The 122,438-nt window shown below is 37.1% G+C and overlaps 8 protein-coding genes across 10 annotated transcripts; 4 read left to right on the plus strand and 4 right to left on the minus strand.

The window, feature by feature from the left end:
• The first annotated feature begins 1,224 nt into the window (after window positions 1-1,224).
• LOC106131177 (leukocyte surface antigen CD53) lies at window positions 1,225-7,106 on the plus strand. The gene is made up of 6 exons (XM_013330179.2): window positions 1,225-1,385; window positions 3,135-3,219; window positions 4,913-5,104; window positions 5,962-6,216; window positions 6,587-6,718; window positions 6,974-7,106. The coding sequence occupies exons 2-6, from the start codon at window positions 3,142-3,144 to the stop codon at window positions 7,019-7,021; spliced, it is 705 nt and encodes a 234-aa protein (XP_013185633.1). The 5' UTR covers window positions 1,225-1,385; window positions 3,135-3,141; the 3' UTR covers window positions 7,022-7,106.
• Window positions 7,107-7,414: 308 nt separating this feature from the next.
• On the minus strand, window positions 7,415-11,851 carry LOC106131197 (uncharacterized). The gene is made up of 10 exons (XM_060944885.1): window positions 11,729-11,851; window positions 11,063-11,125; window positions 10,362-10,523; window positions 9,749-9,880; window positions 9,323-9,399; window positions 8,992-9,081; window positions 8,693-8,848; window positions 8,284-8,411; window positions 7,932-8,038; window positions 7,415-7,591 (listed from the first exon to the last, which is right to left on the minus strand). The coding sequence occupies exons 1-10, from the start codon at window positions 11,849-11,851 to the stop codon at window positions 7,415-7,417; spliced, it is 1,215 nt and encodes a 404-aa protein (XP_060800868.1).
• Window positions 11,852-16,225: 4,374 nt separating this feature from the next.
• LOC106131109 (tetraspanin-9) lies at window positions 16,226-19,457 on the plus strand. Its single transcript, XM_060944763.1, has 6 exons — window positions 16,226-16,302; window positions 16,718-16,912; window positions 17,378-17,554; window positions 17,862-17,954; window positions 18,456-18,575; window positions 19,287-19,457. The coding sequence occupies exons 1-6, from the start codon at window positions 16,255-16,257 to the stop codon at window positions 19,455-19,457; spliced, it is 804 nt and encodes a 267-aa protein (XP_060800746.1). The 5' UTR covers window positions 16,226-16,254.
• Window positions 19,458-19,839: 382 nt separating this feature from the next.
• On the minus strand, window positions 19,840-60,103 carry LOC106131307 (protein kinase C-binding protein NELL1). 3 transcript variants are annotated; one of them, XM_060944691.1, is made up of 18 exons: window positions 59,983-60,103; window positions 40,846-40,953; window positions 30,859-31,009; window positions 29,538-29,814; window positions 29,268-29,423; window positions 28,951-29,079; window positions 28,359-28,452; window positions 27,816-28,007; window positions 27,438-27,557; window positions 26,943-27,082; window positions 26,273-26,393; window positions 25,685-25,969; window positions 25,409-25,516; window positions 25,026-25,171; window positions 24,339-24,491; window positions 23,921-24,040; window positions 22,454-22,474; window positions 19,840-21,618 (listed from the first exon to the last, which is right to left on the minus strand). In XM_060944691.1, exons 1-18 carry the CDS (start codon window positions 60,044-60,046, stop codon window positions 21,514-21,516), a joined length of 2,490 nt encoding a protein of 829 aa, XP_060800674.1. In that variant the 5' UTR covers window positions 60,047-60,103; the 3' UTR covers window positions 19,840-21,513. The 3 variants fall into 3 exon arrangements, with proteins under 3 accessions (XP_060800674.1, XP_060800675.1, XP_060800676.1); XM_060944693.1 differs by having other exon boundaries at window positions 21,525-21,618; window positions 22,425-22,474; XM_060944692.1 differs by lacking the exon at window positions 22,454-22,474.
• A 2,262-nt stretch (window positions 60,104-62,365) lies between these two features.
• LOC106131305 (beta-alanine-activating enzyme) lies at window positions 62,366-68,510 on the plus strand. The gene is made up of 7 exons (XM_013330368.2): window positions 62,366-62,783; window positions 63,054-63,880; window positions 63,967-64,840; window positions 65,111-65,261; window positions 66,149-66,310; window positions 66,822-67,085; window positions 67,550-68,510. The coding sequence occupies exons 1-7, from the start codon at window positions 62,554-62,556 to the stop codon at window positions 67,934-67,936; spliced, it is 2,895 nt and encodes a 964-aa protein (XP_013185822.2). The 5' UTR covers window positions 62,366-62,553; the 3' UTR covers window positions 67,937-68,510.
• On the minus strand, window positions 68,020-69,931 carry LOC106131306 (rab GDP dissociation inhibitor alpha). Its single transcript, XM_013330369.2, has one exon. It carries the CDS (start codon window positions 69,806-69,808, stop codon window positions 68,477-68,479), a length of 1,332 nt encoding a protein of 443 aa, XP_013185823.1. The 5' UTR covers window positions 69,809-69,931; the 3' UTR covers window positions 68,020-68,476.
• A 1,302-nt stretch (window positions 69,932-71,233) lies between these two features.
• Window positions 71,234-112,781, plus strand: LOC106131315 (phospholipid-transporting ATPase VA). The gene is made up of 16 exons (XM_060944608.1): window positions 71,234-72,445; window positions 97,043-97,247; window positions 98,033-98,866; window positions 99,226-99,380; window positions 99,712-99,847; window positions 100,947-101,153; window positions 101,374-101,596; window positions 101,914-102,158; window positions 102,657-102,866; window positions 103,604-103,694; window positions 103,921-104,072; window positions 104,403-104,526; window positions 105,387-105,649; window positions 107,155-107,342; window positions 107,959-108,099; window positions 109,092-112,781. The coding sequence occupies exons 1-16, from the start codon at window positions 71,637-71,639 to the stop codon at window positions 109,147-109,149; spliced, it is 4,041 nt and encodes a 1,346-aa protein (XP_060800591.1). The 5' UTR covers window positions 71,234-71,636; the 3' UTR covers window positions 109,150-112,781.
• Window positions 112,782-112,942: 161 nt separating this feature from the next.
• Window positions 112,943-115,494, minus strand: LOC106131224 (7-methylguanosine phosphate-specific 5'-nucleotidase). The gene is made up of 6 exons (XM_013330238.2): window positions 115,325-115,494; window positions 114,953-115,156; window positions 114,643-114,802; window positions 114,405-114,467; window positions 114,046-114,175; window positions 112,943-113,595 (listed from the first exon to the last, which is right to left on the minus strand). The coding sequence occupies exons 2-6, from the start codon at window positions 115,149-115,151 to the stop codon at window positions 113,260-113,262; spliced, it is 888 nt and encodes a 295-aa protein (XP_013185692.2). The 5' UTR covers window positions 115,152-115,156; window positions 115,325-115,494; the 3' UTR covers window positions 112,943-113,259.
• Window positions 115,495-122,438: the final 6,944 nt, after the last annotated feature.

Consider the following 122,438-nt stretch of genomic DNA (forward strand, 5'->3'; position numbering starts at 1 on the left):
CTACGTAAAGCTTGACCTAAAAAGTTTTTACGGCAAAGAGCAGGAACACACTAGCGCTTTTTTATATGTTATTGTTAATTTAATTGAATCGTTATTAAAAAACGTACGGTAATTGTTGGTGAATTTGACGTCGTTAGTGTGACCATTGTTATTTAAAATCATAATAACCACACCCTCCAAATAACGTTTCCATCTTGCACCATCTTCTGAGATTTGTTTGAAAGCTATACAACGGCGCAGAAAACTACGAACAATGCAAGACGAGGGCACACAATTTCTATAGATTTATACATAATTTCTTTCATCTTATATTATTTAGAGGCAGGAATATTTTTATTTTTAGGTATAACAATTCAAAAGTGGCCGTTACCCAACCCTACACTAGTGCTTACACAGTGCGTGATGGGCACAATTACAAGTGTAAAATTTATTGCGTGTTATCTAGGGCCCGGGGCGCTCCCCGAATTGTTGGTGCATGTCTCTGTTATCAGATTGGCGTTTATTAATTAGAAGGTACTTTCTGGGGGTATGTTCTAATTTTTGGCAAAAAAAAATGGAGCTGATAATACTATTGAGAAATAATAGAGATTATTGTACTACCTAATTACTTTTACCCGCGGTTTTACTCGCGTGGTAATTGTATATACTATATGTATGTATAATTACCACGCGAGTAAAACCGTGTTTATATCTTTTGCGGAAAAAACAGAGCCAACAGTCTTAAAAAACAAAAAGGCCTCATTCAGCTGTATGGCTAATAATTTATGGAATTGAGATTCAAATACTGAGAGGTTGCTAGCCCATCGCATCAAGAAGAATCCCATATAGTTAATTAGCCAATCCCTTAGTCGCCATTGACGACATCCTTGGGAAAGATGAAGAGTAGTCTTCTTAAGTGAAGAGAACCACACGGCTAAAATTAAAACTTAAATCAAATTGTTCTTATGAAAATCCCAGAAATTCTTCAGTAGGTATACCTACCTTAAACGGTAAACAACAGGTTTGCTATGGACTGGATTATTCCGATAAGTAACCTGATTCATAATGTAACAGGATGTAAAGATAACCTAGAGCAATAAAAGGTTTGAATTGCACATAAAGCTACCTGACCCACTTGGACGCATAAATATGCCAAGAGAGCCTTCGGAGGTTCGTGGTGTGGCTTGGGCTCGGTGGGGGGACGTCGCGTGTCCGACACGAGAAACTAAACCAGTTGCACGCCTAACACGGAGACCACCTGTCGTTTCCCGCGCGTTCAAACATAACATTACTGAATGAACCCACCGTAGTAAACGTAATAGTGACGTGAAAGTAAGAGTATGGTAAAGTGAAACTGTTTATCATTTGTTTTTAAAGTGTTGGATTTCGCGCCACACCTGCGAAGTGTAAGTTTGTTTTATAATAAAGAAGTCTTGATAGTCGTGGCGACTATTTAAACATTTCTTGGAATTTAATAATAAACATGTAAAACCGGCGTTGGATGAATTATATACTTGTTTAGTAAAATAACTAATTAATAACTAGTAGGTATCCTGTGTAATGAATTTTGCAACTAATACAACTTTCGCTGGCTATCTGGTCAATAAGAGAAGGGATTAGTTGGACCTTGCTATCCGGTCGCCTTGGAGTTGCGTCCGCGCATTTCTCGTTGCATCGCATCGCTGTCATGACTACACTTCGTAACAAACAAACAATTCATTGTCGTGTATGGTTTGACCTGACACACATACCTGCTAATTACAACGTGTGTATTGGCTAAAATACCGCTAAGCCGTGCGTGGGCGCATCGCATCATGTAGTTGAGTTGGAGCTCCGAATAATTGAAATTAAATTGATTAACTAGGATATTTCAAGTTGAAGTCAAAGGAATTAATGTGCCAGCTAGGAATGAATCCTATAAATAAAACCAGTCATAAATTATTTATTTAAAATTACAGAATTAATTTAAAAATGTATTTTTCAAACAAAAAACTTTTATTATCAAGATTGTTCACCCTTATTTAATGACATATTTTCCCAACTAATATTATAAATGCGAAAGTAAGTTTATTGTTTGTTTGTTACGTCATCACGGGTAATCTAGTGAATTAATCTTCTTGAAATATCACGTGTATATAATAAGAGTCTGGGAAAGGATACAGGGTAACTTCCATCGCGGTAAAAACTTTTTAGTTCCCGTGAGATTTGTGAAAAACCTGTAATTCTTTTGCAGGTGCTTTTATAAGTTACGGGTAATAGCTAATGTAATCAAGTATCTATGAATACAAAACTGCCTGCCCTACTGTGCATTTTGGATCAATAACTCAAAATATGACAGCCTAAGATTAAATTGGGAGGGTAGGTAACAAAAGTATATTTGGTTTAAATTGTACATTTATATTACTGTAGTGAAAAATTAAAAATGAATATGAACCATATAATACCAAGGCTGGTTTCCAAGACGGGGGTCTTTTTAAACAAGAGCGATGTTAACAAGGTCGATATTAAGGTTGATGTAACGAAGGAAAAAAACGACGCTTATTGGAGGTGAGACCATGGCTTGCGAGATTAGGACAATCAATGTCAATAATCAAAATTTAGTACTAATTATTTTAATTAAATACATAATGTGTTTATTGTTACTTAGTGCGGAAAAGTAAGTTTTCAGTCGGTAAGTCACGAATTCATGGAGATCGTTTTGCAAATTAATGGTCCATGCTTTCGTAGAAAGCCTATTATGCTATGAGAAATTCAAATGATCTTCGTAAGCAATTTACAAAAATTCTAATTATAATTAGTTGCTTTGAAATCCTACTTCCTACTTTACTACTGGATGCCGACATACCTAACCCATACCTAGTCAATATTTTAAGCAGCTAGTTAGTAGCAAGCGCTTACTAGGTGTGTTATGTATGTACATGTGATCACGTCTTTCATCTTGCGGGTGGACTGAGCCAAGTCTCGAAAAGACTAGAAGCCACGTTTTGAGATTCAAATAGTGATAGGTCATCGCGTTAAAATAAGGATCCCAAGTTTATTAACCTATCCCTAGTCGGCTATTGCGACATTCATAGTAAAGAGATGAAGTGGTAATATTCAATTCAAAGTTCCGAAAACCACACGGCACTTGTTATAAAATATCCCGATGTTTACAGGTTAGCCATGGGAATGGGTGGAGCCATGGACAGCTGCGGGCGGTGTCTGAAGTATTCACTAATCTGCATCAATGTAGTTACCCTCGTAAGTTCTTATTTAATTATACTTTTTATAGGTTTTTCCTTTACATCTCATCTTGAACTTTCCCCCTGTTTTTACTACGTGGGTGCGACATTTACTTATTTACATCATGGTTAGATCATGTATACTCGTATACCGCTCTGGCATATTTCAAGATGAATGTGCTTATTCTTAAGGCACGCGAGAGCAGCGTACTCCTCCCATGTATCGTTTCGCATAACAGGAAGGTTGATATAACTATGTTTGTTTGTTACCGCTTCTTCTGCACTGACGCCTTGGAAGCGGCAGTAAACTTAGTTTTTAAGTAATTTATTTGACGTCAACCAAGTTGTTAAACCATACGACAATTATTAAGCGATATAATAATATCCTATAATAATGAATAAAAATTTTGAATTTTGAATTTTGAATTTTGAATTTTGAATTTATGGGTGGTGGGTGGGATATAGATAGTTAATTCCTAGTGTAACAAACATTTAGTTAGAAACATGATTGTCACAAATCCGATTTGTACATACATATATACATATGGTCAGGTCTATATCCCTTGCGGGGTAGACAGAGCCAACAGTCTTGAAAAGACTGAATGGGCACGTTCAGCTATTTGGCTTTATGATAGAATTGAGATCCAAATAGTGACAGGTTGCTAGCGCATCGTCTAACAAAGAATCCCAAGTTTGTAAGCCTATCCCTTAGTCGCCTTTTACGACAACCATGGGAAAGAGATGGCGTCATCCTATTTTTTTTAGTATTGGTGCCGGGAACCACACGGCACTTTTGATCTGATTTGTATAAGAAGTTAAATATTTAATAACCTTACCTTTGGGTTGACTATTCATCGATCGTCAAAAGAATTACACGAACAAGGAGCCATAATTAGAAATAACGTGACCACTAACAGCGAAGGGCGGAATAGGGACGGTTTGATATGATCTAAGAAATCATCGACTTGACCCAATTATTGAAGTGACCGCGATACATTTAAACAAATTCTTAGGTATGTTTTTTGTGTTAAGTTTGTAAAAGATAGCGTTTATCTATATATATTATTCGTATATTAATTTACTAACCATATCTACTAAGTAGGTGGAAACCACAGATGTAAAAACATTAATTGTATATCTGCTAGAAAACCCCTTTTAGAGTATAAATTAGGGAGGGAAATTAGAGCTGGAATTAACGCAAAACTTTTTAAAAGTGCCGTTACGGTAAAATGTATTTGAATTGTCTAGTATGTAAAGCATGTAAAAAGAAGAATAACACATACATAAAATCACACCTCTTTCTCAGAGGGTTAGTCAAGGGACATCTGTCATGTTATCATTAAGGTTTGCGGTTGTGTAAATACCTACTAACAAGACTGCATGGCTTTAACAAGTAATTTTCATATCCCTAATTCTGCAGAGGTCACCTACATATACTCACGTCTATATCCCTTGCGGGGTAGACAAAGCCAACTGTCTTGAAAACACTGCTAAGTCACGTTTAGGAAAAGGACCACTTCATCTCTTTCCCACGGATGTCGTAAAAGGAGACTAAGGGATATATAAATAAACTTGGTGTTCTTTATTGTCTGTCAATATTTGAATGTCAATTCTACCATTACCTAAGCCAAACAGCTGAACGTGGTTTATCAGAGCTCACCTAATTGTAATAAAAATTAATTATATATATTTTATTCTTATGTCAATGACAGATAGCCGGCATCATTGCCTTCGCGCTAGGAATATGGGTGTGGTCGCAACGGTCCTTCTCCACCACGTTGCTGAGCAGCAACATGTTCGTGGCATCCCTGGGGGTGGTGATAGTGATGGGGGCGGCCATCGTGCTGCTCTCGCTGCTGGGCTGCTGCGGCGCCGCCAAGGAGGTCAAGTGTATGCTGCTCACAGTACGTATAACTATGTGATTATAGCTCTTAATACCCATTTAAAGTTATCTTCAAAGTCTTATGCTGGTTTGCATTGACGCCGGCAGGACATGTTGAGCAGCGCGTGCAAACCGTGCGGGCTTTTTTAAAGGCGCGCTGTGAAACGAGTGTCGCGTTTTGTTGCAAAATAGCTCTTAAGCTCTATAGCAAAAGGGCTCTGGCGGCGCTGGACGACTGCGCGCGTCTTACGAAGGGCGCGTTTGAACCGCGTTACTATGTTTTATAGTGTGTGTCAATCGCGCATCTCGCCAATTCTCTGAAACCTCTGAATAAACCCTCAACCCTCAAATTAAATTTTTATGCGAAATCGCAACGCACTTTGTCAAATCAAAACCTATTATTTTTGTGTATTGTTATTGAAACTAATCAAAGAACTACGCTCAAATGCTTACGCTAAGCCCTGGATCAAAAGCTAGTTAAAGTAATACTGTATGTACTCAAGTACATACTTACTTTACTACATAGTAATATAGTGCCGTGTGGTTCCCGGCACCAATACAAAAAAGAATAGGACCACTCCATCTCTTTCCCGTGGATGTCGTAAAAGGCGACTAAGGGATAGGCTTACAAACTTGGGATTCTTTTTAGGCGATGGGCGAGCAACCTGTCACTATTTGAATCTCAATTCTATCATTAAGCCAAATAGCTGAATGTGGCCATTCAGTCTTTTCAAGACTGTTGGCTCTGTCTACCCCGCAAGGGATATAGACGTGACCATATATGTATGTATGTATGTAGTAATATAATATGTACTCAAGATCCTTTCGGAAATGAACGCCAAATTAATCTTTATTTACATAAAATTGTAATATTTCTAGTACTACATCATCGTGTTCATCATATTCGTGGTGATGTTGGTGGGAGGGATACTTCAATTCGTGTTCCGGGAGAAGGCTCTGTCATCCCTGGACAGAGAACTGTACGCCGCTATCCCCAACTACGGCAGCAAACACGAGTACACGAAGGCCTGGGATGACACGCAGACTTACCTCCAGTGCTGCGGAGTCAGGGGCGCTAAGGACTGGAACGGGAATATACCTGAGAGCTGCTGCCAGGAGGTGTACCCTGGAAAGGTTCTTTGTAAATCAATTTTTAACCGTTATCGGCTACTACAGCAGGAAGCACACAAAGGCCTGGGGCGACACGCAGACCTACTTCCAGTATTGCGATACACGACAATTTGCACGAGCGAACAACAATATTAAATTTTTAACAGTTTACTTGTAATGCTTAAGATTCACGACATTCGACCAGGAATCGACCGCTAAGTTTCAGGTTCGATCCCTGGTCAGGTCATGACGGAAATTAACTCTCTCTTATTGGCTTGGGTCTACTAAGCATTTATTATAAAAAATATCTAATATCGTTGAGTGAGTACCTACAAGTATATGTCTAGAACTAACTTCTCAGCTAGAAATATTTATATTTATTTTAAAATTTCAGCGACGAGACTGCAGGGCGTCTCCGAACCCTACGACGATGTACGTGGACGGCTGCTTGGACAAAGTAGTGGACTTCCTGCGACAGAACGCCGTGTATGTGGGCGTCGCAGCCATCATTGTAGCAGTCATTATGGTGAGATGTTATTTTTTATCTTGAAACTGAGGATATCGCAGAACGGACAAAGTGGAGAAATGTCATAAAATAGTGCGGAAAATGGACCCTGGGGCCCGAAGCATAACATAAGAGGGTGCAACTGGCGACAAGCAGAGGTTTTTTTTGAATGATTGAAGTCAAGGGGAAACTATGATCACAAATTATAAACCCTTATTTGTATCTATTAAAAATGTTTATAAACCTCCTTAACAATATTTTCTTGTTTTGTTACAGTTAATAGCGTTAATACTAGCGTGCGGGCTGTTTGTTAAAATAGAGTGACCATGAAGAAATGTAAATGTGGACTTGAACATACATATATCTGACTCTTTAGCTTCGTGATCAATCGTTTGCTTTGTACGGTAACATTTCTCTTAGATCTGATTCTTTGTAATTTATTAAATTAATTTTAAAGATGGTTGTATTTTTTTAAAGTTTTTAAATATTTTCTTTTAATATAAGTATGTGAATGTTTTACTGATTCAACGTGTTGAAGTATTTAAATAACATCGAATGATATGAACGTGTATTTTCTTATACGTTGATAGAAAACAAACTTTTACTATTTATATTATTAGGTATATTTACAAAAGGTTTAAAATAAAAACAAAAACTGATTAAAAAAAGAAATATAAATAAATGAACTGGCCAAAAGTAGCAAAAAAAAAAGTAAATTCACTTCTTTGCTTTCCTCCTCGGCGGGAACTTGATGGTGTTAGGGTTGCCCTCGCGGTACTGGCCGGTGCGCGTGTACCAGCCCACGTAGCGGATCATGCAGTCTGCCGTGGTGGTGCCCAGTGGCAGCCCTAGCGCGCTAATACGCTCTAGCGCTTGGGCTGGCCCGCCTACCACCTGTCATTTGTTTAGAGAGAGAGTAAGACAGCAATATTAAATATTATTTTTAACTCATTATCCTGGTGTTGGGCATGGAGCCTTAGTTTGGGCAGGTTACACGAAGCGACTTCTACAATTTCCCTTGTTATAATGGGGAAGCTTACACGACTTGGGTTGTTGTTGAGAAAAATCAATTTGTTTTACTTTAAATTTTACTTATGAAATATTTTTTTATATTTTGAATTATTATTTTACACTATGCTAAAAAGAGACTGCCCTAGGCAAATTTTCGCCGTGGAGAAAATACATATACAATTACACTATGGAAAGTATAATCTATAAATAGGTAAGTACTTACTCTCCCAAAAACGACGTTTTTCCCGTCAAGTTGAGGTAAAGGTTTGAATATGATGTTGAACTGGCCACAAACTTCGTTGTCGCTGTTCACAACCATGGACAATACTCCTGAAATTAGTCACATAGTCACGAGGCACATTTACAAAAAAATATAACCTACCTATGATTATCTGATTTACCAGTACAATCCAGGATCATAGTCAAAGGTGCACCCCAAGCTCCTTTCCAAAGTGGTGAGGATATAACTGGGGAGACTAGGAGGGAAACCAGTTACTAAACAAACTGGTTTATACATACGGCAACATTATGTAGTATGCTTGCAGGATATTAACAAGTAAAAATATAAACATTACCAGGTACGGTATGCTTCAATGTATAGTTCTCGGCTCCCATGGGTTCTTGTGCGTCTTCAGGGATGTAACACCCAAATCCATTGTCTTTGGTCACGTCTCCGCCCCGGCAGTATAATTCAGGAACTATCCTGTTTGGATATTCAAAGTCAGTATGTTCTGTAATATGTTTGAAATGCATTTAAATTGATAGCAGTCAATACGATTTTCCGATCCTTTTTTCATATCTTATTCCTCATCAGCAATATGCCGCTCATGCAAGACGAGTCACGGGCAAAAACTTATAATACAGTTACAGTTAATAGGTAAACGCGTTTAAATTAAATCTTAATGCTGAATTAAGAAAAAAAATGAAAACAGAAATTGTTAATTACTGTTCAATAATTCTTTGAAAATTGTTTAAGCATTACACCTGAAGAACCTGGTTCCCATGTAGGCGTGTCCTCTCCCGTCACCCTTGATCAGCGCCAGGAACAGCTGACAGGTCTTTGGAGCCAGGTCGTTGAATAGCTCGATCGTCACTCGGCCGATTTTGGATCCACCCGCCACCCAGATCTCCATTGCAACTCTGTTTACATGAATATTGCTTATACCCACAAAACTCTTGAATATTAAAAATTTTTACGAAAATATTTTTAACGCTGTATTTAATTTTGTCTAAGTTCATTAATACCCACTAGATAAAAAAGGAGTTTAAGAAAAAAATCTTACTTCGTTCTTACCACATGGTCAGGTTTATCGAAGGCAGGATCTCTGATATCACGGTCTATTTTTCCAGTCTTGAATAAAATGAATGGTAAACTGAAAATATGTTAAATAAATAAATATAAAGGAAACAAATGACACAGATTGAGTTAGTATCGAAGTAAGTTTGAGACGAGATATACTGAACGATTTTATATTTTATATATAGACATATAATGACATTCAAGACTTGTGTAATAATTATTAATTGGAAGAACAGGTAACTTAAATAGGTAGTAGCTAGTGTATAATCGGTTATGATCTATCGGTGACTAGATTTGAATATCCCTGTACTTACGAAGCTCCCAAGATAAGTTTGTGTTTCGTGTCTTTCCACAGTTCATCGAATTCTTTTGTGAGAGGCTGCTCAGATCTCTGAAAATACATTTTTGTGAATACACCTAGTTTTATATGTTTTAATATTTGATAAAACAAAAAATTAAAAGTTTTATTGTCTCAAGAACACATTCTTTTTGGTCCTGTAAGAAAACAGTATAAAGTAATATATACGAAACATAGTAATATAATTAATGAAGTCTACAGCATGCTGTTTCTAAAAGCTGATTCTAAAGCGTTACCGCTAAGTTCAAATTGGGAACAGATAAAGACGAGAGAATATTAAAAATGGAATTAAAAAATGCACAAAATACCTAGCTTGTAGTTTTAGCAGCATTAATTACAGCTTCATTCTATGTAGTAAGCAAATTAATATTGAGAATTTTACGGCTGTTAGTAGTCTGGAGTAAAAGTAGAGGTTTTTCTTGCGTATTTCGTCGAGGACACGCTGTCGTTGCTGGCAGAGCAGCTTGTTGTACTTATTGGTCGGTTCCGGCCGCATCCAGCAGTCCACGTAGCCCTTAAATTATATCTAAAATATTAAAGAGGACACGGAATGACTGATAGGCGTATATATTAAGGCAGAACCCAAACCTCTGATTCTTGGTTGCTTATGTAGTGTAGGGGTGCACTAAGAGAGGATTCCCGCGAGAATAAAAATGAACGTTATTTTTCTGTTTAAGCGGGTGGAGCCGCAGGTTAACTAAAAGCTCGCTCTTCAGCTAGTTTCTAGTTTCCTTATTGGAGAAACTCGGTCCAAACCTTAAACTGACAAAGTCGTGGAAAAGTTGTATAAGTATATAGTATTTATAAAGATAAACATTGAAAAAACCAATATTAGAAATTAAGATCCCATTAAGACGGCTACTTATGAATTCTGATATAAAGACTGATGGAACAGATCAATGTGCCGCAATACATAAAAAATACTTATATTATATAAGTGTAATAGTAGTAAGTATTATATAAGTGGACTGAGAAGTGTTTCGTTCTATACTTACCCCAGTCCTTTGAATCAAGTTGATTCTCTTCAGGAGATCCTTGTTGACCACCATGTTCTCCTCCAGCTGCCGCGCGTAGTAGTTTAACCTCCGCGGCTTCAGATACAGCTCGGGAAACAACTCCGGCGGGCTATCGTCCACTTTGTGGTGTGACATTTGTAACTGTTTTAGAAAAAACAGGTTTTGTATGGCAGACATACATACATATAGTCACGTCTATATCCCTTGCGGGGTAGACAGAGCCAACCGTCTTAAAAGACTGAAAGGCCACGTTCGGCTGTTAGGCTTAATGATAGAATTGAGATTCTAATAGTGTGTGTAGTGACAGGTTGCTAGCATGGGCTAGCGATAAACATGATGCAAACAAGCGATGGCGACAAAAACAAGAATCTCAAGTTATCTCTCCTATCCCTTAGTCGCCATTTTACGACATCCATTCAAAGAGATTTTATGGTAGAACATGAAAATATATAGAAAAATGAGAAGGACCGGACGAAATAGAAAGAGAAATGTCTGAAGCCAATGACAAAGTGTAGCGGAAGAGAGTGCAAAGTGAATAAAAATATAATCGAGATATATAAATACTTACACCAATGATTTCAAAAGTACGCATTACTTAATATATATCTACATAAGTCAAAGACTGACACGAATTTAGATGTACTTAGGTCTATTGATTATTTCCGATTCCAATTACGTACCTGTTTCTGATGGTTGCACCAATTTTCGTAGAATAAAATGGTGAGCAGAGGGAATCTTGGAGGCTAAAAAAAATTAAGAAACAAATTTAAAAGAAAGCTGCTATGCTAGATACGTGTATAAGTGGCATTAGAGTATTTAAGCCGGAAGGGACTTAGCAGCACTAAAGCAGAAGTCTAACTTAACTACTAATCCAATCTAGGATCATGGTTAAAGGCGTACTCCGGGCTTCTCTCCAGGTGAGGTGAGTGTGTAACCGGGAATATCGCCAAGAGGAAGGACAAGAATGCATAATTTGGAAATAAGTCTCTTTGAAAGCGATTCCTTTCACAAGATATTATAAGAACTGCAGAAGACCAATTCTTACTTTTGTCTACCTAAGACAATTTTGAATTATTCTAGTTTTCTCAGTAAGATTGTTTGTTAATGTGAAGATAATGTGCCTATTTTATATGAATTTAAATGTGCTAGCATAAAGACAACTTTATGCTATTTATATATATATTGTTTTTTATCGATCTTTTTTCCTCCTAGCCTAGGTAGGATACATACATATAATCACGTCTATTTCCCTTGCGGGGTAGACAGAGCCAACAGTCTTGAAAAGAATTAAGATTTTAAGTAATTTTATTTAATAAAATAGCCTAGGATAACAGAATATTGCTAACCAGTTTGAACTCCCTCGGCCTGCGCACGCGCGGTGGCCGCGGCTTCTCCGGTATGGGCGGCGGCGACTGTAGCGTCGGGTCGTTTAGAAGCGCGTCGCACGCGCGTTCCCGTAGCGGATGCATGCTTAGCTATTTTTATTATCTACAACACATTTAACAAGTTCTAAAAATACTTAGTATTTTTCTGTAATGCGTGTCTGAAGAAAAAGGTAAAGAGTAAATAAAAATATAAACCAAAATATTTTTTTGTAGAATTATTAATATTGCCTAAAATCGCTTTCTTAATTTTCCTTTACAAAAGTATTAAGGTACCTTGAAATTTTGAAAATGTTTATGACACAAGAAATGCAGAGTTCTGTGAAACAGCGATTTTAGGTAGATTGCAATTCGATATTTCAGGATGTTTATCTATAACTTTTGCAACGAAGATAACTATTCTTACTTCAAAATTTTATATGATGATTCTAGATATAATAGAGATACGTACTTATTCTTCAATAATCATAACGAGTTTGTGGATTGGGATGTGATTTGGGATCACGATTATTACTTATAACAAATTTTCAACTAATATTACAGTTCCGACATAAAGATGGAAGAAAGCGTCTATGTCATGGTGACTTTGCCAATTGAGATTTATTTCTTCATTATTGATAACTCTGGTTGATAAGGAGAATATAGAGAACTTAATCAAAGGACCTAAATGTCGCTTCAAGTATTAAAAAAACACATTTAAGTATTTTTATTTCATCAGGTAAACAAAAATCGTTATACTGTAGTGGTCTTCTCGGTTGGTACTGCCACGCAACTCTGCTTTTGATAGCCTTTGGCCAAGATGTTGTATTGGGAAGCGCTGAACTCCAGGAGTTTGTACTTGATACTGACGGTTTTGGTCGGCTTGTCGAAGGTCACCGTGGGCGTTGACACCCGGTTCCTCACAGTCACTTTCAGGTAAGCCACTTCGTAACAGTCTAGATCCTAAAAAAGGTGGCAGAATTGAGATATCGAAGTAATACGAATTATCAGTGTTGATGTTGTTGCTAAATCGTAATTTTTTTGGCGATGCTCACAGATCATATGTTATTAGGATACAGATTTATCGATAAATTACCCTGTTTTTAAGCCAACCGTTTAAATATATATATTTGTGGTCTTATAAATAATCAAAGTATACAAACACTTCAAGAAGGGATTTAACTTACGTCTAGAGGTATCATCTTTTGTTTTTCTGTCCATCCAATTGTACCATTCAAATTTGCGATAACTGCATCATTTCTTCCAAATTCCCAGACTTTAAAAACTTCACACTTTCCAAAATTTACAGAAGTAATTATCATTAAAAGTCCAGTAAGGCAGTACAGGTTCATGATGGATTCTTTTACCTACTCTCTATAACAAAACCAATAGATTAGAAGAAAATATATCTGTAACAACACTTATTGTATGATGAAGTAAGTACAAATTCGCTCTTAGAATTCCGCAATATAAGTAGGAAAACGACATTTTATACGAAAAAAGTTTCCTCTCAACTTTAATACAATTGTTGATACGAGTACATTTTAGAAAATCTCTTTAATAAAATTAGGGAAGTCGCGTTAAAATCGGATTAGGAGTTTTTGAGATATGCATTAGATTAGATTCTAGATCCAGATATGCATACTATATGTACTTATAAAATTATTTTACAGTTGACAGACATTGGAAGTTGGTTAATTTTTAAACATTTTTATTACCTCTGCGAAATTTTCACGGAACACGCTGAGCATAGCTAACGGTCGCCACGCTTGGTTGCCAGTTGTTTTTTGCATGCCATTTATGACGATTAATTCGCAAATGAGATTTTGCTTCAATTCGGCATGGCGTATTACGTATTAATTATACTTAGTACTGCAGTGTGTGTATCATGTTTTGTACGAAGTAAGAACAACCGAACCCTGGGCTCCCTGGGTCCTGGGCACACTCTTCTTGGATGAGAGCTCAACTAATGAACTCTTTTTTTATATTAAGTTTGTTATGTACTAATTGAGTTTTACTATTTGTTAAACACTAATTAAGCACTACGAGGTACTGCTACGACACTGTAGCGGCTCTACAAACGGAGCTACGCCGGCGCTACGATCATGGGAACTCACGGGCAAATAAACAAAAGGAACAAAAAATGGATATATTTGTTAAGGATATCATTGTAACTATTTATTATTCTCCTTTGCACAAAAGTATATTTTATTGTGCTATGAAAGCTATAATTAATTAGGTACATTTTTCATCTTTATATCCTTTGACGGAGATGGTGTAACTCGAAGGACTGAACTGAAGCAGTTTGTATGAAATGGCGACCTCGTTAACCTTCGGATTAAAATTTACTTTGGGAGTTGTTAGTATGTTTCGCACATTAACAATGACATATACTATTTTGGTACAGGGGGGGACCTGTAAACAAAATATACTTAAGAATAAACTGAACAGCATGTAACATTATTAAACTTTCATTAAAATACTTGTGATCGATTCGGTGTTTTGTTCGTTTCTCATACCAAGTAGTTCATGTAGTTATTTATAATTAACATAACGGGATAACCTGCTCCCGTAGCAGGGCACGCGCGACTCGCGTATATTTCACGCGAAAAACTAGCGCTGTTTCACTTTTTATGATGACGTGAAAGAGGACAGCGATAGTTTCTCGACATTAAAATATGATGCTTAATGTTTGAATATGATCTGAGCTGAAAAAGGTTCGCCCGGCAATTAGAGTTACACATAATTTTACTTTGTTTAGTGATTTATTTATATAGATTTTGGTTATAGTAAGATTCCCAAGAAGAAAGCCATCGGAACATTAGAATATAGTTGATGAAATAACTTACGTGGAGTTTTATAAGTTTGGATTTCTCCAGGAATCTAAAGGATCCTTCAACATGTGTCAATATTCGCGACTCAGGCTCGTCTGTGCCGAATTCAAAGGACTGTACACAGTAACAAACATGAAACCCAGTTAGAAGTATGAAAACTGTACTTAGATAAAAGTCTTTCATCATTGCCTTGATCTTAGAAACCTGAACAACCTTATTATTCAGATTTCTGTGACTGTTCTTCCAGCAGTGGTGGAGCGAATAATGAAAGTTGATAAAAAGAGTCAAGTAGTTACGAGTGGAGTTCTATTAATAATTTCAGTGAAAAATCGATAAAAATTGACATGATTGTAATTTTTATTGCACACTGACTTAAAAACAAATTACCTTATACGTCTTGCCTGTAGTGTGCTGCAACGATATGTATGATTCCTAAAATATTTCAGAAGTAATTAATGGCAATAATTTTGAACGAAAATCATGTATATTTTTTCAGTATTTGTTTTATTTAGGTAATTAAAAAAATGTGGGGTTTAAAGCGTGTGGTGTAGACCGGTCTAAATCTAATATCATTTAGCTGAACGTGGCCATTCTATCTTTTCAAGACTGGTGGCTCTGTCTACCCCGCAAGGGATATAGACGTGACCATATGTATGTATGTATGTCTAAATCTATACTTATATTATAAAGCTGAAGAGTTTGTTTGTTTGAACGCGCTAATCTCAGGAACTACTGGTTCGAATTGAAAAATTCTTTTTGTGTTGAATAGACTAATAATGTTATATAGAAAATATGAAAAAAAAGGGAAAATTATTCATCCTTGATCATTGAAGCCCAATGATGCCCAAAATAACTATTCCATGCGGACGAAGTCCCGCGCACAGCTAGTTGAGTGATATACGCATGGAATTTGTGACCTAAGAATATCAACTCAACAAAACTCAAATAGATCTATAGAAGTCACTTCACCCACCACTCTTTGCCAGTTATACTAAAGCTACCTACCACTAGAAATCTCTTCTCATCTTAAGTTGTAGCAGTAATAGGAAATTAAGAAAAGAAATACGGAGCGAAAATACAATCTTCTTTTTCTTCGTAGCTATAGTTCGTCATGGTTGCATCTTCACCCCTCTGGAGAGGAGCCCGCGGTAAGCTCATGACCATGGATCCCGGATAGGGTGAGTCAGCTTTTTCACGAAGCGATTCCCGTCTGACCTCCGCAACCTATGCAGAGGAATCTAACCCTTATTGGATCATATGGTTACACATCCAGTTGCCTGAATGTGCAAGTTTTCCCACGATATTTTCCCTCACCGTAAGAGCATCGCTTAGTAATCAAACTTATGAACCTAACTTTGAATAGTCATTGGTACATGGCCGGGGTGGGATTCTAAATCGATGCCTTTATGCGCAACACGAGTTTTAACCCACCTTATTGATTCGACCACCAACGCTCTTAAGCAGCGATAATACAGTAACTACCCAAAAAGGTTGGAAGCTGCTTCCAATTGTCCAAACATTTTCTCTTTTATTTTATTATAATTTCATTTTATGTTATTTTCTTTAAAAGTGTCATTAATCGTCATTCCAATTGATCGAAGTCAGCTTGACAGTAAAATATAATTAAAATTTAAATCAAAATTAATCTATTTGTTAAATGGTTAAGCTTGACCAAGAATGAAAACAGTTTCATTTGTTCTATTTATTTGTGCTGGCCTGCTGCTTGTAAGTCTAACAACAGAATATTGATGTGCTAGAATTCTTAACATTCAATATAAGTTTATCATCATTTTAGCTTAATGCTGCTTAATTACTGCTGGATATAAATCTCCCAAGGAAATACTGAATGAATTAGGCGCTTCCAACTGGCAAGGTCATAAAACTACGTTATCAGTCGCATAAACTTTGTTATTCTTCTTATGGGCGACTCCTATTTGAATCTTAATTCCATTATTAACCTATTCAGCTGAAAGTCGCATTTCAGATTTTTCAAAATTATAGGTTATGTCTACCCCGTGAGGGATAAAAATGTGCTGATTCCGCGATAAATACCCTCTTGATCTTTTCTATTCAAATAACGACAGTGCTTAAATTGCTTAAATACTTTCATAAAATAAAAAATATCGTCGCTTGTTCACAGAGCGGGGGGGCCGCTCTCTGCTTCTCTACGATATGGAGCGTTCTCAGAATGTCCTATTACTTCTGGAGCACCGACCTGGGCCCGGAGCTGAGTACCAGCGCGGTGTTCGTGACGGCGGCGCTGCTTTGTTTACCCGCGAGCTGGCTGGCTAGTCTCGTGCCGCACCATAGCAAGTCTCTGTCGCTGACGTCTACAGTATGTGTTGTGTATCGTGTTCTGTTCATGACGTCTAACTGTAAGAGCACCATTGGGGTATTTGTGACTTCGGCTAGTCTAGTCTGCGGATCAAAGCAAGTATCTGTCGCTGACGCCGGTAGGATGTATTGTGTCTATAGAGTTACCTGAGTATATAAACTACTTTATTCCTTTAGACTAAAATATTTAAATGCCTGTCAATATGGAAGTAATAAGATTTTTATAAATATTTTTGTACTAAATAGCTGCTATACTCTCAATACAGTACATGCAAATGCAAAAACTTATCTTACTTTTTATAATTAGAGTAAGCTCTTATCGTTTACTTGAGTGTTATTTCTAATGCCATGATTCCACTGGTGTTAAAAAGAACAAGTCACTTTTAGAAAAAAAACATGAGACTGATACGTACTTTAAAGTGCCAAAGATGTGCAGGTTATTCAAAAAACTGAAATGATTTTGCAGTTGATCGTGGTGTCAAGTGTGAGCCTGATGCTTCTTTCTACTGGTCTCTCGTCGACGAGCTCGCTGTCGCGCACGCTGCGGGAGCCAGACGTGCTGAACGCCAGCATGCTGCGCGCCATGACCTACGAACCCTTCGACGCTTCTGTCCGTAGCTCCTTCGCCGCTATGCAACTCGAGGTAATTAACATTAGTATGAAAATTTGATCGTGGTGTCTAATATTAGCTTGATGCTACACTCGCTCATAATATTCGTATTTGTCCAATAATGATGGCACTTGGGTATCTATGAAGATAAATTGGCAGAAATAAATATAATATACATACATTATGTATTTATTTATTTCTTCCACTTCGTCTACGATATCTTCCTTTTTTTACCACGCCTCTTTCCCAGAGGGATAGGCAAATACTTGTTTTGCTTCATTAACATTCATAATCTTTTCATGCAATCTTAACAATGAAATAAACTATATTCCACAAATAGCTCAAGTGTTGCGGCGTGATGTCGTACTCCGACTGGTACCAGCACCGGCGCTCGCTGCCGCCCTCGTGCTGTGGCAGAGTCATGTACGGGAAGGTAAGCGTTCCGGCTATGATGCACCACAACAGTGAAGCTTGATAAACACATACATAAAATCACGATTCTTCCCCATAAGGGCAGTGAACGGGCCGGCGGTCTGGTGGGTCAGTCACAATGAAACACAAGATTTCAGATAGTTCAAGGCGTCTTGTCTGGTCGTCGTGCTAGTCAAATCGATTGTCATTTTTTTATTTAATATGTCCGTCAGTTTTGTTCATGTAAATGTCAAGTCAATGTGTCTGCCTGTTATTTAATTCATTACTGACGAGGCGCTCCGGCTTCCGAATAGTCTTGGTTGAAACCGCTTAAAATATGATAGGAGCAGGAGAAGAATGCTACTGGCGGTGTTGAATTTACCTTACGTTATTTATGTCTAGTATTCCGGTGCCCTTGAACTTAATTGTTATTTTTTTTTATTTCCCATATTGTAATTAAAATATTCTAATGGCATAATTTCACTGTTTATTATTCCTAACCTAATAAATAACCATTTCGTAGCGTACGGAGCTGTGCGAGACGCCCCTGTACCACTCCGGCTGCCTGCAGCCAGCGCTGGCCGAGTTGCGCCACTTCATCAACTCGCTGAGCGTGATGGCCTCAGCGCTCATACTGATCATGGTAAAGAAACCTTAGTACATACATACATACATACATATAATCACGTCTATATCCCTTGCGGGGTAGACAGAGCCAACAGTCTTGAAAAGACTGAATGGCCACGTTCAGCTATTTGGCTTTAAGATAGAATTGAGATTCAAATAGTGACAGGTTGCTAGCCAATCGCCTTAAAAAGAATCTCAAGCATGTAAGCCTATCCCTTAGTCACCTTTTACGACATCCACGGGAAAGAGATGGAGTGGTCCCATTGTTTTTTGTATTGGTGCCGGGAACCACACGGCACCAAGAAACCTTAGTCACTTAAATATACCAATACATTCATATTAATGTGTCTGAAACCGTTGCGATGGTTGGCTGGCCATAGAATAACAATTATTTTATTCTTTCGGCGCTAGGCTAGTATTTCTTTATCTAGATATCTGAAGAATCGTTTGAAAAATTCGACCTTTAGGTATTGGAACGGTTTCAGTTGTCAAGTACTCTTAAAAGACGCTAGATTATCTGATCATTCAATAATTGATTTTAATACAAACACCTTGCGGCCGCACTGGTGAGAGGAATTTCTAGATAAAAGAAACTTATATTGGACCCCGGATAAACAAAATTTCACCAAAATCGGTCCACCCGTTTAGCCTTGAAATCGTTACAAACAAACCTCTCGCATTCACAATTAAATTAAAGTATGGATAAAAGACATCGGTTATCTACTAGGGCCTGATCCTGTTCACGACCGTGTACACGTTGGTGATCAACGTGGTGGAACGCCGCGAGGCCGCCAAACCGCAGCACCTGCGCATCGCCTGCATCACCCCTCACGGCGCACCTCCCCTCGTGTCCGTCACCTCCCCCACTCTCCTCCCCAATCCCGTGCCACAGATGTGAATACACCTATTTTTGTTGTTTATTAATAATGCATATAATTTTGCCGCTCTTTTATTAAAAGAACGACGTAATTATATGACACGTTATTATTAGCACGTTATATTAAAGTTTTGCGTTTACGTGAAAATCTTCTATCTAAAGTAAAGTCCTTAACAAACGAGTATCTTTTGGTTGAATATTTAATTTATTTTATCTATTTGGTCAAATATTGTTGCAGTCAATTCTTTTTTTTTATTTATCTTGTATTAATTCTTGTTGTTGAATAATAAAATAATTATAACTCCAATGGGTATTAACAAGTAATCCAAATACTTTATTTAGAAGAAAATATTACTTTTGGAAAGACCATTGATAAAAGAAAACGACAAGATTCGGTATATCTTTTTTAATTTTCATTTTTTGAACACAATACAACATGCAAGCATCAAAATGCTTTATGAAAATTAAGAAACAATCATATTTTTTCTATATTTGGTACCTATTTTTGGTTATTTTAAATTATACAAGAAAACGATTTCTATATAAAGACAAACAAAAACTATAATATATTATGAAAAATTTCGTACAACATGGCGTAAGAGGGGCGGCGGCAGCCGGCGGACACTATACTTACTACTCATTTACAGACTATTTCTAGTATTAAAATATTACGTAATATTATAATTGAAGAAGCTGCCGCCAGCCGCCGCCGCCGCGCCCCGCCCGCCGCGCGCGCTGTAGCCGCGCTCTGCGCACTAAAACCTTCGCCAAGTTCATTTGTGCATCTGAACAGAGCCTACAGATATCTATTACATCTATGATTTCATTTGGATTTACTGTAAATATTTACTTCCGAAATTATATTAATTGTTGAATTATGGTTAAAATTACACAGGTAAAAGTAAATTGGCAAATGTATAAAGTAATATGTTAAATTAATTTACATTGTCGCGAAATGCAAAATTACCAACTACATTTAATGAGTTAAGTACAGGCCGCAGGCAAAAAAATATATTTTCTGGTTCGAATTGTAATATAAGTAGGTATCTTTTTAAAAATTATGTAATGAGGCTGCTATCTTGGACTGGTCTGTGATATAGAATATAAGCCTGATAATTTTTTACAATCTTTTTTTGGACATTGTAACTATTGCCATGTCCAAAAAAGGTTGTAAAAAAACATTTGTAATATATCTATTAGTTTAATACATACAGGAAAAGATAGATGCACAGTCTCTGGCTATGTTCAAAGGCTATTACTCACATACCACCGTATCGCACGCCATCTGTCTCCGGAGGACACTCGCAACCCCTCGCTATATTACATAATATTATATTCACAACAATAGCTAAATAGTACTGTTAAGAATCTAGTTTAATAATTTGAAGCATACGACATTATCGTTAAATTTAGAATTGGAAGATTATAAAGTGGAGGAGCTGCGAGGGCGCCAAGGAAGGCACGGCGTGCGCCGGCGCACTCCGCACGACACGAGCCCAACCACACATTCACGCGCTGCACACACATTCTACGTCGTAACTTGACACTACAAATCCTCACTATGATATGCTCGTGTCGGGTCGGAGCCGATAGGAGTGTCTTGATTTCACGAGACATTACTGTGCGTCTTATAATAGGAACTCTATGAGGGTCGAGTATAATAACCTTCGTAACATTACAGAATATTAAGTTTCGCCTATATTAATACTGCGAACTAGGAATTTTTTTATATCTATAGAGAAAAACATTACAAACCGAGGCCGCCTAAATTTGTAGTGACAAATGCCGCGCGAAATCAAAAACACTAATTGTAAAGGCGCCGTGCACCGGAACCGCCGCGACCGCGACCCGCCCAGCTACCTACCTATGCGTAACACTAAATATTGCTATAACGAAATACGAATCGAGTTCCCCGCGACCCTTCCCGTAATATATCACAAGGCGGTTCCGGGCGGAGCGCGAGCGGGCGCGGGTCTCCGCTCGCTAAGTTAAGGCCGTCGAGTGGGTCGCGCGCCCGCCTCAATTAGTTAACATTAGATCTATCTAGAATAAATAGGTGAGTGGGATGTGCGGTGTCTCAGGGCGGCTCTAGCGCCGCGCGCCGCGGTGCTTGCGGTGCGCCGCGCGCCCCCGCCCCCACCACAGCGCCAGCAGCGCCAGCGCCGTCGCCGTGCCGCGCGCTCTGCCGCACCAACCACACACTCAGTACACACACAATCAATACATTAACACAATTGTCGCCCAAAGCCTTCACTTTATTAAAACATTTCATATAAGATGCTTGACGCTTAACGCACGATCTTTAGAAAAAAAAAACATGGTACACAAAGAGTCTTCAAAAATTTCGCTGCACAAATTTTATAAAGCAAAGACTGAGTGTAACTCTGGTTTATTTTGCCACATATACACAACATAAACGTGTCAGAGTCACTATGGCTAATATAGTATATTACAAGTATCTACAAGGACACAACTCACAACACTTTCACACAAATGTGAGATACTAACGTTTACATAATACATGTTCGTCATGTGAATACAATTCCTACTATTACTCTATCGTGAATACGTGACATGTTTATGAAGTGATAAAGTAAAATAGACTAGAAAATAATTGTATCGACTTCGATGAAAAAAAAAAACTAAAAAGTGAATATAGGAATTTAAATATTTCAATTATCTAGGTAAATATGTAAATATCTCATGCCTGTAAAAGTCAGGAGCAAATATAGAGGACCATGCCTGATGAATAAGTAAATGATAACACATGCAACAGAAAAAAACATTGGAAAAATGAGATCGTCTTTGATTCGCTTATTAAAACTTCCGCTTCGCGAGAAATAGCAATTTTAACAGGATTGAGAATTGATTAATGGCAATCAACTCTAAATCATTATTTTCTTAGCGAGGCAAAGATTCAAGCGTTAAAATAAACACCGTGTTAATAGAGCAAATGTATGAATGAATAAGAAGAGTGGGGATGGTTACCGATGCACACAACACGCGAGATTGCTCACCAAAGTAGCACACTGCGCGCCCTGCAACAAGCGGAAACGACGCTGTCACACGGACCAATCGGAAGCGTCCGAAGCCAGGCCGACTCACAGTGTATAGGAAGGCAAGCAAGACAATTACGCAAGAAGTTGAAGCTATATGTTTTAAATTAATTACAAATTTTACGCTTGTTCGCAATATTTTAATTCCATTTTAAACTTAATTATTTTCAAATCTAATTTTAGTCGAACCTATCAAAATATTTATTTTACTAGACTTATTAGTCGGATGAAAAACCAAAACGGATGTTTATTGATTTTGCACCACTAAATATTCAAAACTGTGGTGTAAAACGTATAATACCTACCTATAGTAAGAATGACATTGCGAAGTAGACTTTATTCTTACTTGTAACATTAATCAGAAATGTACAATTTAGGAAAATGTTATTAATCAATAATCAAATAGCAAAGAAGTAAAACACGAAAAGCAGTTATGAATATTATTTAAGTAAATTTCTATACACTGTGGGTCAGTATAAGTATGGCCACTTGAACTGCCAAACTTTATGAGAGAGTTAGCATCTGATGTTAGCATTTAAAAATGCCATATGACGACAAGCAATTATATATCCAGAGCAGATTTTAGGATGTCGATGAAGCAAGGGATATGTTAGTTAGCACACAATTTAAAGTTTAGCCTTATTAAATGAGAAAAGTAATTTACAAAATCATATTAGAACCGAAATCATTTTTTCAGATTACTTAAAATAATATTTTATTAATTTCATGTACTAAGATTTCAGTAAAGTAAAGAATCGCTAGTTTTGAGTCGTCTTATTAAAAGATATTATTAAAGATGTACAACATAATTAAATTTTGTAACAAGATATCTACTTCACTTCTGATACCTAAGCATCTGAATAACTCGTCAAATATTAAATACTGTATTTTATGGTCTTCGAATGGGAAGGTATTGGTTTAGCAATTCAGCATATTGATATAGCGATGTCATTCAAAGTATCCCATGAAAATTATTCAACTATATTCTGACCAACGACAGCTCTACGTACAAAGGTGGCATTACAATACAGGATACCCAGAGCTTTAAACTTTTACACTCAACATTTTGATAAAAAGATACAAAGGATTATATCATTCGAAAGTAGCAAATTTACGCAAAATCCATTCAGCTGCTCCAATAAAAAAGTGTCAGAAACAAAGTCCGTTCGTTCAATAATGAATGTAATATATGCTGAGATAATGCTCTTTCTGGAAACATCAAATTTTGTCTTTTTGTTTGTTTGATTGAATACTAAGATTGAATATGTTACCGATTTCTATTGTTATCTTTATTTGTTGCACCTGTATTTCCACGTTTAGTACTTTAGTATGTGTACGAACAGCCATCGTCGGTAGCCCTACTGGTAACTGTCACGGTCACGGTCATCAAGCATGTATGTCTGTGAAGCAGTGTGAAGCGTGTCGCACCTGGCACGCGGGGCAGGGCGGCGCCGCGCAGCCCGCCAGCGCGAGGCGGTGCGGCGCCGCGCTCGCCGAGCAGCAGCCGCTCTCCTCGCACTCCGGCTCCCAGCAGTCCACCTCGCCCAGCTGGAATTGTTCAGTGTTCTTGTTAGTTTGATGATGCCATTTTCCAGTTTTCTACCGCGGCTATGTAACAACTCTTTTTCTAAGTTATGTTCAGTTAGCGGCAGAAAGATCTGACTCCTTGTTGACTATATATTAATTTTATTGCTAACGTATGCACTTACGATAAGAAGAAACGTCGTGAGGAAACTTATTGAGGCAACAGGCTGTTTTGTGTACAAATCTGATTTACCCAATCCAGGGTCGTGGTCGGAAGTGACGTCAGTAACAATCAATCAATGTGACTGCAAGCAATACTCACAAGACACTCGCAGATCTGACACTGGTACAGCCAGCGCTCGCCGCTGCGGAAGGTGACGTGGTGCATCTCCTGGTGGCGGCAGTGGAACCGCGGCTCGCAGTGCGGGCAGCACGACGCCGGCGCCACGCCCAGCGACGCGTCCGTGGTCAATGACTGCAAGCAATTTCACATACATATTAGTGTGAAAAAACAGAGCACAGTTTTCAGAAGTCTCTCTGAATTGTTTTTATTTAATTTTTTGAACATCGTATATATAAAATTCTTGTGTGTTGCTCGTTCCCGTACTCCTCCGAAACGGCTTGACCGATTCTAATGAAATTTTGTTAGCATATTAGGTAGATCTGAGAATCAGCCAGCATCTATTTTTCATACCCCCTAAGTGATAAGGGCTGTCCACCCTTAACATTCTTTTTACTAGAAATTACTAAAAAAATATATATATGGCATAACAACTTTTGCCGGACAGCAGGCAGACGTCGTTTCAATGAAACGCCTGGCTTACCTGGCTAGCTGCGATACCAAATGGAGGCAACACCAACACTACTTCTCACCCTTGTGTTTCCAGTTGTATCCTCCGCCACTTGCTTCAGGGTCATGATTTATGACTTTTCTCTTTTCACTTTGTCCGGTCTACAATGTGACCTGTTAAGTCAAACACTCCACAACAGTGATATTAAAAGTACTCACCGAGGAAGTGCGGTTGTCCCTGAGATCGCAGTCGCACGGCGCGCGCTCGCACGTGGCGACGCCGCCGCGGCACGCGCAGCGCCGGCACCCGCCCTCCTCCGCCCAGCGCGACCCGTCCGACATCACTTTGCCTTGCCACGAACAACCTGACAAACAGTGTTACATTTATTTAAAGCCCACCAGTTTCATTCTTTATCACACTGCCGTTTATCCTCTTGAGGAGGTCAGGGCCTATAATTATGATCCAGGATTGTAAGATAAATACGTTGCTACTTCTGTATTATACGTCTGTAATATTTTTGTTGTGTCTAAGTTTCGTAATAGTTGAATGACTTATGTTAGTTTCGGAATTATTTATTTTGGATTATTTTAAATGTACTTACTAAGTTCGCAAGGTTCTGTTTTGCATTCACATCGGAAGCCGCCGTCGACGTTAACACATCGCGCGCTAGAGTCGCACGTGTGGAAATTTTCAGCGCACTCGTCTACGTCTGAAATTCAAGAAGTGTCTGTCTGTCACAAGTGCCTTAACTATCGAGATGTTGGAAGTAAGAAGTATCTTCCAATTTATGTCTAGCATACCCATAACCAGGTAAGTAAAGAGCATAGATATTGGAAATTTACTTTGTCATGTCGTTTTTGTGTTCCAAATCTCTCACCTTCACAGTGGTCTTGTTGCGGATCCCTCCTGTATCCGTCGCCGCACACACAGTAGTACGAGCCGGGCGTGTTGACGCACAGCGCGCGCGGCACACAGGGCGCGTGCGCGGCGGGGTGCGCGGGCGGCGGGTGCGCGCTCGTGGCCGACACGTCGGGCGGGGCGGCCACGAGCGCGCACTCGTCCACATCTCGCTCGCACCGCACGCCGCCGAACCCGCGCGGACACGAGCAATGTTCGGGAGCCGCGCACACGCCGCCATTCAAGCAACCGCCTGTGCATATCGCTGTAATCAAAATTAATGCCTAGTCGATTTATCTGACATACATATATTTATTGTTTGTCCTGTTTAAGTTACAGCAGTTCCAAATTTAAGAAGGATAATAACAATGCTTATCTGGGGAGCAATTTGACAAAACGTACAATATTAAGACATGAAATTATACTTGGAAATAGAAGAAGAAAAAGCAACTAGTTGGTCCCTAAAGCCAGTTAAAACATTTATTGAACCAATGGCAAGGAGGAATGGATTTGTTATTGTGAACCTAGCCTATTAAACTATTACAAAGATAATATAAATGGTACTGACGTGCGCAATTGTACCCGTCGCCCGCGTACCCGTCGAGACAGCGGCACGAGTAGGAGCCCGGAGTGTTGGCGCACGCGGCGTGCTCGTGACAGCCGTGCGCTGCGCTCGCGCATTCGTCCACCTGAACAGTGCCAAATTACTTATTTTTGTCTAAGTGTACGAGTGCTTATTTTTAATCTAACTTTATCTTTCTTCTTTAAAGGAGATACTGATTGAGTGATAGAATCGCACAGCCCAAATCCAGCGAATCTCACTATGAGAAAATTCACAAAAATTCCCACAGGAACAGAAATAAGAGTTTCATTATGACGCAGGTGCTTTTTCTGGTTTTTTTATACGTTAAAATCTCGTCAGTAAAACTTACACCAAGAATTGCAAAAGCGAACATAATTTTCAAACAATTACAGATTTCCAAACACTATTTTTTATACAAAAAGTAAATTATAACAACGAAAAATAAAGTATAAAGAAAAATGTGGTATTATTATATAAAGGTGACAGACATACTCGTGGCCTACGTGATATTATCAGTCAAATTTGTCCTAAGCGAACTGCAGGATGAAACACATCAGCGGCGGTTAGTTAATCGTGTACATAAAGATAATTTTAGTATAACTCAAGCGGAGCTGAAGGAAACGCTCGTATAATAATAAACAGCGGTAATATTCACCTCGACGCAGTTGAACTTGTCCTTTCTGATGTACCCGGGCAGACACTGGCACACGTAGCTGCCCACAACGTTGACGCACCTCGTGTTCGAGTGGCAATGGTGGCCGTGGATTCCGCCCGCCTCTTGACATTCATCCACATCTGTGAGGGGTTAGAATTTTAAATGCAAGGTACAAGATCTGAGGATCAATCTATTCCGTGAGAAACAATTCTTTTTTTATTGATAGATTTTTGTAAATAAACTATACTATTAACGCCGATGTTTTCCATGAGAGAAATCTCTACTCGCAACTAAATACATATAATACAAGATCCATGCTTAATAATTGTTCGTTAAGAGTCGTTCTGTATTGTTTTCTGACTATCCCCAAAAAAGACGTAACCAGAGAAAATATGAGGCTATTTACAAAAAAAATTCTTGGTTCATTTCTAGACGAGGCCTGTGAATCTTGGGAGGTTAGGAAAAAAGATTAAGAAGTGTATATAAATAACGAACCTTGACAAGTGAGGCCATCGCCCCGGAAGCCCTGGTTGCACGTACAGGTGTATTTGGTGTTGAGATTCATACAGGTGGCGTTCTCGTCACACGAGTGGCCCATGCTGCAGTAGTCCACGCCTGCAAAGTTTTCTTTTCAGTATAATATATTTAGTTTTAGGCAAACAAGAATCAGAAATCAGAAAAAGTTATTTTCTCATCATGCCCTGACCGGGATTCAAATCCGGGACCTCCCATACCACAGACGCTTGTCTGTGGTATGGGACATACTGCCGCTGCGCCACAGAGGCCGTCGAACATTCATATGGGTTCCGATCTTTAGTGGCAACTGCTCTAATCGAGAATTAATTAGAGAGAAAGACAAAGAAAGATAGTTACCCGGGCAGAACTTGCAGCACTCCCCGGGCACGGTGAACTGGTCGGGCGGGTCGCACGGCAGCGGCGGGCACGCCGTCTCGGGGTCCACGCGCGTGCACTGCATGTTCCCGTCGTGACAGACACATTCGGCGCACTCCTTGGGCACGAAACGCTCGCCGTGCTCGTATAAGTTGCCCATAAGTAAACAGTGTCCTGAAAATTAATTAATACAAATAAATGACAGATCTGTACTCCCCTCAAATATAGTCGAAATGTGTGTTATCTTTTAAAAAGACGCATGTGCGTTTCGAAAGAAATATCGATACCTATACGTAGGTACTACTTAACATCTCTATTTGTTGTAGGTATTTATTTGTCGTTTTAATGTACCTGGCGCTGGGGTCACGACAACTAATATTAAGTGTGGCGGTTAAAGGGTTAATAAAATGCTCCAATAGATAATTCTCTTTCAATTAAAATAAAAAATGAAATTGAAATAATAAAACCAAAGAGCGAAACGACCAAGGAACGAGTTCATTTATTTTCTTGTGTAAGTATACTCACTTAAACATGTTGGACAACATTCTCCTGGATGTAACACTGGATTCTTACAATCTGTTCTATCACACTCTACTGGCCTGCACGTTATCTCTCCGTGCTGAAATTCGGTACAAATATTTTGTTACAATATTCGATTACAATATGTATATTATTTGTGCCGTATGGTTTCCGGCACTTTAGAATAGATCTACTCCATATCTTTCCCAAGGATGTCGTAAAAGGTTGTAAAGGGATAGGCTTTTAAACTTGAGATTCCTCTTGTAGGCGATGGGCCTATCACTATTTGAATCTTAATTCCATCATAAAGCCATACAGCTGAACCTGGCCTTTCAACTAAGTCTTTTCAAGCCTGTTGTCTGTGTGTACCACGCAAGGGATATAAACGTAACTATATGTATGTATTACAATACCCCACCCACTTTTGTAGTGTACTAAAAGTTCATGAAATATTTTACGTCAGAAAAGTTTCTTCAAATAATAACTTATAAAAAGATAGGTATTTAGTTAATGAAGTAAGTGAGCCTGGGATCCGCTTAAGATGACTGCTACCTTAGAGTGGGTAAGTCAGATATCTATTTATGGAAATAGGAGTTACCACGCAGGAGCATCGATTGCAGTCTCTTTGCCAAGTGGCGCCGTCGGCGTGGACGGTGCCGTTGGAGTAGCACGATTTCTGGCAGTCGCACTGTTCCAGCCGCGCCAGCCTCGCCTCTGTGCCTACCAACTGCGAAAACAAAATATTTCGTAATCATCAGTCGCCTTAAAATTCTCTTTGCCACTCAAAAATCAGATTTAAGTACGAGAATTCTGAGTTCGAAGGTACCTAGATTAATTTGAATTAAAAAGTTTTTGTTTTGTTTTGAAAATGAACAGCTTTTTATCAAGGAGTGCAGTGTGGTATATAATGTTTACCTTGAGAGAAAGGTCATGGATATGCGTTGTGAGCTCTTGCACTGTGGCCTGCAGTAACGCGAACTGTCCACAAGTGGGACACTCCGAGTCCAACCCCGGACATTGCGCCAGGTAGCCGTGCGGACCGCTCACTAGTCTCACGTCTTGAAGGGCACCCTGAAATTCAAACGACATAGGTAACGTTATGTAGTATTAAAAGTTTTATTTAAAGTGCAGAAAGTACTTTAAGCAAATTATTACAATTATATGTGACAATTTCGAGGAACATACCTTAAATAAAGAATGCTTGCTATTTCTCTGTCCCACCCATAAGGAGAGTTGTGGTTGAGTGAAGTTCCGGTCTGGCGGCGGGATGAGCCGGCGGTACAGCGGGTGGCAGTCCACCAGCAGCGTGGCCTGCGCGCCGGACACCGCCAGCGCCAGCCGGTGCCACGCGCCGTCCGCCAGCCGGAACGGGAAGGTCTCCACCCGCGCCGCCGCCGCGCCCGCCGCCACGTAGTGCAGCCGCACCTCGTCCCGCCGCCCGCTCGACTGCACCTCCAGGTACCTGCGCACCCACACCGCTGCACTATACTCGCTCTCGGAATGACTCCGCCGCGCCCGAGCGAACTGTTCCGAGGTACACATAAACAAAGCAAACAACACACATATTCCGCGAACGGGGCGCGACCGGCCGCGAGCGGACCTCGGCTCGCTCTACATCTCAATATCGCTCGGCCAGGATAGGGGACCATGTACCTCGGAACGAATCGCGTTCGGTGCCGACCGAGTCTTTGACGTATCTGAGATCGCGAGATGCGAGCGTCTCTGTGTCCGACTTGGCGCTGATAATTTGGGAGAGACGTCACCGAACGACGGGCGACTTCGCGGGCGATCCCCCGGTAGGAGCGACGACCGCGGCGAATCGTCCGTCGTCATACATAAAACGAGACAATGCGGATTCCCATGTCGCTTGGAATGCAAGTGCGGAGGGCCCGGCGGTGTCCTCGGAGCGGCCGGCCGCGCATCTAACATTAACATCCAGATGAACATCGAGAGGTCGGTAGGGATGGACAGATACAAACACAACACGTCAAGACACAGAACACAAGACGGACGGCGGCGGTTCGCGGGCGCATGCAACCGGCCCGCGCACACATACATCCATGCAGAGGTCACAGTGAGCGCAATTAGGTCAACAGATGGATCGAGGAGGACATTCCGAGGCACAGGACATTCCAAGATACATGATTCTCCCCTATGCGCGCGCACGCATCGGGCGCTCGGCGCAATGCGTGCGCGCGCAGCGATGTTGAGATCTAGAACTCACCGTGAGGTCTCGCACCAACCCGCTCCGCTCCGCCACCGTACATCGCTCTCCGCCGCGGTGTGGCCAGATCATCTCTATCTCTCTACTCGACATCAAATCAACAAAAGCATTAATATTTAACATGTACATTTATGAAAGATCATAAAAAAAACATAAAAATCATTTTAAAACTCATCTTATATCATATAGGTACTTTTATAAAATCATTGTTAGATATAGAAAAAAATTACACCGAATTAGTTCAATATTTTCAAACTTATTTTTTTTTTTGGGTATTCCTACCTGTTATATCCGTGTGAGAAAGAGAGGATGGTGCCGGAGTTGGCCGGCTCCTGGCGCAGCGAGGCCAGCACGGTGAACTCCGGCGACCGCCGCAGCAACTCCGCCGCGCGCTCGAACGCGCTCCCTTCCACTTGTAGTGATCGCGAATCGCCTAAAACAAATTAAAATATTTTTAAATATATATATTTATTTATAAGTTTAATTTACTAATTAAGTAGATCAAATTCTTATTTTCCTGGAAAAGAGCCCGGCGTCCACCTCGCTGTGAACCATCACAATCAGGATTGAGTAACAGGTAACCACGGTTCTGTATCGCCTCATATCAATCGAAAAAGATTATGCACTTTTAATGTAATTGTAATATTTCATATTTTTTTACTTACACAGCTTTAAAAACTGAACATAAGTGCTACGTGCGGCTAAAAACTTTGCTACGACGATACCGCTACGCTATAAAGCTAGAGTCACACTGGCCGGTTGTTCGTATTTATAATTGTATAATTTCTTTAAATCGTAAAGTTTTTTTTTTACTCTAACTTGCACACTATTTAGTTTAGTTCGGGTGAGAATTTCGCTATGTCGTCGATGTAGATCCAAAGCCTAACCTAATGCCGAAGACTGGAAAAAGTGCAGATAAAAACTGCGTGTGGGTGCGATTGACAAAATGGAAAAAATGGTGTCAATGTGTGAGTTTATATCGTGTTTGATTGGAACTATAAGCTATAGGAAATATGATTGACGGATATTATATTAAAACTTTTTAGTTTTAATAGGAGAAAAGGTACTTATAATTATATGGGAAATCAAAAGATATATTTACTTTCAACCTTTCGCAGCGATTTTGCGGTGTAATAAATTGTGATAAAAATCAGTTTGCTTCAGTATCGTGATGTCGAGTCCTTGGCTCCAACGATCGCTCATGCTGGCGATTTGCCAACTCTGCCAGACTTAGACCTATATTTTATGATTGCCTTTCACATAAACTTAATCAAACGTATTAAAAAAATTAGAAAGTAAAATATTAGAGCTGGGGTAAAATTAATTACTCTTTACATATGCAGAAAATAAAATAAAAACACAAAAAATAATAACTTACTTCAGTGATCCAATTTATGTGAGAAATTTAAAAAAGACGATCACGTTCTTTCTTATCTTTAAAATCTACAACTATTTTTATTGGTGGCCAGTGAATTTAACAATTTATATATAAAAAAAAACAATCAATGGATTAGAGATAATATCTTTTAGCAAAGATAAGTAATCCAAAATCTCAATGACAATATCAAATAAAACCAAATAAATGGTATACACGAATAGTGGTTTACTAAAAGTAGTACCCGTGAATTATAATTATTTTATACCAGTAGCCAATTTAAAGTATACCTATGCAAAGAAAGAACATATATTTAGATCATGTAAGAATTGAGTGTGTAGGTTACCTACTTAATTTCAAAAACAAACAACACAAATAAATCAAGAAATTTTGTCCATACTGCAATGTGATTTGGAGATCTCATTTCTCTGCCAAACGGTGTCCATAGTATTACTGCAATGCAGCGAAAGTTAATGTACTAATGTAGCTAAAGTAAATGTAAGGTAAATGTAGCCTTTCACTACACGTGTTTCAATTTTTGAGAGTGCTATTACCTTAATTAGTTAGTTTAGTAGGTGGTTGTTTCCAGAGTACGGTGCCGCAAATTTAACTTCCACGTAGCTAGGTAATGAGCATATAATTTTTCAAATGAATTATAATGGAATAGATATCTAATGATCGCAAAAGTCCAATACCGTTTAATACTCTTCCCAGTCAAACCGCTGAACGGATTAAAATGAAACTTGATACAAATATATTTTCGACCTTAGAAAAAATTGATTATTTCTATGCGAACGAGAAAGAAGGGAATTAAACTTTAATGCGGGCGATGGTATTTTATGTACAAAAATGTTCTAAAGGGCGACTCAAAGAATCCATTGTTGCATGTTGTAACTTTCCTCTCTCAATAAAATTTAATATATTATTTAAACCCCTAACGTGTATAAAACCGTGTTAAAAGAACGTTAATATAAAATAGTAGATGACATACGCATGCAACTACAATCAAACTCAACCGAATTGTGAACCTTTCCCTAATGTTATTCCAGCAACAGTCAAGTGAAATATGAAGCATTTTATGAGATACCCTTACCCTTAGCGTTACGCCAAGGGCTGCGCTTCCCAACTTATTAAGATCTTTATATTTTACGGTTCTATATAAGAACGATGGTCCATTTTAAATTGGTTGATTTTAGAACTAGAGACAGGCCGTGCAAACTAATTGATATTAAATAACGTTTTGGGGTAGGGAGATGAAGGAAAAGCGATATTTATCATTTATGTGATGGCAGCCAGATTTGGCTGCAGTTTCGCCGAAAGATAATTGCCGTGTAATAAATTTTCCCTTTTGAAAATTGGTTATTACAATTTTTAAATTACTATTTGAATGATGTGTTTTCTGACATATAAAATAAACAAACGATTTAAATTGATATCATACATATCTACCATTAGGCTCTTAAAGGCTAATTAATTTATTACACCCCATCGTTTTTTCCTCTGGATAATATATAGGGTAGTATAAACGGTTTGACTCGAAACCAAAAATCATTCGTAGCTCGTAGCCGTGCTACATCGTAGCTTGTAGCATTACATCGTAGCAATGTGCTGCATTCCTACTACCTGCAGTTATTGAAATAATTCTAAAATTTAACTGCCCTCTTGTTCAAGAACGAAGACTAGGGATATCTCATTACTTACATCTCGCTCTATCATTGAGATTAACCGCACAGTAAGAGAAAGAGAATGACACATATGTTCTAATCAAAGTTCGTGAATTCGTTCTTGAGAAATTCGGCTTTTTGTAAACCTAAGTGTGAGCGTATTCAACATAAATATTATATTAACGCAAACACATTCAAAATAACATTTAGGCAGAAAAATGAATACGAGCTTTGAATAAATATTGTAACAAGAATTCCAGACACTATCCAATCTTCCCTACAGACTCATGGAATAATACTCGGGTGATCACAGTTATTTCCAGAGCTTACGTAACTGTCTTACTCATAATTCGGCAAAAGCCCTCAGACTTCCCTCAATCTCAGAAGATAGTGGGCGGGGTCAATGAACTTAAGACGCGTACGTAGAACTTTCTCTCAGAATTACGTCATCACTTTTTCAAATTTATACAAAGTGCCATTATTGTGATTGAAAATTGTAACGCTGAAAAATAGTTTTTTCCATAAAACATAAAATGTGTATTCCATGCACATAAATTTACACACGTTTCGGTATTTACTTTATATTATTTTTTTATTCCATACCTACATATAGTCACGTCTATATCCCTTGCGGTGTAGCAGAGCCAACAGTCTTGAAAAGACTGAAAGGCCACGTGCAACTGTATGAATTAAAATTCAAAAAGTGAGAGGTTGCTGTTATAGAATAATAATAATGGGCTGTACCTGAAAACATGTAAATTAAGTTTTATCCAAAACGGCATCTATTCTTATTTCGCTTAATATTTAAAGTATGAAAGGCGTAAAAACCTTTTTTGTTTCACAGCCAAAAAAATAAGGTTTTGTAATAATGAGTAAAAGTCTTGTGACTTTTGGTTTTGTCCACTCCGTAGGGGAAAAAACGTGTAAGCATATATTAAACAAATACATATTTCAGCAATTAAAAACACACCAACTCATTCGAAGGGCGGGTTAAAATTAATTATAGTAAATAAATTCCTACAACGGAATCAAATAGATACAATTTCCCTAAACCATTTTGCACCTAATATAAAAGTTTAACATTTCCACAAGAAATGAATCTAAAGAAAAAACCCCTTGTTGCTACTGCACGGCTATGAATTAAATATGCACCCCTTTGAAATAAGCTGCTGTAATAATACTCGGGCTGTAAATATGGAAAAATATTTAGCCTGCCGAGTAGCCAGGCGACGAGCAGCACATTAAATTTTCATTGCATTCATTATCAGCTAAGTTGGTACAGTCGGCTGCAGATTTCTTGCGTCTTATAAATTGAAATTTCATTATTTATTTGAACTGTATTAAAAAAAGATTCTAATTATTTCATTATAAATTAGTGTTAGTACCTGCCTAGTTTCGAAGTAAAAATTAATGATATAGAGAGCATTTTGCTTAAAAGGAGGCACCCGCAACTAGCTGCAATTGTGAACATTAAACATTATTCTTTTTATTCAGTGGTTCGTTTACGGATATTCTTATTAATTTTGTTTTATGAAAATTTATTACCTACATCAGAAAGGTAGGAAGGTGTAGGTCTGTTTATTCTTTATTTACAGGAACAAATTTTTTGCTATTTAATCATGAAGACATCTGTCCCTAAAAGCATTTCTCTTCAAGTTTACTGGTATTTTTTTTTAGTAAGGGGAAAGTTTTTGTATTGTTCAATTCATAATGCGTACGGGCATACGGCACATCCTGACTTGTGCTGAAGTTTTCCCTCGTCGGCGGTCGAACCCGGGCCCTTCCGCTCGATTTACCCTCGCCGCAGGGGGCTATTCCGTCATTCACGAACGATATTATTTCGTCACCCGTCCCTACACTGCGCACTTTATTACTCTCTCGTTAGATTTCGGCCACGTGGCTGCTTGACAGGCATTCGTCATTTCGCAGAATTAAACCAATTTACACATTCCATATTGCAATTGTTGGAGCAAGTGGATAAAGTATTATTAATTTTAAATTAATTATTTAGAAGTTTTTACAATCTACATTAAAGCAAGTATTAAAAAAGTAAATGTTAGGAAAATTTAAAATTACTACTTCATAAAATAATATATGCTTACCTAATATTTTATATAACTATATTGTTTTTTAATTGCATCTTCATGTTTATCAATTGATAATATATTGCTCTGTTAGGCAATAAATATTAATACTAGCAGTTACAATTGCACATTATCTGTCATGCTACCCTAATTCATGACCAAACACTCTATTAATGAAAATACAGAGCGACAACTTGCGCGTGCTCCACGGACGTGTTCGGGGCTGTGATATCAAAAATAGAAAGTCTCAAATAATTTTCTTTAGTCTGTGTTGAGTGTTGTTTATTAATTAAATAAATAATATTTCGCGAATTAACTTGTATTTGTGTTAATAAATCGATCACATACCTAGATGTAAAAATTATTCAGATTAGGACTAAACCACAGAAAAATCTGAATAAGTATGAAGTACTTATACTGGGTGTTGGATGTTTATCTATATAAGTATTTATAATAAAATATATTATAGTATAGTTGAATAAATATCTTTTAACACAAGTCTCAAACTTACTTCTCAAGCTGTGTAATTTGTCCCGTATATATTTATTTATGTATACATGAGGTTTTAATAAAAATGTAAGTAATGAAATAAATATTTATTCTGTACTTTTATCATTTTGTAGCCGCCATGTTTTGGTTTAATTAAATCCCCCGAATGATTCAAATCTGGCGACACGCAAATATTTGCGAAGTCTGTGTAAACACTTTATAGGACCCCCGCGGTGAGTTTATTTATTGCCAATACTTTATCGCTCGTTCGCATATGGCGGATTTGTTCCAGTATTTCCCAGGAAATTACACTCATTCGGCGTAAAATTACTCTTTTCGTTATCAATTTGTAATACGATTTATTCATAATCGATTTATGACCAAAATTTTATTTTGGACCCGAGAAGTTTGTTATTAATTAGATTTATATGGACTGTGTTTTATAACACTATCGTTTTTAGAACATCTATTTTCTCTGCTGTTTAGAGTATAGATACACAGTCGGTGACGTGAAATATTCGCTTGATTTATCAGCGATGCACACGTCATCCGGCTCATTGAACGAATCATTAGCATCAACAAGCCTCAATGTAGTGTCACACATGCGGGTTTTATAAATATATTTTTTTTACAATTGAACTTATTCCATCACTCGTTTTTTTTTTAGATTTCAATTATTTAAAGGTATCTTTTTGCAGTTACAATAAGTTTAATTAATTAATGCGAAAAATACGTGACAGAAACAGTAACGTACACGTAACAGCCTTAGTACAAATCCACCCCAGAGGTTAGAACACCCCAGACTGCAAGAACTAAAATTTTATTAAATTGAAGATAGATAGACCTACTCTATTTAAGAACAAAATTTTGACACTCATTTAGCCTAAAGACAGGTCCATCTTCTTTTAATAGAATGAAATAAAACTATTCAAACATTTTAAAATAAGTTTTCCATTGATTTTTAGCAAAGGCATAGGAGGGTGCATGACGCCTATTGCTTTGTTTCCCATGAAGCGCAACCCCGATTTCCTTGCTCTGTGGTGTATCCCCACTTGATAATACAGTTTTCCTGATTTAAGTGTCTTCAATCCACGAAAGAGGGATGGAGACGTCGTGACTCGACTCGAAGAAAGCGACACGCATCACTAGACAGGGGCTATATCATGCCAAAGATAGCCCTTTTAATATTTGATTGCGATTGACTGTACAGTTTGGTAAAGCTAAAACTATATTAAAAAATAATGTAACATATTTTTTTTTATGAAATATTTTGTGTCTATAAGAATTTAATAGAGTTAACTACTTATGTTTCTATTACAAAACACGATTATGCTGCGATAGGATTACAAAAACATCAAAGAAATGCATAAAATATGCACGTTCAATTTTCTCCAAAGCGTAACCCAATTCCGAGTAATATTCAATTTCCTATTCTGGATCCCCAATGGGCAATCTGAATCCCAGGAGAGGCTTATAGTGATTTCACACGAGCATGTAAATTGATTGTAATCCCCGAAGTCCCGAGTGACCATTATCGGAGTGCGGCGAGTGTAATCCCTCGGCAAATATCCCGCAATCCCTCATTGTAACCAGTGATTAACTTGCCTCGATGTCACACTAATTTGGTCAATATAAAACAGGGTTGTTACTTTTAAAGTTACGAATTTTAGAAATAAATATATTGAATTAAACATATTTTATTAAAACCACCTAGCAAGTACCGACCATATAATTTCATATTGGATACCTTCGTGAAGTAGTTTGTATTCATAATTTGGGTAATATTAATATTTTCCCCAAATTTGTTCTAATACAAAACGTTACCGTAATTAGTTTTTTTTTTTAATAATCATATCTTATCAAATTATCGGAATCACTTACAAAAAGTCTTGATCATATTTTTATAGTTTGACACTCAGCGAAATTCACTCAAATAACTCGTTTCTGTTCGATGCGGGTATCATCATGACAAGATCAGCCCTGACATCGCCATTGGGCCTGCCTTCGAGTTTCACTCTCCAGTAACATAATCCCTGCCATTAGCCAGACGCGTAATTGTCCAAGGGTGTCAGCCCTAATTTGTGGGGATGTTGGGGGATCGATGTGCGAGCCGCATTGTCCCACAGACGTTCAAGTGTCAAACGTCAGAAACAGGCCGACGAGAAGTTTAGGCGGTGACAGCACGTTGATGTGTTAAATATTGCTGCAATTAACAATGTCTCTCTTAGGAACTATGCCTACATTTGATATGATTTACTGTTATAAAAATAAAAACTTTAAAAAATCATGCCGCTGGTTTAATGTTATCAAAAAATCTATGATAATTTAACTTCGCATTTACAAGAGTCAGTTACAAAATAAATCATGACTGGTACGTCAAAAATATAAGAGGAATCTTCGCTTAGGCTTAATGCATATTTCTTATGAAGGGAGTGCTAGCTCGATTCAATCATGTTATAAAAATTTCTAATTTAAACTGCGTATAGCGTACCCCTTACAAAATGTTTGTCACCTACATTACAAGTAGATTAAATTCGACGAAACAACGTTAAGTGTGTATTCATGAGTACTTCATATTCATAGTTCAATGGTACTAGTGTTTCTAGAGTGTAGAACATTGCCTGCAGTATTCTGGCAGGCGTCCAGGCCACTCGGTTTGTTATGTCACTTACAAATGTAGGTCTTCCAATTGAAATCGCGTAACAGGCGTTCCCTAGAATTTGAAAACTATATGGATACATCGTAATTTGTAAAAGTCGTGTCTATTCTATCAATATGTACCAAGATAACAATATAAAAGAGAAATCTTAAACCTGATCTAAGCTTGTATCTTATTTGAAAATAAACAAGTTGTAACGGTAACTTTCATCATGTTGAATGATAAGTGTCCTAAAACAATACAATCAACACACATTTAGTTTTTGCAGCATTGGCAATTCTAGAAATAAATTTTCTCAGTAACGCAACCTCGAACAGCGGAGATATTACGTACAAATATTAAATAGAAGAGCTGTCAATGTCGCGGCAGGGTCGCTGCGCTGAATACTCGTATTGCTCATATTATTGTTGCAGGCGACTGTGTGACCTGTCTATCGATTCGAATACCTGTGTGTACAGGGCAGAGAAATCTTGCTACGGAAACACGTTACTTAAGCATAAGATTCATATTATTTTGTAAGTTTTTACTCACGCACTATGTATAAATTTAGTATTTCATCATCATTAAAAATGCAGTTTGTATAACAAACAATCAATCAGAGAAATCGATAATGAAATAGAATGAAAGAAGATGCAGTCGGTAATTCTGATATAACAGTAAGAAAGAAAGAAAGAAAAATCTTAATTTGGTGCAAAAGGTGATATTTACATTCACCACACGTTACATTGTTCATAATAAAAAAATATGACAACAAGTACAGACTATTCATTTATCGCATATAATACACAGGTAACCAGCACAAAAGGCATACATTATTATCTACCAGTCAACCATTTGGTCTGACAGAAAACTTAATATCAAACTAAATAAACATATTAAACTTTACATCAAAGTTTATACTTAATTTTTAAACCTGAAACGAACTAGGTGCGGCCGAAGACTACGAGTGTTACGAGTGTTGCCAGTAGCCACTAATGGGCGTGGTAGGTGGTATTGCACCTCAAATGGATTGCACATTCAGTCAGCCGGTGTTTACGATCCATAATGGATGGCAACCCGTTACTAATACGATGCTATATATGCCAGGTTTAACTTTGATGTTTTTATAAGTAAAAACAATTTATAATTCACAATTAAGTAGCAATAATAAGGACAGACTATTTTAGAAAGCTAGTATTGAAAAGATTTAAGATTACGTTCTTTTTTAAGAAAGTTATGTTATAATGTATATTTATTATTTAATGACGGTAGAATTTTTACGAACGTATAGATATTGGTAATTTAGGTCTATTTGCAACAATTGTGTTATAAGGAACACATAACTGGGATGGCACAACTAGTTGTGCATATCATTATCTGGCAAAGACAACTACGACCTAGGTTCTCAATAAACTTTTATTTTATTCAGCAACATAAATCAAATGTAAAACAATAATGATAGAATTGCAACATTACAACTGAATTGTATAACTCCGTAACGCTTCGTAGAGCGTCTACGAAAGCGGCAACTTCGTAGCTCATAACTTCGGCTACAGCTGTATTTCATAACTTCGTAGACAATGAGTCTTCGGTCGGTAAATCGTAGACAGTTGAATGCTGACTTGTGAAACCCAGCTTTTTCACCCCCGACGGAAAAAGAGGGGCGTTATAAGTTTGACGTATCTGTCTATCTATAGCATCATAGCTCAAACGGATCAAGCGATTACAATTTCGTTCTTTTTTGGATTAAAGATGATTTTATTTTAAAGTATAATAAGTCATCATTTTTAAGTAATACTTCCCGTTTCATTTTTCCCCACTCCACGCCTAAATAAATTACAAATACTTAGTCTAACCTAAGTAAGCAATTTACTTTATCTTTAACACAAAAAAAGTCTTGGGTCAAAAACTAATTATGAAGGCATGAGACACTTATAAAAAAATGTATGTAATAAAAAATTACGAGACCCCCAACGTGACGTATTTCTTAAAAATGTAATACAATACAAGCTGCCTCACCTTGTAGCTCGTAAGCGGTGGTCGGCGGCTGCACGCCCGGCGTGGCGGTGACGCCGGCGCGCGATGTGTTGTGCAGCGACAGAGCGCCCAGCAGATCTAGCTCGGTGGCTGTAACAAAAAAACATACAATAAATCTCACATCTTTATTGTAATTTTAATCAAAATCAGTATTGATAGGGTCTTAAGACCAGCGTTTTAAATTAAAAATATATAGATACATACATATGTACATATGGTCACGTCTATATCCCTTGTGGGGTAGACAGAGCCAACAGTCTTGAAAAGACTGATCGGCCACGTTCAGCTATTTGGTTTAATGACAGAAAAATGGCAAAACATATAGATGACACTTACTAACAATAAAAATGTTCATTAGATTCCGGCATTGGTAAAACAAAAAAAAAATATTTTTATTTTATTCAAATTATAGATAATTTGTTGTCTGTATTTTGTAGGTACTATTTATAATGCGTATCATTATTTTATCGACAACAAAATGGGCAAAACATTCCCGAATTACCAATATACGAGCGATAGCCTCAAATGATTGTTCCTTGGCGTGTAAATATTTACGAGAGAGCTATAAACTGTACTGGCCTACATAAGACGAGCAATCAATAAGAAGGCCAGCCGAGGAGTTGCCAGCCTCCGCTATTGATCTACGGACTTCGTGAAAAATACCGGTGCCTAAGTACTAGGTCGGAAAGAAGAATATTCGTTGGTACGTGTATATTTGTGCGATATTAAGAAAACTTACTATTAATGCTGAAATTGAGAACTCTCACTCTAAACATAAAAACCCAGATGTCTAAAGTGACTATGAAGTAATTTTGATAAAAGTACATAGTGTACTTTTATCATACCTCATACACATTATTTATAACTCAGAAATTCGAATGTTAATTCGGATGTGTGCGTGAGGTTTCGAGAAAATTTACTTCGTTAAAGTTAATTATGATTCACTGGTTTCAAAATTCTAGACAGATTAATTGAAAAGTGTAATTTTTAAATACATAGTTTATATTATGATTTCTAAGTCGTGATAAACTTTGAAATGATTTGATTGTAACTTAGTACCTAGGTATATATTCCTTTTTAGGTTACCGTTTGAGTGGAGAGGGCTTGTGTTGCAAGCTCCAATTTGCAACGCCTCCGGGAGAAGTGGTTAGGGTTGTGCTGTGGACTATAATTTTTATTAGATACATGTTTGGCCTACTTTTAGGTTTACGTACTTTAAATTAAAATATAGCCTACCGAAAATAGAAGCGAGAATTTTGCTATTGATTTACTTTAAAAAAGATTACTATAAAACTAGTCAATTGCTCACAATACTATTTATCTATATAAATATGTATTAAACGCAAAAGTGATTGATTGACTGACTGATCTATCAGCGCACAGCCCAAACTACCGAACCGATTAGCTGAATAAGCTTGCAAATAGTTGCTATATGATGTAGTGTAGGTATCACCTAAGGATTTTTGAAAATACCCGCGAGAACGGAAAAAATCGGAAATTTTTGTTTTATACGGGCGGAGCCCTGGGCGCTCTCTAGTTCTATTTTATAGTTCAGTTTACTGAACTACGAAATTTACAGACCCGACTTAAATTATACCGTCCTTCCATACTCAATATCGTTCCGCAAAACTTACCTACATTATATCATCGCCGTTTCTTTATATTTGTTTCATCTGTGAGACAACTTTCACTAAAGAAAAGTAATATTGAGTGTCACAATCTGATAGACAGTTTGAGGTCAACGAACAATATTATCGACGACCTATCTCGCCGCGGCAGCCCTGTGGGGACGGGGCGTCGCGTCGCCGGTTTGTCTGCCTACAGCCAGCGACAAAGCCATGAAAATACAAAGAGGTGCTCCAGATTACCTTGTAAACGTTATCTCTGCAGTTAGAAACTTGTTTTATTTGCATTTTATAGTCTGTATAAAGGCAACTGTGGAATAAGCACATTAATCTAGTGCAAGCTTCCGGTAACTCTGGTCTGGTAACAATAAAAAACATAGTGAGTGCTAGCTGCTTGTTTTCTCTGGCTGAAAATGAATGATTTCATAGGTTTATTTTTAGGCGTTGAGCTAATAACCTGTCACTATATGAATCATAAAGTGAGCTGAAGATGGCCTTTGAGTATAGTGATCGTTGTCTACCCTGTAACGGATGAAAAAGTGATAGATTACCCATAAGTAATTAAGTACGTATTTTATATATTCTTATCTGAAAATATGCTAAATGAATATGCTATAAGTTATCCTCTAAATTTAAGTCTAGGCAAGAACAGTTCTTGATATAAAATTCTTACACTTCAACTTTTCAAATGAATCTTCAGCAGATTTATTTATGAGTCTCGAATGGAAATTGCAAGTAATAAATAAAAACCATTTGAACGTCACTACACTCCACATTTCACTGAACCTTATTCTTTCTTATTTATTTGCTACTAAATAACCGTAGACTGATTTCTATGTAGCTGCCTAACACTGCACATCCTAGTGCGTATTCCGTGGCCACTCACGTGTTTTTAAATCTTCTAATGAGCCACCAGATTTCCTACATTGATATAACCGAAAATTAATCCGGATTGCGTGCAGAAGCCGCCGAAAGGTTTCGTATAATAAGTCACACTACATTATAATCGCTAATGATGGTTGCATACCAAACTAACTTTAATTGCCAACTGAAGCAATAAAATTGTAAGAAATAAAATTGTTATCGCACAGGCTAATGCGTTTCGTAGTCATAAATTTGGTAAATGCAACAATGTACGAAATGCATTCGGCCTTCCGCCTCGTAAAGCTTCTGCTTTCTGCAATTTAAATCAAGTAGATAAGGTTTAAAGAGTAGAAGCTTACGTTAAACATTTTATAGGCAGCTGCTATATTTATTCAAAAACTACCTACTGAGTTTGAAAGAATACTAGTTAATCGGATATTAATCGGAATATTGTATATATCCATCTATATGAATACTGCCAATAAAATTTGTTTTTAAAACATAAAATCTTACGAGTTAGCTCTAATATCCCGATTTATCCCGGTTTTAAATATATTGGTACAGATCTATGTGACGAAAAACATTTTATGAGTCATTTGTAACCCTAATTGTAGCAAAAAGAAATTATATTATATAGTCTAGAGTAAAATCTAGGCAGCCTATAAAAGCTGGATGGCGGGGGTGTTTACGATCGCGAATGATTATCCATTTTACTGCTTTCAGGCTGATACTAACTCTGTGGTAGTGAAACTCTTTGATGGACTATTAACACTAGCTTCTTAGACATTCAGGCTTGATGGGAAATAGGAAAAGAAGAACTATTGTGCATATGAAATGTAGACCCAAAAATCATTTTAAATTTAAATTTTAGGAATTATCACGTTATGAGAAAGATTTATTTACATAAAAAAATCATTTCTTGTACGGTTGGTGCGTTAATTCGCACCAACCGTACATCATCATCTCAATTTTGGTCCGAAAGTTCGACTGGCAGAGAAAATGTCCGAGTCTTCGCAGAAATAGTCTACGTAATCATAGAAATCAGTAGAAGAAAATAATCAGTGTCCTGAAGATGAACGTCAATGCTTTAACTTAAGTTATGCTTATCATTGATATCTGCTTGACTCTCTAAACATTAAATAACGTAACAAGTAATTTAACTACTGTGGAGTGCGCTATAATAACTTTATTAAGTTGATTCCACCATCATTAGACGAATCTCAATAATTGTCGGTTTAGCGAAGGCACCAAAAGTGTTGGAAATTAGCGAGCTAATTTATCATGTCAAGTAAATTACCATTCATTAAGGCATCTGAATGGAAGCCAACTTGGTGGAACAACGGTGAACCGCCGACAACAGCTGTCCGCGAAACCAAGTCATTAATTTACCTTCGCGATTTACAGAATAAGATCGTTGTTTAGGTTAATAATGCGCAAATTCATAATACAAATACAGTAATGATTCTTTAGACTTAAAATGACGACAACATGTAACCTAGAGTAACGTGACACTTGTTTTAAGCTCGTTTAAAAACGTACTAATTACCGATAAAGATTTCTTCTATCGTTATAGAAAATTCCTGATTGTATTCTTAAAGGGGATTCTTGGGCTTTGAAGCCCAAGAATCACTTTAAACAATAATATAGTAGTGATATTCTAACTAACTGTTAAGAGATTTGGTAATTTTTACAATTAGTTGTTGCGTATCAAACTTGATGTTTGTTGATAATTATTTCTTCTTTAGTCGCCTATTACCACCGTAGCGAGATATTAACTGGTTCTATTGTAATCTACCGGAAATACCATATCTATAAATAAACCTCGCTTTAAATCTCTATACAGCACCTATACATATCGTTTCAAATGCCGATTCTTACCATAAGTACTTCGGTAAACAGTGATATCTAACCTTATACTTTGTACATGCAAAATATTTGCATTTACTTCCATACGCTTAAATGTGCGCAGCATGGAACAGTACAGTCAGTGACGTAAGTCACTTTGCGAATGTTTTTACAAGTTGAAACTGTATTAAATTATAAGTAATTTTCTGAATGATTGGGAATTGGAATGACTTGGGGTTGAAAAGATATTGTTTTTATAAATGCTTAGCAATTGTTTTATAAAAAAAAACAGATAAATTTCTACAAAATTTACAACCACGGAAATTTTAATGCAGCTCTTACACATCAATCTTCAGAGCATTCTCGAATAAAAATAGCACCGTTTAATTTGCACAAAATGACAATGGTATCATTTACTGTACGCGAGTATATTAACTGGATGGAAATCCAATGCCCTGTGAAATAGACTATCTTGTTACCTCCAAGTTGTCGTGTTGCGAGGGGAAATAACAATTAACTGAAGACCTTCGACCTCTACCGGCATGGCACGTGGAAACCTGCGCCGAATTGGCCATATGGTGACCATAATGATGCCTCATTACACGTAAACCCATCACCCTGCAACGGTGCCTACTTAAATACAACTGTGCTAGGGCAGTTCTCACTTTGAACTTTTCTGGTGTATTTCATATCACACTTCTGAACAAGGGTACCTATTACTTGTAATTATAACTCGCTCAATTTACATAATGAAGTTAGTTTAATAATTAACCTTTCAACTGATTCCAATTAAGTCTATAAAGAGTAATAGAAACAATCTCTACATAGAAAATTATTACTCGAATGATATTCTTTTTTTTTTCATCTTTATGTATAATTTCTATAAATTGAAATTGAAATCTTGACAAAATTTGTGTAGAACATATTATCATTAATTTTTACCTATGCTTGTAAACTAAAAATAATAAGGGTCTGTTCATTATGTATCGCCATCGCATATAATGAAAGTATGCTAAAACGTCGAATAACACAAATAACACGGCCCATTTCGCTGTGTAATGGCACCCCTAGGTATATCATTTCGGTGAAATTTTAAATGAAATTAGCGCGTCACGGCGGCGGATCGTTTACACGACTCATCCATTATAAGTCCAAATAAGCCGAATTCGCGTCGGGTACGGAACCACCGATAAAAACTGTAATCGAAAACTAATAACGTTAATTCACGTAAAACATGAGTGTCGGCGGCAAAAAGGCCGGGGTTCAGTGACGTGACATATGTGCGGCGCGCGTGCCACCGTGCCGTGTCGGGTTACATTACACTTTTTTTTTATTCCACTACTCAAAGACAATATTTCGCCGTTGAACGTCTAAACCTAAACAGCTTTTATAAAATTTCAGGGTTCCAGAAGAAAGTCTGTCCGTGACCTTTATAAACAATACGGCAATTTGCCAAGGCGCTTTGAATGTCCTAACTTATTGTTAGGACATTACAATATTTTTATTATTCAAAATGTTTCTTGTGATGTAACTTTTTTATTGTGATGTAGAAAATATAACATACATTTCAAGGATTAAAATCAACTTTGCAAGCCGTTTTCTTCTAATTTTCACCTTGTTGATGTTTGCATAAGTACTTAGTTTAAAAAGTTGCTTTATGAATTCCAAGAAAACATCAGGCGATGCAACAGCATTGATCTGGCTGTTTTGACTCGTTATTGTTTGCAATTTTATGCTGAGCCAGCTGAACTTGACACGACAACCAATACCAATGCTTAAAAAAATATGTTCGATTATCACGCGATCAATTGCATAAAATACTCTTGTAATAATTAGATATAAATAATTTGATTGTTTTGATTTGAAAATTGTCATGTGGAATCGAGAAATATCACAATTTATATGCCGGGCAACAACAGTGACCTTTTCATCTTTTTCCAATAGATGTCGCGTAAAAGGCGAAAAAAACAATAGGCACATTCATCTAGTGCAGCTTTGCCATGATCCAATATCGGTTAAAGGTGCGCCTGTAAAATTTGCCGACGTCAGACTGGAGTCTCTTTGTGTAAATACCTGACTTAAAATAACTGTAAATTGGCCTTATAAGAGCGCGAAGAAAATTAAGTTATTAATTTAATTTGCCTTTTGTGTCACCCAACAAGCTAATGTAGTGTGCAATATCATGTCAAAGTAACTTAAGTAAATTAGTTGCATTACGTATGCAAGATTTTGGAATATTTGGTCGGTTAATGAGCGCCGGCGCAGGGGAGGCGACCGGTGGCGGCGACAGGTGGCCGACACGCGCCAGTGCGCGCCCCGGGTGCCCGACTTACCAGGGTACCCCAAAATTACTTATTCCAAAACATGTGCACTATGATAACTAGAACTTACTACCAATCACATGTCTTAACTTAATATTCACATACACACATCACGTCTCTGTTCATTACGGAGTAGATATAGCCTTTTCATTGCCAGCTGATGATTTCTATCTGCTACGAATTTCTCATTTCGGATTTATGAAGACATTTTCTTTTACTGAACTATTTATAATTCGAAGCAAATATTTTTCCATCTTACAATCATTGGAAACGGTAAACGTCCATAAATATCACCAGCCTTCAACTCACAGTATATCATGAAATACTAACCCGTACTGTGAGTACAATTTTTTCATGAAATTTTAATTTTCCGTTTGAAATTCTAATATCGGTTCGTCCTTCGCTTACCCTTTGCCTTGTGACTGGCAAACAACATCCGGCGCTAAGAACGTATTCGGTATATCGTCAGCCTATCTACTACGAGCCCTACCTACTCGTTTACATACATAAATGTAAATATATAAGTAAATTTCTGAATAAAATACATTTATTCCACCCGCTTTAAGTCAGGTGAAGATCATTTTAGCGGAATTGTAATCCGAAATCATGATCTCATTTCTTACAGATGATATTATTATCACGGCGCTTTGCAATAAAGGTATGGAAATGGTATGGACATACTTTTTGAAAATAGATAAATTTCAAGCAAATAGAATGTACGGAAGGCCCTAAAATCTAAAAAAGTATTCAGGTTTTGATAACAGTTAATAGCTACTTGAATACATCTTTATTTGAAGTCCAATAATTACAAAAGAAAGGTGATAGCGAGAGGAATGGACCCATGACACTTTGTTCTTGACAATGTGCAAGGTTGTAGATGGCGCTAAGATACCAATTTGAAAAGCAAAGTTTCGGAATTAATGTAAGAATTTATCACATGTGACCTTTAGAGGACACTGAGAATTTCTCAGCGCCTTTTTACTTATGTATTCTGAATATTCTTTTGATCTAGAGAGCTTGTAATACCCTTAGAAATATGGTGTTTTATCCGTTCTACCAAAGCAATGTTTTTTAATACTGTTTGTCACGCATAAACTCAAAACTTTTGCAGCTATATCATAAAAAATTCACATGGAGGCAAAAGCTGCTGTTACTCCTACAAATTATAGGAAGCGACGACTTAAACGAAAGTCTAGTTTTGAAATATAAAAAGTAAAATAATCATATAAGCGTTGCATCCTCATGGATGTTCGTGTGGTGTGACACTTTGAACTTGACAGTGGCCGCGACCATGGCCGGCGCTAAGCCGAATCCCGAGCAAACACCGATAACACGGCACGGTGTGATATGACACGTGTGTGCTGTGTACATATGTACATGTATGGAGGCTCAGTTACGAGAGCCGCGTTACATCTGCACATACTAAATATATAATGTCTTTATTCCGCACGAGGTAGAGGGTCAACAGTCTTTTAAAATACTCAAAGGCCACGCTCAGCTGGCCAATTCGATGACGAAATTGATAATTATATAACCTAAAAAACATAATTAAAGAAAAGATTGTTTTAACCTTTTGTTTCTCTGCTACTTATAAAGGGGTTTATGTATCTGTACGACCCCAAAATGCTACGTAACTACATACATACGTAAAAGGCTCGACAAACGGACAATTAGGTAGCGTTTGATTTATTAATTCATATCATAATGGAAAAAGTTAAAACATATCTTAGTAAGTATCTTATGTGTTTACCTAAAATAAACCAGGTTTTATTTTTCGTCCCTGTACAATTATGCAAAGTTCCATAAATACCCTTTTACAGCAAAGCTTTTTATAGTTATTATCACTGGACTATCTACGAATTCGATAAAATCGACCATGCTAAATTTTAAACGGGCGGATCTACAACCTGACTGTTCATTTGAGGTTTATTCTAAATGTCACGTTTAAATAAATTTAGCTCCCCCATCGGAAGATTAATTCGTGAGCCAGCACTAATCCTAGCACGATTTATGGTCCGCCAAATAACAGGGTTTCAATATGGCGATTGAATAAACAGCGCAATGTCGGTAACGTGTCGCCGGTCGAGGGAGACAACCTGTCGCAACATGGTATCCCCGCCAAAATCCCACCCTCCGATAGCCGTCATAATTTTGTTGAATCAATTCTTTGAGTACTTTATTAGGTGGTATCGAAACGCTTTTGCCAATGAATATTACGATACTTACCTTCGTTTTCGAAAATGTGTCCAGAAATCTATGTTGTCAATACGTGATATTTATTGTGTCTTATTTATTGACTTACGTATTACAGAAGAATACAGATTTTTCGCAAATCCCAAGGAACTAAAGTTTTTACCGGGTTGAAAATATCCTGTGTCCTTCAGACTTTAAATTACATACATATATGCAAAATTTCAAAAAGAACGGTTCAGAAGATAACGAACAAGCGCGAAGAGACTACAAACAAATATTATTTAGGTACGCATTTATTATATACCTATTGATTGACCTGCAGTAAAAATATTTAAGTTTATTTCATGCTTAACTACTGGGTATTTAAACGGTAACAAAAGACAATCTATAAATTTATTATTTTGCGTAATTCCCCTTTTGCCCTCATAACAACATAATAGGGTTTTTTATTTCGTCTTCATTGACAAACCCATTCATGTCAAACATGTTAGCCCTCTGGATTGCGTCATATTTCGGGAAGTGTCTGATCGGGTTAGACTTAGAATTAACTTGCAGCTGGAGCTAGGGTAACCAGGTCGCCATTCTAAATGGTTGGACAGACCTGCGAGTTTGGTCACATTTTCCGTCGCTTTTTCTGCAGTGTAGTTTGTTCCGCCGCCTCCTGTGCATTAAAAATAAACTACACCAGAAAATAAATCTATTTATATTTTAAAACGGGAATGAACTTGTTTTCGTCGTATTATGTGAAATTCTTTGCAGGTTAATTAAATATATACACTATATTTAGTGTAAATCATTGACGCTTTAAAGTCTCGATCTCCAATACAAAAAGCCGTACAGACAGGCCGGACAACGTTAATTTTGGCCGGACATACTATCAAAAATTCCGACTGTGTCCGAATTTAATTGGACGCCTAGTAACCCTAGCTGGAGTCCAGGAGGGTTCAAGAACAACAATCAATTCCCCGGTCAAATTCATATTAGCATGACAAATAAGTATACTTCTATTTGTAACTTTGCACGAATTGCTTGAGATTGCGAAAGTAAATCTATATTGCATCAGCGTCAAAGACGGGTTTAGATTTGATGCGCAATGATGCGTGTTTGTCTTAAACAGTGATGTTATTCTTATATAAATATTGATTAAAGATAACTGACATGAAAATCATAAACAAAGAAGCTATGGCCAGTACGATTAAAAAAACTGAGCATGTGCCTACATGGGGTTTAAGACAAATTGATGCAGCCCGACTTAAAGTTATAACGAAACGTTTGGATGTCGAGGTTCCTTATAATTTTCAGTAAATTTGTAAGACGCAGGAAGGTAATGTTTAAATATTGGTTTACAGATAATAATGGTACATATAACATTCATTATATGCCGTCGTGTCAACTGCCGGGCTGTAAACCAGTTACGATTCAACGCCATGAAAGCCGTTTCAAAATAAAACTATTGGATTTTCTCTAACAAATCCGATATCTGTTACACCGACGATAAAAGAAAGACTTTGTATGAAAGGCTTTAATCAAACGGCGCGGTAGCCGATGGCTGTCAAACAGTTGCTTTGTGTCAAAGACATGTCCGAGATCAGTGGCCGACCGCTGCAGAATCAGTGCTGGTCAAAGGAACGTCGATCTTATCGCACAGGAGATAGGGCGGGGGATGCAGTTGTGCTGCAAGGGGCGCATTGCAGTGCCCGCTGAATCTAGTCTGACCTCGTTTCACGGCCAAGAAAATAAAAAGTTTTATCAAATAACTGGAGTTCGCCGGATAATGCAGGAATTTTGGGTAAGTAATTCTATCTTAGTGCACTTATTCGGTACTTAAGGAACAAACATATGTACTACAAGTGCCTCCTATATTTACAAGATGTTAAAATATAACCTTTTTTTATGTTAAATACTGAAAATTAAATGATACCTAATTTAATGTATTTGGAAGAATTGATTTTAAATTTGGAAAATATTAATAGGCATAGAAATTTCGTGTTCTGTTGGTGAAAAAATGAGTGAGCAAATTTCCCTTTTAATTTCAATAATTAATTTCGATTAGTAACATGGGTGGGAGCGTGGGTTCCGAACTTTCGACCCCACCAGCGCTCGTCGGTTGCCCAGCGACGCCACGACACGGTCCTAAAGTTATCGATCAGACGGTCACCGCTAGTTAGTACAGAGCTTCAGTACGAGAACACTATAATATGCCTTATTGACCTGGACTTAGCACTAATCTCCGTTTAGAAAGAAATTTAATAATATGCGGTCCTCAGCCTCCGAGGAGAGGCGAGGACGCAACCGAACTTAAAGCCATGAGAATGATGACCGTTTAGTAAAAAGCTGTTTGAGGACTTTCTTTCTCTCTATTTTATTGGTGTTCTTTTCTCAAGTAAATACATAACATAGGTTTTGAAACGTTTCTTAAGTTTGATCAAAGTAGTTAAGTTTTAAAATGTCGATAAATTTTTCAATAAAGTTTTAGAACCTAAGCTCTCACCTACTTTCAAAACCTCCCCATTACCTTTACAACATAATTAATTTGTTAACCATTCTTATACTAGGTATGTATAATTACAGGCTATCCCAATGCGATAGTAAATATCTTATATATAATGTAGTTAGGAACTCAATTAGAGGCGCAAAATAAATGTCTACTAAACACAAACTGCTAAGTTCATGTAAACTAGGAGCAAGTATGAGTATACAAGTGAGTTGTTGTAAATTATGGACAGCTTGCCGCCACAATTAGGTCGTCTTTACACGCCGCACCTGCTTGTTAAAGAACCTTTTAAAGATTCATGAGAACGGCACGAAACTTCACCACACATTACAGCTGTTAACCTATCCTTGAAAGTTACTGAAACATGCATGATATTTTATTAATTATACCTAAGTATACATTTTTTATTGTGCTCCATTGAGTTGATATGGTGATAGGATTGTAAAAATATATTTATAGGTCCTATGCATTCCGATTTTAAGTTCTATAGGCATAGAGTAAGGAAAAGAATTAAATAGTTTATTTTTATATTTCGTATTGCCTGCCGTTTGTGCCATTGTTGATATGAAAACCTTTATCTAATACTTCGACAAATCCAACCACGATTTGAATCTTAGACACATTTACGTAGTGATCTCATTCATTCATAGTATGTAGTTTTTTCTGATAATATAAAACGTTGACTACAAAATGAGCGGAAAACTGCTTATGTTAACGCTTCATTGACGTAGTTGTAGCAATTCGTTACATTATTTATATCTAATTCCATGAATGCAATGGTAGTAACCAAGCAAACAAAATATGTCACTTAAGAATAATACGTATACGCAAATCAAATGGGGAACGAAGTGGGTTTTCATGGAAATGCTCGGCGGGGCGGTATGTATAATTTATAAGTGGAACAAGCTAACTAATCAGTGTCAATGCCAGGGTAATGCCTACAACTACAGCTAGGTAGGTAATACTCGTATCTGGCGCTTGATATTTTTCATGAATTCTTGACATGTCACACTTATTATTTGTGATAAATCATTTTTCTTGTGTTTGTCAGTTATTTACAAGAAACGTTTTTAACTAAGAAATATGTCTGAAACGGACCCCTAATTCCGAAGGTTATATCATCGGCTGAGAGTGCAGCTCAAACACGCTAAGATGAGAATAAGAGTGAGTTTCATTTACTAGAGTTTGACAATTTTAATAAATTAAAATACTCTCGAAAGTTTGTTCGTAGCAAGAGCTACGATGTAGACAATGGCGCTACGAAAATAACTGAAATTACGCCTACAACGTTAGTATCGACGCAGCTATGAGTAAAAACGCTCTTGTGTAAATAAAATACACGTAAATATATCGTGTATGTTTGTCCCTAATACAATTTTGTTGATTGATTGCCATAAACGCAGGTGCGTGACGGGTATGAAATAAAAATGTCAATAATAAACTTATGGCGTAGAAACTACCGTAAAACTCCCTTATTCCTAACTGGGTTACGGTGATATTAATAAATACTGAGTTGTCTAATTCGAATGATATTAGGTCAGCAATTACGAGTTTCAAGGAGACGCAATAAGTTGTTAACTTTTGTTTAGTTTATAGAAGTTTACAGACGGCACGCGCCCCCTAAGAAACCATTAATCATGCCTTATTCAAAAGACATAAGTAAAGATAAGAAAAGTCGAGCAAATTTCTCTATGCTTGCATACAATGGCAAGCTGTAGCTGATATTAATTTATAATATCAGTTACAGTTAGCCAGCTAATATTATTTGCTCAAAAAATAAATACATATCAGTTCATTTTGACACACACGTGATAATACAAGTGATATTTGACCTTTTAAAAACAAAATGTAATACTTTTTAACTCCATTGTGCTTTGTAATATATACGAGTACGAGTGTTAATTCTTTTTTTAATAGTTATATCTCAAATTAATGATTAAAACTAAATGTTTAATGTTTCGCGCGTTTTTCTTTGAAAGTTAACGTTAAATATCATGAACACAACATAGTTATATCAGAACCTCACCCCTATCATAACAACCTCACTTTCTGACTCAACACCGAAATATCAGAATTTGCAGGAATAAAGGCGCGACGGGAAGGGGCAATTTGTGCAACGTAGGGTCTCACTAGATTTATAATTCACTGAAAATGCAATCTTTTGTTGTCAAAGGGTAGATAGATATATTTTAACCTTCTGTTGGCTATTTCAGTCTTTATTATTTATTGTGTTTTGGTATTCAGAGTATTTCGGTTGTAAAAATAAGTATAGTATATGGTAACTAATGTAACCTCGTGTAAGTCGTGTCAATTCACAGTTAAATATAGCTGCAATGACTTTATTTGTTAAAAAATATTATTAGAAATATGGAATGTTCTGAAAAAATCAAATCAACAGGAATAGGAAGGGAGGACAATACTTCTTATTAGAGGTATATGTTTCGTTTTAGTTCAGTTTCATTTATTACAAATAAAACACTTATCCGTTCGTGGTTACATCTTACTTTTATTATTTGTTTCGAGTTTACGATTATCTTCTTTTCTTTTCTCTAATAGTATGATATAGTCAAAAACCTGTGATGAATGATTCAATAGCAAATATATTACGAGTTACGTGAAATATAGCAGGGGTAGCACGGCGAGCCCCGCACGGCTCCGCGGCGGGCGGGCGGCACGCGATCTCTCCTTTTTATTCCAATAAAACTTGGGACGATGAACTTCAACAATTTTACTTTCTACAGCTGACATTTTAGTCATGAATTACATTATAGTTGTTCATTTGTGTTATTTCGTTATGCAAGTCTTATCATGTCGTGAGACATTCGCTTTTCTGAGGTTATTAGCTTGTTGTTTATTTTTAGAATATCAAGAGATTTTAATTTTATTACATCGTGTGTATTATTTTCTTTTAGTTTCAGAAATATTAAAAGTTTGCCTCCGACGGTTTGTTTATTTTTTTAGATATTAATGTACCTTTGCTTCAAAATCCTTCCATCCCTCGATCCAGATATTCGTATCTATTGTTTTATCCATTCATTTCTCATGTTGTTTATGTAAACTGAATATAATTTGATTTAACTTCTTGCCACAGAATGTCTTTATAAATATTGTACTATGGTTAAACCTAGATTGAGAGAATAATGGAATATACTGGTGGCTAGTTTGGTAGTTATGTGCCTACATATAAACTGTAGCTAATGTTGCCTACAGTAATTTTATTCAAGGTACTATTTCATAAGTCAACGTTAAAGTATAAATTACTATCCAACAGTGTAAATAATAGTTTGCACGTCTTACTTCAGAAGCTTAGTAATTAAGCTAAAATTAATACCAACCAACTGCATTATAACTTTAATTGTATTTTTATAAAGCCCTTAAGAAAATTGTAGAGAATCCGTGCAAATGTAGCGAATTAATAATAGATAGGACTTATCTGTAAACCCATATTAGCCTCATTACATTCCACTGTAAATAGATTATGATATAGATATTTTGCGGGATAATATTTTTATGTCCTCGAAAATCCTTGCTTTATTAAGCGTATGTTCTTGTACTTTAAAAGATGTTCCTTGTACTGTATACAGTTCCTAATATTATCTGTATTGAGTTAATTTATTAAGAAACCGTGCATGCTAATCTTCTTCCTTTTCGCGTTAAAAATTCGAAAAGATTGACTGTAGCTCGTTTCGTGTGCTTTAAATAATTCCCCAGATATCAATAGCTGTGAATGTATGCACGATCGTTATGACTCCCCCTTAGACTACGAAAACACTCTTCAGGCTTTATCGCCGCAATAAAAAATACGACGTTTCTATATTTACTGCCGATGCCGATCAATGCCTCCCGATCGATTAGCTTTTTTATTGTGCATTAGTTTGTACTTCGAGAGCTCTGAATGAAGCCTTCTTTTACTTTGACATTTTGTTTTAAGGAATCGATTACAACACTTAATTGAACATTTTTGTATAAGGTTTTATCATTTTAAACGGCAAGAAATACACTGCCGGATATCAACCTATTCCTCTAATTGAAACATCTCTACAGTTTCTTAAAAGAGATGTTGTTGAAACTTTATTGTAATCACTAATTAGAAAATGAATTGATATAATTTGATGGTCACAGCCATTTCGTAGAGACGCAAACATGATGGTAACACCGTCTTCACCTTATACCAAAAAAGTGTTTTGAACAAAGTCCCGATGTAAAAAAATAATAATAAATAGCTATATACGGGATAAATTACTCAGATTAAGCCCCACAGAAAGTTCAAGACTTGTGCTGTGATATACTACCTCTACTACTCTTTTATTTCAATTTGCTGAATCAGAATCATTTATTCCTTAAATGTAAGTATAATGTGTGGGTTATTAGTTAATTCAATAAAGTTAAGAAATAAGTTAATTCCTTACTCTTTTATTTTCAATCTAGTACCTTTTGTGATCTACACCAAAAAGTTAAGCAATGTCCGCTAAGGAAGACGTCGGTACTTCTTCAGAGAGGACGGTCAACACTTCGATATGGGGTTATGGTATTTATTGAGTGTTTCCGAACGACGCTCCCACGCTCTCGGTTCTCGGAAAATGTTTGACTGGACACATCACCGGCCGCCATTCAATTCATATTTCAATAAACAAATTGTGACATGACACGTAATTAACTTTCAATCAAACATTTATGTGGAATTGTAATGTCTCAAAATTAAATGTACCTACGAATATTGATAAAAGTTGAAATGATAGTGCTATCGCGCCACTGTCTTGTTTCATCTCTGAACTATTTTGTCAGAGAGTCAGAACATTTCAGTCTAAAATTGTCCTGAAATTCAATTACTGCATACATACATAGTCACGTCTATATCTCTTGCGGGGTAGACATAGTCATCAGGCTGAAAGACTACGTTCAGGTTTATAGCTTTGTGATGGAATTGAAATTCAAATAATGACATTTACTCTACAATAATAACGTTAGCAATTTTTTTTTTACATTCTGTCTGTAAACATTTTGGATATATAATAAGAAATAATTGGCGATTATATACAAGGAAAATTGTTGAAAATATTTCGATGCTAATTACATAGACAATACATATTGAATGTCAGAATGAAGTATAACAAAATATTTGCATTCCCCTTCCACTCCGGAGAGTCAGATAATTCCGCTATCTGTCGGATTAGCCTGTGCAAACAGATTGGTCTGATAAGATATGAAAATTGTTGTAACTAAGTATTTAGTGTAGGTATTAATGACTCTGTTAGCGCATTAAGTATATATCTCTTACGGTGGACAAACACACTGCGATCAACTTGTTCTTGTTGATACCTGCATGTTCACCATGGATAACAAGCGTGACACAGAAAAAAGAAAAGCTCTAGAATTCAATCACAGAATTCAAGCACAGTAAATTCATTATCAAGTACCGAGATAAAAAGAACGCTTTGGTTGAGAATTTCAAGCAAAGTAGTCAGATAAGGCCGACAATGGAATATAAAAATTGGTAAAGACGCGGGTGGAGCCGCCATAAAAATTGAATAGACTCAATTTTCGGAATTTACATAAGGCGACTGCGGGACATACGAGTATACCGATATAAATGTTTATACAATTTAAAATATTGGTTATTCAAAGAAGATCCTTGTGGAAAAGGTTATGTTCCAATCTTATAGTGTTTAGCCATAGGCCTTACCATAATTCTGCGAATGGACTGAAAGCTGTCTCTGCTTTGTCTGCTTTGAAGTGTCTCTGCTTTCAACATTTTTTTAAGATGATGGGCCCCTATGGTAATGATAAATAATATTTAAGGAATCATACTTAATTGCAGTTCAACTAATACGAAAAGCTCAATGTAAAATGCAAAGTATATTAAAAACTTTAATAATGAAAAAGCTTTAGAGCGCTCACTCGCAATATCTTTCAATCAAACCGGCAATATCAGAATTTGTGTTCTAAATAAAATGGAAAATATTTACATGAGAGAACTTGTAATAAATATACATTTTATATCAATATATCTATGTCATATAGAGAGATAAGTTTTATTTATTGAACCGTGCGTTATTTTCTGATAAATACGCAAGTGTAAATGCAATTTGACCTGCATATATATCGCATTAAATGTATGCGGTTGTATTTTAAACCACATGAAGTGATAGAGATTAGGTATGTAAATTAAATCATCTAATTGCCCGAATAAAAAGAAGTTATACTTATGGTCACAGAAATTTCCACCCCACCACAGCGTCGTTTTATTTGATAAATGAACTAAGGAAATGGCATCCTTTCCTCACTTGATGTTCTACTTTGATAAATTTTGCAGGCCATTCCGCGAATTGGGAGGTTCAACTTTTCTAGGTTACAATTCGCATAATAATTGATTCAACATAGTCGACGGATCGTTCGTTTTACTCGTCTCCTTCATCAAAAAATTAAATAATGCTAAAACTTAAATCCGGGATTAAGCATTAGGTTATGCACATCTATAAGTCATATTATTTAAATTCCAGTTAATTATAAACATGACGCCCCACGAAGAATGTCTTTGTAATACGTAACTAGGATACGTATGTACTTAGCACTAGTTATATACTCGTACTAGATGACTATTCACAAATAGGCAAACGATGAACAATATTATTGGAGTTTGTGTAAACTATAATGGCTTCTGTTATATAATAGCATAGTTATATGTATTTATGACTGAAATCTTGCGAAACTTTTAGATATAATTATATTAAAGAATTTACCAACGCGTTGAAGTCTTTTCATAGCATTTTCTGACCTCTGAATAACGAGAATATTTTTTTTTTTTCTTTTTGACTTACATAATGCTACAATTTCTTGATATAGTATTTAATCATTTAAATTTATGAAAATTTATGGCTACTATGCATTTATTGGTCCGATAATTTCGCGCGTGCCTTTGCACGCGTGAATTACTTTTATGATTATATTATCCAAACTTATATTATTTTGGATAAAATTTAATGTAACTGCATAAAACAAACATTGCTTTATAACAATTAATTAAAATCTCGTGGAATAAATTCTTTTTGGCGTAACTAGCGTTAAAAATTACAAAATTCCTAATTTTCCTATAAGTTTTTTTTTTCACTCTCCGTATACTCGAAATGAAAATGAAAAATTGAATCTGGCTAAGATAATGCGATAGTATTGGCACACGAGTGTATATTCAGCAATTATCACGGTACAGATTACATTCGTCCTTCGCGGACGGCGGCAGGTGTTGCGATGCACGCTGCAGTAATCCCACTTCCTCGGCCCACAGTGGCGTGATTGTGGTCAATATTTACGCAGATGTGTCACTTTTAGCCGTCGTATTAATGTATTACGTAATGTCGGTCTGTTTGACTAGCGGCCGAGCAAGGACGTGCCGGCTCGCGACGACCCCGGACACTGCATGCGGCACACACGTCACGATACTCACCCCTATAGTATTACTATTACTTATGTTACAGTAGTATTTCATTATAAAATTAAAGTTTTAAAACTTAACTAGAAATTTAGGAAAACAAGAGATAAAAAGTACGGTACGAATACCGTTATTAAACTTTTAACCCTTGAAATAAAACAAACGAGGGGAGCAATCAGCGCAATTTAAAAAACTACACATGCAAACGTCGAGACTTCTTGTAAAAACGTAAACCACGTACGGAGACCGGGGAAAATGTGGAAAGTCGTGTCGGCGCATCGGCCGCTACGATCAGCTGATCACGGTACGGAGTTGTTTGAAAGAGGTTTTAGGGTAAGGGAGTGTACTTACCGGCTGCGGTCATCAGCCACCACCAGCAGCAGCAGGCGCCCACGAGCGCCCGAGCGCCGGCCATCTCAGCGGAACCGCATCACACGCGCGCTCGTGCCGGCCGCCCCGGCGGACTGAGCCTCCCCGCTCGATCGATGCCCGCTCGCTCTCGACGCACCCTCACCCCCCACCCTCTCCCCGCCAGCCATTTCCCGAGTTTCCTCGGAGAGCGCGCGCGCTGCCCTCTTTTCCGGCGGATCGCTGACCGCCCCTAATTGATTGGGCCTTTTCATTTGCCGAACACGTTTTAGGTCACCGCAGCCGCAACGTTCTGCGTTTTGTTCTTCGGAAACTTCCCACCGGAATTTCCCGTGAAAAAATCAAAATTTGTAAACATGTATTGGCGTCAAAAAGCTTTCCTGCGCCGAAACGTAACAGCTGATAGTGCAATTTAACCATAAAAATAAATAAAATGTCTTAGGATTATTCGTGTAAGTTGGTGTATTTGTGTCTTCATGTTTTAAAAATGTAAATTTTAGTAATTGAAACTTTTACATTTGTATCTCTTTCAGCAATTTCCTCCACAATTTACTTATCTGTTGAACATGTCTATTGATTTATATAAAATCGCCGATATTGATCAATATCAATACATTCATAGAATCCAGGCACGTGTACGAAGTCGCAGACAGCTAGAATCTAAATATGTAGCTTATAGAGATATGTGATATGAATATATGTGACTAGCATCAATAGCTACAATATTCCTTGTGGAGAATTCGTAGCCTGCACGGACGGAAACCTCATTGGACGTAGCAATTAGAGTGCGTAGCAAATCGTAGCAAACAAATCTCTGTTGATGGGAGATAGTGTTAAACCTGGTTGAAACACAATAAAACGCTGTGCCAACTGCAGAATTATAACAGCACAGTTGGCACATAAGTCAAGTCGAATAAGGAAATGGCGAAATTTATTCCTATTATTACTAGCGACTCAGTAATTATAAAGGCGAAAATAAATTTGTATGTTATTTCTTCACGAAACAACCCTTTTGCAATTTCAAGTATATCTATATTTATTTTTACATTAATAATTTGTAAAGTTCAATAATAGTATTATTTAAGAGTGTGGAAGCGCTTTCATCTCGGTAAAAAGTTCCTGTGGGATTTGCCAAAAACCTGTATTCTTTTGTGGGTGGGGCAAAATTCGCGCTGGCGAAACCGTAGGTATAAGCTAGTTAATACATATTTACATACATTCCGTTACTGTACATTGTTCCTTTTGTTCCTGGCGCTTAGGAAAAAGACTACTCCATTTTTTTTATGTATTTCGTATAAGGCGACTAAGGGACGACTAATAAGCAGGATCATGCAATCCTAATAAACAGCAACCCCGGGCTTCCTCTTTTCTCTGCCTGCCTCGTAAGGATGTAACCATGTCAAAGCATGAAAACGTAATCATTACAGGAGGGAGAAGAATGAATACATACATACCTACAAATCCATACATATAATAAAACTGTAATCCTACAATAAGCCTCTTTCCCGGAGGGAGAGGGGGGATCTTTTCGTTTGCCACGATCCCTGCATTCCTATATCGATTGCTGTATCCTAATCAGCTGGATCCTCAGAAACGGAAAAAGGAACAGAGGGACACAAGAAAAGACGGTCGGATGATTTAAAGGCATTCGATGATGCTGATGATTTCGAGAGTAATCTGATGATGGATGGAGATGATGATGGAAAGGAATTTCTGGAGGCGGGAGGGAAGGTTCTTCCTCTAGGTGAAAAAAGTTTATTTGCTTTCAGCTAGGTAAAACAAACAAATTTCTGCGACACTGAAGACTGAAGAAGGGACGTACACAGGGCATAGAGCGCACCAGATTTCTTTGAGTAGGTATGTTAAGCTTAATTAAAAACTAGTAGGTACTAGATACTTGCATTAGTACATTTGCACTGTATTTATTTAATACAAAATATTAAAATTACAAATAAATTAAAGTAATACATTTTACCTCGCATCCTCCCGGAGACGTATGCGTCTTTCTATATAAGTTTTCAAAGAAACAAAAAAATATTATTTCAAAAAAAAATATAAAATTAAAGATACCTAAGTTCAAGTAGGTACATAGCAGAAGAGAGGGACCGAAGCTATGGTACTGGTATACAGAGAAAACAATCGTTTGTTTGTAAATAAACTCAAAAACGATTTTACTGGTTTAAATTACATGTGGAACAGCGATAGAAAACCCTTCAGAAGTAACCAAAATTACTTTTTGCTTGAAATTCCCACAACGATAAAAAATAAATTTGGTACGTACGATCGCGTCCTCAGTCAAAGGAATTTTACAAAGAATGCGTCCTTACATTTTGACGTCTACCGTCACTTTGACATTAACATTATTTTCAGTGACAGTGACGGCTCTTGCGAACAAATGTTTTCAAAAAGAATTGCAAACAAAAATAATTGAAATTAATTAAATTAAACACATTTGATATCAATTTATTATGTTTAATATCGCTTTTCTGGCAGATATAAACGTTGCGAAAGTTTAAGTAAATCCTCCATGACGTAAACTATAAATAAAAACAGATGAAAGTGAAACACGGTTACTACGATGTTTTTGTTCGAACTTGTGCAAAAAGTCCGTCTAATATCGCCGTAAGACACTTCTACAATGGCTCCTACAAGACCTACACTTACTCTGAGTTATATGGCGTCTGCGAGTACATCTCGCAGAACATGCAGCAGTTGCAATGCAGCAAGGGCATCATCGGCTTGGTGTCCGAGAGAAATGTTATCATTCCCTGTGTTATTGCGGCGTAAGTCAATTAGTTTAACTTCCATATCTACATAGTTCATTTCACCACATTTTACGATATAGAAAAGACTGAAGTAAGGATAGCTTTGCAAAAATACTATATATATAGGTATTTTACATACAATAAATGACAACATGTTGACAATTTAAAAAAAATTCATTAAAATATGTCTTACAGGTACCATTTGGTTAAGTTCTTTTTACTGATTTATTAGACTTCAATACTAATCTAAGTAAAGCATTAGTTAATCATAACTTCAATTAATTTCAGGGCCCACAAATGCTCTACTACCTTTATGTTCCTGGACCCAACGCAGGATATAGAAAACCTCACCAAAAAAGTCAAATTCAAAGTGGTCATAACTGTCCAAAGTAAAGATGAGGGAACCACTTCTCAATTTTTCAACAAGGAGCCTGAGAAGACTGTAGATGTATTTGATTTAAAGATAAATTTTTATAATTTTGAATATGAATCAAACAGCCATCATGTACCTGAATACTCTTTCATTACCATGACATCTGGTAGCACTGGCCAACCGAAGCACATCCAGGTGCCCATTCAGTGCATTCAGCCAAATGTTGATGATTTAACTAAATTATTTGAGATAACCCCTCAAGATATAATATATTTCTCAACTCCGCTAACATTTGACCCGTCCATGATAGAGATTTTACTGGCCTGTATCAATGGAGCTTCCTTACTCATTGCACCAGAAAAAGCTGATATATTATTTCCTAATAATCCTCAAAATTCTATAACTTTTTGGCAAGTCACACCTTCAAAATTTTTTCAATTTTCTAATGCTGATATTAAAAATAAGATACTAGGTGAAAATTCGACATTAAGAATATTAGCTTTTGGAGGAGAACCTTTGAATGGTGTAAAAAGGTTAAAAGAATTAAAACATTGGGACAACAAAACGAAATTATTTACCTTGTATGGAGTATCAGAGATGTCTTGCTGGGCATGTGTGGCCCAACTGGATCTCAACCGAATACTGTCAGACAAAGAAGTGCCACTTGGGGAATGCCTGTCAGAGACACAGATAGTGGTAGATCCTGAGAAAGATGATAAAAATAAAGGAAAAATATTATTAGGTAAGCATTAAATTATTCACATACCTACTAAACTATTAAAAACTTTACTCCAACAATACTTAATTTAATTTTTTCTATGATTCTAGTTAGCAAAACAAGAAAATGTGTTATTCTAAACTCATCACAAGGTGTTGAAGAAGAAAATTCATTGAGGTTCATTGATACGGGAGACATGGCTGAAATAAAAAATGGCACAATATTTTACAGAGGCAGAAAAGATGACGTCGTAAAAAGATTTGGTCATAAAATTAATTTACAATTTATTGAAGCAACTATAATGCAATGCCCAAGAATAAAGACCTGCTCATGCATTTGGCTTCCCAAACCGAGACTTTTGGTATTATACTTCTCCTCAGAAACTATGAGTAGTCAGGAGGTGTCAGATTTCCTCAAATGTAAACTAGACGATAAACACTGGCCAGACAGAATAATAAAAGTCAACAACTTGCCAACAAATCCACATGGAAAAATATCTAAGCTGATTATATCTAAGCTGTATGAGAACATGGTGAAGGCGCCACAGACTTCAAGCTCCCTGAGGTCCAGCTTTATGAAAGAAGCACAGAGTGTACTCAGTGCAAGTCTTGTATATAATGACATTAAAAATAAGGATTTTTTTGCAATTGGTGGAACATCATTCTTGGCTGTGGCAATGTGCAACAAACTGTCTCAAACTTGTCCAAAGTTTGGCCAGTTGATTCTTCCATATCTCATGTCCCAAAGGATGAGTATAGAGGAGATAATGCAGATTGCCGAAAAGGAAATATGTGTTACTGACAAAAAACCAAAGAGAAGAACCAAACGGTCCAAATCTGATGCTATCAGCCAAATCACCCCAAGTCAGTCATTCAAGAAAGCGTACCTTGAAGAAGTAGGAGACCCAGTAGAATTTGTTGTCTTGTGGACATATGACACGGGAAAATGTGTTGATGCATCACCAGTCTTGTATCAAACAGGCGTGTAAGTTACTCTTTCTTAACTCTCACTCAACATTTCACAGCTCAGGCTTAAAATTATTGAGCATATTATAATCATAAGTGAACTTTGAAACATACACACTATACATTTACCAACAGCTGGTTATTCACATTTACAAATTCTTACTTATGCCTTAGTGCGCAAAGAGTTATTCATTCTCCCTCAACTTTGCGTGTTGTACTCTCCACTGTTTCAGTGTTTCACACACAAACTGTCATTTTTTTTTATCTAAGCAAATGTGATAAATTCCAGGAACCTGTATGTGGTGGTGGGCAGCCACTCGGGCCGGCTGATCGTGGTGGACGCGATCGCGGGCGCGCTGCGCGGCACCGTGGCCGTGAGGGCGCGCATCGAGGCCTCCGTGCTCTGCTTCCAGGCGCCCTCTATGCCGGCTATGGCCGTGGTCAGTATACTTATTGTTGTCACACAGATTCTCAGAAGGATTACATAAAATCACGCCTCTTTCCCGGAGGGGTTGGCAGAGACTTGTCCACTTACCCTGATCTGATCCCTGTATACTTCACAGATTTGATCAAGATACGTTTCAAGTGACAATCTTCTCACTTTAATATTACTATTTACACTCCTGTTATTTAATTACATACATACATACATAAAATCACGCCTCTTTCCCGGAGGGGTAGGCAGAGACTACCTCTTTCCACTTGCCACGATCTCTGCATACTTCTTTCGCTTCGTCCACATTCATAACTCTCTTCATACAAGCTCGGCGGTTTCGGGTACTTTTGACCTGACCCTTTACCAGGACGTCCTTAATTTGATCAAGATACGTTCGTCTAGGTCTTCCCACTCCAACCTTTCCCTCCACACTCTCCTTGTATATCTGCTTAGTCAACCTGCTTTCATTCATCCTCTCCACATGACCGAACCATCTTAACATACCCTTTTCTATTCCTGTAACTACATCTTCTTTCACATCACAACATATTAATTATTAGCACTAAATCATCTAATGCTCAGATACCGTATTCTATTGCTGTCACTATATCTTCAACATAACAATATTCCTCTATTACGCTGTTGCTTAATTTATCCCTCATTTTTACACGAAAAGTAGGTTCATTTCCAACTATTTTTCGCCTAGTGCCAGTCAAGAGAGCAAACTAAATTACATAGCTAGCAAAAAAAATATTAAAGAACACAACTTTGAAGTCAGTGTAAAATTTAACTTCAGCAGCCCAGTCGCCTTATATGATCCTTGGAAAATGCAGGGGAGCACTAAGCCACTAAGGCAATATTACCGAATGTATTATTGTTTTGCCTTGTCAGGTGGGCGCATACGACGGCACAGTTGTCTGCTTCACCCTCGAGACCTGCAAGGAGGCGTGGAAGATCGGCATCAACGCGATGGTCAAAAGCAAAGCGGCGTGCTGCAACAACATGATCTACGTGGCCGCCTATGATGGGAAGATTCGGTGTATTGATATGATGGTATGGACAATGTTTATTTTTTTGTCTATAGTAGTCTTTCTCCTGGTGTTTGTACAGCTTATGTCCTTTCTACGGAGAACCCAGATTTCGCCGTGGCACGATCTGGAAGTAGGTATCTAAATGAAATAAAATAAACTCCCGTCTGACGTCCTTGATCTTTAACGAGGAAATCTAAGTCCGCTTGGGTAATGTGCAAAATTAATACCCATAACTATATATGTAGTTACCTTAAACTTCAATTGCTGTAATCAATCCACACACATCACATGGTTTCTAAGCACGACCATCGTAATCCTGGCGTTAGTTCCTTTTTTGTTGCGTCTCTGGAGAGAAGCCCGTAGTCCTGCTATGCCGCTATACGGCTGACGATCCCGGGTTGTGCAAGTCAGGTTTTACCACAAGAGCCTCCTGTCAGCCCTCAGGAACTTTTGAATGGTAACCTCACCATAATTGATTGTAAATATTTTTTAAAAATTCACTCAGTAATGTTTGTAACATTGCCCAACTTCAGACAGGCGAGCTCAGAGAAGTGATCGACATCGTCGACCAAGCTATATCCGCGGACCTGGTGGTAGCCAAGAACGAGTTCGTGCTAGTGGGCACTCTCTCCGGCGTGTGCGCATGCGTGCACGCGCCCACCAACACGGTGGCGTGGCGCGGCGCGCTCGCCAGCCCCGTGTTCGCGAGCCCCGTGCTCTACGACAACGACAAATATGTCGTATTTGCAGAGGTCAACGGAGAGTTGCATTGCCGGACTGTGGAGAAGGGAATTAAGGTATATTTTTTTATTGGTGATATATTCAACACATATTAATATAGTATTGCATAATAACAATAAACACTTTCATCTGGCCTAAGAAAATAAATAAGTGAACGTATCTTGATCAAATTAAGGACATCCTGGTAAAGGGTCGGGTCAAGAGTACCCGAAATCGCCGAACTTGCATGGAGAGTTATGAATGTGGATGAAGCGAAAGAAGTGTGCAGAGATCGTGGCAAGTGGAAAGAGGTAGTCTCTGCCTACCCCTCCGGGAAAGAGGCGTGATTTTATGTATGTATGTATGTATCTGGACTAAGAACATTACCTTGTTGTAACTAAACGGGTTCCAGCAGACCGTTTTCCGCTTACGACAGGAACTAAACGTAAAAGAAAGATTTTCGTCCTTTTACTCGTACATTTTCATTATAAACTTCCCTTCCTCATATTTTGACTAACATAAATTGTTTTGTTTCGATCAGATTTGGAAATACCAAGGTGCCAAAGGAAATATTTTCTCGTCTCTGTACATCAGGGAAGTCGACAAACTGAAATGGCAAATGATATTCGGGTGTCACGACTGCTACGTGTACAGTATCATTATCAAGAATTTCCAGCCGACGCTGAACTGGAAGACAGAATTGCCATCACCCGTATATTCCACGCCTTGTGGCTTGAATGAAAAATTGATTCTTGCTGCGGCGACCAACGGCAAGATATGCGCCTTGGACAGCGATAGTGGCGCCATAGTTGCAGAACACATACTACCAAATGAAACTTTCTCATCCCCTGCTATATATGGAGATTACATATTTATTGGCTGCAGAGATGACAACCTGTACTCTTTGAAATATGTTGTGAACTTTTAAATTGTTTATTAATTGTGGTATATTTGCAAAAATTATCTCATGTCCAGTCACTGATATTTATTAACAGATGTGAAATAAAACAATTTTAATATTATATTGTAACTTTATTCATGATCTTACACAAAACATATACATGTAGTGAGCATTTGTAATTAAATTTGACATTTATTACAAATATGATATGGTTACAGGATCAATGTACCACATGGAATGTCAATCCAAACAAATGAGCCTGTCACTTGTGCAGATCACTCTCATAGCTCAGTATACTTAAAAATAATAAAAGCAATCTTGAATGTTCAATAATTTCCTTTAAAGAATAATCTTATGTTTGACACATTTTTTGTAATAATAAAACTTGTAGAACATTTGCACATATACATTATATCATCTAATGCCAATACATCTTAGCTCTTAAATCTTTACCCAGAATCCCTAAAACATAGATATTGTATAATAATTGTTGCCAGAACAGTTGTTTGTAAATAATATTTAAAATTAACAAGCAATGTACATATATAATTACTGGGGGCATTTTATTTATTGTTCCTCTTCTCCCAGCTCCACCTTAACCTTGGAGAAGTCAAAATCTTCATCAGTTCCACGCTTGTAAATTTTTAGGACATCTAAGCATGTTGTCTCAAAATGAGTTGTAGCATCATAAGACTCTGATATGAAGATCTGGCTCTGACTGCCATCATCAATTGGTTCATAGTAGTCCGAAACAGACACAAACTTCTGTCGAATGGAGCCCAGCAGGTCAAGGCCTGGCTTTATCTCAGACTCCGGATCATTAGTTTCAACAGTGGTGGAAACCATGGCTACAAACCAGCCCTTGGCGGCCACCTGGTGTGTGTAGGACACCACTGAGACATAAATATCTGAATTCCTGTTAACTTGCTTCTGAGGTATGATGATCTGAGTAGACAGAGCATCCTTTGTGTTGGCGATCGGATGATCTAATAAGCAAATGCATCGGATAACTCTTCCCTTCTTACGCACACGGTCGGGTACATAGCTGGGGTCACAGTACACCTGTTTACATTTTGCAATCTCGTCCTTGGAACGAACACCAACAACTTTACCAGTCTCATCCATGACAATTTCATCAATTGGCTTATCCAACATGTAGGTCCCACCATAAATAGCAGATAGACGAGCAAATCCTTGAGGAAGTTCACCCAAACCATACATTGGATATAAATATGGTGACTTGCCATAACGAGCAAGGGAATCAGAGTAGAGCTTAATGCGGCGAATAGTTTGGATAGCTGGTTGCTGCAGATAGCTATCATCCAGGTAAAGCGCTAATGCATGACCCGTGAAATCCTGAGTGTTTCTGTCCAGGCCAAACTTTTCATATAATGACTGCATGTTGGCCGTGCTTGGATCAAAATCTTTCCAGGTCTTGGTATCATCCTCCTGGAAGTCTTGCACATAAATTAAGAAATTGCGGAATCGCCGTTTCTCGAACATGCCCATAAGATCCGATGCTAGCGCTTCTTTCTGATCGACGGGCACTTTGGAGATCTTACCACCTTTGTAGACATAGCTGCCTTCCACAGACTTAAATTCCAGATAACGGGTAACGCCCGTATGGATTAGTAGTTTTACAAGAAGGCCATTTGCCATCAAAAACTTGGGTATCAAATCCACGTTCCAGTCACGGCCTCGACCGTAAGTTTCGTCTGGTGCCGGTGCATTGAACTTTGCGAACAATTCTTCTAACGGGGTAATTGACGCAGATTCTCCACCGTAGTACTTATTGCGATCAATGTGCAGTACCTTCTTTCCAGAGACAGAAAGCATTCCACTTAGAATGCATTCCTTGAGGCCAGTGCCCAATACAATCGCGTCGTATTCTTCATCCATGGTGAATCGAACAAAGAATCACAAATATTTCTAACAAGAAATGGACCTAACCGGGAATTAAATGTCAAAATGTCCGAAGAAAAATGTCCGCCATCGATGGATGACGTCGACTAACTGTGTTACCAACATGATCATAAAAATTTGAGTTGACAGCAATCGATCGATGTTTATTCTTTTTTATATTTTTTTTTTTTACATGATTTTATATATATAAACGATTAATAATAACAAAATATTCGACTATCTTTTCTTTGTATTTGCTTTTTATTATTTGATACGACATCATAAATAAAATAACGAATAATATCGCGGTCTAGCTTAATTAACCGATAGTCGATGCGACTATCAGTAAGCACTATAACAGTGTTTCACTAAATCAAATCACGTAGGATGACAAATAGATATTTCACAAGGCATCTGAACTTAATGTGGGCTTATTCAGAACGAATCTCCTTATAGTGAGAGAGGAGATAAATGTATATCTTTTGTCAACGGTTTTCTATAGCCGCTACGCAACTTTCTTTCGTGATCAAATTTGCCAATTTTCAATGTATTTAGTCGATTATGGTTTCAATTAAGAGGACAAGTGCTTCAATTCAAATCCATATAATCATTAAACATTTTCACACTCAAATAAATATAACATAGAATTGGTATTGCCGTTCACATAAATATAAAATTCCACAATAAATAAATCATCGCCTCGATATTAAAATTGTTTGCAACAAAAACACCACATAAACATTTTGACAAGTAATCAAGCTTTTAAAGTTTCATGGGTTGAGAAATAGCAATCGTGTTGAGCAAAATTATATTTTTTTATATTTAGTTAGATTGATAGAAAATTTATATTGTTCCATGTTAAATAACTTAAATGTAACATTAGTAGACTTATGGATCTATGATCGACTGCAGTAGGTATACGATCGGTGTACAACTTAGTTACAATGCAAGCGTGCCCGTTTCAAGTAACAAGGTTAAAGTTTGTATCCTACAATGGCATGTACGAAGGACTGAGTTAGAGAAGAGCAGAGACTGAGTTACAATTGCTAACTAATGCTCATATGGTGAGGGGTTATGTAGGTTACATATTCAGGCTGGATATGTGATCTTCATGCAACCTCGGTAGGCTCCCTGGAATTGCTTTGTGTAAAACCCCGATATAAAAGTATGCTCAAAGGTGGGCTCCGGGCTTTTGTAACCTAACAAAACAAACTAACATATACAAATGATATAACATATCCTTTTAATTTGAACAAAATAATTATTGTTGCACGGTTGCAAAGAAAATCAACAATAATGAATATATGAAATGAATAGAAAAAAAAAATATTGTCGCTAACTCGATATTATATTTTAGTCGAGTTGACTACAGATGTTAGTGCACCTCCCGTACTAAGTTAAACTCGTCTGTCTGGTCAGCACTCCATTGTCAAGTCATGTCAGTGTCAAATAAACGGTCCCATCGGTCGAGTCAACATTGCTTGTTTTTAAGTTTTGTTCCGTAGTTTTATTCCTCGCGATTCACGCAAATGACCTTTTTCATAATAAGGTGATCACTTAGAATCAATTTGGTTTCAAATATGAGCTTTACATCTACAATCACTCAGTTTTAGACCATTGGAGCATCTGGTTTGTGTTATGAAGAACAGAGGATAGTGCTAATGTGTGAAACTGTGAACCAGTGAACAGATGATTTACATCCATATGTTTCGATTTTCAAGACAATTTTTCTCCGAGCTTATCAATATAAACGGTGCAACGACTTAGTCGATTGGGGTTTTAATGATACGAAGAAGAGGAATAAAAGTTATTCAGATGAATAAAAATGTCAACAGAAGGAAGCGGCGAGACCCCCTCCGTAGTGCCAAGTTTACCGGGAGCACCGGAGCAAACTTACTTATTTCCCAAAACGAAAGGACATTCGAGATCAGTCAGTCATGGCGGGACACCGATGCTGGCAGGCAATCCCACGGCGGCGCGTCCACTCAAGTCTGCCTTACGAGGACACCAACGGGCACTATCGCACGGCCAAATCGTGGAAGGTGCTCGGTCATCCTCAGGACCAGGTCACAGCCGCACCGGTAGTCGAACTGATTTCATTCTCCCTCCAGGCCATCGAGATCAGGCACCAGCAAGTGCCTTGCCACGGCTGAGCTCAGTAAGGGCCCACTCTCGCCAAGCTTCACGTTCAGACTCCATTTACACTATTCGTCGGAACTCATCAGTCGGAGTATGGCACCGTACACTAACTTGGTTTCTGAGGAGGCAACCCCCCTCTGTGGACAATCGAATGCTAATTGTAACTCCTAACCACATAGTTCCCGAAAAAACCCCTCTAAAGGAACACCCAAATGGACACAGATGTGACAATCAAATCAGGACTACAAAATACACATTGTTGTCTTTTTTACCAAAGAACTTATTTGAGCAGTTTCATCGGATTGCAAATGTGTACTTTATATTCATAGTGTTATTAAATTGGGTGCCTCAGATCAGTGCATTTGGCAAGGAGATTGCCATGATGCCTGTGTTGTTTGTGCTCACAGTCACTGCCATCAAGGATCTCTTTGAGGACCGAAGAAGACACCTTTCTGACAAACGAATTAACAACTCCTTCTGCAGAGTCTACAAAAAGTGAGTAACATACATACAATAACATAATACATACCTTTTTTAATTATGATACTGATATTATTACCTGACACATATCTCAAGCCCTAAATTGCTTACCATTTGTGATCACATTGGGATTAATGCGCCATGGATTGGCAAAAGCTTTCCCAAATATGTTTTGAATTACAATTCACCTAAGAGAGGGTTTGGAGGTTACCTATGGTAGAAAAAAACATTTCTACACAATAGGTATAAATATTTTTTTTGGCAAGAACTTGAAACCTAGAGTCTAAAATCAGATTAGGTCAGTGATTTTGGATTCTAATACTCGTTCCAAGCCTTTTTATAAATACTACCATACAAGAGGTACAGCCTCTGATACACATCCTAGATTTAAGTGTTTTTAGAAATATTTTTAGGACTTCTATAAATGAACAAAACTAATTTTTAGAATCTAATTCAGTAGTTTTTGTTTGTAGTAGGTATTTATGCTTTTTCTATAAGAGAGTAGTAAAAATATCTTGGGTCAACGAAACTAAGCCACCTGAAAACATTTAAATACTTATTTATTTATATTTATATATCTATATAGCTTAATTGAATCATATCAGTAACTTTTATGTAAGAGATTTTTTTGGTGAAATAAGGTAATGAAATCTTGCTACCTCATTATGTAAGATAATAATATTTTTATTGAAGTTCATCATAGTCCTAAGTATGGACTATCTATAGATGTAAATTGAATCTGACCAACTTCTTGTAGTAGTACTTGAAAGATTGATTGATAGGCCTAAAAATCTATTTTTAGGATTATTCATATGTGACCAACAGAAAAGACTTACGTTTTTCGAATATCGTGAGTAACGTGATGTGAAAACTATTGCTCCAATATAATGTGTTTGGAGTGATCCAACTTAAAAATTAGTAAGTACATAAAAATTTTCTCCCCCAACCCCCTAAGGGCAATAAAGTCAGTAAAGAGGTCAGAATTTTTTATTATGATTGCTAGCTCACCCATACAGATTTAGTTTTGCGGTGGACAAAGTCGCGGGCAACATCTAATTAATAATTAATTATATAGAACGGAAGTTTTGCCCACAAATACGGAAACGGGTGTTAAAATGTGACCTACAGAGCAATATTAATCTTTACTCTGCATCAGATGTCGTAAAATAAGATATAAAAATATGTTATTGCAATTAGCCATTACAAAGCACGAAGTATTCCTACCATTCGATTAAGCAACAATGGTCACTACACGGTCCATTATCATGTCGAAATATTTGTATTGTTTCGTAAATATGCGGTCATTTGTTATTGGGTTTATAGCTATTCAAGGAATTGACGAAGATTCGACTTTGGCATTGCTAATTTGGATAAATCTTTGACAGCCAAATTGATACGATACTACTCCTTCCTGCTGGCGTGAGGTTACTTCCTCACCTGTCTGGAGACCCAGGGTGCGACTTTTTTTGACCATAATCCAGGATTGGATGAGTCAGGTTTTTACACCAAACGACTACCATCTGAACTTCGCAACCTTTATAAGGGAGCCTAACCCGTATTGAATCATGGTCACACATTCAGGCGCCTGAATGTGAATGAGTTCCTTCACCATAGGAGCATCGGTTAGCACTCCAACTAATGTACATAACTCAGAAAAAGAGTCATTCGTATATGGTTGAGGTGCAATTTTTACCTTCATATGCGCACCTTATTATTTACCTCTGTTATGTATGATAGAACTTAAATAAAGAAAGTTAACCTGATAATGACTGAACAGGTAGTAATTTTAACACATAGGTCAACTACTCGACTAATGTGTACATACGTAACGAATCTCCGGAGGGAACATGAAACAAGCAGGTACACAGCTTAGGCTGAACGCATGTTGATGAATATTACGCACCGCTCTTGACTTCCCTGGTTTCTTATGTGCCAGCACACTGACAAGGCATGTTTTATCTACTCTCATTTTCTATCACTTCTTCACCAAAGATATAGAAAGAGAGAGTAAAGAAGGCATATCCTTTGTCAAGCTTCGCGAATTGACCCCCTGGACAAGTCTATCTCGACATTAGTCCTAAGTTCTTATAAATAAGAGCACTCCACTCCCGTTTTCTATTTTCAAAGGTCATGGGTCATGTGAGGTTCGGCGTGTTACCCATGTCTGCTCTTCCCAAGAGAGTTTTCCCTCTTGGTATATCCTGGTCGGTGAGTGGGTTCCGAGCTCTGAAACTTATTTCGTTCCCTTTGGATCCCATTAGATCAGCCTATTGGGGTGCTTATGTTTCATCAGCTTCTTTCCCGGTAAAAATGTTTTATAGGTAGCCTAACTAATAATTTCACACTTAATTAAGTCGCGTTTCATACCGAACTGAAAGGATCTCTACAAAAAAAACTGCTCTGCTCCTGTGTAATGTTAATGAAATCTGCATTTTCTGCGTCAAATATCGCATCGCCATACTACCCGCAGTTTGGTTTTTCGACCTACTTACAAGTCACCGGTTCAAGAAAGCCTCGACAAATTTTCGACAACAGCTTTCACTTATATTACTCAGTCTAAACTACTAGCCCGATGACCAACATAATAAATTAATTGACTGATTGAATTTATAAATTAAATTCTCGAACGCTTATGTAAACCAACTTCACATAAAGGTTGTGATAAAATTATAAACCAATATGTTCAGTGGATGATGTCTCCAAAAAAACAAACAATAGAAATATAAATAACAGCTGAGAGTTTAACTAGTTTCTGAGAGTTCAATTAGGTACGTGATGAGTCTCATGGAAATATTTTCTTATTTAATACTATTAATATTTATTATATATTTATTAGTAATAAGGTACAATAAGGTCCAGGTACAATCGTATATGCATTCTGCCTGCATATTCATCGTCATAAAAATGGTAAATCGTTCATTCAACCTCTCCGCTTGCACGGATACATAATATAACTAAAATCAGTTGTCTTCGTGACTGTATGAAGTTCATTAAGTATTGAAAGGCTTATTATTCCTGATTTATTAGTATTGATGGTAAAGACAGTAAGTAGTAACGTGACGTGCCAGCTAGTACTCGGGGCAAAACCATTTCACGGACGAGAAAACCGAGACTCTATCGTTCTATTATTCAATGAATGTGCTTTGAAATTTTCATGATGTTTGCTCTATTACGAGTTGGGCGGCCACCGCTGGGAATCATACATTACATCCTACCGCACGGCATGCGAAGCAAATAACAATGTCAATAAAGACGCTTTTCCCCCTTGGGGCTCGTACACGGAACACAGTATTTTACACCTTCACTGTACTAATCATTTAGTTACACGTAAAAACGTGCGTGATAATTTCTGTTTTATGGCGGTAATCGATTTTAATATTTAACAATATTTATGGTCAAAACTCTATTAGAAATTGGATGAGAATATTTGAACTGTTCAGGTGTCGTAATTGGTATTAGAGAACCATCGGAAAGGTCGACACGAAAAATCGCTCCTTTTTGCTGCCACTGCTGCGACGCTCGGCGTCGAGTGATTTGGCTGGTGAAGGCTGGCAAGGCCAACACACTCAAATGCACAACACAACCTTGGATATGGGGTTGTATCGTAGCCCATGACCCTGGGAGGTGCTGTTAGAACAATAGCTTCTTATAGCACATCATGTCATAATAATTAACCTATATTTTCCTTTATTTTTATGAATTAATTTAAAAGAATAATATTTATTTTTGTACAACGAGTGACTGGTGTGTTTACATAAAAATTGTCTTATATTTTATTAGCCCTAATAATGAATAACTAGCTACGAAATAAAATAAAAAATGGCGTCTCGCCAATTTATTATTTACACCAAACATTTCAATTAATGCAATCAAGCCCCGAGCGTTCAAGTATCATTGAACTACCTACAAACAATTAGGTTTGATCACGGTTAGATTATCATGAATGGATTTATGGTGAAAAAAACATACGGATTTATTTTAGCACGCCATATCTAATCTAAAAGAAATACTAAATCAAACAGATCACGAACATGAAACAGTAAATAGTTTTTATTGCTATAAGGAAAAATCAATAAATAACTGTTGTGTAGCAGCATCTTTAGTTGCACATACATTTTTGAAACGATATCAAACTCGTTTATCATTCAAGCCGTAAGGAAAAGAGCAATAACGAGTAATTATTTGTACCTATATCATTTTCTACATTGACATTCATGTCTAACCCGTTAACTCGTAAGTTTAAATTTAGATAGACTCTACAACACTGAAGGTGCCAAAGCATTACCTATGTTGTTTTGCGTTTGTAGTCTATATTGGCGCCAGTTTTGGTATGGAGACGACAATAATGTAGGGATACACAAGAACGGCTGAAGAATGTTTATCCTAAATTGTCCAATTCTCCAGCTATTACTGTAAACATTACATCGGTATAAGTAGTTCATAACAATTGCAAATTGATAGAAAATAAGACTGGAAGACATCATCTAATGAAAAATAAATCTAGGTATGGTATTTTCCTTGTCTTCATTTTCAATCTACATTTTCAAACTAACAGTATAGATCATTCATAGAATCCATTAGAAGTGATACAAAACTGTAATCACGGCATGAATATTTTATGAAGCTATGAACAATAAGCACCCGTCGTGTTATGGGGTGCTCTACCCATGCGATGTGTGTCAACTGTCACTGGTCAAGGTTCTGAACTTCAGGGTTGGTAAATTAGTCCAATTCCGAATTCCCGTGGGTCATGGTTAGAGGCTTCTAACAAATTAAATAGGTCATGGGGTATGTTAATGGAGTTCATGTTACTGCATAGAGAAAGGTGTACTGAAATAATGTTATAAGATATCAAAAAGGTTAGTAAAATACGTCCAAATTGAGATAAGCTTTATATACTATTCCAGGTTTTGGCAAAAAAATGAGTTTTCATTTAAGATACTGACGCTTCCTAGCATTTTAGGAAATTGAGAAAATCCCCCATCTTTGTTTTATTTATTCATTCATGCATATATAACTATTGCAAGAATCATCTGTGCCATAAGTACAATCCAAAAAAATCCTCAAGTCACAAACATCATTTGATTTTATTACTTGATGTAACACTATCGGTTAATTGCTTATAATTAATTATAAGTTGAAATTGATCTATATGACATAGCGTGAGCTTCATAATTGGGTGTGAAGATTAAATGATAACACTTAAGTGTTTTATATAATTTTAACCTTTTCAATTACTAAAAAACCTATGCAAGAAGGTGACGAAAAATGTCTATAGTTAACACACATATTCATGCATATATAATTCTTTGATGTCAGCTCCTAAGCGTCATATCTCTGTCGTTCTACAATTAATTGGGTAACATATTTGCAAGATAAAACATCTATTATGAATAGGTATGCTATAAAGAATTTTAGTAAGAGACGTCGTGCTTATACCAAGTTTTCCTTATATGTTACTCTTTAATAAAACATCAATCTGAACCAAAACATATATTTAATCAATTCTGAATGAATTAATCAGGTTAACTCGTAATTAGTATCAGCCAAATATCTATCAAAAAGTTTATTAACCAAATCTCGTAATACATCACGTGTTTCCTATCGTAATATGCCATATTGATTACATTTCCGCGAAGCGTTGTATTTTAGTGTGAATTTGTTGGATATTGGCTGAATTAGCTCTTACTATAAATTTACTTAATATTGATTAGGTACAGTATAACATACCTATGTAAATATATAAAAACTAGTATTCATGTTAAAGTTGTGCCCGTTTATTTGCTGATTAAAGTTATAATAAGTGTGTTAACAAACAATACTTCCAAGAACAAGGAATTAAAATATAGAAATAGTTTTTAGTTAATTCCACCATCATTATATTACATTATACATAATAACATTTCAAAAAATATAAATTTGGATAGAAGTGGTTACCTAAATATCCTATTTCAAGGAACCTAATTTATGAAATACTAGAGGCCGCCCGCGACTTCTTCCGTATGGAAACCCTATCAATCCCGCGGACACTCCCGGAAAAAGTATCCCATATGTTATTCTGGGTCTTCAGCTACCTACATACTAAATTTCATCGTAATCGGTTCTGTATTTTTTGCGTGAAAGAGTAACAAACATCCATACTGACATACTCACAAACTTTCGCATGTATAATATTAGTAGGATGATCACTTCTACTCAAAATTAACTTTGTTCAGGCCCAGGCGTCCTGGCTTACAATATTTTACTAGTTCCACTGCATAGTCACACTCATAATTTTTCATAGTAACGTTTTCAAGATAAGATAAAAGTCGCGCGGAAGTGATTGTGTAATTCATTGCAAACTGATAAATTGATTGCTCTTACTTGTCGCGAAATAAAATGTTTATATGTATATTTTGTGTACAGCCGGGGCTACCACATATATAAAAATCATTCGATGTTGAGGAGCCCAGAACAACTTGTATATGTTTTAAAAAGTACAGACAATCGTCCGTCGAAAATCGAAAAATGCATTAATTTATACTTTAACTGATGCGCAGAGAGCAATCACAATCGTGATGATTATATTGTACATATACATAACAGCGATTGATGTTAGTGATCTATGGAAGAATGTTAATGACAGTTGGCCGCATTATACCTTAGACGGTCTGTTTGGCCGCAGTTGTCGAATTCTCGCCTCTGAACTTATAGGTCCCGGATTCGATGTAAGATAACTTTTTTTGGTTAGCCTAAGTCTTGGATTATCAATATACTTAAGTGTATTTGTTTAATAATATAGTATTTTTGAGTTAGTAGCTCTAACAAGTCTCAAAATTACTTCGAGGCTTACTCAATCTGTGTAATTTGTCCTGTATATATATATACCAATTACTGTTTGCTTAACACGTAACGGGCCAAATAGTATACAAATAAATAACCAAAAAATAAGAAAAGTAAGCCGTACGTTTGGCATTTCCTTTGATAGTATTATTTAGTCGGTTTGAGATAAGAAGTTACAATGTATAATACGAATACAATAAAAATTGTGTTTACCACAATATAGTTAACACCGACTATAAAATAAATAGTTCATTGTGGTCGATGACATAGGGACAATATATTTATCGTTCTTGATACAGTTCTTACTTTTTCTAATCTAAAGTCTAGATTAATGGATACGATTTATAAGGAACCTTCAAACTTTCATTGTTCAATCCTCGATTGTTAATACAAATTTGAGTTATTTCGGTCTGTATATCCTCAAAATTTGATACTCTAGTGGATCCATTCTATTTTAATTAAGATACGATCAGATCGGACCATAGTTATAATTATAAAGAGTGAATCCGTTTATGTAAGCAGACCGAAAAAACTCACAAATTTGTAGAGCAATAAATTTTTTGAACTTCAGTTCACTGGTGCCTTCGATAAGATATAAAATTCACTGGTGCACTATTGATCACAAGTATTATATAAGGTATTTTTTAAGTATTTGAATACCTATGTAAAGGAAGATATTGATAAGATTTTGTGGATGAAGGGAAAAAAGTATGCCGAAATTATGTGATCATTCATCATTCTCATTTAATCAAATTAAAGAATTAATAATGAATAAAAAAAAAAACTGAATTTTATAATACGAAGAAGTCACAAAATAATACTAAAAGAAAATATTATAAATCTAACACAGGTGCTTAAAATTGTATCTGCGCGTCATCGTTGGAACACTTGTATAAATTCTACCGTTGCTGCCACACCTATAACCACGTTTAACAAGGTAAAAAGGATAGAATATAGGTACCTTGTCCGTGTGGTTTCCAGCACTTTATCTTTCCCTTAAATAACTAAATTGTTAAGTTAAACTTGGGATTCTGACCATGTGGCTCTGTCTAGCCCACGTGGGATATAGACGTAACTATATGTATGTACCTGTTTAGCAAAGCTGCGAATTCGTTTTATTCAATACTGTGTTCACTGTATTGTTCTTAGTTTACTGCATCAATACAATTTTTTCTTCTTCATATGATATGGTTAAATATAGTTATAGCGACTCGTCCATCACTCTATGTCATATCATTTAAATATAGACATAATACCTACCTACGTGCAAAGTATTAAAATCAATAAAAGTTGCTACAGAATTGATATACTAAGATACAATAAAAACATTTTTATTGTTATAGTATAAAATCTATAGTATAAATAACACAAAAGAAAATTAAATGGATTTGAAATAAAATACGCTTAAGTTTTAGTTTAAAGGTATTGTGCATACATGCTTATTTCAAACAAAACTTTAATTGCATTTTTGTATGTGGTTTGGTTAATTGAATGTCTCAAACAGTTTTTACAATATTTCTATTGGGTACAAAGAACAAATAAATATGAATATTAGTGAACGACACGAATCATCACACAGCGAGGTTCAATCTATCAATACGCTAAGGTCATTGTAATTCTTCACTATTTCACCCCATACTGCACAATGAGACGTTTTTATAAAGAAGTTATTTTAAACCTGCATGTTGTAGTATTAATAATTATCTGCATGTAATAGTCTTTTAGTGATATATATGTAAATAGCCCGTGAAGATTGTAAACCACTTGCAAACTTTTGCACGGTCTAAGCAAAGTAAATCTAAATTAATGAGCTATCTGATCTTAACCATATGCTTTGTTGTTTATTCATTAAATTCGTAAACATTTTGCACGAAATCGGTGTGGTCCAAGATAAAAATAAAACTTCGGTTAATATTTGGGTTAATAGTTGACTGAATAAGCGAACACCTTCGGTGGTCGGTAACATGTGTCGTAAAAAATGTTCGTTATGTCCGCTCCCCATCCTTGAATACTGTAATACATTATTGTAATTACTTTAAGGTTTTTGACAATCAAAATTATTTATTTTGTCTTGGATACTACACGCATAAAATTAAAGATTTTGTAAGTTATTCTGATTTGTTTCACAAAACGCTTATTTGTCTTATTAATTTTTAAGTCTATAATTAAGAAAATGTCATTATTTCGAATCATTGACATCGTTGTCGCTCACTGGAACTAATAGAGTTGTCTCTTGTTTTGTTAAACATCGTATAAACAATCTTATTTATTCTGTGGTTAAAGTTGAACAAAAACAATTCTATTAGCAGATAAATGTTATGTTTTTGAATGTATTATTTCTTACATTTTCTTAAATAAATATACTTAAAAGGATCTAATTTCATCAGTAAACTTCTATTGTTACATTGACATTATTTAAAAAAAATATCTTAGGACGAAATATTTAACCAAATAACTACGTACTTAATTTAAACATGTTTTATTATAATTGTATATTATGTATATATTTCAATTTACGGTCGCCATCGCAGAAGTCTTTACTGCTTTGCCGATAACTACACATACTTTAATTATATGCACTTGTGTTATGTGCAATAACTACATAGCATTATTATAGAAAACATGTAAATTGCAATAAATGCATTTTATTCGTTATAAATATTGCAATAGTGTGTATAAAGATAGGCGTTTCATTATTATCTAGGTTGTTTGTAATGCAAAAAACATGCAGTTCATTACCAAATAAATAAGACACTTAGCATTCGTCTACAATGCTTGGCCGAGGTGGTAACACTTAGAAGAGTGCTGTAATCGACCAGACCAAAGCAATAAGAGTCATACCATTTATCTAATTGTTCTGGTGAAGCAGTACGTAAGTATGAAACCCAACTAATGAGCCGCTAATTTCGCGCTAGCCTTGATGAGTCGACCTTATCCTATCGCGAAAGAAGGACATTGCCATTGGATCAAGGTCAATTTCTTGAAAGTATCGTCATTGTGAGTAGAAATTAAAGTATCAAATAAACGAAACATCTACACTTCAAGGTTATTTGAGTGGCGCAAAATATATTTCGCCTTAACTATATTTAAAGAACAGTACAGTTCTATTGAAAGACATTGTATTTTGTTTACTGCGGCAAACTAACCTGGTTGACGTTTTAATCATGGGATAATATTATCAGTATGTCCTAAAATTTCACTATCGTAGTGCAACACGCCGGATTATCAAATTTAGTTTAAATCTAGCTCATCACGCACAACTAGTTAATCCCAGCATGATACAATAAAATTGCCGTAAAATATGGCAACATTAAAGTTATGGGTCAAGGACATTGGATTTGAATAACTAACATACATATATACTACGTAAACATATAATCACGTCTATCCATTGCGGGGTAGATGGTATGGCTTTATAATGAATTTGAGATTCAAATATAATCTTAAACCTTCTAATACAGGTTTCCAAAAGTGGTCACAAATCCTACTACTATTATAAAGGCGAAAGTTTGTATGGATGTTTGTTACTCTTTCACGCAAAAACTACTGAACCGATTACCATGAAATTTGGTATGTAGGTAGCTGAAGACCCAGAATAACACATAGGCTACTTTTTATCCCAGAGTTCCCGCGGGATTGATAGGGTTTCCATGCGGACGAAGTCGCGGGCGGCCTCTAGTACTGAGATATATTGTAAATCTGATCACCCTAATGATTTATCGTTTGTACGACTGTTTTGCGCACTACATTATAAAGTCTATATTTTCTCGTCTGTATGTATGCACTATTCCGGAAAGTTGTGGACAGATTTTATTCCTGTTTAAAGTGTTGGGTTTCTGAGGTAGGTTTTTAGTATTTAATACTACCCGTGCGAAGCTGGAGCGGGTCACTAGTATCGAATAAAATATAAATTTTCAATACGTCCGACGTAATAAACACCAATCCACCCGACCAAGCAGTAAAATAAAACCGCAAGCGCAGCTCGTTAGAGAAGTGCCGATATTTCCTACTACGTAATACTGTATTCGTAGCTAATTAGTGCCGAGTGTCTCGCTAATTGTTCTAACTCGCTTCAAGCGCTAATCATTGGTGGTCTAAACAATGTCTTCGCGCCGCTCCGCCTGTACGGAGAATGAATAGTTGGGACATTATCGTCGATGTACCTACTATTACTTTCAATAGTTTCAATATTTGTATAGTCTTATAGCCTTACTAGACATGTTACATTAAAATCTGTATTTACCACGTTATGTAGATTGTTCTTTGCGTTAGTATGCCTAGATTTCAGTTGCGAGTAAATTTTTAGACGTGCTGACTTCAAACAAACCAAAATTTTTTTCCGACTGAATTCAATATGGCCTTAAAATGTGATGACCATTGTCGTATGCATCCCCATCATTTACGGCACACTTATTCGGTTTTTAGATGAAATAAGAACACATGATGTCATTTAGCCCTTTTTTACAACTTCTTTTCACTTAAATGGCGTCTGTCAATTTATTTTAATTCGGTTTTTAGATGAAATAAGAACACATGATGTCATTTAGCCCTTTTTTACAACTTCTTTTCACTTAAATGGCGTCTGTCAATTTATTTTATACCTAGACCGCAGAAACATTTGGTAAACTAAACGTAGAAACAGGTAATGGCTTACTAATGATGTCATTTACTTCAACATTATCAAATAAGGCATATTATTTGTATGTCTGTTTATGTTTTATAAAGACAATGACTTTACCCCAACGGGAGTCGCGCGTGATGGTATATATATGTTATGACTTCTTAAAATCCTTCAATAAGCAGATAATTACTAATGTTATTCTCCGTTAAACGATCCATTTGCCATATTGCGTATATGGTGTATTACCATGCCATATACGTGTCAATTGTTTTGAGTTAAAACAAGGTATCAATTATCATCATCTTGTGCCGATGACCGGAGCCTTTAAAATTTCAGCAATCAACAAACAATATTCTAAATAGACAGTCTATTGTGCGTTTTTGTCTTAAAACAAGTTTGAATTGCATACAGAGAATATTTAACTATAATGTTGTATTGTCTGTTCAGTGCTCTACCCTTCACTTATCCAAATGACCAACCATTTAATTAACTTCACTCCCTGTATTGTATATATTCACACTCCAGTTTTAAGATATCTGTTCAAAAGATTTCTTTTTCTTTGTTTTGTTTTCTAATTGTATACTCTGTTGAAATATTATATTGGCCAGTTGTTACCTTCAAGTCAGCTTCGTCGTGACCGTGATTGAAAGCAAAACAAAACCTTTGTTTCCAAGAAGCCCTGCTATCAACAGTCCAGTTTTCGACGCTTTTGTTATTGATGTAACATTGCCTTACGATTTATTTCGGTTGTTCACAATCGATCAGCATTCAAAATGCATCGCGGTGTGCTGTGCCGCGCGTTCAGAAACAGCATGCCCTTTGTCTTCTAACTTTTCAGTTCCAATAAACCAATATTGGATTCTATGGACTCTTTCAATAATTTAATGGAACAGGTCTGTGCCCAAGTTTTGATAAGTTTGAATATACCAATTCTATTGGCAGTAATATCAATAAGGGTATTGTTTCATAGGTTGTGAAATGTAAGAAAGAAAACTTCAATTTAAAAAGAGAAGGTTTTGTTTTGCTTAGGTCGATTTATTCATTCACTTTCTTATGCCTCATAACATTAGTAGGTACATTTAGGTATTCTGTACACAATGATTATAATTATATTTATATATTTTTTTAATTGATATTTTTTATATTTCAATTATAATGTTTTAAGACGTTTCAGATTGGTAAACAATCAATCGAAACATTCGTGACGGCACCGTAGATTGACGATTGAATATTCATAGCGCAAAGCGTAAGCGAGCGTGCCGTGATGCACGGTCAGCGCTGATCGATGCAGTTAGCGTGATGGACATCACTATTTACCATGATTATTTGCCCCATTTAATCGACGTTTTAATGGGAAATCTTTGCATTTTGTGAGGAAAACCAGCTAAACTTACCAAACATCAAATTAGTCACGTCTGCCACACTCTTCTAAACCTGGGAAGAGTACCTAAAACCTACCTCTGGCTACGCTTTTGACTAGGTACTCTTCGATAAACTGCAGGGGCTGGCAGGGGGTACATATATATTTTGTAAATAATAAATGCACACTAGTACTTATTTAAGTTATTCTTTTTTTATTTATTTAGTGATCAAATTAAATAGCGATCTTACAAAAGGAATCTCTGTTAAGGTCTTTCAAATCTCGAAATACACAACATAATTCACCACCTTCAAAAAAATGGCAAGTGATATGTACATACAATACAAGGAAAGTGTGGAAAGAAAGGTCGGAGTGTGTAGGCCTAGACGAACGAATCTTGATCAAATTATTGACTTCCTGGCAAGAGTCAGGTCAGGTGTACCCGAAACCGACAAGCTTGCATGAAGAGAGTTATGCATGTGGATGTGTTAGCGAAGGAGTATGCAGAGATCGTGGCAAGTGGAAAGATGTAGTCTCTGCCTACACCTCCGGGAAAAAGGCGTGATATTATGTATGTATGATATGCGCGAAGGTTTTTCACTAATCTTTTCGTATTCGTAGCCCAATTAAAAAATACAGTCGCTGGTTAAGGTAGTTATTATTGAATTGCATCACAAGACATGTCGAATGTTCGTTTAGGTCTTACACATAAGTAAGTACATACCTATTTCTTTGCGCAAGCGTATTATTGGATTAACGACTTCGTCTTTATGACTGTCTATATGGCATCCAATGAAAGTAGGTAATTAAATGACAAGCGTTATCATATCTTGTTGGTATTCATACCAAATTATACCAATATTATTCATGTTATCTTATTTTCAAGAAAGGTTTCTCTGTCTTTATGTTGAATAACCCATCTTGGGGTAATATTGCGCAATTTGCTGCTATATCATAATCTGTAATGCATGAAATGTTAACAGAACTGCTTTGATTTTATCTTAATAAATGTTTACTTCATTTAACGGTCCTTTTCGACTGGCTTGACAACGCATGACTAAAAGTTTATTTTATCTGAATTTGCTCAAAGTAAGAAACCAGGAAGAATAAATGTCGTAAATCAATGTCAGTAAATTAATAAACATTATATTTATTATTTATCGATCAATGGTTACCTTCGCGCGGATTCCTTTTAAATACATCATAAATAGACCGGAATCCCCGTGTAAATTATTTGTATTGTTGAGAAGAAATAAGTGTAAAGTTCATGATTCGATTATTTAGTTCAGATTTTTCTAGAATATTATCGGGACTATGCTTAAGATTCAAACGATCCAATCATTCGAACCAGACGTTGCCCCGTTCAAAAATATCAGAGACCAGCAATCGAACAAGGAACGCTAATGGAAGCCTATTAAAATGGCTGTGAGTATTAAAGTGACCGTGATCTTGCTGTATGACATTGGAATTGGTTTCCCCTTTCATTGCGCTGATTGGACCGGTTCTTCAATCTTCAACTCACAGTGACTGAGCATATTTCTGGCTAATCTATATCTGTTTTACGTTCTCCTCTGTATCTTAATGATGTGATTACAGCAATAGTAAAGATTAAGCATCTTGAGAATGCTATGTGTTATAATGTAGTAATAATGTAGTCGCAAAAGTTGTGTGAATTTTTTAATCATCCCGAGCGTTGGTAAAATCCCAGCGGCCTCGTCCATCATTCTGCCTGGAATGGGTTTTCCTTAACGGGTAGATAGGTCGTTTGTTGTTTAAACGTTTTAATTCAAAACTGTTAGGAAATTCAGATTGTAAAAATGGAAGTGTAAAGATGAATTGTAAAGATGAATGTATTTATTACACCAAGCCCTAAAATAATAGCCAGGATTCAGTATCCGCTTATTACAAGTGAACAAGGAAAATCGTAAAGCATGTCATAATAAGGTAACATATCATACTTTATGTGATTACCTATTGCTCAATAGTTGCGTTATTGTTACAGAATAATTTGAAAAATGTATCCACATATCTATGACTTGACATTCTTGTTTCGTTATTATTAAGTTATTTCACTGAGATTATACTGGATAGCTGCAGCTGCTATATCACAATATCGTATGAACAAACAGGCGGGACCATACAATATGATGTGTCTGTCTGACAGGGTTGGTAATGAAGATGCATATGGGGTGTTTGTCCTCATTTCACATGGCGACATCTACATAGACATAGTTTAAATAGCGGGAGCTCATACCGATTGGTGAAATGCTTTGTAAAACAAAATAAAGAAAAAACATAATTACAGAAATGGATTGATTCTATCGAAAATGAAACAACATTTCGACCTGACGTACAAATAGAAATTGATCGTGCTCAGCTGATATTTGCACAATGCACAATTACATCTCTTTTATAATGCATCTTCTTTATGGTGAAAGTAGCGCATTATGGCAAATTTCCCAATCCGTGATCATACAAATATAACAATGACAACTATAGAACATTATACATATTTTAAGCAATTTTTTTCTTCTTTCGAGATTGCTTACTTTTGATGTTGCATTGTGCGTCATTCTCACTGCTGCGTTTTGCCTGCAGGAGATCCAAATGTGGTGTAACCTTTGAAACGAAGGTCGTTGTAGAAGCGAAATCAATTATTGCCAATACTCGGTTCTGGTCGTAAACATTCGCCCAATAAAGTTTATTAGTTTGTCGAATGACGACATTCGCACTGAGGCCTTCGGAGATCATTCAGCTTGTTAAATCACATCTGTATCATTTTGTCAATTTATATATTAAATGTTTCAATAAAACTGTTTTGACATCACACACTATTAATTTATCTGTAATTGTTGTTTATTAATAAATTGGGGAAATAAAACAAATTGATCCTTTGATTCAATGGATGGACTTTGAAGTTTTGAAGATTGCAAATATCGGCTTTTATTGAGCTTCACCTTATACCACTTTGTAATGAAAGTTGAAATATCAAGTTTATACAGCTACAAATTTTGATCGTTTTTGTCTCATGTGAGTACTGATTCTTAAAAAAATAATGCTATTAAAATTTCTATCTATAATCTTTTTGAAGGAAGGACAAAACCTCAGACAGTGTTGACAATGTTTTTGATGTGTTTACGATATTAGTACCTACTATGTCATCTCAAAATTGCTTAAAGATTCTGTCGGGTAATAGTTGTGGGTATGCGAACAACGTACGCCGCTACAAGTCACGCACGCGTAAAGAATTGACGTAAAATTTTACGGTTGAAGATATTGTAAAGATAATGTACTATGATAACTAGGAGATTAAATGATAATATCATAGATAATACGAAGCTATAAAATTGGACTCGACTCAGCATGTTAACACGTCCAAGTCGAGTAATGCCCCGCACTTATCTATTCAGTCGGCAAGATAGATCGATGAGAAAAAAATAATACCCTTACGACAACCCACGACAATAAAGTCATGTCATATGATGTGATTCCCAATTAGCCTACATTTTAAATTGGTGGATTGCATATGCAACGAACAAATGCAAACAATAGCACTCGGAACTAGTTTAATCTCAAGAGCACTCTGGGCGCTCATGCGTCCGGCTATACAAGCAAGACACAATGCGTCTCAAGAGACTAGGCTCCTCCAAGGCACGGCATGTCGCAGTTTTTGCCCGAGGTGCAGTCGCGCGAGGCCGCGAAATCTCCGTGGCGCTACATTCACTTCCTGGTAATGAACACCGTTTGAAGCTCGCCAAATTCATTCAAATTTAGAATCTTCTGGAAGACCAGCTTTGAGAAAATTATTACAGATAATTGAAGCTCTTGCCCATTATATACAAACATTAAATCACGCATCTTTACCAAAGGCAGAGCCTACATTTCTCCAGTGGTTGTGAACCTTTCGTTTCATTGCTTCATCTACATTATACACTCTCTTCGCTCTCTTCATAAGATCTTGTCATAAGTTAAGGGTAGGTAAGGTACTATTAACCGATTTCATCACGTTCTCCTGGGCCTTCCTCTTCCAATGATGATATATAACTATATTACGTTCGCTCAAATATTAGATATCGCTGTATATCACACTACCGACCTTGTGAAGGTAAATTATACCAATTAACATTGAACTGATTTGATAGGTGCGTTCTAAACGATCGAATTTGTAAATATTTATGAGGGGACTGAACTACTTAACACAAATTTAATATCCGTTTATTTACACGCTTTGTTGATAAAAAAATAAACTTACGTCAAATCATATCTCTATGACAATAACAGGCTTAAAAATGGTGTATATTTTGTATGTTTCACTGATCATTTATCTATATTAATTATATTATTCATAGTCAAAAATCTGTATTATATGATAAAAATTATGAAATAGGACATTACATCTAATATTTTTTGTTAACTTTCATATTTAATTTTACTTTACTGGACTTGACGATGCCATTAGGTCTTTATCATATCAGTCTACCTATATACAGCATCCGCTAAAGTGCATTTACCCATACCGTTCAGTCATTGACAATGTTATCACAGAAACTGCCTTAACTACATATATGATTTACCATTATTTTTTCGAATAACGTTGTGGAAATAGTGTTCCAATACCGAATACTTAAAACCGTAATATTTTTTTTCTATTAGGTATTATAATATTATCAACAGTTAGGATTGCGAGAAAAAAGTGTAAACAGTGTTCTTATATCGAATAACCACGTGATAATTTTTAAATAAGTACCTACATGTATTTAGTTGCTGAATTTTCCAAGCTCAAAAGTCAAATATTTTTGCCAAATAAAATGTAACAATTGCTTCCAATAAAATTTAATGTGGGTAACAGTTTTGCTGATATACGTGCCTTGTTACACGCGACCTCATTCCGATTGCCGGGGTACTCGTACTGTTTATGACTAGTCTGATGATTCCCTATCGTCCTGTTTTGACAATTTATATTGCGGTGATAAGTTGAATATGCTGGCTGGTTACGATTTATGACTATACTATGATGAGTAACAAATTCTTGAAGTGGTTATGTATATTATAATGATAGCTCGTGCTACATTGATATCAAGGTCGTCGTTACCTTATCTTGAGAAACCTTTCAACGATTCATTAGAAGAGCGTCGATGAACCAATCTCCTTTATCAGATAAGCTAACCCTTTTTATCGTGTTCAAATAAAACGTAACACGATGTGGTTCATTTTATAACAAGCTGTTATACTTATACTTTTAATAGTGTCAGATACACAAGAAGTATAGTAGGTACACCCATGATCTAGTTGTTACAGTGTCTTATTTACTCTCTCTCTCTCTCTCTCTTTATTTCTAGGATATCTATATCAATAACAGTTGTTCTTTCTTGCTCGGCTTCTTACTTCACAATATATTCTAACACCGAATGATAATATTCGTCCCACGTATTTATTTTAAAGCGCAATAATGTGTCGTCTCCAAAACAGAGCTAGAGCAATCATCTCAAGATCTTATACTCATTTCTATTCATGACTCATGCCAACCTCAGTACGTGAGAGAGTATCTTCACGGATCTGCATCGAATCGAGTCATTCGGCATACATGTCGGACGGTTTCTCCCGCGGCCGGCACGCGTCGGAAAAGAAAGCGAATAGGTAACGGTACCGGTCGACACAGCATAATTATATTACGTACATAAAAGTCAATATTATAATAGACAGGACACCTCTGACAAATTTTATTATTAATTATATTTAAACCAACAAACAAATTAAACATTCTTATTTAAGTTGCTTCGGAACTCTATCCTCAATGTAATACACTTGGTCTTACATACCCATAAAATATCAATCGACCACCATGGTTAGTAAATACAAAATAATCGATACGTAGACGTGAAGAAAATTTAATAAAGTGTTCGATTGAATCGGAACTTAAACCGCAATCCAATCGTTAAAAAGTCATTAGGCTTCAATCGAATCTAGGATCAATTCGATGAGTGATGTGTGTAAACTTCACCTTCCTCTACGGCCTACAAACTACAAGGCAAACGCGATTTTATATCGAATGTCGAACCGATTAGTCGCGAAGACAACAAAAAAATTGTCATTTATATCATTTAAAAACCGGTCGTGTTGGGAATCTACTTGATTTACTCAGCGCAAACGGTTAATTAATTCCAAATTACAAAGATTTAACTAAGTAAAATTATTTTTATTTTTATATCCTTTAATAATTTGATTTGGTTCCATTATTTATAAACTTGAAAAGTCGATAAAGCTATAGTTTAATAATATCATAACACCTTTGTACTTATACCTGTTCTCATTGGCCCTGCTCACCGAAGATCTGAGCAACTACGAAATCTGCCCTAAATCTTGTTCATGTCCACCTGAGAAGTGTGCTGTGCTGCCGCTCGACCTGGCTGCGAAAACGTTGAATCAAGGCCAATGCGTGCGAAACACCTACGCGACAACGAACTACCACTCATAAATAACCATAAAGCGTGCTAACTGCTCATTTCTATTTCCCCAAAGGTCTGATGCACGCTGGAAGATTAGACACGTCACTTACAAAATATCAAACACCAATTTTGTTTTGTAAACCATTTGATTTGAACCAATTTTTTCAAGCTTTCAGTAAGTATGTATATTGATTTTTTCTGATACTTTTCTTTTTACAACATATACGAGTATGTATATAAGTAATGCAAGTGAAAGGCCACATGCTAGTAATTTTACCACTTTACATAATAACAGACAATTTTGCACATTTCTGCAATTCTGAATCTCATGCGAAGTTGCATAAAACATGAACCTGCTGGCCTTGATCGATCGATTTGAATCTGCGCTGCCGCTGTGGACATGCTCCATAATGCCACCAACTGCTCACAACAAGGGCAGGGTCGCCCTCTGCTCCACTTCCTATGCTCAGTACTATAGTCTCTATGCCTGGGAACTGTGTCAGGGAAATAGCCAAATGATCCATTTAAAAATAAATCCTGTTAACAACTTTGGTATTTTCTTTGTAACTGATCAATTAAAACTAATATTAAAGTTATTAAATTTTGTTCGTGAACTCCATTATAAAGTTAGAAACTTATCGAAATTTTTGTAACTTCCGGAGTGTGTTCACGATTTTAAGAATTGAACTTGTAGAAGTTCCATGTGAAAATAATACTTGTGATTTTGCTCACAGTTTCAGCAAATATAACCAAAAATCAATTAATTAACGAGCGATACTGAAATTGACAAAGATCATTGTCGGTCGAGTACAGGTATAAGATTAATAGGTTGGCGTTTACCGGATCTTAATACGAGGTTTCTAGCGCAGAAGTCCAGTTAAGGCCAATGGTGAATGTTACAAGTACGACCTTTGCATTGATATGCTCAAGATTCGCTAAGTCACTGATGGAACGTGAGAAACTACTAACTCATACAGCAGACACACTGCCCAAATTCCTCTTATCTCGGAGAAAGTGTATTTGTATACTCTAAATAATTCTACGTGCCCGACATATTTTATCACACCACACGTGAATAAGTGTTATTTAATACCTACAACGTATTTCGGTTTGTTCACGTTTCCAGTTAAAATGTAACATGTTAAGTATTACAAAAGAACTGTTTTGTAATGTCAGATGTTGCTACATGTAAATGTTTTCATCGTGAAAAATCATATTTTTTGTGCCAGGCCCAATCATAAAACTACCTCTCATTACTCTCCCTCTTCAGACCTTTATTTGTTTTTCTTTCTTGTTATATTAAATTGCGATGACTGGGTTTTCATCGTATTGGATGACATGATGACCACTTGAATCAATGATGTTATATGTCACTATTGCCTTGGGTTCTTTTCCATGCGAAGCTTGGGAAGAATGGCCTCTGGGCCGTAAAGTGTTGTACAAACAGTGCCAGTTCATTTTAGAGGGTGACTCATACAGGTATTTACCTTTTAGGAGCCCTCATCCATTCGGTGACGAAGTTACATCATCGCACTGAGACAATATTCGATAAATATCTGTCTTATATACATACATACGTCAGCGCTATTTTAACTCATGATTTTTATCATCAGTGTTAAGCTTATATCAAGAAGTGATTACCTACACATTCAGATTTATATTTGTTATTTATCCCACCTCTTAGTTTCTCACGCACGCCAATCTAGGCTTACTTTTGCTACGGTTTTGTTATAGACATCTGAGAGTGATAGTTTGTTTACTAAGTGTTGCTTTTGTTTTGTTAGACAATAGAGCGAGGCTAACGAGCTTAGTAAACCTTTACAAAACATCACTTTCAACATGACGCCAAATTAATGTCGTAGATTGATTTCTAAGTTGATTAGAACATGCTAGTACTAGCTGGTCTTGCAAGTAACTAATCTGTGAAATTTAATTTGGTAACTAAAAGTTTGAAAAATTAAGTAACTTCAAAACAATGAAAGCAACGAAACATAATAGTTTAACCATTAGTGCTTTTAATACCCAACTGCCTTTCAAGCGACTTTAACGAAAGACATTATATAAAACCTTCGAAATAAACTTATTGAATAAAAAATTTGTGTGCTGAAAAATAGTTGTAGTGAATCAAAATAGTACACTGTTTTTATTGTAACTCATTTAATAGAGAACATTATGACAACGAGGCCGTCTAAGGTCACGACTCCAGCATCAATTAAAATCTATGTCTCGGACAAACCCACGCTGCTGCCTGATTTGTCTATTTGTTATAACTACAACAAAAAGACCCTTATTATCGAATATTGTTTTTTCAATTTGATTTATGAATGCAATTATGTTGGTTTTCCCTCATTTTGTTAAATTGATACAAGAAGAAAAGATGTACCTTTTTTCCACCATCCATTGTGTGCTATATTGAACGATATGAGCAATAAGCTTATTTATTTTTCAGACAAAAAGTATTTCAATCGTTCTGTTCCTCACTAACTTTTAAAGGAACGGGTAGTTTTATTTACAGATTCCGAAATATATTCACAACAAACAACTATAATCTTGTTGTCAACTTTTAAATCTGTATCGATTCCATTGTTTCAACGTCAACCCATCGCAACTGATTATTAATAAACAGACTAACATCTATGTGGTAATGCCCCTAATGTACAGAGTAAATAATTGTGTGTTCAATATGAGATGACGCCGCAGTAAAGACGTCAGAGCTTCCGCCCACTTGTACCTGAAGTGCGTAGAACAGGCTTCCTACGAGATACCAGCGATGGCTTCCTGATATCTGATATTGATGTTCCAATAAAATATTTATTTACATTGCATTTAAGTATTCTGATAATAAACATTTTAGCGTGCTATTAACTACAATTGTGACAGTAAAGAATTTTCTAAAGACGTTGTGACAAAGGATGAACTTCTATTCCTAATTCAATGGTCTATATTTAAAGATTTACTCTTCCAACTTTTCCCTGTGGAGTTTTTAAAGCATAAAGTTATTTTCCTTGTTGGTTATTTCCAGGAAACTTTGTATAAGTGGTACATTCCCACACGTCACGGCATAAGTAACGGTATCTTTCCTAGACCTGTGACGGTGAATGCGTCTGTGCAAATAAAAACAAATTTTAAATTAATAATTGTTTTTAACCACACGTCAGAAAATATCATTCAAAATCGCACGTGTACTTAGCAAGTGCATACGCTTTATACTATTTTCCTGTATCTGTCAATACCTGTCAATGAGCAGCACCGAAAGTACAACGATTTCCTGCATTGACCTGTTTCTACATAGATGAATGAGTAAATTAATTAACCTACAGAACGATGATATCTGGACATGAATCGGTCTGCTTAGATACGTCTGGAAGTTTAGAGTGAACACTCGAAGATTATCGGTTCCAGTTATCCAAGTCACTTACCTTGTAAGCTCTACAAGTTGTAGCTAACGATCTGTATTTGTTCTTCTAAGGATTGAAGCAACTTCTCATGGCTGCTCGTTTGTTTGGTCATGCGTCTCATTGCATCACCTGTTTAGCGTGTAGCCGCAACTGCTTGGGACAACGCTGTCTATTGTCTCACTTATTACATCCATTATTGGTCACGTTAAACTCGACACGCTTTTTTACGAAGGATCCTAGTAGATCGACATGTATTTCTAGAAACAATAACCGACTGTTAGTTCATAGTACAGAACAATTTGAACGGAAAAGGTGAAGGTAGAAAGAAAAGCCTTCATATTCTGTGCCTTCCTGTTTCATTAAATTAATTTCGTAATTACTCGTACTTACCTCTATAATGTGTAGAGTAATTTTTTATTCTCAGTGGACTAAGGCCAATCGATTTCTTCTTCTATAGCTATCCTAGTAAGCATTTTAATGATAAAATACTTAAAAATAATATAGACGAAAGTTACTTAGAAAAAAACCCTTCATATTAGTATTTATATTTCATTATTCCGACCATTAGTTAGCTTTCAATGTCATATTTCCTCAAACATCATAAGCTGCAATAGTTCAACCGTTATCGCAGTTGAATCACTTTCGTTTTGTTTATCTTTATCGGCTGTTAGCTCGTGACCTGTTGCTTTCCCTCACGAAAGCCGTGTCATGCCCTGTAGAGTAGTGTAGGGTACAGTCGCTGACAAATCACGTTATACCGTGATGGCATCAGTTATTTGCTGGAAAAAATATGAGATTAATTCAACAATAGGCCATTGTCATATGTGGCAGAATACAATTCAATGTTTTACGTGTGTAATGAAGCTTTTTATGTGAATAAAAAGACGCATATGTAATGGATAATAACACGTAATCAAGCATTTAAATTCTATTAGATAATGTAATTCAATATTGAAAGTAGACAGTTTTCTATATTTAAGAAATTCTTAAGACATTCGAATTAAAAAAGATATTGATTTTAGGCTGATGATATTAGCAATCAAATAGCAATTCGTCAAATTAGATTTGAAAAGCAAATACCCGTAATATTCAAACAATATACTAACCCATTATTTTGAACGTAAATACAAAAGGCAGCAATTGCCCATCAATCTACTCACGAGCGGGCGGTACAAAAGCGTAAACAAGTTCTGAAATTTTAGCTTTTCGTCGGCCCGACAGTCATATAGTATTTTATTTTATACTTAATCTAAAATACTGATATGTTTTGTAAGTTTAACATGTCTTTGAGTCGTTATTAAATCTGAAGCGTTTTTAAAATCTATAGTTTTATCCCAATTGTTTTCAGCTGTGTTTGATGAATTAAATTGACTAAGCAGGTTCACAGCAAGGCGAAATTTGTGAAGCAATGGTGAATATAATTAGGTACTGGTATATTCATATTTGTCTGACAAATAAACTTGTATCTATGTTGTTGTCGCGCTGGCTGATACTATAGTCAGTAATTTCGTTCTGTCTGCTTACTGCTACATACTTAGATAGCCTCGCCTTCGTCTAGGTCACCAAAATACACAATGGGTCACTTGACAAACGCCTTTGTTTAATTCTTGGAATAGGAAATTCAACATGTTTCAAATAGCAGACCAAAAAAAATCCAGCCAATAATAACGTAAATTATAACAAAGTTCCCATTGTGTACCTATCCATACTAACCAATAACATTTTTTTTCTACGTTACAAATTAACTTAAAAACAACTGTTTGTACCGACTAGATGATATCGACAACCTTTACAAGTTAGGTCAAAAGCTAGGTTTACACATTTGTCCTAAAAAAAATAATATTAATAGAAATATATTTTTTCAGGAATCAAAGCCCATTTGTTCTAAAATTTGTTCGAAGCCTTCCCCAAATTGGTATTTTATCTGTATTATCAATTCATTTTAAACGCATTTTTTATTTACAGATCGACAGAAAGATACATGAAAGTGAAATGGCGGGACGTTCGCGTGGGAGACATTATTCACCTGTCGAACAACGAAGCAGTGCCGGCTGACATGGTGTTGCTACACACTTCCAATCCGGTGGGAATCTGCTACCTGGACACTTGCAATCTGGACGGGGAGACCAATCTGAAGCAAAGGGTAGTCGTGCCCGCTCTCAAGCAATTTGTAAGTAAACTTCTTTAGAACATTGTCTTATTCCTGTGGAGGCTTGTAATCAAATAAGGTTATTCAAATAGTTAAACAAATATTATCTGAACTGGATTAGGATCCATTGTTAACAGAGTCATGCGGTGGTTAGACAGAAGGCGCAACATTTATACAATTAACTCACTTACCAATTTCTTGGTGGTAGTCCATAGGCGTACTTGAACCTATCTTCAGGTGGGTGCAATCAACCAGGTGTAATTCTTAGTTTAGCGTATACTGACGAGTTTTTTAGAATTCCTGGCGGAGAACTAAAGCTGAAATAACTGTTGTAAATTATAAAGACAACTTCTGAATATCAAGGAAAGTATGGTTACCGTAATTGAGCTTCGTAATCGTAATACAATTATTTTTGCGGTCATGTTCGGAAGCTGCACAAATTCATTTCTTATTTAGGCTACAGCGATTACACGGTGCTTTCGTTTTTTGGGTGTACAATAATGGATCCAGAGATTAGCTGATTCAAACCAACAAACGGAGCGTGAGAATCACTGGCTCTTGTAGAACATTTCTTTCTAAGCCCTTTGTTGTGGAATCATCATAGAGTGCTTAAAATGCGTTGCATGAAGTTACTTTCATTTTTGTGGCTTTAAGAGTAAATAAAAAATATGATAAAAAATCAGTAGTTTGTGCATATAGTAGTGAGTTGAGGATTCGTTGGGGGCATACCATGTTTGTTCTCCCTGACCGCCTCGTAAGTAGGTACAGCTAATTTCTATATTGATTTATATTTTTCTTTGTTTCAGCATAATCAATTCAATCCCGCCAAATTTATTAGTTTAGTAGAGGTAGACCGACCATCAACAAAAATTTACCGGTTCACGGGCACGATATCAAACCCAAACGGATCTAGAATTCCACTCGACTCGGATAATTTACTTTTAAGAGAATGCACCATCAAAAATACCGATTTCGTAGAAGGAATCGTCGTGTACGCTGGCCACGAAACCAAAGCCATGCTCAACAATGGAGGCCCTCGATATAAATGTTCCAGTTTAGAGAAAAAAATGAACACTGACGTCATTTGGTGCATCTTAGTTCTTTTGTTTTTGTGCTGCACCGGAGCCGTCGGTTGCAAGTTATGGCTGGACGGGTACTATAAACAGTATGACGCTAAAACCTACGAGAACATACCATTCTTGCCGATATCCGAGAAACCTACGTACGAGGGCTTGATTATATTTTGGACTTACATTATAATACTCCAAGTGATGATACCGGTTTCTTTATACGTGACGATAGAGATGGCTAAACTTCTGCAAGTGTACCATATACACCAAGACGTGGAGATGTTTGATCCGGAAACGAATAGGAGAATTGAATGTCGAGCGTTGAATATAACAGAGGAGTTGGGACAGATCCAGTACGTGTTTAGTGACAAGACGGGCACTTTGACAGAGAACAAGATGGTGTTCAGAAGGTGCTGCGTGGGCGGGGTGGACTACGACCACCCGCCCGGGCCGCCGGCCGAACCCGCATCCGACCTGCCGCCCATCGTACAACCCATTACAAACGTGTCACCGAATACAAGATTGCTACAGCATTTGACGGACAATAATGACAATCAGCATACACAAAAGGTATTTATTTAAAGATTTTGTATCGAAAGAAACGTAAAGCCCTCTTGTTCCGTCTTAACATAATATTTAAAGTTGCGTTTCTTTTTGCAATTAATGTGTTTTATATCTGACTTACCTATGTAAATTGCTGTCAAATAGCCTGTAAGAGATTTCTTGTATTTTTCTTATTAGATATATATCATGTATTATCTAAGGGAAAGCATGTCTTATTCCCAGAAAGAATGTTATATTTTAAGTAACGAGACTATTTTGATACTCATTACTCTTGTCTTGCTTCATAATGCATTTAATATAGCAAATAAATATGCATCGTCTCTAAGACGATGAAGAAGGTATTAATATCTGACAATAATGTACAGGTACGCGAGTTCATGCTGATCTTAGCGGTGTGTAATACCGTGATGGTGAACCAGCCCCACTTCGACCCCACGCAGCTCAGCGCCTCAAACTCCACCACCGACCAGTTCAACGACAAACCGGCCAAGCCTAATGGCACGATGCGATCCAACGATAAGTATGTACCTTTTAGATGTACTCGCTTTTGCAACTTTATGAAAAAATACTTTTTCCGTGATAAAAGATGATACCTTGTCACCTTTAGTGCTCTTTTAATATGTATGTCAAATTAAATAAAGATTGATCAAGTATATAAAGCGTGAAGAACGGATAAACAAACAAACTTTCCGATTGATAATATGAGTAGGGATTTAGATTGTTTCCCGGTTAGAAGGAGGTTTATACATTCGAAATTATCTAGAAGCTTACGCACTCCTCGATCGGTCTTAAAACCCACTTTTCTCCCATAGAGGAAAAGTATGATAACTTTATTATGTTCTTGTCATAAGGTATGCCCGCCTAGCGGAGTCTCGGTCGACGACGCCATCACCGCCGCCTTCGACAGCTTCCCCGCTCCGTATCCGACTTCCACGACTACGCCGCGACCGTGACGACAACAGCAGCGCCTCCACCAATGACGTGCAGGTAATATTCACTTCAATCTATGTTAGCCGTTATTTTTACTCCAACAGTCACATACAGGTAAAATATGATGTTTAACGTACAATTTTGATGACATTTGAAAACTCCCGAGAGCTTTGCTTCCAGGGAGCTGGGATGGTGCGAATGAAGGGACCTGAAGTAAGGCCTGCTTGTAAGAGGCAGTATCACATTAATACTATGACGATGAATGCTAGGATCATTGGCAGCCGCACTTCTTACTTGCTTCCTGTGTGGATCTCCTTTCCATGACTAGTCCATTCGCTCCACTTTTACTCAGGAATCAGATTCTCTCGTCACGGCACGCAGACACGGCAAAAAACAATATATAAGTTTTTATTGAACCCCATAATATTGTCTAAAATTAAGTTCCCTTGAGATATATATTAATATTTCTTTTATATGTTCTATCATATATCCTGGGCCTTGGGCAACAAACTTGCTTGATGCGGGCGCGCCTTTTAACGTTGAGCCCTCATGTTCAAGTTCATAACTTTATAGCTTCATCTAATTAATTAAAGCTTATATTTAACAGCTTTATTGCGTGCTGTTCATTTGATGTCATGTCGCGTGCATTTCCAGCCGCGCCCGATTTGTTACCTTGGCGGGCGAGAGTCAAGTATGGATGGGTTAAACAATTTAGATGAGTGCTGAACTTGGAATGATAATTTCTTTTTAATTTTAAATCGGATCATTTGGCTTGATAGGAATTATAATTAAGTAACATACGCCCGCGTTATACGAAATATTTGGTCGATATGAATGTTTGAAAATTACATTATCTAAAGAACATAAATATGCTTCATACACCTAGTAGGTTCGTCTGTATGTTGTCTGTTTTTAGTCACTTGATAACAGAAGAAACTATTATGTTTTTATTGATCCAATTCCATAATAATGAATCTTAATTGTAGACTTTTGCCGTCCTTGAAAAGAAACTGGTAATGAATGCTGTTGAAGCTTTAACGCTCAATTAATTTTACATAGGAGTAGACTGAGGTCAATAGTCTCTAAAAGGCCAAGTTCAGCTAGATAGTTGGTGTAATGAAAGAATTGTTTTTAACTTTATAAATACTTTTACCAGATGGCACGCTACGAAGCAGAAAGTCCTGATGAGCTGGCATTGGCAGAAGCTGCGCTGGCGTACGGCTACGAACTGCGCTCGCGCACGCCCGAAGACGTCGAAGTGGCCATTCGTGGAGAAATAACTACTATCAAAGTCCTTAGGGTGCAGCAGTTTGATGCCAATAGGAAATGCATGTCGGTGGCGTTGCGGTTGCCTAACGATCAGGTAAATATTTTTTAAATGTGTAACCTTTTTCTCTGTTCGTCAGTGGAGACGTCAATCTTTTCTCTTCACTCATAAATTGTAAAAATCAATCAAGGAAAAGGAGCGTATTTTCTTAAGATTCTACCTTCAGACAATTGACAAGCAACCTATCATAATCTGAATCTCAATTCCATCAGTAAGCAATTCAGGTGAACATGAAATATGTTTATCTTTGACACAGGTCGTGTTATACGTGAAGGGTGCAGATTCCACCGTCTTGAACGCTCTCGCGCCAACGCGCGCCGGTTCAGCGGAGGCGGCCGCTTTAGAGAGAACCCGCTCGCTTATCACGGAGTATTCACACGCGGGTCTACGATCACTGGTCATGGCCAAGCGAGCGATGCAACCAGCGTTATGGGAAGAGTGGCTAGCTGGACACAACCGTGCTTTGGAGATCGGAGAAGGTTGGTATATTATCCCAGAAGTCATAGCAAAGGGAAAATAAACTTAATTTCTAACGATATGATGCAAAATGGGTCAGTTTTCTCTACAGGTTTGTTGATGTCACACGGAAGTCGCTTCGTCTAAAAACCTGCCTCTAGGATCGTGGTTAAAGGCGTAACCGCGGTTTCCTTCCCGAGGTGAAGCCAAAATCTGGACTAAAATAACATGAGTATAGACATTCGAATAAATCAAAATAAACCAATGATATTAATATTAAGATTTTTTTATGAGAACTTTTGAAATTTTTTTTCTCCTCTCATCGATAAAATTATTCCAGGTCGCGAGAAGAGAATACGGGACTCGCTCGCTCGGCTGGAAAGCGCTTTAACGCTAGTCGGTGCGACGGGCGTCGAAGATAAACTCCAGGAAGCCGTGCCAAGAACCATCCGCGCCTTGTTGGACGCCGGCATCATCGTGTGGGTGCTGACCGGGGACAAACCCGAGACCGCCATCAACATCGCCTACTCCGCCGCGCTGTTCTCGCAGAACGATCGATTGCTGCATCTCATATCTAGAAATAAGGTAGGTATCGTACATCAATCAACAAAGGCCAGTGGCTTAACATTTTTTATCTATTGTAACGTCTTGTTCGGATATTTTAAGAGAAACTCTAGTAACAAAGACTTTTTAAGTTCGTATTCACTAATTTATTGATCTCACACTATGTATGCTCAAGAGTCACATTTATATTCTTTATCGCAGCCATGGTTTATCCTCTCTTAGGTCGTTTAAATTCTCGTTCGGTTGTCCCTTGTTCCATTGCCAAGATCTAACTGAACATCAGGTTCGCATTAATACTCGTATGCAAGCGAATTGCATACTCGAGCTGACCGAGTCTAGAACTGATGATGTATGTAGAATATCGTCATCCTTTTTTGTTTTGAAGAGTAGTTTATTTGGTCATGTTTCTCTGCCAATTTTACTACATTGTAACGCTATCATACAATAAGGTTGTTATTGGCTGCGTATTCACCGGCTCAGTCAGTACGCGGCTATTTACGAAATGTGTGCCATTGCCAGGAGCACGCGGAGTCGACCATCAAAAGCTACCTGGAAGCGAACCTGAGCGACTCGGTCGGCGGGCGCGCGCTCGTGGTGGACGGCCGCACGCTCACCTACATCCTGGACCGGCGCTCCGGGCTCGTGGCGCCCTTCCTGTCGCTCGCCAGGAGGTGCTCCGCCGTGCTGTGCTGCCGGGCCACGCCGCTGCAGAAGGCGTACATCGTGAAGGTAGCTATAGCGGCACTGCCAGCTTCCTGTCCTCGCCAGGAGGTGCGCCGCCGTGCTGTGCTGCCGGGCCACGCCGCTGCAGAAGGCGTACATCGTGAAGGTAGCTATAGCGGCACTGCCAGCTTCCTGTCCTCGCCAGGAGGTGCTCCGCCGTGCTGTGCTGCCGGGCCACGCCGCTGCAGAAGGCGTACATCGTGAAGGTAGCTATAGCGGCACTGCCAGCTTCCTGTCCTCGCCAGGAGGTGCTCCGCCGTGCTGTGCTGCCGGGCCACGCCGCTGCAGAAGGCGTACATCGTGAAGGTAGCTATAGCGGCACTGCCAGCTTCCTGTCCTCGCCAGGAGGTGCTCCGCCGTGCTGTGCTGCCGGGCCACGCCGCTGCAGAAGGCGTACATCGTGAAGGTAGCTATAGCGGCACTGCCAGCTTCCTGTCCTCGCCAGGAGGTGCTCCGCCGTGCTGTGCTGCCGGGCCACGCCGCTGCAGAAGGCGTACATCGTGAAGGTAGCTATAGCGGCACTGCCAGCTTCCAGTCCTCGCCAGGAGGTGCTCCGCCGTGCTGTGCTGCCGGGCCACGCCGCTGCAGAAGGCGTACATCGTGAAGGTAGCTATGGCGGCACTGCCAGCTTCCTGTCCTCGCCAGGAGGTGCTCCGCCATGCTGAGTACAAGTAGCAGTCGCCCTATGAACTTGAACCCTCAGTTTTAAGTTGTAGATATTAACCCTGTTATTCATTTTTCAGGCAGTAAAGGAAGAATTGAGCGTGACCACATTGGCGATAGGCGACGGCGCGAACGATGTGTCGATGATACAAACAGCTGATGTGGGAGTCGGTACGTATGAAAAGAAAAAAAAACAATTGACTTGCTTTATATTTTTTTACGAACGGCTGTGTTAGCCTGATTGGAATCCTTGGAAAGAGATTCTAGCGGCTGGATCAGTAAATTTTTCAAAGTAATATAATACGATCATTTTTAATGTAGCCACTTTCTTTGATTTTTTTGATGCAGGATTTTGCGGTCGCGATATGAAAATTAATGACAAGTTATTTGCTTACAGGTCTGTCAGGTCAAGAAGGTCGTCAAGCGGTAATGGCGTCAGACTTTGCGTTGTCGCGGTTCAAGTTCATAGAGCGACTGCTACTCGTGCACGGCCATTGGTGCTATGACCGCCTCGCCAGGATGATACTATACTTCTTCTTGAAGAATGCCGTAAGTTACTTTGTATAATTAAATTTTCTGCTACAATAATCGTACAGACACCTTAGTTTGTTTGTTTGTAATATCTTTACTGCATAGAAATTTACACAGTAACAAGAAAATAGTACATATATAGCTTCTCTGAAAGATCACAAGTCAATGACTTCCGTTATGTCATCCCCTACTAAGTTACGGTATTGCTAATATGTAACTATGATCGTCTCGCCAGGATTCTTTTATTTCTTTTATAATGCCTGCTTTGAGGTATCAAAATAACAGTGAGAAATTTAGATGTAGTAATCTACGTGAGGATTAGTTACATAATTATTATATTTGTTTCAGACATTTGTGTTCCTCGTGTTCTGGTTCCAATTCTACTGCGGTTTCTCTGCCAACGTGATGATCGACCAGATACACCTAATGTCTTATAATCTCATGTTCACCGCATGGCCGCCGATCGTCATAGGTGAGTGTTGCCATATCAAAAATACGTCTGCGGTCCCGCTAGCGTAGCGCTAGCTTCTTTTTATGCAATAGAGGCAGACCTTCTGTTAACCGCCTTATGCTTGTCCCTTATACTACTTTCAGACAACGACATGCGGGTCTCAAATGCAAATCCTACATTTAATTCTTGTCTCAGAATAATAATAAAAAGAGACTTTGATCCAATATTCGACAACATTTTATTTTTGCATCATATTTCCGACGGTTTCAACTATATGTTTGTATAAATAATTTTGGCACGTCACTAGGAATACAAGGAAGCTGTATATATAAAAAAATATAAGTTACGTATAAGTTTTCATACATATATTTTTTGTCAAACCAAACTCACCATAAAATAAACTTTTGTTGAGAAAGTTTGCACTGTAATATTTTAACGAAAATGAAACTTGTCAAATCGAGCTACAGTAACCAATCAGAACAAAGTCCGACAGTGCTAAACACTGTTTACAACGCCATCTATTGATTATGACGTTTACAAATTTAAAATGCCGTTATCTGCCAAATCCTTGTTTTAAGTAAATCGTCAAAAATGCGGTAAAAATTTAAAATGATGCCATTCATCAATAAGAACGCCTATTTATGACTTAAAGGTACCAAAAAGTCGTATATACAGATCGAAAGAGATTTTTTTTTCTTATTCTACTAGTAAAAAAGGTGAAAATCCTGATGTCAGATAACGGCATTTTAGTTATACCACGGCAGTTTTACACCCTAGTCTCTGAGAATGGTGTGGCGGGAAGATCAAACTTTTTCCAAGTTTGGGTTAAAGTCACCCGAAAGGGCCAAAGTCATACGACTCTACCGGTACTTGTTTCTCAGGCGCATACGACCGCATAGCCCCGGCGTCCCTCCTCACGGAGCGGCCCGGCCTGTACGGCGCGTGCCGCCGCGGCCTCACGTACAAGGCGCACACGTTCTGGCTGGTGCTGGCCGAGTGCGTCTACATGAGCGTGGTGATCTTCTTCACGGCCGCGGCGGCCTACGGCGGCACCGACGTCGACCTCTGGGAGTTCGGCACCTGCACCATGACCGCTTGTCTCACCATCATGCTGCTCTACGTCGCAATCGAGACGAGGAGTTGGGTGAGTCACTGGAATATGATGAGCTTTACACTGAAAATAGCGTGCGATGTATCTAGACGTACCCTCAGATGATGGAATCAATGTAGCGATTATGGTGAGGAAAAATATCGTGAGGAAACCTGTACATTCAGGTATTGTGTAACATGATCGATCCAATACGGGTTTGGTTCTCTTGCAAAGGTTGCGGAGGTCAGGTGGCAGTAGCATCGTTTAAAAACCTGACTCACCCAATCGGCTTGTCTCTTTTGCTGTAGATAGATAAAGTTTTATTGCACTATAAGAGTAAAACATACAAAATAGCACCAAACAGACAAAGATGTACGTCGCCATCGAGACTGGATGTGGGGTGCGAGCAAATTTAAATAATAAAATCAATTTGATTGATTCTATTTTACCTAAGACCACTATTAGGTACGTTCGCCAGATAAATGAAGTGGTGGTAGTAGAAGTAAGGACGAAGTATCCAGAAACACGTACAACTAATAGAAAATAATAGGAATGGCTTATGTATACCTACTATTTCACCTAAGGCCTGACTCCTACATGCACCGTACGTCATACATCGAGCGAAGAAGATTCCAATCTCCTTTCTATCAGAAGATCCCGCTACGGCGTATATCATTTCTATTCTTTTAAAACATGTAGTCGAATGGTGTCAAGCAGATAGCCGACCCTATAACATAAGCAAGCCTTTTTTACCTAATTACTTTTTCAGAACACGTACCTCTAACTTACATGATATTTTTTTATCAGGCTTGATCTTAGAATTTAACCGAAAATGTAATTAGAGGGATAGAGAAAGATCATACAATTAATGTCTGCAGTCTTTATTAATAGTCATTCGGTGTTTCCATGCAGCGATTTTTCAAGATACTCGTAAGTGCATTAGCGTGTGCCACTGGGTGTGATTTAGCTTCGTTCACGTTTTAAACTGCACAAAGTGTTTGTTGATGTCGTCGAATGAGAAACTAAAGGCCTATAAATTTTTTAAAAACCGTTCTGATTTCAAATCGTTTTTGACACTTCCTTAAACTGTGCCATAGATAAATATAAGATTTATAAGCGGAAAAATTGATTTATTGGATGAAAATAACTTTGTAAAATAACCTGTAACTCATCTTTACAAAATAAAAAGGTATATATAATTTATTTAAAACTATTGCTTTCTATGAATTGTGTTTTTCAATGTCTCATAGGGATTTTCTTAGCAATATATATATGTTTATTTTATATCACAATATACATAGTTTTAGTCACATACAATGTCTTTTTAAGCGTGAATCACGACTTAAGAATTATAGTGTAGTGTGACGTGAGAGAATGTTTTTTTTTAAAGTACTTGATCTTTCAAGTAAAGTAAAAAAGCGCTATATCATACGTTACACTGTAAACAATGTCAGTTTAACCACATTTACAAAGTAGTTTTCTTCGTTAGGCGAATGCATGAAACTGAGACTGTTACCTGTTGAAACATGCAAAATAAAACTGAACATCTTTTTACCCAGACGGTGATCCACGTGGTGGCTCTAAGCGGGTCATTGCTGGCATTCTTCGTGCTGACGCTGATCTTCCAGAGCCTCTGCGTGGTCTGCTTCAACCTGCCTTCCACGTTCAGGGTGATGCAGCACGCCATACAGAGCCCGGTGTACTGGCTCGTCGTCATCATCACGGCTGTCGCGGCCTTGGCGCCGAGGTATGTACTCTGATCTTTAACTTCCCTCCTTGTTTGGTCTTCATTTACCTTCTCTTTCTTTCTATCTCTTTGGTTCTACCTTAAATATAGAAAAATTAATGTGAACAGCTCTATAGGTGCAGAGCGTCATAGATTCTCCTCACTGTGCGCATCACAGTCCACTTTTTTTTCTCAACCCCACGTTTTTTTTCTTATAACCCCTCAACATTCCAACAGAGTAAAATTTTGTTTAGTTGGACAGTTGACCACATAAGTAACAATCAAGGTTGTTATATATTTGTTTATTGCGCATACAATAAATATGTTGATCTATACTAATAATATAACAAAGCTGAAGAGTTTGTTTGTTTGTTTGTTTGAACGCGCTAATCTCAAGAACTACTGGTTCGAATTGAAAAGTTCTTGTGTTGAATAGACCATTTATCGAGGTAGGCTTCAGGCTATAAAACACCACGCTGCAACTACTAGGAGCGAAGAAATGTGATAATAGAAAATGTGAAAAAAAAAACGAGGAAAATTATTCATCCTCGAGGGCTTCAATGATGCCCAAAATAACAATTCCACGCGGACGAAGTCGCGGGCGCAGCTAGTTATAATTAATAATTGAATTCCCCAGACTGGCGTACCACGCGATCCGCAACAGCACCCGGCCCGGGTCGCTGGGGCGCGCGGTGATCTCCCGGCGCCGCCGCAAGCGCTCGCGGCTGCCGTACGCGGCCCACTATCGCAGCTCCGCCAGCGCCGCGCACGTCTACAGGTATGTAATGTCACTGACGCAAATAATCCAGCCCTCGTAGTATGGAACCCGCCAACTTCGTTTTACCGCGTGAAATCTCTTTTTTTTTTTAGTGGTGCCGGGAACCATAAGGGAACTAAGCTATATTTATACATACATACATACATAAAATCACGCCTCTTTCCTATCGGAGGGGTAGGCAGAGACTACCTCTTTCCACTTGCCACGATCTCTGCATAGGTACTTCCTTCGCTTCATCCACATTCATAACTCACTTCATGCAAGCTCGGCGGTTTCGGGTACTTTTGACCTGACCCTTTACCAGGACGTCCTTAATTTGATCAAGATACGTTCGTCTAGGTCTTCCCACTCCGACCTTTCTCTCCACACTCTCCTTGTATATCTGCTTAATCAACCTGTTTTCATTCATCCTCTCCACATGACCGAACCATCTCAACATACCCTTTTCTATTCCCGTAACTACATCTTCTTTCACATCACAACATTCCCTAATCACGCTGTTCCTTATCCGGTCACTCAATTTCACACCCAACATACTCCTTAACGCTCTCATTTCCACTGCATTTATAATGTCACTGACGCAAATAATCCAACCGTCATAATATGGAACTCGCGAACTTCGTTTTACCGTGTGAAAACTCTTTTTTTTTATTGGTGCCGGAAACCATAAGGGAACTAAGCTATATTTCGTTATACATACATACATACATACATATCATCACGTCCATATCCCTTACGGGGTAGACAGAGCCAACAGTCTTGAAAAGACTGAAAGGCCACGTTCAGCTATTTGGCTTAATGATAGAATTGAGATTCAAATAGTTCGCCTAAAAAAGAATCCCAAGTTTGTAAGCCTATCCCTTAATCGCGTTTACGATATCCATGGTAATGAAACGGAGTGGCATATTCTTTTTTTTATTGGTGCCGGGAACCACACGGGTACTAAGCTATATTTCGTTATTATTAATATATTTATTTTTAATTGTTCCCAGATCGACGGACTCTGACGGTCTGCAGAAACCACCGGCGGAGGTAGCCGCGATCACGTGACCGCTGCTCATTACCCCCACTCGTATGTTAAACTAGGCTGTGATCTGTCTTAGAACTATATTCTAATGTTATTGTGCTTTCCTACCACTAGAGGGACCAATGACTCGTGCCGGAGTCGGTGTGAGCCGAAACTATATGTAAGTTTGTAGTGAATTGAATCTGTCGCTTGTAAGTGAGCGTCGATCTAACTAGATCGCTTGTAAGTTTGTGGCGACCTAATTCATTCGCTTGTAAGTGAGCGTCAATCTAACTAGATCGATTGTAAGTGAGCGTCGATGTAACTAGATCGCTTGTAAGTGAGCGTCGATCTAACTAGATCGCCTGTAAGTTTGTAGCGACCTACTTCGTTCGCTTGTAAGTTTGCGGCGATCTTATTAGAACGCTTATAAGTTTGTGGCGATCTTATTAAGACGCTTGTAAGTTTGTGGCGATCTTATTAAGACGCTTGTAAGTTTGTGGCGAGCTATTGCGACCGTGCGATTCCGCACCTTGCGTGTTTTAATATCTTAACTTCGTAAAATATTAGCATTTAACTCGTGTCAAATCTTCTTACGAAAATGTACATTTCTGAATGGTGTATATCAGCTATTGAAGCGGCGGCTAAAAATGCTTCAAACTTAGTAATTTTACTGCGCGTTGCCCCACAACCATCAAAATAAGGCTATATTATTGAATTTTGTCATGTATCTTATGACTAGAAAATAATTATGGTGAATTTTACGCTCGTAGTATTATTCTGACAGATGTCGAGAGTATTATCTAAATGTACAGTCTTTTTCCCCGTTGGATCATATTTTCGCTATTTTTTCAATCTAGTCTTTGGGTTAAGGACATGAAATTGCATATTGCAGTATTAAGATCTACCGGCCCGTCGATTTTTAAGTCTAATCAGTATTTAAATGAACGCGAGAAATACTCGAGATTTTTTGCTTCAGGGTTTTTACTTCCAAAGCCGCTAGATGTCGTCGAACTAAAAAGGACGCTATTTTAGTCATTTTAAATGTCACTTTGACTTAATTGTTTGTAATGTTACAATTCTTTAGTGAGGATGTCATGCACACTTTGGTAGTTTAAGACCTATATTGATCGGGAACTGTTGTTAAAAATTAAGGAATATTAAGCTTACTTTTGTATTGGCAATCAATGTGGTTCAAAGTGAACAGAGGCAAACTAGACTCGTAGATAAAAAAAATCATTAATAGATTTATGAATATCAGATTAGAAATTAAAATTGCGTTTCGATTCGATAACTAGTTATTACCACTTAAACAGGGTTGCTTTTTTAGCAGTATCTACAAAATGAGATAACTTCAGTACTTGGGACAATAATTTTTCATAGAAATTCATTAAATCGCATCAGCTGATCACTCAATAATATTTTTTTCGCTCCAAATTCTTAAAAAAATTGATAGTTTTGATTATCTTAATTCAGAAAATTTGGATACTGTTGAAGACACATCCCTATATTTCTTGACATGTTGTATTGAATACAAACCATTATAAATATGTGAACAAACATAAAACAGACAAATAGCTACAACATTAAAATTAATTTTTCAGATATACAAAGACTTATATCACATAGATGTCGTGCTAGCAACCTAGTGATTGTGAAAGAAGTTTCAATTTATTTGTACTTATAACTTCGCTATTTACGACACTAAATTAAGGTTTTATATTAGTACATTTATATGCCTCTACGTAGAATTCCGGAAAAAACACCATCAGAATCGACCAAAATCAAAAGAAATAGTGGAGATTTAAAATCATTTTTTAAATCATCCCGGTTTTAAGTAGAGACATACTTGTGTACGATATAGTTTGTATGTAGACTGTGTGATGTGTTGGCTTCCTTCGAACGTGTAACGTAGATGTGTATTATAACGACCTGCCTTGCCCGAGACTGCGTGAGTGGACACCCTACATCGAACGCGCACCCGCCACCATTGTGTCAAATCTGTTTAAAAATAAATGAACCATTATGGTGTCGATAGAGTTTCACTGGAATAGTATTTGAAACTTGATTTTTGATAGAAACTATAGGCACACTTACCTATATTACATTGCAATTTGACAGTTATTGTCTATACTCAGAGCGTGATGCGCATCACGCTCTGAGTATAGATAATATCAATCAAAAACATATTTTTTGTTTAAATTAGTAGTTAAATGTGCAGTTTTTTAAAGGACTTAAATTATTCCATTAGTAAAGTATTAATAACATTGGTATGCATATCGTTTTACGAACGGATCAGTTCATTTTTGGGCGCGTGTTTGATCAAGAAAATTATCAAAAACGTGATGTTGATTTCATAGAAGATGGCACTCGTGCATCTCAAGTTATTAAATATGATAGTTTATAGAGGCAGTAGTATTATCTTGATATAGGCTCGCGGAACCGAAGTGCCTTGTGGCGGTGGCGGCGCGTGCGCAGGTGTCCGCTTCACCAAATGATTCCTAAAAGATTTTACTATTTTACTATTGTTTGTACATAAATACAAATTATATATTTCTATATAAACGACGATTGTTACATGTACAGTAGGCTATTTTCGTATAAAACAAATCTTTGTGTAAATAATTTGTATGTTCTAAGACTGTTGTTCATTTTAGAGCTTTTAATTTGTTCAGTTAATTTAAATTTGTAGGATATTGTGATATAACATGTATTTTCCAGTCATTTTAATCTATGCTGGCTTCTGGCGCAACATGTTTATAATATCTTTAAATTTCTTGCCATATTTAAATCGGGATGTAGTGATTAACATTTTTTAGTACAAGTATTTATATTTAAGCTGTTTTTTAAAACTTCTTACTGATGCATAATTTTTTTAAGAATCAGAATTTAGCAAACATAATAATTTGCTCCCTTATTAGTATTTTCTAATAACTTCTGAATTCATGAGAATAAAGTGATTATTTTAATCCGGAGATCCTACTGAATAGGTCCTTTTAATTTCAAGCAGTAACTTCTAATTTTAACAAAGGAGTTAAAGAAATCTACTTATTTATCGATAAACGCATTGAACAATTATTGTTGACGATTAATGCTTACACCTTATTATTATTAGAACAAAATACATGAAAGGAAATCAATTGGTTATGTTGAGGACGGAGATAATTTTTTCCCAATGGTGTCGCTAACAACTCCGTCAATTTCTATCATCCTGCGTAAGCCCCAACAAATTATTTAAATTTCTAATATGCCAATTAAATTAGAAAATTTTGTGACAAAAAGAAAAAGACAAAAACAATTTCTATGAAGACAAGAGCGGTGTTGTTAAGCGAAGGCCGAAGCATAGGCAACCGTATATCGTATATTATTCTGCCAATAAGAAATACAGAATAAGAGTTTTATTTGCTTAGTTTATTACTGACATTTATTTTTCGTATTAAAATGAAAAATAAATATATAGATTCACAACGCAACTGCTGTTCTGTTAAATTGCCCTAAGGAATGTCTTGAATGAAAGTGGTTTATTTATACTAAAATATGCATTTATGTTTTGTGATATTGCACTTGTTCTGTACTTGATAAGTTCGGTGACCCGGACTCGGCAATGACTAGAAAATACATTACCATAAATATTACGTGTTGTTTTATAATAATAACAAAATATTTAATTTCATTACTTTATCCTTTTATTTATCTCTACTGTATAATCTACCCCTTTGATAAAATAGCGAAGAAAGCTACTGGCTAGAGAGGTGAGATTATGACCATGATTAGGCCAAACGCGCTATTTAGTTAAATAGGGATGAGTATTGTATATTTAAAATCAAACAACAAATGTATTCATTACTACTTTTAATAGTCAAGTTATACTTGAAAATTTCAATAAAATATAAAAAAAAAACAACTTGAAAAATAAAGGAGAGCTGAATCCAAAATGGAAATTCTACATTGACTATGACTATGTCCAATGGCAGAATATTCTAGACCCAGCCTCTTCATAACAAATTAACAATTAGCGTTCGCATTACAAAAGTAATTAAATATAAACAGAACATAAACATATACAACCATACACAAATCAAATATGTACAAATCAACACTATTGCAATACTGTCAAAAGTCCTCCAAACGAATGTAAAACTTGCTAAAATGGATCACAGCATCAACTTGAGTATGGAATTCGGCACGTCCATAGTGTGTTCCTCGACTAGTACAATGTCGAATTTTTCTAGATAGTTCTGTAGGTTCTCTTCGACTTTCCGGCTGAGGAAGCCGACCCGGACGATGTGCCGGCAGTGCGGCATGCCGTCCGCCATGCCCGCGTCGCCGAGGTTGTCGCCCATCAGCAGCACGCAGTCCCGCGTCCGCACCAGATCGTAGTACTCCGTGTTATGAATGGCCGTCTCGTTTTTATTCAGCGTGTGGATGATCTCGCCCTTTATCCCCACCACTTTGTCGTCCTCGTCTAGGGCGAGGAAATTAGCCACGACCTGGTGAACAAAGTTCAGATTTACAATCGCCGACGTGATATACAACACGCGTTACCTAGACGAGTCAATCCGAGTAATTTTATTGACACCACTGAGATGACATTGATGATTGCCCATTTGGAAGATGATCTCGAGCCAATTTCCTGGTTAATACTAATTTGTACACAATGAAAACTGTTCTATTCATGAAACCACTAAAATTGTTTTATTTCTTTCTAGCATATATAGATACTTTTTTTAAGGCATATGGCTAGATGGTAAAGGAATAAAGAATTATTTATAGTGATGAATTTATCTCCTATATCAAGTTTTTTTTTTATAAAAGTACCATATTTAATCACAATTATTAAGATTAGGGAATCATATTATTCTCTTACATTTTCTTAAATGTTTCCAGAAAAGGAATTTATTATTTATTTTTTGGTTATATAGATAAAATCAAAGTGCTACCTTAACATTAGGACGTAGCAAGTTGCTGCCTTTTAAAGCTGCCACCACACTGTCTCCGAGCCCTGCAGAGAACACCAGCACAGGCACTGACTTTTCTTCACTCCAGTCAATCAAATCCTTCACTCCAATCCTTTAAATAATATTAAACTTTGTTACAACTTTTATCACCCTTGTAATAGGTATATTTATGTATTAAGTGAACATAAAACAACTGATAAAATCGATTGGCTCTTGCTGATAAAACCACAATTAAACATGATAATATTTTTCAAACTGAAATTACATTAGTTAACATTATTATATCAATTTGTTAGTTTCAGATATGGATTTTCAGGCTAGAAACTAAACTGAAAACTTACCTATAGTGCTCTTTCATATTTTCTCCTATTACATCTAATTCTTCTCTTGGAAACTTCACACCTCTGAAAAGAATGTAAAAATATTTCTATTTATCAACATTTGAGTGCCTACCAAATTTAAAAGTATTTTTTAGCCTTATCAGGAAAATGAAAACTGATAATAAAACAAAATTGTATTCTACCATACTGCATGAAATTCATAGTTCTGGCCAATGCATAGAACAATTGAGTTACTTACTTGAGTAAGTCATTGGCCGCAACATACCAGTCCACCATATGCTTGGTTTTCTCTTCAACACTCATTTTGCCGTCACATTCAATTGGTTTATAAATGTTTGCTAGCCTCAGATCTTCTTCTCTGTATTTTTGTGGCACTGATGGACATGCAGTAAACATTCCTAAAAACAATGCATTTTATGTTAATGAATTATTTTTTATATATTTTATTAATTAGCTTTTGTCCATTGTTAAGATGTAGGTATAGCTTAATGTTGGAATTGAGATAGTTACTAGTAAAAACTTTTCCAATTATTATATTATCCACTCACCAAAACTAGTGCGAACAGTAGTACCATCATCCAAATGCTGTCTCGTGAGGGTATGATCGAAATCAGTGACTATCTGCAGATTCCGACTCCCAAGAGATATTATACTGTTAATCTTATTTAATAACTCTATTTCGTTTCTTATATGGACGTTACATTTAGTAAACGCTGGTATATCTTTTAGACTTGACAAAGTCTTCATTATAGCTGTAATTGAGAAAGTATCAATTAGATATCTATCTATTATTATCTTTATAATTGTAATTAATTTACGTAATAAGCATAATGTAAACATAAATATCAGATATTCAAATTATCGAAAGTGTAGATAACGTACATCGCAAAATTGTTATAAAATTAAACATGTTTGATTACCTCCGGCGTTCACACAAGAATAAATCTTAGTTAGGGCTTGTAGTAAGTATTATTTTGTGCCTTATATTTATGTATGTGAAAATAAAGATCGAGAAATATAAATAGCTATTAGAGCCTTGTGTATGCCCTTGATATGAAACAAGTGAAAATGAACTGACTGAAGTGACTGACAAACAAATAGAAGATGACGTTTTCATAACCTCAAAATAAACTGTCAACGTCAGCGGAGCCAGCTGTTCGTATTCGTAATCAAATCAATGCTAAGAACCAACAATCAAAGTCAACAATCAACTCAGTTTCAACGTCAGTAAATTTAACAAGGACACGTTTTTTCTTTTCTTCGTTGTGGCAATCAAACTTCTTCGTAAGCTAGTCTTAGTTCTTTGTAAGTTATTATTTTGTCAACATTAATACAATCCTAGTTACAAACATTTAAACAAAAATAAGTAAAATATTCATCATAAAATAGTCTATTACGCCGTTATAGACAAGAATGCTTTATTTCGCCCTTTTTGGGACTTTAGGACAACTACGATCAAAAGTCACCAATGCCGCTATTAGATTATTCGATATTAAGACTGTTATAGTCTTAAAACGAATAGTGTAAAAAGAGTTCTCTTGCTCCAAAAAAGGAGATAATTTTACGCGTCCATGGATTATATCGAGAGATGACATAGATACATTCATAAAATCTTGTCTTAATTCTTTACGCGGTAGACAGAGCCAACAGTCTTGAAAAAATTGAAAAGCCACGTTCAGCTGCACTGTATGGCTTAAATATTAATATCGCGTGCTGAATATCCAATAGTACCTATAATATGGGGTCTGAATTCGGACTGCAAGACCAGGCTCGATGAGTCTTACTGTCCTGTCGACGAGACTGAATAACGAATAGTGTAGGTATTAAAAGTTAGACCCTTATTACACGGGGCATCCCGTAACGGATAGATAGACAGAGTTAATTTCATATTTATTCCGCAAGTAGATATTAATTGATTGATCAAACACATTTTTTTTTTAATTTCAACGTACCTATTTATAGGTAAGTATATATGTTATTATGGTCAACTGCTGTGGGTTGTATTGTGTATAATATCTTTAGTTGTCTTGTGGCAATCAATGATTGTTTTAAGAAAGGAGCAAACTGAGAGAAGATAATGCAATGACATTATACCACTGATCTCTTTAAATAGAGAACATTGAAGTATACTTTAAAGGTGGCCTATCAGTCTTTTCAAGACTGTTGGCTTTGTCTACCCCGCAAGGGATATAGACGTGATTATTTGCATTTATGTATGTATGCATGCACTTTAAAGGTAACCCCCACTGATTATATACACCTAACTATATTTAAATTCGGTATTAATCAATTATAACAATGTATTCTCTCGTCCACATTTCTATTCTAAGTTACATTACTGAAGAAAATGCTGCAATGCAGTTTGTTACCGCTATTTCTACACTGACGCATTGGAAGCGGTAGTAAACTTAGTTTTATTTAGTTGACGTCAACCAATGTTGTGAAACCAAAAGATATGACAACTCGAAGTCGAGGGAGAAGGGTACCGAGAAATATTCTTAATGTAAGGCAGCGCCTGCTTCGGCTCGCGAATTAGTCAGAGCCGATTGAGTAGACAGGGCAATCAGATTCCGGCTCTCAGTCGATCAGGCTCGAGATTATAAAGCGTGTCCATAATATTCAAGCAAGCCCAAAATATTCACCCTAAGAGTGCCCATTACCGTAAGGTTATTTTGAAGAATGCCTAACCTAGCTGCTCAGGCTCCATTCATCGACTCGGGGACCGACAGCGTGCTGAGATGTGGCTGCAGCGCTGAATCAGTGGAGTAAGATTGATAACACTCCCGGCTGAAACGAGTTTAGCGTTGGCTTGGCACCGTGTGGTTTTAGTAGTTTCGAGTACTACAAAACCGTCCTGCTTCCAATGCCTAAACATGGCTATATTATACACTTTGGTCGAATCAGTAAGGCTAAAACATAAGTGGCGCATTGGCGTGAGACCGGTTCGAATCCCACCTCGGCCTACCTCGGTATAACTACGAAAATAGTCATATACCTACGAAAATAGTCATAAACCTACGAAAATAGTCATATACCAATGACTATTTTCGTAGTTATGTACATTTGTTTGAATACTAACCAATACTTTTACGGGTGAGGGAAAAAATCGTGAGAAAACCGTTCACATTCGGATGTGTAAACATAATCCTATATGGGTTGGGTTCCCCTGCAATGGTTGCGGAGATCAAATGGGAGTCACTTCGTATAAAAACCTGACTCACCCAATCCAAAATCCATGGTCAACGGTTTACCCCGGGCTCCTCTCGTGGCGAGGATGCAACCGGGACTAAAGCCAAGAGGAAGAAGATCATGGTCTATAAATACATAACAAAATGAAATGCAAGTTCATTGAAATATAAACAATTTATTCTGATATTTTTTTGTCTTTTTATATCTGAATCACAAAGCTTTCTTACATTTACTTTATGGAAGATAATAATCAATTAGATGTTCTGCTGTACCCTGTTCGTGGTCATAACTCATAAGGCGACCCATTAGTTTATGGTCTCAGATGAAAGTAATTTACATTAGCTAAAAAATAATGAGACTTGACCAGAACAGAGCAAATAGACAAATCTAAGTGGCATTATTGAAAAAAACTAACTTATGAAGAAAAATCATATATATTTTATTGTGATATATACACTGAGCAAAACAGGCCTATCAAAGCAACAATTAAAGCTTTTTTTAAATAAGGAATTGCCACCACAACTTATTTAATTTTTTTTCGTCTCAGCAGCAAAACTACATAAATACTGTAACTATTTTCGAAATATCTCAACGGGGTGACAAATTGCGTATTGTTTGCTAAAAAAAAGTCTTGGTTTATCAAACTATTACATTACAAAATAAACAATTTATGCATGTACATTGTAACTATGTTATCTAAATCGGATAACTAGTTAGTAGGAACGCTGCGCTGGACTGTTCGAAAAAAGTGCAGTTCATTTGACATTGTTGGGTTAGTATGGAACGTACTTCTGTACCTCAAAAATTCCGGGATTCGGCATTGATACACCTAATGTTCTAATTATGTATTCGAATGCAAATTTACCTAAAGTTGAGGTGTTCGCTTAGTATGAAACGCGTTTTTGTAGCACAAAAATTCTGGGATTTCGTGATCGATAAGTTTAATATGATCATTCTTCTCTTATGTTTATAAAGGTGTTTATCATACCTAATATACGATAAGTTTCAATTTCTTGTTTAATAAAATTTCCGGGAGCCGCCTCCATACTTTCTTAGCAAAAATATTAGTTTATATGCATCCGATTATCCGATCTCTAGTTATTTATTACAGATATTTGCGTAACCTGGCCACATTTATTTAATTTTATTGGATTAGGTACTAGGTATTTATAACAATTAATGCAAAAGGTTATTTATAATTAATATTAAAACAGACAAGTAATTTATCAATAACATAAAAAGCGACCTTTAAAAAAATACAAGAAGTTACTTTTATGTTTAGATATACTTGTTGACTTAACAATAATAATAATAATAAAGGCGTCGGGACGTGACGACCCCATCGCCCTCTGTGGAAGGGTTTCCTTCCCAGTGCAGGCAGTCTCCGCGGGGCGGCTTGTGGCGAAGCCGTTGGTGAGTGGCGACACCACGGACCCTACCTCCTGGGGAACATACAGACATGCGCCATACACACATATACACACAGTGACACTTTCCCCGCCTCTGGCTTGCCTTGGCCGGCCGGCCAGAGTGGAGTCGCAAGAGCAGATCCTATGCTCCAGGATGGAAGTGTATTGCACGTAATGGCGTAATAGCGGGGAAACCAGCACGGGGTCATGCCTCGTGCTCGTGAAACCGGGGCCGCACCTCTCGGCATCCTATAGCTGCTTTTAACGTGTTGCGCCCTGGCCGCCGCATGGTGGCTTATTTAGGGTGCCCACAGGCTGCTGTATAGCCAATGAGCAGCGAGTCACCATCTGCCTAATCAAAATTATGTGAGAGATTTTCGAGGCAGATGTCCGTATCTCACTCCATAGCCCAGAAATCCAATCCATTAGCATCCCATCCGCATGACCCAAATTAAGTAAATCCCTTCCTGGCAATAGTTTGGCAGCTATGGAGGGCTGTCCGTTGGTGCATCCCAATGGTTCATCAAGGGACAGATCTCCACAGCTGCAGCCATCTCACTTTAGAACAAAAGGTACCAAAGGGCCTCTTCATGTTGGCTTCGGCCCCATGAACGCCTCCCAAATGACCGGGTCCCTATGGGCCCGTGCACATTTTACATGTACCAACATAATAATAATAAATAAATCGTTTATTATTCTCTCCACTTAATACTAATTTACAGAGTTTCATTTCATACTTAATCGATGGGGTACAAGTAATGCGAGTAGTAATATCAATAAGTGTGGAGAGAACTGGTGCCTGAGATAGGTAGGTAAGACCTCCTGTATTACAGGTCACCAGGCTCACTCCTCCCTATGATTTAAATGATCTTGTACATCAATTTGACGCCGATAGTAGAAAAATTAAAGAAAAAGAGAAAAACTTTATACATAATGACAAAACATAAAAATACTTATCTAAGCTTATGAGTAAAACCGTAGTGGGTGATTGTATGTGATATGTAAGTGTTCTTGTTTGTGTAAAATGTTGTTCTGTAGTGTGTAATGATGAGGTAGGAGGTTATGAAGTAATTTGTATGAGACGTTCAGTAGAATCGTAGTCAAGAGATAGTAACCACTTAAAAAGAGCCTTCTTGCAAAGATATCTAGACATTGGGTATATAATAAGAATATTGTTGGCTTTATTGTAGAGGAAGGCGCCAAGGAAGCAAAAGAACTTAAGCGCAAATCTAGTATTGAAGTGTTCAAGGTTACAGACGGTAGTCTTTCTTCGTTTGTTAGCAAAAAGACTCGGATTATATCTACACTGAGTGTGCATTTTACGAATAGTCGAAAAGACAAAGATCTGTCTCACCGTAAGGACTTCCCACTGTTGATACAGTTCGAATGTTGGATGACGAAAAGGAAGGGAAGCTCCTACTTTAAGTATCGCACGTTGAGCCCGTTCCACCTCAATGAGATGCGTTTTTGCAGCCCCGCCCCATGAAGTAATGCAATATCCGATTAGAGATTGACACAGTGCCTGATAAACCATTTTAAGAATTTTACGATCAGCTAAAGTTCTTAAGTATCTGAAAATATAGATGAGCTTGCGTAGTCTTGTCGTTAATGATTGTATATGAGTTTTGAAGGTTAGGGCAGTGTCAATTTCTACACCTAAGTATTTAATAGTATCAACACGATCTAACTTCAGGCATGAGCATTGAGGCGAAATATTATTGCACGTATGGGCAGTAATAAAACCGGTTTTAGGCCATTGAGTTTTATTTAAAGCGAAGAACATATGTTTCGTTTTACTCAAATTCAATGTTAGCATGTTTGTGCTTACCCAGCCAGTGACCATATTGAAGGCAGTTTGGGCATTGCAATACGCTTCGTCCCACGTTTTACCATTAACGACAAGTGCGGTGTCATCGGCAAAAGCAAAGATTGTACAGTTTGGAACTTGTAGCTGGCAGAGGTCGTTAATATAGACAAGGAATAGCGTGGGACCCAATATGCTACCCTGTGGCACACCATGTGTTACGGGAAGTTGGTCGCTAATCAGGTTTCCAATTTTAGCTTGTTGGAGTCTATCCTGAAGATAGTCAGTCAGAAGTGACAGCGGCAATCCTCTTACTCCTACCGCTTGTAATTTTTGAATGAGAAGGGGGACCGAAACTGTGTCGAAAGCTTTTTTAAAATCTAAAAATATGCCGATATTTTTAATACCTAAGTCAAGATTGCGTACAATAGTGTCAGTCAAGCTATAGACAGCATCATCTGTTGATTTACCTCTTCGAAAACCAAACTGGGATGGAGCGAGGATTTTGCTGTTTTCAAGAAAATTAACTAAGCGATTATTAATGAGACGTTCTACAATTTTGGATAGTGCCGGTAATAAAGATATAGGTCTGAAGTTGTCAACACTGTTCTTGTCACCACTTTTATAAATCGGTTTAACTAGAGCAATCTTTAGAGCACGGGGAAAGACACCCGTCTGGAAAATTAGATTGCATAGGAATGTGATCGGAGTTGTGAGAATGTTCACATATCTCTTCAGCAAAAGGCTAGGAATGTTATCTACACCGGGAGCTGCATCGGTTTTTAAAGCCATTATTGCTGATATAATCTCTTCTTCGTTAGTTGGTAGTATAACAAATGAGTTAGGTGGGGGGTCTCTGTGCTTAAATTTAGTATTACGTGTTGTTATGGGTATAATCTTACGAGCGAGGTCACTTCCCACACTGGCAAAATAAGAGTTGATGTGATTGATACTATCTTTGGGTGCATGGTAGCTTAGTAGATTGGGTGAATGGTCAGTTTTGTTTTTAGATTGAGTTAGCTGTGTTATTACATTCCATAATTTTTTATGTGATTTGCCTGCTTCCGTTATAAGACTATTATCATACGCTCTCTTGGCCTTCTTTAAGATTATATTGCAAAAGTTTCTGTATCTTTTATAGGTACACTCTAATATTACATTTTCGGGATCCCTCTTATGCTTTTTATGTAAATTGTCCCTGTTTCTCATACATTTGAGTAATCCTTTGGTGATCCACGGTTTGGAGATTCGTTTCCTAACCGGTATTTTTTTAATCATTTCATTAGAGTTAATAGCTGTTTGAAGGGATTTAATGAGAAAATCAGCAGCATCATTAGCATCTGTCATCTGATAAATAGGGGAAAAATCAAAATCACTGATGGTTCTGTCCAAACCTTCATAGTCACAAAACTTAAAGGTTCTGACAGGTGCACGGGGGATTTCTGTCTTAAGATTAATATTAAGGACTATGGAATCATGGTCAGTAATTGATGAATCGATAACACAGCATTGGGGAAGACATTTTGTTTTAATCATTATATGATCTAAGCAAGTTTTATTTTTTCGCGTGGGTAGGGAATGTCCTGGCAGGATAGAATTAGATGCTAGCATGTTTAGGTAGTCATTTGCTCT

The sequence above is a fragment of the Amyelois transitella genome, chromosome 6 (assembly GCF_032362555.1).
Source record: "Amyelois transitella isolate CPQ chromosome 6, ilAmyTran1.1, whole genome shotgun sequence".
Classification (NCBI taxonomy): Eukaryota; Metazoa; Arthropoda; class Insecta; order Lepidoptera; family Pyralidae; genus Amyelois; species Amyelois transitella.

What these genes read in the sequence shown, in the direction of transcription:
- LOC106131197 (XM_060944885.1), bottom strand. Translation starts at nt 11,851, where the DNA reads ATGCATCCGCTACGGGAACGCGCGTGCGACGCGCTTCTAAACGACCCG. An exon ending in GGTGCAACCATCAGAAACAG is followed by an intron (nt 10,524 to 11,062) that starts GTACGTAATTGG and finishes TTTCTAAAACAG; the next exon opens with TTACAAATGTCACACCACAA. An exon ending in AAACTTATCTTGGGAGCTTC is followed by an intron (nt 9,082 to 9,322) that starts GTAAGTACAGGG and finishes ACATATTTTCAG; the next exon opens with TTTACCATTCATTTTATTCA.
- LOC106131177 (XM_013330179.2), top strand. Translation starts at nt 3,142, where the DNA reads ATGGGAATGGGTGGAGCCATGGACAGCTGCGGGCGGTGTCTGAAGTAT. An exon ending in TCAAGTGTATGCTGCTCACA is followed by an intron (nt 5,105 to 5,961) that starts GTACGTATAACT and finishes TAATATTTCTAG; the next exon opens with TACTACATCATCGTGTTCAT. An exon ending in TCATTGTAGCAGTCATTATG is followed by an intron (nt 6,719 to 6,973) that starts GTGAGATGTTAT and finishes GTTTTGTTACAG; the next exon opens with TTAATAGCGTTAATACTAGC.
- LOC106131315 (XM_060944608.1), top strand. Translation starts at nt 71,637, where the DNA reads ATGTCAACAGAAGGAAGCGGCGAGACCCCCTCCGTAGTGCCAAGTTTA. An exon ending in CCTCCACCAATGACGTGCAG is followed by an intron (nt 99,848 to 100,946) that starts GTAATATTCACT and finishes TACTTTTACCAG; the next exon opens with ATGGCACGCTACGAAGCAGA. An exon ending in TGCTTTGGAGATCGGAGAAG is followed by an intron (nt 101,597 to 101,913) that starts GTTGGTATATTA and finishes AAATTATTCCAG; the next exon opens with GTCGCGAGAAGAGAATACGG.
- LOC106131224 (XM_013330238.2), bottom strand. Translation starts at nt 115,151, where the DNA reads ATGAAGACTTTGTCAAGTCTAAAAGATATACCAGCGTTTACTAAATGT. An exon ending in TACTGTTCGCACTAGTTTTG is followed by an intron (nt 114,803 to 114,952) that starts GTGAGTGGATAA and finishes CATTGTTTTTAG; the next exon opens with GAATGTTTACTGCATGTCCA. An exon ending in AATATGAAAGAGCACTATAG is followed by an intron (nt 114,176 to 114,404) that starts GTAAGTTTTCAG and finishes TATTATTTAAAG; the next exon opens with GATTGGAGTGAAGGATTTGA.
- LOC106131307 (XM_060944693.1), bottom strand. Translation starts at nt 60,046, where the DNA reads ATGGCCGGCGCTCGGGCGCTCGTGGGCGCCTGCTGCTGCTGGTGGTGG. An exon ending in GCAATCGATGCTCCTGCGTG is followed by an intron (nt 28,453 to 28,950) that starts GTAACTCCTATT and finishes ACCGAATTTCAG; the next exon opens with CACGGAGAGATAACGTGCAG. An exon ending in ATGTTGTCCAACATGTTTAA is followed by an intron (nt 28,008 to 28,358) that starts GTGAGTATACTT and finishes ATTAATTTTCAG; the next exon opens with GACACTGTTTACTTATGGGC.
- LOC106131306 (XM_013330369.2), bottom strand. Translation starts at nt 69,808, where the DNA reads ATGGATGAAGAATACGACGCGATTGTATTGGGCACTGGCCTCAAGGAA.
- LOC106131305 (XM_013330368.2), top strand. Translation starts at nt 62,554, where the DNA reads ATGAAAGTGAAACACGGTTACTACGATGTTTTTGTTCGAACTTGTGCA. An exon ending in GTCTTGTATCAAACAGGCGT is followed by an intron (nt 64,841 to 65,110) that starts GTAAGTTACTCT and finishes GATAAATTCCAG; the next exon opens with GAACCTGTATGTGGTGGTGG. An exon ending in CTGTGGAGAAGGGAATTAAG is followed by an intron (nt 67,086 to 67,549) that starts GTATATTTTTTT and finishes TGTTTCGATCAG; the next exon opens with ATTTGGAAATACCAAGGTGC.
- LOC106131109 (XM_060944763.1), top strand. Translation starts at nt 16,255, where the DNA reads ATGAAAACAGTTTCATTTGTTCTATTTATTTGTGCTGGCCTGCTGCTT. An exon ending in CTCTGTCGCTGACGTCTACA is followed by an intron (nt 16,913 to 17,377) that starts GTATGTGTTGTG and finishes ATGATTTTGCAG; the next exon opens with TTGATCGTGGTGTCAAGTGT. An exon ending in TCGCCGCTATGCAACTCGAG is followed by an intron (nt 17,555 to 17,861) that starts GTAATTAACATT and finishes TTCCACAAATAG; the next exon opens with CTCAAGTGTTGCGGCGTGAT.